The sequence below is a fragment of the Myodes glareolus genome, chromosome 2 (genome assembly GCF_982192425.1).
Source record: "Myodes glareolus chromosome 2, mMyoGla1.1, whole genome shotgun sequence".
Taxonomy (NCBI): domain Eukaryota; kingdom Metazoa; phylum Chordata; class Mammalia; order Rodentia; family Cricetidae; genus Myodes; species Myodes glareolus.
Window position 1 is genome coordinate 133,252,821 of NC_142027.1, and position 142,612 is coordinate 133,395,432.

General features: G+C 46.1%; 4 protein-coding genes across 13 annotated transcripts; 2 read left to right on the forward strand and 2 right to left on the reverse strand.

Annotated features, from left to right (window-relative positions):
- Window positions 1-23,847: 23,847 nt before the first annotated feature.
- Msi1 (musashi RNA binding protein 1) lies at window positions 23,848-50,782 on the forward strand. 7 transcript variants are annotated; one of them, XM_085680278.2, is made up of 15 exons: window positions 23,849-23,972; window positions 24,143-24,183; window positions 24,764-24,845; window positions 24,947-25,031; window positions 27,930-27,971; window positions 29,498-29,590; window positions 32,763-32,811; window positions 34,684-34,766; window positions 35,480-35,597; window positions 40,548-40,628; window positions 42,336-42,392; window positions 44,888-44,956; window positions 45,574-45,761; window positions 46,189-46,252; window positions 49,015-50,782. In XM_085680278.2, exons 1-14 carry the CDS (start codon window positions 23,914-23,916, stop codon window positions 46,228-46,230), a joined length of 1,089 nt encoding a protein of 362 aa, XP_085536404.1. In that variant the 5' UTR covers window positions 23,849-23,913; the 3' UTR covers window positions 46,231-46,252; window positions 49,015-50,782. The 7 variants fall into 7 exon arrangements, with proteins under 7 accessions (XP_085536412.1, XP_085536414.1, XP_085536404.1 ...); XM_085680282.2 differs by having other exon boundaries at window positions 45,607-45,761; XM_085680286.2 differs by lacking the exon at window positions 42,336-42,392 and having other exon boundaries at window positions 23,848-23,972.
- A 14,859-nt stretch (window positions 50,783-65,641) lies between these two features.
- On the forward strand, window positions 65,642-72,162 carry Pla2g1b (phospholipase A2 group IB). 2 transcript variants are annotated; one of them, XM_048451091.2, is made up of 4 exons: window positions 65,642-65,801; window positions 69,458-69,617; window positions 70,580-70,707; window positions 71,959-72,162. In XM_048451091.2, the coding sequence occupies exons 1-4, from the start codon at window positions 65,768-65,770 to the stop codon at window positions 72,063-72,065; spliced, it is 429 nt and encodes a 142-aa protein (XP_048307048.2). In that variant the 5' UTR covers window positions 65,642-65,767; the 3' UTR covers window positions 72,066-72,162. The 2 variants fall into 2 exon arrangements, with proteins under 2 accessions (XP_048307048.2, XP_085533268.1); XM_085677142.1 differs by having other exon boundaries at window positions 65,690-65,801; window positions 69,461-69,617.
- A 9,888-nt stretch (window positions 72,163-82,050) lies between these two features.
- LOC148123164 (phospholipase A2-like) lies at window positions 82,051-84,590 on the reverse strand. Its single transcript, XM_087898177.1, has 3 exons — window positions 84,352-84,590; window positions 83,425-83,552; window positions 82,051-82,157 (listed from the first exon to the last, which is right to left on the reverse strand). Exons 1-3 carry the CDS (start codon window positions 84,588-84,590, stop codon window positions 82,051-82,053), a joined length of 474 nt encoding a protein of 157 aa, XP_087754303.1.
- Window positions 84,591-105,703: 21,113 nt separating this feature from the next.
- On the reverse strand, window positions 105,704-110,624 carry LOC125393109 (phospholipase A2-like). Of its 3 annotated transcripts, none has more exons than XM_087903746.1 (4): window positions 110,396-110,624; window positions 108,244-108,454; window positions 107,325-107,452; window positions 105,704-105,911 (listed from the first exon to the last, which is right to left on the reverse strand). In XM_087903746.1, the coding sequence occupies exons 1-4, from the start codon at window positions 110,427-110,429 to the stop codon at window positions 105,802-105,804; spliced, it is 483 nt and encodes a 160-aa protein (XP_087759872.1). In that variant the 5' UTR covers window positions 110,430-110,624; the 3' UTR covers window positions 105,704-105,801. The 3 variants fall into 3 exon arrangements, with proteins under 3 accessions (XP_087759872.1, XP_087759871.1, XP_087759870.1); XM_087903745.1 differs by having other exon boundaries at window positions 108,244-108,457; window positions 110,396-110,623; XM_087903744.1 differs by lacking the exon at window positions 110,396-110,624 and adding an exon at window positions 110,119-110,389.
- Window positions 110,625-142,612: the final 31,988 nt, after the last annotated feature.

Consider the following 142,612-nt stretch of genomic DNA (forward strand, 5'->3'; position numbering starts at 1 on the left):
CAGAAGCTCACAGGGTAGGAATTAGAAGCTTAGACACCTTCCTTGTTACCCAGGTTGACCTTCAATTCCTGGGCTCAAATGAGTCTCCTGCATCAGCTTTCTAAGCAGTTAGGATCGCAGTCATAGGAGACATTCTTAAATACAATTTTTTTCTTTTCTTTTCTTTTTTTTTCTTTTCTTTTTTTTTTTACCTCTACCTCCCAAACACTAGGACCTCAAGGACCTCTGGGCTTATGTAGTGCTGCCAATTAATCTCAGGGCCTTGTATATGTTATGCAAATAACCCATATTCTTGGCCCTCAAATATATACATTTTCAATTTTTTCACTTTTAAATTTGTTTTTTAGATAATTTATTTTCGTGCTCATTGGTGTTTTGACTGCAGGTGTGTCTGTGTGAAGATGTCAGATTCCCTGGAACTGGAGTTACAGGCTGGTGTGAGCTGCCAGGTGGGTGCTGGGGATTGAACCAGGTCTCTGAAAGAGCAATCAGTGCTCTTAACCTCTGAGCCATCCCTCCAGTCCCTTAAATTCATCTTTTTAAGTTTGTATATGTGCATGTGGGTGAAAAAAATCTAGAGGGTCTCACTATGTAGCCCTGGCTGTCCTGGAACTCGCTCTGTAGACCAGGCTGGCCTCAAACTCCCAGAGATCCACCTGCCTCTGTCCCCAGCTCTCCATCCCTGAGTGCTGAATTAAAGGTGTGTGACAGGAAACTTGGTCTCATGTAATTTTAAGGTAATTAAAGTACAGAGAGGGCGGTCTAGAACCCTGCCCGCTAGCTGGATGCTAACAGAGGGAACTAGGGTAGCCCCTTCGGCTGTTGCTTGTGCCGCCTGCCCCTCAAACCGTGTGCTGCGGCTCTGGCTTCCAAGTTTCAGAAACCAAAGAGGATGCCAGAGTTGAAGAAGGCAGACCACAAACTTCGGAGTGCTATAGAGCCGGTTTCAAATCCTGACTCTGCTCCTTCCTGTGTGTCCTTGGGCAAACTCTTAACCTCTCTGAGACTATTTTATCATCTGTACATAGGGTCAATCAAATTGTGCTGGGCACTAGGTAGGACTGGGCATACAGCTTCACGGGCAGAGTGCTTGCCTGGCATAGTCAAGACCCCAGTTTTGGTCTCCAGCCACATGGGTAAATAAACAAAAATCCATGTCAGAAATGACCTGTCTATCCAGGCATGGCATGCCACACCTATAATCCCAGCATTCAGGAGGCTGAGGAAGGAGGATCAGGAGTTCAAGGTCAGATTAGATTTTAAAGCTAGACAGTGTTTCAAAAATCAAAAACAAAACAGGAAGGGAGGGAGAGAGGAGGGGAGGGAGGAAAAGGAAGTTAGAGGCTTGTCTAAGGCACCCACCCACCTAAAAAGTTCCAAAGAAAGGCTCAAATCCACCTGACCCTAAAAGCAATGACTTTTAGACGGGAGAGGTGACGAGGGCTGTGGCAGCCACCACCCTTGCCCCACTTAGCCAGGCAGGCAGGCTCAGGTGTCTCTGTCACCACTTGGTGAAGCATTGTGCTGACCTCTGGGAGAGAGCTAGGCACAAGATGGATGAGGCGCGCGGCAGGTTTCTCATTTCCCTCTGAGTGGGTGGTGTCTGGGATTACCGGATCAACGTAATCCTGTGGCTGGGTGGGAGGGAACACGTCAGGTGGAGGGAAGGGCTGCTGCAGAAACCCAGAGGCAAAATCCCGCAGGCAGCCAGTGGGCCTGAGAAATAGGAAGAGCCTTCCTCAGGCGGCACGGTGGACCGCTGTAAACTTTCTAACCACTGTGTTAATTGGTTTCCCCCTCCTCTTCTCCCTTTCTCCCTTCAGTGCTTTCTATTTCTCAGGCACAGGGCCTGGCCTGTGTTCCATTCTTCCCCACTCCTCATCCTCCCTCCTCTGCCCCTTCGTCCTCTTCTGAACAACCGCCCCACCCCCACAGGTCCAGTTCATACCGGGCCCTTTCCCTCCCTTCTCTCTCCCCCTGACAATGAAGACTGAACCCTGAGACCAGTTAGCAACAGTCATTGTCCCTTTAAGGAATCCCGAAATCCAGACACCCCTCTCCTCCCCCACCTGAGAACCAATTTGGGTTCCCGAATTCAAGTAGAGGCTTTTGTGTGTCACGTGTTTGGGGAACAAAGCCCTCCGCGGCAGGAATAAAAGCTCCCATTCAGGAGCCCGTTTGTTCTCATTCTAAACGTTTCCACTCCAGCCTTGCCTCTTTCCCGGGTTCCCAGGGCCGCCCAGTTCGGCCTCACCTTCTTGCCTCAGCACCAGGCATTAAGGCCCAACCCAAAGCAGGTGGCCACAGACCCAGGGCTCTGCCCACCTCCCCCCTCCCCCCAAAGAGATCAAATGACACCAGCTGGCCCTGAGCTGTGTGTCCTGTATACTCTGTGCCTCTCCCTCTCTCTGTGCATATATGTGTGTGTGTGTACGCATGCGTGTTTGTGTGTGTGTGTGTGTGTGTGTCTGTGTGCGCGCGTGTGTGCGTGCACACGCGCGCCTGTGTGTTAATGTCCTCAAGGCATCTGAGGAAACTGAGGCTCACAAAGGTTAGTTAGTTGCTTGCAGTCAGTACAGCTGGCCAGAGAAGGAGCCAGGACACTTAGCAGGAAGACAGGATGACTTTCAGTCACCTGCTGGGAGCGAGAGCCCCCCCCCCCCCCCCAGTGCCCATGAAGGAGCTCACAGTCACAGGCAAGTCTGAGACAGACAAGTTGGAGCTTCATCTTTGAGGGAAGTAGTGGGTCAGACAAGTCCAGGGTGGAAGAAGAGTGAGAGCCAGGGAGACTAGGGAGAGTTACTTACCGCAGTCATTAAAAAGAATGTATTGATAGCGGCCTGGTGTGGTGGGGATCTTTAATCCCCAGCACTCAGGAGGCAGAAGCAGGCGGGTCTCTGTGAGTTCAAGGCCATGCTGGTCCACGTAGCAAGTTCCAGGCCAGCAGTGGCTACATAGTGAGACCCTGTCTCCAAAAGGAAAAGGGAAGGGGAGAATATATTAACCTCGAATGGTAATTGATACCATTCGATATGGTATCAATATCGACGTGGTGAGTGTAGTCTGATCCAGTCTGTGAAGGGAAACTGGAGAGATGGCTCATGGGCTAGGAGTGTATACTTCTTTTGCAGAGAACTGGAGTTCTGTTCCAGAACCTACGTCAGGCCCCTAACAAGTGCCTGTTACTGCAGCTCTACAGGATCCAATGCCTCTGGCATCTGCGGGCATCTGCACTCACAAGTACATCTTTTATTTATTGTAATTATTTTTTTTTCTTCCTGCTACCTCAGCCTCCGTTCCTGGGGTTGGTTGCAAATATACCTGGCAAACAGGACTTTTTTCTTTTTCTGGTACTGGGCATTCAACCAGCGTCTTTCACGTGCCAGGCAAACATCCTGCCATGGAGTTGCATGCCCGGTCCCCAGTTACTCACCTCAAAATGTGCATTCTAGGACTGTCCAGTTGAGCACCATTGTTCCTACCGCTTCCTCCTCCTCACCTCATCAGCAAGCCTGCAGCTCACTTAGCCATCCCTCCACCTTTCTCTACCCCAGGGCAGCAACCCCTGACCTGCCTCTGCTTCCCTAGATTTGGCCCCATTTCGATAGTTCAAGTAAATGGAAATATGTGGCATTTTCTGTCTAGCTAAGATCCATTTTTGCTCAGCATGAGTTTTTATGTATATGTGTATACATGTGTGTGCAGGTGTGCATGAACTTGTGTGTGTAGGTTAGAGTCTATGTTGAGTATCTTCTTCAGTCACTCTTGATTTTTATTCAGGCTTTTTTATGTGTATAATATGTGTATGCATGTTCACAAATGTGTGAGCATACGTCTGTGTTTGGGAGTGTGTGTGCGTGTATGTGTGGGGTGCTAAAGTTAACTTCAGATGTCCTCCTTGATTGCTCTTCACATTACTGACTGAGGCAGGGACTCCGGAAGAACCAGGAACTCACTAATTCTGGCTAGTCTTGCCAGCAGCTTGTTCGGGCCTGTCAGGTTTTATGTGGGCTCTGAGGACCTCACCTCCAGTCTAAACACTTGCTATGCAAGTGTTTATCCACGAACTGTCTCCTCAGCCCCTCCACCTCATTGAGAAGGGTCTCTCGCTGAACGGGGAACTTGCTGACTCAGCCAGATGTGCTGGCCAGAAAGCCCCAGGAATCCTCCTCTCTCTGGCTCACCAGCGCTGTAATCACAGATGCGGGTCTCTATGCCCAGCTTTAAATCAGGCCCGTAGGCTTAGGAGGAGGACACTTCATCAGCTGAGCCATCCCGCTAGCCCTGGCTATGGGTAGCATCTATCAGCTCATCATTTTCCACCCCTACCTTTTTCCCCCTTGGGGCTGGGGCACAGAACTCAAATTGGCAAAACTTTTTGTGAGGCTGTGAGTTCAATCTTCAGTACCACAGTAGCTAAGTGAATTAAGAAAGGAAGAAAGGAAGAAAGGAAGAAAGAAAGAAAGGAAGAAAGAAACAAAGAAAGAAAGAAAGAAAAGGAAACTGAGACTGAAGAGATGGCTCAGTGGTTAGGAGCACTGACTGCTATTCCAGAGGATCAATTCCATGTGGGTTCAATTCCCAGCACCCACATGGCAGCTCACAACTGTCTGTAACTTCAAGATCTAACACTCTCACACAGACATACATGCATGCAAAATACCAATGAATTTAAAAAATAAAGTAAAAGAAGTAAATAAAACAATGATTGAATGGAAAAAGAAACTGGGGATCAGACCCCAGTTCTTACATAAGCCCCCCCGCTACTGAGTTACATTTCAAAGTTGTTTCTTGTGTGTGTGTGCGTGCGTGTGTTTGTATGAATGCAATGTATGTGTTCACATTTGTGTGTGTAAGTGTGGATGCACATGCACCACTACTTGTGCACGGAGGTCTAATTCAGATTCGGTCCTTGTGTAAGTATGTGTAAGTGTTCGTAAGCGTGTGTAAGTGTGTGTAAGCGTGTGTGTGCACATGCCACTGCTTGTGCACGGAGGTCTAATTCAGATTCAGTCCTTGTGTGTGTGTAAATGTGTGTGAGTATGGGTGTGCATGCACCACTGCTTGTGCATGGAGGTCTAATTTAGATGTCAGTCTGTGTAAGTGTGTGGAAGCGTGGGTGCACACGCGCCACTGCTTGTGTGTGGATGTCTAATTCAGATGTCTCTGCCTCCCTTGCTGTTTTGCCACTCTGTGCCAGGCCAGCTGGGCCTCAAGCTCCCAAGGAGTTACCCATCTCTGCGTCTCATCTCTTCGTAAGCAGCTGAGGACGACCTTGAAACCCTGACCTTGCTTCCAGCTCCCGAATGCTGTAATTGCAGATACGCCCGACCACTCCCAGTCAAAAAACATCTGGGTTGTTTTTGTCATCAAGTATGAAACCTGTAAAAAATATGACTGTACAAACTTTTTAAAAAGTCCAATAAACACAAAGAATACACATCGATGACCCAGACTTTCTTGCTGGATCGTTCCAGTGGCTCCCGGGACTCTCGCTTCTCTGGAGCCTGCTGATGCTGATGACCCAGCAAGATCAACACCACCACAGAGACAGTCGGGTCAGTGGCAGTGAAGCAGAAGCGGGAAGTCTCCACTTTTCAGGTTCAGCATCTATTCTGGGTCACAGTCGGAAGGACAGGTGTTGAACCCTGCTGCCTGCTCTTTTTAGTGCTGTAATACTAAGTTAAGGAGTCTCTTTCACAGACTCACTGGTCTCTGATGGTACTACAGAGTCCAAGGCAGAACACCCTCAGTGGAGGAACCGGAAAGAACAGGAGAGGGCAACATGGACAATCCCAGAAACACCAGCTACACCCTCGGTGAGGTGGCACCAAATGATTGTCACAGTGTACCTGGTGTGAAAGAGGCCTGGGCAGAAACCCTGCTCTGCTTCCATGCGATGTCACTTTAGCCAAGGGGTGGCATGTCTCTGAACCTCAGGCTTGTATGGATACAGTAGTAATTAAAACAGCATCATAGAGTTATCTGATGAGCCAATGAAATAGCATGAGAAAGTGCTTAGGCTGCTGAAATAGTTCAATAAACCACAGTGCTCACTATTATTATGTCCAAAGGCTTAAGGAGGGCGATGTGTCTACCACATTGTGCATTCAAGATGGAGTGCCTACCGTGGGCTAGTCCACACCATGGGGAATGAGAGAAAACAATCCTCACTTTTGGGAAGGATCTGATGAGGCTGGACTGGAGCTCAATTGCCAGAGTGCTTGCCTAACACGCACCCTGGGTTCCACCCCCAGTGGTTCACAAGCTGGGTTGGTGATGCGGTGGGGAGGTGAAGGCAGGAGGCTTCTAAATTCAAGTGCGTCCTCAGCTACATACTGAGTTTTAAGCCAGCCTGGGTTACATGAGACTCTGTCTCAAAGGAAAAAAGGAGAGAGGATTAGGAAAAAAAGGGGAGGAGGGAGGGAGCGATTCTGGGGCGTTAGTCAAGAGACACAGGCAGGAAACAGTCGTAGCAAAGGCTGTAGGGACATGTGAGGGGCAGTTTCAAGCTTCTTCCTCTACTCTTCTCCATCTGAACTTCTGACACAGACTCTTCACAAAACCTGAGCTCCCCATTCAGCAAGGTTTTCTGGCTAGCGAGCTCCAGGCGTCCCCCTGTCCCTGCCTCCCCAGTGCTAAGATTACAATGAGATTATAGGCATGTGTTACCAACCTTGGCTTTTATTTAGGTGCTCGGGAGCAGAAGTAAGATTCCACAGTTGTGCAGTCCCCCGCCCTTTTATTTATTTATTTTTAAATGTACTTACTATGCATACAGTGCTCTACCTGCATGCCAGAAGAGGGTACCAAATCTCATTACAGACAAATGTGAGCTACCACGTGGGTGCTGGGAATTGAACTCAGGACCACTGGGAGAGCAGCCATCTCTCTGAGCCATCTCTCCAACCCCCCCCCCCTTTTATTTTTGAGACAGGGTTTCTCCGTGTATCTCCAGCTGTCCTAGAACTCTGTAAATCAGACTGGCCTCAAACTCACAGAGATCCACCGGTTTCTGCCTCCCTGAGTGCTGGGATTAAAGGCATGCGCCACCACCGCCTGGCTTTTTCTTTTTCTTTTTTTTTTAAACTTTATTTAACTTTATTTCATGTGCATTGATATGATGTCAGATTCTCTTGAACTGGAGCTACAGACAGCTGCGAGCTGCCATGTGGGTGCTGGGAATTGAACCTGGGTCCTCTGGAGGAGCAGTCAGTGCTCTTAAACACTGAGCCATCCCCCCCAGTCCCCAGCAGTATGCCCTTTTATAGGCTGCACTGTCGTCCTAGCCACACTAGGCTAATTTTGCTGAAGGAAGGCAGCTCCTGGATGTCACAGTCAGAAAGCTAAGACAGAAGTAAGTGGATTCAGTTGTGATCACTTAGAGTTTGTATTCAAATCCCAGCTCCCTGTTTCTTTGCTGTGTGGCCTTGGGATTCTATGCATGTTCTCTGGGCTTGGCATTTCTCTTCTGTGTGATGTTGATAGGAGCTGAGGTTGTTGGTCCCTAGTGGAAGACATGCTTGGCATACTGGGGTCTGAGTCTCACAAACTCCACCCACCAAAAGCCTCATTTTTCGAGGAGTGACTAAATGAGTCAGTTGGTGTATATTGCTTAGCAAGCCCCTGAGATGCTTTGTAAATGGCTATGGCTATTGATGCTATCCTTGTTCATATCAGGAAGAGAGGGAGGGAAAGATGGGCTTGGTGATGGTTGGTCTAGTTGAACCAAGTCCCAAGGAAGAGCACTTAGCACTGTATTTGGAACATAGCAGGCATTCATTAAATACTTTTTTTGAGATGGAGTCTGTTGTTGCCCAGCCTCCGACTCACTCTGTTGCAGAGGAAGACATCGAACTCCTGAGACTTTGCCTTTCCCTCCCAAGGGCCATGATCACAGCTTGACTTTCTCTCTCCATTTTTGCTAGAATGAGTTCTAGCTGTATAAGTCAGTGACCCTGGTTGTGCTTTAACGTAGACCGAGCCCCATGGCAGATACTGGAGACAATAGCTGGGCGGAGGGAAGAAACACCAGTTCTGCCAAGCCATGAGGAATGCTCTGTCCTCTATGTTTGCCTCTGATTCTGCGCTAATGCCAGACTTCTCCCCTCTCCATTCCACTGACTTCTTCTTCCTTTGATCCTCCAAGGTTCCCTGAAGATCCCATTCTTGGTTAGAATTTATATACTGTGTTCTTGAGTTGGAGCTCAAACTCCCGAAGAGCTGCCAGAAGGTCTTGTTCAGGCGGGAAACTGAAGTAGTCAGCTACTGATGAAGTAGCTGGCTTGGTGAAAAGGTGAACTTGATCCATTGAATGAAATGTCAAGATTCTTTTTCTGAGACAGGGTTTCCCTGTGAGCCCCGGCTGTCCTGGGTCCTGGAACTCACTTTGTAGACCAGGCTGGCCTCAGACTCAGAGAGATCTGCCTGCTCTGCTTCCCGAGAGTGCTGGGATTAAAGGCGTGCGCCACCAAGGCTGGTGGGAAGTCAAGATGCAAAGACAGGGCCACCAAGCTGCCCGTGTGGTCCTGGACCGACACGTCTTTATTGGATCTCTGAGTGTTTTTCTGTAAAGTGAGAAGAGGGTGCCATAGCCTCCCCATGGCAACATGTGCACAACCACTTTGAAACAGGTGCCTGAGGATGAACAACTTTCCCACGTGACACACGTCTGTGGGATTCAAGTAACACAATCTGAAGTTCTATGTAACTCCAGATGAATCTCCCTACCAGCAGCCCTCATGTAAAGGCCAGGAGCAGGAGAGACAGAACCTGATTCCACTCTTCCTCATTTGTTTATTTTCTTTGCTCTCTCTCCTTCCTTCCTTCTCTCTCTCTCTCTCTCTCTCTCTCTCTCTCTCTCTCTCTCTCTCTCTATTTCTCTCTCTCTCTCTCTTTCACCTTTCCAAAACTCAGTGGAGGCAGTGGTTCAAAAAACTTAGGCCAGGGTTTCAGAGAGATGATTGAGTGGTTAAGAGCACTGGCTGCTCTTGTAGGGGACCAGAGTTCGGTTCCCAACATCCATACGCTGGTAGGCAACCACCTGTAACTCCAGTTTCAGGGAATCCAACATAGTCTTCTGGCCTCCAAGGACCCAAGGCACATACATGGTACACAGAGTACTCAGAGAGTTCCAAGACAGTCTGGGGTACAGAGCAAGTTCAAGGTCAGCCTGGGCTACAGACTGAGAACCTTTCTCAAACATGGGGTGGGAGGGTGTTGAGGATGTATGTGTCTCAGAACGGTGCTTGCTCAGCATGCATGAGGCGCTGGGTTTAATTCCAAGTGACAGCAATAACAACAACACACACAAATACATACACAAACACATACACACTTTTCTTTGTCCGTGGTAGTCTAAATTCACGAGTGCGAAAGCCTTTAGATACTGAGGACTTACTGTATTAGGCTCTTCTTGCCCTATTCCCCAATTACCTGTATCCATGGCAGACATTGATAATCAATCACAGATTTCCATCTTCACCCAGCCACAGCTACTGCCAGTCAGTAGAAAAACTGAATTCAATTTCCCATCTCCAGTATAATTTGGCCACTTTCCATTTTGCACATGAATAAACTAGGGCTCTGGGAGGGGAAGAGCCTGCTTCAAGGTCAGAGACAGGGCCCCAGGCTCCTGCCTCCCTGTCAAATGCTTTTTCCACTCTATTCACTGACTCCAGAAGCTATTTTCTCTGGGACTGCTGAAAACCTGATCTCTGGAGAGGGCACAGAGCAGGGGACCCTGCCCTTTAGCCAGCCCTCATCTTTATGCCCCGTCTGAAGTGTAATGGAAGCCCCTGCCAACAGCCTGGCATCCCCTCCCCCATGGGCACCAGCAACAGACCTGTGGGTTCTGCTCAGTTTCCCAAAATAAATACTTAATTTTATTTTTAAATAAAGGAAGCGTGCTTTTAGCATCTTCATGTTCGGCTCCATGAATTGTGGGATTATTAATTGACCAGACTAAATCAAATAGTTAATTACAGGCAGAAGGCAACTTCAGTTGTTGAAAACAGAAAACCTTGAAAGCAACCCCTCCCCCCTCCTTTCACCAGCACATCACACTCGCTCTGGTTGTCATCAGAAGCGACAGAGAGGAGGTGAGGAAGTGGGAGAGTCAGCAGATCTGGACACACTGGGTGTTCTCAGCCGGGCTTATTTAATTCCCTCACGTTAGGGCAGGGGCAGAAAGCAAAGGGGCAAGTTCATGGTGTTTGAGTCAGGCATGTGCGGGCTCCTGAGGTGGCTGGCTGTTTGACACCATCTGGTTTGTCATTCTAGGCACCTCAGTTTCCTCACCTGTAGGATGGGCATAAGAACACATGCCATATGTACTGAAAAGCTACCCTAGACCCCACAAGGATGCTTGTTTATAGATCAGTGAGACAGCTCAGGGGCAAAGGTGCTTGCCAGGAAGTCTGCCAACCTGAGCTTGACCCACAAGTCCAACATGGAAGAAGGACATAAATGACCCTTGAAAATTGTCCTGACCTCCACATGTACACTGTGGCACACATGAGTGGGCATACACACATAACCGTTAAAGAGATGTACAATGACTATGTATTAATTAGCACTAAAGTTATAGATCTGGGAGTGGCAGTCACTGCGACGATGGTATAGTGTGCTAGTCTCAGCTACTGATGAAGTTAAGGCAGGTGGCTTGCTGAGCCAATGGCTTCAGCTTCCTGAGCAACATGGTGAGACAGTCCCATCTCAAACACATTTCTACGCGAATACAACACCGAGGGCTGTGGGTATATCTCATTAGGACAAAGAACACCTGGCATGTGTAAGTCTCTGGATTTCATACCCAGGACCAGTAAAATAAGATAAACAGGAAGATGAGAGATAGATGATAGAGAGATAGATAGATAGGATAGATAGATGGACTGTATCTACTACATTGTAGAGATTTTTTAATGACCTGGTTAAAAAGAAGTACAGTTGTAGCAGTATAGGTGACATCCCCTTCATTCCGAGCACATAAGAGGCTGAGGCAGGAGACTGGGATATTAAAGCCAGCCTGAGCTACACAGAGAGACTCTTTTTCAAACAAGAACAGTCAAGCTCTATGTAACAGTGCTTTATGCTTTATTTTTATTGTATTTATTTATTTATTTATTTATTTATTTATTTATTTATTTATTTATTTAGAGACAGGTTTTTCTCTGTGTATCCCCAGCTATCCTGGGACTTGCTCTGTAGACTAGTCTGGCCTTGAACTGAGAGTTCTGCCTGCCTCTGCCTCCGGAGTGCTGGGATTAAAGGTGTGCTCCATCACTACCCGGCTTTGTTTTTGACTTTGAGACAGGGTCTCATGAAACCCAGGTAAACTTTCAACTTGATAGGTAGCCTTGCTGGTCTTCACTCTTGATCCTCCTGCCTCCACCTTCCAACTCTGAGACGCCACGGTGTGCCACCGTGCCCAGCAGTCACTGGTGCTGTGCATAGCGCTGGTTCCACAGGGTGACAGTGGAACTGGACAATTCCTACTGCCTGATGATGTCATAGACCTCGTAACACTGTAGCACAGTGGGCTACTCACCTGTTTATGACAAGGCTGCTGTGAACGGCCCACTGCACCAACGATCACTAAAGGAACATGGCACACATGGTTACATGTAGCACACATGCTTCATGTGTGAGATCTCAACAGGTTTGCTATTTACTGTGATGTACTGTACCCCTCCCTCTCTGTCTTTGCTTTGTTCATTTATTTACTTGTTTTTGGTGTTGGAGATTGAACTCAGGGTCTTACCACCCATTAACATTTGGCAGCCCCATTGCTAATTAATCAAATTTGTTTATTTACTTTACATTGGTATGGAGTTTTATAATGGATCGTGGGCAGCTTATCAGTGGCTACAGCTCCCCCCTCCCCCAGTACCAGCAGCTGTCAACTGCTGGTAGCTCCTTAGCTCAGGGTGGGATCTCACGAGCCATTCCTATCCATGCTAAACTCTTGTCTGTCTGCTTACTCTAATGTAGGTAACCACATTTAGGAACAACCACTCACTCAGCAATCACATTGACCAGTTATGAATCTCTGTCTCAGCTGCTGACTGATGGAAAGGAAACTTCTCTAAGAATAGCACCAATCTATGACTGTAAACATGCACATCTAGAAGGTAATTTGACAGCATGAATTTAGTATAATGGTACTAGTTTCTCTTTATGGTTTATGATCTCCCAAGTATAGACTTTTGATCAAGATTACAGTATGAGGCATAACTTCCCTCCTGTGGAACAGGCCTCAGAACCACTCAGAAAGTGACTGGTTTCTCCCGTGTCAGTTGCACCACTATTGTGCTACTGTGGACTGCATATCCTGCCTGGCAGGTCTGTATTACAGCACGCAGGGTCCACCACAGGGTAAAACCATCGGCGACTTTTTGTCCCCAGTTGCCTGAGTGTCACCTCTGGCACTGTGAGGACTGATGACAGCTAGGTCACCTCCAGCTTGATTTTTCTATGTTGAATGACCCAAAGTATCTTTAGCAAAGCAGCGTGTGTGTCTGTGTGTGTGTGTGTGTGTGTGTGTGGTCTTACCATCTAGTTCTGGTGGAGGGTCAAGAGTAATGACAGTAACTGTATTTTTTGGAGGCTTTTGTTGTTTCCCTGATTGACAATTCATAGAAAGATATCCAGAAATTTTTGGATATTGAAATTTTTGTTTAATAGTTGATCTTCTTCTTCTTCTTCTTCTTCTTCTTCTTCTTCTTCTTCTTCTTCTTCTTCTTCTTCTTCTTCTTCTTCTTCTTCTTCTTGTTTTTTCGAGACAGGGTTTCTCTGTAGCTTTTGGAGCCTGTCCTGGAACTAGCTCTTGTAGATCAGGCTGGCTTGAACTCACACAGATCTGCCTGCCTCTGTCTCTGCCTCCCAAATTCTGGGATTAAAGGCGTGCGCCACCACCTCCCGCCCGGCAGTAACTGTTATTTTATGAGAGTAGCATTATTCACCCATACAGGGAATTCTGTTCAGACAACTTGTTCCTCCTCTTCCTCCTCTTTTTCTTTTCTTCTTTTGGTTTTTGAGACAGAGTTTCTCTGTGTAGTCCTGGCTGTCCTGAAACTCGCTCTGTAGACCAGGTTTGTCTTGAACTCAAAGGTTCATCTGTCTTTGCCTCCCAAATTCTGGGATTAAAGGCCACCACCATTCAGCCTGTTCAAGTTTCTTTGTAAATGTATGTTTGTAAATATACAAACATATTTAAATTGGCTCACAGAATCCATATAGCTTTTCATATATCCTTAATTTCGTTTACACCTCCTAACTCCCATTTCATCCTTGATTAAACATTCCATCTCCAATAGTTTTCCCCACCTCCTCTTTTTTTGCATCTCCTATCCACCCAATTGGTATTTTAGAATATACTCTTTTACACATAAATACACATATAATTAAGGGGACTAGAAACACAGCTCAGTGGTAGCTTGCTTCCCCAGCATACATGAGACACTTGGCTCAAGACTACAAGAAAGAAAGAGATTTAAAAACCAAAGCTGGCCAGATGGTGGGGGTATATGCGTTTAATCCCAGCACTCAAGAGGCAGAGGCAAGTAGATCTCTGCGTTTGGGGCCAGCCTGATCTACAGAGTCAGTTTCAAGGCAGCCAGACCTACACAGAGAGACCATGTCTCAAACAACAACAGCAAACAAACCAAATAATAAAACCAACTAATGCTGGGTGTGGTGATACATATAATCCCAGATCAGAAGTTTGAGGTTGCTGAGTGTGGTGGTATGTGCCTTGAAACCCAGCACCCTGGAGACAGAGGCACTCTGCAAGTTCAAAACCAGCCTGATAGTAAGTTCCAGGACAGCCAGGGCTACATAGACAGAATCCGTTTCAAACAAACAAACACACAAACAAAAATAAAAGTTTAAGGTTATCTTCAATTTGAGTCTAGTCTGGGGTGTGTAAAACATTTAAGATATTTTTTTCTCCTGAAAAAAATAAAAATAGGTTCTAGTGGAAGCTGCAGACCTGGGGTTTGTGGACCAGTGCTTAGCCCTCCCCAGAGAAGTCTTTTTTGGCAGTGGATGGTACAGACAAAAGAGAATGTGGGGTGCTCAGCTCTAAATGGGACACTTATATCACACTTCTGTCCCCCCTCAGGGATCATCACAGAAGAAGGGGCAGAGAGTGTAAGAATCAGAGGGAGCGGGCATTTGCAATGAAATGGTATTCTAGGAGAGGGATTGAAGGAGAAGAAATAGGAGGTGGGTTTGATTAAAACATGCTATACACATGTATTAATATTAACTAATTTTTTTAAGCTTTACTGTGAATCATTGGGTATGGTAAGCTGTCGGGGCCTTACATTCTTGGTGCTTGACTGTCTCTTGATCACATCAAGAGAACACATCAAATGCTGGGCCTTAACATTTAGGCTGATGTTCACACAACAAAATCCCTTAGCTCACTTCTCAGTGTGTTGCTGTTGTGAAGTGACATGTGAACGTGTATAAATCTATGCTTCAGTGTGCAAGCGTGGGAATTGCCGCCTCACCCTAACTGAGATGACCTTGAACTTCTGACCTTCCCGTCTCCACCTCCTGAGGGCTGAATTGGCAGGCTTTTACATGGTTCTGCTAATTAAACCCAAGGCAAAACTCTACCAAGGAGCCACAGCCGCATCTTCTGACCTTGAACTCGTGGTTCTCCTGCCTCCCACTTCTAGAGTGCTGGGATTACAGGCAAGCATCACCGTGCCTGGCCTCTGGGTTAACTCTTAAGTATTCTTAAGTAAAGTATAATACATGGATCCAAAGAAGAGAGAGGGGATGGAAAATTCAAAGAGGCTTAGCACGGGTGCCTGCTCTTAGTAGTTCTCATTCTAGCATGACAGATAATCCAGAACCATCTATGATTAACAGGTGTATCATGTACGCTTTAAAGAGGTAGATAATATGGTATAGTGGTCTATGATGGGAATAATGGTGTCATAAACATCGTTGACATCCTCAGCTCACCCACTTGCTCACAATCTGATATTTGTTTATTTGTTGTTGCTATTTTGAGATAAGGTCTCACTACGCAGCCCGGGCTGATCCTCCCGTGTCTGCCTCCAGAGTACTGATACAACAGATGTGCAACATCATGGCTGGCCAGTCAGAGCTAAGAGGAATCCATGTGCTCCTCAGTGCCCCTGTGCCCAGGTCTGTAAAACAGAGTCCTGCCCCGAGTAGTTGTAAGCACTGAATGAACGTGATAGTGCCAGTGCTCGGTACAGGGCCTGGTACGCTCCGACTGCTCAACACGTCATTGCACGGAGGTGTTATTTTGTCAGTTATTACACGGCTTGGGACAGATTGCTTAACTTTGCACCACTTGTTTTCTTGGTCAGTGAAATAAAAATAGAATAAAATTGCCAGGAGGACAAAATTGGAAAATCCTGGGAAGTGCTTAGTACCGTGTCTGGCAGATGCAAAGTACTTAATAACGTTTCCATAATCATAATGAAGGAAAAAGCGTGTCATGGCAGGGGGGCAGTACATTCATTTTGTTGATAGGCATTGGATTAGGGAAAGGGTCAGACTAGGTAAAATTATACTTTTTTTTTTTTTGGCAACATCTTTACTGCAATATAATTCACCTACCATCCGATTTACCTCCTTCAATTCTTAAAATAGACTCATAGAATTTTGGAACATCACTATAATCAATTTTATAACATTTTCATTATTCCAGAAAAGACACTGAAGCCAGGTATGGAGGTACAACCCCGGAATCCCAGCACTCTGGCATAAGGAAGAGGATCATTTCAAGGTCATCCTCAGGTACAGAATGAATTCAAGAGGCCAGCCTGAGCCGTAGCACAACTCAGTGAATAAAGAAGCCTCTCGCCAAGGCCAAAGATGCACAGTAATCGACCGCTAGACCCACAGGGCAGAAGGAGAAAAGAGACTTTTCAAAGTTGTCCTTTGACCTCCATACATCTGCGCATGAAATAAATTTTAAACAAGAGGCCAGCCTGAGCTACAGGAGACCATGTCTCAAAAATGATAAGAAACAAACAAAACAGGGTTAGAGAGATGGCTCAGCAGTTAAGAGCACTGGCTGCTCTTTCAGAGGACTCAGGTTCAATTCCCAGCATCCACATGGCAGCTCACAACTGTCTGTAACTCCAGTTTCAAGGGATCCGATGCCCTCACACAGACATATATGCAGATAAAAACACTAATCAATGCTCATAAAATAAGCAATTATTAAAACAATAAAAAAAAACCAGAGCCTGGTTTGTTTGGATGCTCACCTTTATAGACCTGGATGGAGGGTGTAGGACCTTGGACTTCCCACGGGGCAGGGAACCCTGGCTGCTCTTAGGACTGGAGAGGGAGGGGGAGAAAAAAGGGAGGTGGGGAGGAGGTGGAAATTTTTAATAAATAAATAAATTAAAAAAAAACCAGCACTCAGGAGGTAGAGGCAGGAAAATACCTGTGAGTTCCAGGCCAGCTACAGCTACATAGCGGGACCTGGTCTCAAAAAAACCACACACACACAAAAAAAAAGCAAAAATCACAAACAAGTTGGGCAGCAGTGGCTACATGCCTTCAATCCCAGGAGGCAGAGGCAGGCAGATCCTTGAGTTCAAGGCTAGCCTGGTCTACAGAGTGAGTGTCAGGCTAGCCAGGGCTATATAGTTGGCCCTATCTCCAAATAAAACAGAGCAAAACCAAGCCCTGGCCTAATTTTTGCTAATTACGTGTGTGTGTGTGTGGCGTGTGCGCGAGCATGTATGTGCTTGTGGACAGCTTATGGACACGTATGTACATTAGAGGACGATCTGCAGGAGTTAGTTCTCTTTCCACCATTAGGCCAGAAGTTTTGACAGGAAGCACCTTTACCCGTTGACCCACCTTGTTGCCCAGGTTTATTTGTTTGCTTTTGTTTTGTTTTTTTTCAAGATGGGGTTACACTATGTAGCGCTGGCTGTCCTGGATCTCACTCTGCAGACCAGGCTGGCCTGGAACTCACAGAGATCCACCGGTTTCTGCATCCTGAGTGCTGAGATTAAAGGCATCTGATACCACACCCAGTTCTCTCTTTACCTCATTGTTCAGGGCAGGGTCTCTCATTGAACTTGGAGCAGATCCCTCAGGATGCCCCATCTCCAGTCCCAGCGCCAGGGTTACAGAAGCAAGCTACCACACCCAGCTTTTACACAGGAGCTGGCGATCCAGGCTCAGGTCCTCAGGCTTTTACGGGAGCTGGCGATCCAGGCTCAGGTCCTCAGGCTTTTACGGAGCTGGCGGTCCAGGCTTAGGTTCTCAGGCTTTTACGGGAGCTGGCGGTCCAGGCTCAGGTTCTCAGGCTTTTATGGGAGCTGGCGATCCAGGCTCAGGCTCTCATGCTTGCACAGCACACACCCTACTCACTAAGCCACATCCTCAGCCCCTCCTACCGCCTTTCTATTTTCTTGGATATTCTTTGAAACACAATTTATCTTTTTAAAAATGAAATTAAATTTATGTACTTGTATGTGTGAGCAGGGGCGTGCACTTTCCTACTGTTCGGTGCATGCCAGCCATGATTCACCAGTACATACATACAAAGTTTGATGATGTCTAATTGATCGGTTTTTCTTCCTGTAGTTCAGCTCCTATATTTAGGCTTTCGATCTATTTGGGATTAACGTCTGTAGGTAGGGTCGGGTGGGGTACAATTTAATTTTTCTACATATGGATATCTAGGTGTCCCAGCACCGTTCATAGAATGAGACCATCCCTTTGCTATAGTCTTGACCCTTGCCAGATATCAATGACTACAAATGCAAGGGTTTATTTCTTTAATATTTATTTGATTCTTAATCATGTGTATATGTTTGTAGGGTATGTACAAGTGAATGGAGGTGGCCTCCGAGACCAGAGAAATCAGATCCCCTGGAGTTGGAGTTATAGGTGGTTTTGAGCTGCCAGTTGTGGGAGCTGGGACTTGAACTCAGGTCCTCTTGGAGAGTGATATGTGCTCTTAATGTCTGAGACCTCTCTCTAGCCCACAAGGGTTGATTTCTAAACTGTCAGTTCTTCCTGTTGACTCTATGTCTCTTGGTAGGCTAACATGACACACACTTTTTTTTTCTTTTCTTTTTCCAGTTTTGGAGGTTGAACCCAGAGGGCTATTTCTGTATGTGAGGACCACTGAGAGCTGTCCACTGGACCCTAGTCTTGGTAGCAACTGAATCGGAACTGGAGCAGGAAAGGCACAGACAGTTCCCTTATCTTCCCTCCCACTTCAGAGGTTTTGGATGCTTCCAAATGCAGGATCTCAGTGCTGAAACAGCTCTGAGAAGGCACAGAGCTGGGAAGGCTTTGTGGTAAAGTCTAAGAGCCAGGCAGAGCAGCAGAGATCCCAGGACCAAGCCATGGGTTGTCTGGCACTCAGCTGCTCTTACCTCAACTTATTAACTCCTGGTAGCATCCATAAATTTGAGAAATCAAAAAAGGAGAGAAAAATTAGAACCAAGAAAAATGATCACACATGGCTGTCTCAACAGCTTTGTTTATAAACTGCCTAAACTTGAAAGCAGTAAGGATGTTCTTCAGCAAACGAATAAACGGGTACATGAAGAGAACAGAGTATTATTCAGCACTGGAAAGGAGTAGGCTGGGTATGGTGTCGCACACCTTTAATCTCAGCACTCAGGTGGCAGAGACACAGAGATCTCTAGGAATTCAAGGCCAGCCTGGTCTTCAGAGAATTCCACGTCAGCCAGAGCTACATGACGAGACCTTGTCTAAAACGAACTAAATGAGTAAATGATGAATGAATGAATGGATGAATGAATGAATGAATGGGTAGCAAGGCATAAAAAGATATGGAGGGACCTCAAATGCAGATGACTGTTCCAAGGATGGCAATCTGCAAAGGCTACATGGGTGTGTGTCCTAGAGAGCTCTGTGGCATTCTAGAGGAGAAGGTGCTGTGGAAACAGTGAAAAGATGAACGAGACTCTGAGCGCAGCAGAAACTCCAACCAACAGCAGGCTCTGAGGTAGACCATGGAGGCTCCAGGATACTGTATCTGTAGACGTTTGCCTATTGTTACAAATGAAGCAGTTGGTGGGGGACATTGTTGCTGTGGGTGGTGCTAGTTCTGTGCGGTGGCCAGGCTTACATGCAAATCTCCCTGCCTTCAGATCAGTTCTGTTTTTTACGGGAGGTTGTAAAATGGACCGGTTCTATGGGCTGGTATGTCAGCACGTCTGTGAGACCAGCAGCTGGGGGGTGGAGTCAGGATGATCAAGAAGTGTTTGAGGCCAGCCTGGGCTCCATGAGACCCTGTCTCAAAACACAACCAAAGAAAACAAAGCAGAACAACAGAAGAATGAAAACGGGCTGTGGAGGTGGCCCAGTCAGTACAGTGCTTGCCACCCAAGCCCGAGGACCTGAGTTCTACCCGAGAACCACATGAAGATGCCAGGTGTGCGGTGGGGGTGGGGGGCTGCTAGACGCTGGGCTGTCACTCTCATCTAGTTGGTGAGCTCCAGGCCACAAGAGACCCTGTCTCAAAGAGAGACCGTGTTCCTGAAGATGATACCAGAAACTGTCTTCTGGCATCCACACACATCATCTACACAACCCCACACTCCCTATAGACACACACAAGAAAATAGAGGGAAAAAGAAACAAGAAAGGGGGAGAGGAATGGGGGAGATTTTAAATGAAGACTTCCTAAGCAGGCTAAAGTAAGATCTCCTTCTGTATGATGAATCGGAGTGCGCTGGCTTAGCCGGGACTCCGCTTGGGCACTGCGCCCTCAGAGAGCGAAAGCACAGTGCAGCGCCCCCAAAATCACGTTGGTTGTGTGTGCACGAGCATCTGTGTGAGCAGGCAGGCACGGAAAGCAGAGGGCAACTTTTGGGAGTCAGCTCTGCCCTACTGTGGTCACCAGCCTTGGCAACAAGAGCCTTTGTCCTCTAAGACACAGTGCAGTCAAGTTAACAAAAACTAAACCTGGGCCAGCAAGGTGGTTCAGACGGTCAAAGTGTCTGCCACACAAGCCTGGTGATCTGGGATTTGATTGGAAGAACCTACAGTGGAGAGAACCCACCCCCCAAATCGCCCTTTGACCTTCACAGGCATGGCACAGTGTGCCTACACAATTTCACTACACACAGTAATAAATCAAAACATCTTAAACTAAGTTCTATAGGACTAAAGCAAACATAATTTCATCCGCAGTTTGGCAGTTGCTCTCAGAAACTCCTTAGTTTATTTTAAAGTAGTGCTTTCCCAAAACCTGCCTAAGCGAACCTTGCCGTCAGCACCGTCTGAGAGGGGCTTATTTAGAAAAAATGCTGGAGTCAGAGTTCTGCTGCCAGGCGGTACATGCTTGTTACACCAGCGCTTGAAAGATGAGGCAGGAGGACTGTCTTGAGTTCGAGGTTAGCCTAGTCTAACCTCTTAGTGAATTCCAGGTCAATCTGGGCTACAGAGTTAAGACTGTCTCAAACAACGGTAGCACTATTTATGACAACAGAGTACTTGCTTGGCATGTATGAAGCCCTAGATAAAATCCCACCACTTGGGAAGTAGGCAGAGAAGGATCAGAAATGCAAGGTCATCCTTGCTATATAGGCCAGGCTGGACAACATGAGATCCCGCCTTAAAAAAAAAAAAAAAAAACAAAGCCGAGAAATGGTGGTGTACACCTTTAATCACAGCACTCCAGAGGAAGGGGCAGGTGGATCTTTGAGTTCGAGGTCAGCCTGGTCTACAGAGTGAGTTCTAGGACAGGCAGGGCTACACAGAGAAAATCTGTCTCAAAACCAAAATAACATCAGAAGAGTTCTGATAACTCTTCTGATAACACAGTAGATTCTTGTACTTTCTCTTCAAGTCTCTGCCAACTTATCACCTTCTCTATGAGTGCTTTCCTGATTTAAAATTAAATATAAAGGGCCAGCAAGATAGTGAAGGCACTTACTGCCAAGACTGACTTTCTGAGTTTGGTCCTTAGGATGCACATGACAGAAGAAAGAACTTTTGAGAATTGTCCTCTGACTTCCTTTTGTGGACCATGGTGTTCCTGCACACACACACACACAAATATAAAGATATACAAACTGGACATTACATTAAGCCAGGTGTGGTGTCTCATGCATGTAACCCCAGCACTTAGAAAGCTGAGGAGGATCCTGAGTTCCAGGGCAGGCTGGATTACATAAACAAACAAATAAATCATCTACGGATCACGTTTCCCCTATACCTTCCTTCCCCATCCCTTCTCCTATTTATTCCTTTGATTCTAGTTGGCACAAATCCATCATCATAATGGCTGTGGAGCAGAATACTGTACCTGGGATAGTGTCTAGAAGGTAGGTGTTCTGTAAATATTTCAGGCGGGCTATGTCATCTCGGTTGCTGGGAGCAATGTCACTTGTTTGAGATGTCTTTCTCAAGAGGATTGAAAAGCATTATAAAGCAAATTATTCCTTTATTCTCGGAGTGAGCTCCTGTATGTGGTACTAGAGAGAAAGAGCTGGGCTACATCCTGTAATCTCCCAATTCTAGCGTCTGGGGCCCAGTGATCTGAGGATCATTTTCCCTTAGTACTGAACAGATCCTCAATTTACTGTGAAGATCATGCATTTTACAGCTGCATTGTCCTGAGGGCCACCCCAGAAGGATTTGTTGCCCCTTGTGTGAGCAGAGCAAACTGAACCAGTCAGGTAGCAATGAAGCTGCGGTGGGAGGGGACTTGAGTCCACTCAACGCCACTGTGCGACAAACTAGTTATTGACACAAGGAAATAGAGGCTTTCTGCTCCGGGGTCCTGAACGAGGGTGCCAATAAGAGATGCTATCTCAAGCTACTACTTACAGTCTTGGCTGGCTTTGAACAAACAATACTTACTATTTCCTATCCTCCAAGCCACCTGCCAAAGGCACAAGCGCAGAAACCAATGTTCATATGCCCTTCCCTGCATGTCTCGGAGAACATTGTATACACAAGGAACCAGAAGTTCAGCTCCAAAAAGAATCAGGTCACTACCACTGGGCACAGGGGGTGGTTTACCTGCTGATCCCCATCTATGTCTCTCCCATGACACACCTGACGTTCCAGCTTACGTTGAGATGGTAAGAAATGTTCAGTATAGGAAGCTCCCCATCCCACCTCCCAATCCAGGGGATGCTGAGGAACTGTGGGAGAGTAGGAGGAGACAAATAAGAAAAAGCAAGTTTGCTTGTACCCAACGGCAGGATATACCTGCTGAGCGTTCCCACGAGGTTCCTAAGGAAACCATTAAAGGAGTCTCAAGTCTCTCCCCGTGTGAGGGATGGGGGAGGGGTGTGCTAAAAGGACCCGGGGAGCACCTCCAGGTTGGGATGCCAAGGCTGGGACACACATTAATACAAAGGTGGCTACTGGGTCACTGGATGGGTTTAAGGAAGGGAGGGGGAGGGAGAAGAGGTGAGGTAGTATATAGAAGCTTGTGGAGACCCGCAGCAGGAACAGGAATGGGGCTGGGCCCCCTTAGCCTCCTGTTCTGACCATTTCTAACAGGTTTCAACCAGGAAGCCAAGAGATCCCTTAGGCTTGAGAAAGGGGGTGGACTCTGCCTTCCATCAGATATAAGAGACTCTCTTGGTCTTCCCAGGTTGCAGACAAGTTTTAGGGGTGAGTGGAGAGACGTGGGGTGTACTAGGAAGCAGGAGCTCTAGAGACGCGTGAGTTCGAACGAGGCAGGAAAGGAGTTCGGCTTCCTGGAGGCAAATGAGTTACTGAGGGAAGTTAACTCCAACCAAACTCGGTGGGAAGGCGGCTCAGGCTCTTCCACAGCAGCCTGGAGAGGGCTAGGACTCTGTAAAAAGAGGGGGTCATTCGAGAGGAAAGTGCATAGCTGCATCTCCCCGGGATCCTTCACTGGGATCTCTGAGACACTGACTTCTCTTCCAGCTTCACTGGGATCCAGCGGCGTCTGGAACCAGGTTTCCCCCACTCTAGTCAGAGTCGGAAAGGGGCTGGAAGAGTGAGACTGACTGGAGGAGCGGCACACACAAGGGCGGGGAGGCAACAAACTGAGAACCCAGGCAGGACTTTCCCTCATAGACCACAGGGGTCCCAGGTGTGGAGAGAAGGGATTTAGGGGAGTCACTCGAGGCGCTCTTAATTTGGACAGCAAGGGCCGAGGAAAACTGGAAAAGCTTGTACTGGTGTGCTGGTAGCGGTTCCCCACTCGGGACGCGAGGCACTGCGAGGGTTCCCCAAATTGGACGTGGGAAACTAGGAGTGGACTGGAGAACATAGTCAGGGTAGTCTAAATTAGGTTCAGGAGAAACTGGGGGCTCCAAGGGCGGCTTCTCGCTTGGACTGGGAGGAGATTCTTACCCGTTGGAAGGTGTGGGGACTGGGGGGCACTGGGCTATCTCCGACCCGACCCAGGAAGATTAGGGACGTCTTCTAAATTCTGAATAGCGGGGACCTGGGAGACAGAACTGGGGAGGGTTCCCGATCCGGAGTCGAGCTACCTTGAACGCACCGGGAAGCGCTTCATCCCGGGAGGGCGTTCCCGCGGCCGGGCCCCTCGCCGCTGTGGGTGAGGGGTGCAGCCGCGCCCCAGGCCCGGGCCCGCACCGGGAATCAGGGAGACCTCGCTCGCCCCCAGAACGCCCAGGAGCCCCGCGGGAGGGGGGGTCCCGGCGCCACCGCCTCCGCGGGCGCCTGGGCGCGCGCCGGGCTTTATGCGCGCAGGGCGGCGGGGGGAGGAGCCGGCAGGTCGGCCCCCGGCGGGCCCTCCCCTTGGCCGTCCCCGCCCGCCCGCCCGAGCGGGGTCGGGGGAGGGGGCAGCATGGCCTGTCCGTCCGGCCCCCTTCGCCGCGCTCCTCATCTGCCCCGCGCCGAGCGCCGCCGCCGCCGCCGCCGCCGCCGCCGCTCCGCTGCCCGCGCCGCCCGCGGCTCCCGATGGAGACTGACGCGCCCCAGCCCGGCCTCGCCTCCCCGGACTCGCCGCACGACCCCTGGTACGGTCCGGCCCGGCCCGGCCCGGCCTGCCCAGCCCACGTCCACCCCGGCCCCGCCAACATGGCCGATCCGGGTCGGGCCGGGGCCTCCCCGGGGCCCGAGCCCGCGCCCCCTGCTCCCTGGCGCCCGGCGCTCACGCGGGCCCTTTGTGTCTCTGCTCCTCCCGCAGCAAGATGTTCATCGGAGGACTCAGTTGGCAGACCACGCAGGGTGAGCCAGCCCGGGGAGCACCCGCCGGCCCCGCACCGCCACCCTGCACCCCTTGCGGCGCCCCAGCCCCGGACGCCCCTGCCCGGCCCTGCGCCCTGCTGACCCCGGGCGCCCTCGTGCCCTCTTCCGCGCCCCGCCCCGGGGACCCCGAGAGCGCAGCACGCTTGACGAGCGCGCACGGCCCGGCGCGGGTTGGGGAGCAGTTGAGGGGGGGTTCAGGGGGCACCGGGGGGGCGGGCTGGGCCCCCGGGACCCGCCAGCGGCAGCTCCAACTCCGCTCGCACCTGCGGCTCAAACTTTTGTAAGGCGGCTCCCGGAGCGGCGGGAACCCAACCAGAGCGGTCCCCCATTCCAGCCCGGCCCGGCCCTTGCCTCCCCGAGGCCCCGGTGGGCGCCAGGAAGGCTCCACGGGAACCCTCGGCGAGTGCAGGGGTGTGGGGGGGCGGCAGTGGAGAGAGCGCGCGGGCAGCTTGACGCGGGGGCGGCAGGGCCACGCTGGGGTCACCGGGGGCAAAGGACGGGGGAGGAGGGGGAAGGGCTCCGGGCCTGGGCTGGTCCGAAGGCGGGTGTGTGGTTACAGAAGGGCTGCGCGAATACTTCGGCCAGTTCGGGGAGGTGAAGGAGTGTCTGGTGATGCGGGACCCCCTGACCAAAAGATCCAGGTGAGTCTCTGAAACCTCCCCTTGCCGCTGGACTCGCCCCTTCCACCGCGGCCACTCACTGCCCTTGTAACCATCTGCCTCTCCCTCACTACGCCGCGCAGGGGTTTCGGCTTCGTCACTTTCATGGACCAGGCCGGGGTGGATAAAGTGCTGGCGCAGTCGCGGCACGAGCTGGACTCCAAAACAGTGAGTGGCCCTCGGGGTTTCTGGGGTCCTTTGGGAGTGGAAGGTTGCTGGAGGAGAGAGAATCAGGACTCCCTCCAGGGAACAGTTGGATAGGGCTCTGGTGGAGAAAGGGCGCTTTCTGAGAACGAGAGCTGTCATACTCTGAAACTTTGTCAGAGTTGGGGGCAGAGGAAGGAAAGAAGAAGAAGAAGAAGAAGAAGAAGAAAAAAAAAAATCCCAGGCCAGGCCTGGGAGAAGATGCCACACACACCCAGTCAGGAATTGGCGAGGGAAGTAGCAACTACTACCATTGCCTGTGGGTGCTAATCTTGATACCTCAGGGTTTGGGGTCGAGCTAGGTCCCTCTCCTATCCCAGATTGCGTGAGTCAGGGCTGCAGTGACCCACGGTGGCTTCTCTGAAATCTAACTACTGTTTGACTCTGTGACACCCCCTTTTCCATCCCAGACCAATGGTAAAGCATCACAGAGCCCCCCCCCCCCCTTTCTCCTTCCCTCCTTCCCAGACTTTGGTCAATGATCTCCTTGCTTTGTGTAGAAGACATGCACCTTCTTTGCCTTTTCAGGGGATTTATGAGCATGGAGTTAGCTTGCATGGAAAAAAGAAAAGCCCTTCTGAAGACTAGATCTTAGGAGAAGCTGCTTGTTTGGCATTCAAACTCTGGAACATTTTGCCTCTTTCCCACTGCTCCCCAGTGTCTTGGACCCTGCAGGGGGCGCTGGCGGAGGCCAGCTCAGGGGTTCCACAAGGAAAAGGAGAAAATCAGAGGAAGGCTTACTTGATGATGGGGGGTGACTGTCTGCCAGGGTACCGGGACAGTGTGACCTCTCTCCACACTCCCCCATTCTTCCCCAGCCCTGGGCCTCCCTGCTTGGGCCAGTTACTGGCTCCTGTTTACCTGCAACAATAGCTGGTTGTGCCCAAGAATTTGTTAAATTACCGTCTGTCCCCAGCTCGTCTTATCTCTGCCCAGTGGCTCCCACTCCTTGCTTGCAGTAATGAGCAAATGAGGCCAGGCCTCGACTTTGCCTGCTCTGAAAGGATCTTCTTGGCTCAGCCTGAGTGACCCGGGCTGGGAGAGGAGAGACAGTGGCCTATTGTTTTTGGTGATTATCTGCCATCAAACTGCCTGTTCTCCTACCGTCCCCTGTCCTCAGAATGCACCGGTGGCTTCTGCTGCTTTCAGGAAGCTGGGTGCCGGGGCTGGGGCTGGGGGCTGGAGGAGCGCAAGATTGATAAGGGGAGCGGGCTGGATGGTGAGATGGGCATCCTTAGGAGATGGAGACTGGCAACCACAAGGGCTTTGTCTGTGTTTAGCATCTCTGGGCTGGGGAAGGGGGCGGAAAGCAGTCTATTTTGGGTGCTGACTTTCACCTTTTATTTACTTGTTGGGTTTTATTTATGTTGCCAACCGTGAGTCAGAGTGGAGGTGGTGTGTGTTTATGTGTATGTGTGTGTTGGGGATTTGGTGCATGCATGTGGGTCTGGGGGAGTATGGCTTGGGGGTACTGTCTTTCAGTCATGGTCTGTGCATTGAGGTATGTAGGTAGTTGGCTGGGGAGGCTGCATTTGGGAGAAATAAAAGGATGAGAAAGTCCACAGGGGTATGAAACCAGAACTTCAGATGGGCAGTGTGTGGTTTTGATTTTCCCTAGAGATCCCAGAACCTTTGCTTAGAGGAAGGACCAGTGCCCTCGTGTAGGTTTTGAGATCTGTCTCTGGGTAGATTCCAGTAGGGGAGCTGGCAGAATTCTGCTTACTGGTTCATGCCATGCAGGCAGAGGGAAGTTGGGGCCAGTTGTCTAGAATGAGGCCGAGTTTTGAATGGAAGTAACTTTGGGAAAAGATAGATCTTGCCTGTGATTGGCTGGTAACTTCTAAATGATGTCCGTCCATGTGAGCGGCAGGAAATTGGCATGACCAAGCCTCATAGGTCCTGTCTTGGTCACAGAATGTCGTGTTTGGTTTCTTACGGTCTGTCAGCATGGCTTGAGCACCCAGGAATAGTACCCAGGTGCATCCTGATTTCATTCCCTCTCTCGTTCACAGCCAAGGGCAAAGGTGGCCTTCTGGTAATGGCACCTTTGTTTGTGCACTGAAGGGAGGTTCACAGAGGGCCGCTTTTACCCTTTATCTCCTTTGGTCCCCCACCCCCTGCAGCTGCCCTCAGCAGGAGTGGGTGTGAATGTCCCCACTTCGCAGATGAGGGAACTGAGGCAGGTGATGCTTCCCAGATCACAGGCTTGGCCTGCAGCCCAAGGTTTCTAAGTCCGAGTCCGTGCTCTCTTGCAGCGCTAAAGACTGTGGCCCGCCTCACCTGGGGCCTCTCTGCACTATCTGGAGCTGTTGGTGTGCAGCCTCTTGGCGGGCCTGTCAGAGGTGGAGGCAGTGAGGAAAAGGAACTTAGTCCATTCCTGGAGGGTCTGGACTCTCACCCTGTAGTCCTCTTCAGGCGGACAACCTCTGTTTGCAAAGTCAGAATTACATGCATCACGGAGGCAGTAGTAGGTCATGATGCTGACTCTGCTGTGGAGTTGGTTCGCGGAGGCTTCAGTGTGTCTGATGCTCTGTGAGGTAGGACTTGCTTGGCTTGAATTATTATATTTTTTCTGTGAGCTAGACATTGTGTCACATGCTCGGCGTGCATCATCTGAAGTAATCTCCAGGTGACCCTTTGTGATAGGTATTAGTTGTCCATTTAGCAGGTAAGCTTGACCTTGACACTCTGCGAAGTTAAATACAGGGTCATAGGTAGAAAGTGCCACCCGTGGGATTTGAACTCAGCATGCTTTCCTGCCCAAAGCTATTGTGGTTATTGGAAACTAGAGACTGTGTGGCTACCCAAGACTGTATGTGATACCCACGACCCCTTACGTGTCCCCTTACGTGTCTCCTACAGATTGATCCCAAGGTGGCCTTTCCCCGGCGAGCACAGCCTAAGGTAGGTGTGCAGATATGTGTGGATGTGGGAGGGGTCGGCGTGGGGAAAACTCTTTATCCTGGGCCATTCTGGATAATAATTTTCCCCGCATTCACTTCTGTGGCAGATGAGCCTGGAACCTCTGTTTGGAGTGTTTCTGGAAGGTGCTGGGGTGAGGAGATAGGATGCCTGTGTTGTATAGAATGAAGCCACGTGCCTCTTTCCACCTGTGTACTGGGGTGGGCAGCAGACAGGCTGACGCGTGTTGGGAAAGAGGAAGTCATTTTGTTGTCTTGTATTTGAAGCCAATGCAGTTTGGACCCTGGGTGTGGTTCTAGCCTCATAGAAGTCTCTGGACTCTGAGTCTTGGAGGGGTGAACACCGGGTGGGCTTCTCCTAGCCTTGGATGAGAGAGTGTGCGTCTGGCTTCGAGTTGCCCTCCCGTCTCTGCTGGTTTGAGGGTGCTGTGCTTTTGGAGGGGAAGGGAGGAGGACCCTCCAGGTCTGTCACCTGTTGGTTTTAACTTGAGTATCGGGGGCTCTCTTCTAGAGCGAGGGGTGGGCAAAAGGAATTCTGAGCAGTTGAGCAGAAGAGCACTCAAAACCTGTGGTGTGGGACAAGGACCTTAGATTTGATTCCGACGTCTTGGCCATTGACTAGATCTAGGTTTTTAAACCGTTGACTGATGGGGATGGGGAGAAAGGCCAAGTGCAGTACAGGGAACCTGGACATCCTGAGTCTGCTGAGATTGTCCGAGTACTGGATGGTCCTTTCAATTGGACGTTTCATTTCCCCCTTGGTGTCAGCTAAGGTGCTCTGAGATTCTGGACCTTGAATTCCATCAAGGTTGCCAGCTCCTGCTGGGGCAGAGGGAAAGAAACAAGTTGTAGAAGACAGAAAGGGGCATCTCTGGAAAGGGTCCAGTAGAGGGTCTGAAAGCAATTATGGAGCAGGTATTCGAAGGAAGCCACACCAGGGAGTGCACGGTCAGAATTGGGTTAATTCCATTAAGCAGTTTGGTGACAGAAGGTGCCTTAGTGTTAGGATGGGGCCTCGGATTAGCCATGCGCTCCTGGGGTAATTAGGACCATGTGTTCTTCCTAGAACAGGACTGGGGCCACGGGGCTGCCGGAGGTTAGGTTGAGAGGAAGGTTGATGAGGAAAATGTCGATGTTAAGTTTGGTGACACCCTGTAGTGGCTTTGGTGTCTCCCAGGATGACCAGTGTAGTCTTCATGCTAGGCAGTGGGTCTGGACTCTTGGCATACCCCTCTTCCTTGTATAGGTCCTTAGGGAAGGCATTTTCCATACACAGACCCCAGGGAGGGAGGCACACTCAGGCCAGGATGTGGGGTATACAGCTGTTTATGACAGGCCTAGAGGCAGGACTCCAGGGGGGAGCTTGGAAGGGGGCCTTGGAGAAGCTGGGGCCACAGGGAGCTTGTCAGCTGGTATCCTGGCAGGGGGACTCCCCTCCCCCCCATCCCCTGCTGGTGGCAATAGGCCACAGGACTCAGGTGCCCACTTTCTCATTCCTTCCCCGAACAGATGGTCACTCGAACGAAGAAGATCTTTGTGGGGGGGCTGTCGGTGAGCACCACAGTAGAGGACGTAAAACAGTATTTTGAGCAGTTTGGAAAGGTAGGTCTTCACGGGGGTGCTTTGTGGGAGCTGGGAAGGCACCAGGGACTAGATCAGGCCAGGTTGGGGGTGGCGGTCAGGGCATCCCAGGTCCTGCAAAAGGCAGAGGAGGGCCGCAGGTGAGGCCAGACCAAGTCATAGTTTGGGTCCTACCCGTCTATGGGCCGCAGACTCTGGACCTCTCCCGGAGAAGGAGCCGCATGTAGAGGCTCTTTCCTCACCCTTCCTCTGTATTTTTCTCCTGCTTCTCTTCACTCTCCCAAGGGAGGAGGTGCTCCTGTAGCCAGTTCAATCCAGTTCACCCACCCACCTTGGCCTCTGGGAGCTTGCACCTGTCCAGGCCACAGGCAGCTGCACCTTCCGTCCCCCACCCCTTCCTGGGAAGGATGATAAGACGGCAATAAATAAGAATCCTTATTGCATTGGGTACCCTGCTTACCCAGGTGGGGAGCTGGGAATGACTACTGATCCCTTAGGTATTGGAACTGAAGAAAACATCCTAAAGTCTGCCCTGGCTCAGGTAGATACTAGCTCTCTGCTCTTGGGTCTGCTCTTGGGTGGTTGAGATTTCCTTTCTGGACTTTGGAAGAGGTAGGCCATGAAAAGGAGGTGAGGTACCCCTAAGGCAATAAAGGTATATCCCTAGAAGGTTCCATGGGGAAATGTCAGAGTGGTCTGTCTGAAGGCCGCCTGCTTGAGTGTTTCAGGTGGGATAGGACCAAGGTTGGGTCCCTTGCTCTCATCATAGCCCGTGAATTAATTCCCCAGCAGGTCAAGCTGAACCAGGCTTGGGAGATAGACAGTGAGCTGTGACTGGGTGGGGGGTCTGCAGGCCAGAGGATGCTGATGTGTTGGGGCCAGAGGCCTTGGCTCAGGCGCCTCCTTAGGGACCTGGGTCCAAGATGCAGGGCAGGCAGAGCCTGGGCCCCAGAGGGAAGGGCGCTCCTGGGAAGCTGCAGGCCCGGCTCGACTCCGGCGGGGTGTCTTTGTGTCTGAGCACCGAGCATTAGAGCCCGCACTAATCTGATCCAGCAGCTGTGATTGGAGGCCGCCTGCCCCCGGGGCCGGCGTTGCCATGGCAACCGGGCCCCAGGAGAAGCCGTCAGCGGCCGCGTCTTTTGTTCGGGCCTAAATCGGCGTTGGCATGTGAAACCGGCCCGGGGAGGCCAGGGGGAGCTGGAGAATAGGCTGCCAGGGAGCGAGGGGGACAGCCGGGAATGCCAAGGGCCCCGCGGCTGGGGGGCCACCCCTCCCCGCCTGAATCGAGGGGCCGCCACCGAGGGGGGAACAATGGTCAGCCGCCATGGCTGCCACTCAGGCTTAGCCGCCGCCGAACTTGGCGGCTCCCACTGGTCAGCAGGCCTCGGTCGCCTCCCCTCCCCCCTCCGAAGCCCCCCTGCCCCCAGGTTCCCATGGAGACCAAAGCCTATTAAGGACACCGGGCTGGTAGCCTCCCTCCCCTCAGCCAGCAGCCCCAGGAGGGGGGCACCACCGGTGTGGGGGTACCCTGGACCCCCAGCCACTTTCCTCAGGGTGCCTACCCTGGCCTCCTCAATCCCACCGCCTCAATGGGGGTCTGTCCAGCTAAGCCCAGTTTAAAGGACGTTGGAGACCAAGGATACTGAGTTTGGAAGGTTGGGTGGAAGAGGACCGGAAGGACTGGATTTGACCTGAATCAGTTTGTGGGTCAGGCAAGAAACTCAAAGCTGCAGGATTAAGGAGGAAGGGTGTGGCTGTTTTTTTTTTCCTGTTCATTCATTCATCCATTCAAAAAAATAATTAATTGAGCACAAGTCAAGATGCTCGGTAGAATAGTGATGCCGCTTGATGCAGCTGTCCCAGTGGGACCTTGGAGTCATCCTCCTGTGTTGGGACTGTGGGCAAGTCCCTCCATAATCAAGATAATAACAGCTGCTATTTACCGAGTGCACCCCGAACCCCAGCTACTGGAAGTTGAGTATTCTTTGTACTTGTACGTCTAACTCCTCTAAGAAATAGTCTCTGCTAATACCCATTTTACAGACTGAGGGATCAAAGCCATAGAAAGCCAGGGACGCCCAGCCAGCAGGCAGTATCCGGGATGCCAGCTCATGCCTGCTCTGCTGAAGGTTTCTGCTTCCGTCAGACCTTCACGTGTTTCCATTTTCCAGAGCTTGAGCTGGGGGCGAGATGTGCTGAGCCCCAAGGTCGGCTTGACTGCCGGTCTGGGGTTAGACCTACAAACGTGGTCCCCGCCTGGGGAGTGGAGGGGGAAGCTCTCCTTTCGCTACCGCCGACCTGCTCCAGAAACTCCACTGTCTCCTTGTTCAGTGGGGATTTGCTTCCCTCTGGGAAAAACCAGAGGCTTGGTCTAGATTGACCCCTAAGAAGAGCTTCCGGGTTCTCTAAGGAGGCCCACCCTACTTCTGGGTCTGCACTTCCTGCTTTAATGAGGCGTGAGAGGCTTCTTTTAAGACAGATGAAGGGCCTGGAGCCGGTTGAGGGTAGGCTGTGTCTCCTAGTCTCAGGACTTTGCTCTGCCGTTAGGAGTCAGAGGTAGGCCAAGAAGGAGGCCTGCAGTGCCGGCAGAGGGAAGAGAGGTGAGCAGCTATTGTTGGGGTTCCGGAGAGGGTAGCTGATGGTGACCCTCCTCCCCCCTCACCTCTTCCCCTCCCCCAGCCAGTGCAAGGCATGCAGCTCAGGCAGTGAACTCTACTTGCTTTAATTACAGCCTCTAGCTAAAGGAAACCTCAATTAGAGAACAGATCTGTAGCAGAAGGGAGTCTGGCTGCTGGCCTTTCCAAAAAGGGAAGAGGCTTTGGTTTTCCCACCTCATAATCTTGCTCCCCCTTCTTTCTTTCTCTGGTATCTACTTTGTGCCGTTTCCTCCCTCGTTTCGTTCCAGGACTTGCTGTGTGACCTTGGGTAGGCATCTTGGCCTCTCTGAGCCCTTTCCCTTAGCTCTCGGAGGGGGGGGGGTGTGGATGGATGGATGATAGAAGCCAAGTGTCAGGCATACATTTGGAGTCTAATAACTACAAGACTGATCTGTTGAGAATCTGACAGTTGACTCTGTTGTGCTGTGATGTCTAGGATGCTGTCCCCTGGAGATAAAGCCCGGAGGAGACAAGAGGGGTGTAGGTTTGGGGAGCCCCTGGTGTCTGTGGGTCTAACACAGCAGGCTGTGTTTCAGGTGGATGATGCCATGCTGATGTTTGACAAAACCACCAACAGGCACAGAGGTGAGTGTGGCCCCTCCCCCTTCCCAGGCTGGGCTGGGGGTGGGGTGGGGCTGTGGTCAGCCAGGGGGCTGCAGGTCACAGCTGCCCTTTCATGTTGCCTCCTGACATCCTATCCCTGCGGATCCAAGTCCTCTCCAGGGCCTGGCCTCACAGAAGGCTTTTGTCCTTCTCTTTCCTGCACCGGAAACTTTGCCAACTGCAGACACACACCAGGAGCTGAGGACACCCCAACAGTACCGTGTACCCCGCTTTGGCCAGTGTCTGCTCCTTGCCTGGGCTTACCTTGTCCCTGGTAACTAGAGCCAAGGCCATTCTATACTGCCCCTGGGTCAGGTTGACTTTTCAGCCTCAGGCAGTTTGCTCCTCTCCTGCCCCCTACCCTAACTAAGCCAAGCCCAGACCCTTGAGTCCCCTTGGTCCTGAACTGGTTACATCTAGGCCTGTTACATCTGTGTCCTGCCTGTCCTGCCTGGTGATCTCCCAAGAGTCTTGCCTTCTGAGAAATCTCAGCCCAGCCCTTGGGGGAGTCCCTGAAGAGGTGGCGGGGAAGTTTCTCCAGTGGCTTCAGGGCTTTTAGCTTCTTTGGACAGAGTAGTGTGGGCTCTGAGTGTGTCGTGGGTATGGTGAAGGGTATGGTGTGCCTGAGTGTCTGAGAGAGGGTTTGCACGGACGCCTACATGTTCACTGTAGAAAGGTTTGGGTTTATGCGGCTGAGGGAGGATAAAATGGTGTTAGGTATAAGGTCATCCCTGTATTTCTATGGAGTTTTTCATTTTTGGGTTCAAGCAACCTCAGTTTAAAAAGACACCTCCCCCCCCCAAAATGATATCTAAAATGCTGAGAATATAGCTTAGTGCTAACAGATGCAAAATCCTGGTCCCGTCTTCATCACTGAAAACACACACACACACCCCAAGCTCTGTTACGTCTGTGCTGGGCACGGATGTTTTTCTTACCACTGTTCTTTGAACCATAGAGTAATGGAATCCATTGAGAACTTGCATTGTGCTGGGCAGTAGAAGAACCCTAGGTAGGATTGGAAGTTCACTGAGGGGCAAACATGGATTCTAATCAAATGTGCCGTTCTGTATAAAGGACTTGAGCATGGCATAGATTTGGGCTCAGGGCGGGCAGCTGGAACCCTTAGCCCTCTGATTCCAAAGGATGACTGTATTTCCTCCCTCTGTCTGTCTGTCTGTCTGTCTGTCTGTCTGTCTGTCTTTGTCTCTCTCCCTCTCCCTCTCTGTTCGAGACAGGGTTTCTCTGTGTAGCCCTGACTGTTCTGGAACTCCCTTTGTAGACCAGCCTCAAACTCACTGAAATCCGCTACCTCTGCCTCCCAAGTGCTAGGATTGAAGGCATACGCCACCATCACCTGGCAGGATGACTATATTTTCATGGTGGCTCTACCATTTAAAAAAAAAAACACTCATTTTATTTGTGTATATGTGTGTGTGTTGTGTGTCTGTGTAAGTGTGTGCCGTGTGTGTGTGTCCCCTCAGGACCAGCTGGAGTTACAGGCAGTTGTGAGCATCCCGATGGGAGTGTGGGGGGAGTTGAACTCGGCTGCTCTGGATGAGCAGCGAGTGCCCTTAGCTACTGAGCTGTTCCTCCAGGCCCAGTGCTACCCTTTCTAGCTTGGCTGTGTGACCTTGGACAAGTTAGTTCACCTCTCTGAGCCTTGGCTTGTTCATCTGTAATTTGGGCCTTGCAGCCTTGACTCAGCCAGTAGTTGAGGTGCTCTTAGGCTGTGGGCAGAGCCTTTCATTAACTCTCAGACACTTGCCCGCAAGAGACGAGCTGTGGTGTATGTGTGGCATGGGGCTGGGTGTTGACCATGAGCCCTGGTTCTGACCCTGCCCTTGCCGTTAGGGTTCGGGTTTGTCACGTTCGAGAGCGAGGACATCGTAGAGAAAGTGTGCGAGATCCACTTCCATGAAATCAACAACAAAATGGTGAGCTGGGACTAGATGGAGGTGGGGGATCGGGGGTCAGGGGTCGGAGGTTGGAGACGGGGACTCCAGCTCTGGGGCCCTGAAAATGGGCAGGGGTGGGGCTCTCCCGGGAGTCAGCAGAAAATCAGTGTCATGAGGTGGTCCCTCTCAGAGCCCTAGTTTCTATAAGATGGGAATCCAGCTTCATGTGATGACAATGTCTGTAATTGCAACCCCCTGGAGCAGGGTGAGAGAACTGTCACAAGTTCAAGGCCAGCCTGGTCTACATAGCAAGTTTCAGCTAGCCAGAGCTGCACAATAATACACTCTGCCTCAAAATAAATAAATAAGAAAATAAATAAATACATTTAATTAAAACTAAAAGTAAATCTTCGGGGAGTGGTAGCGTACGCCTTTAATCTCAGCACTTGGGAGGCAGAGGCAGGAGGATCTCTGTGAGTTCAAGGCCAGGTTGGTCTACAAGAGCTAGTTCCAGGGCAGGCCTCAAAGCTACAGAGAAATCTTGTCTCCAAAAACCAAAAACCAAAACAAAACTAAAAGTAAGTCAAATAGGAATCACAGTACCTGTTCCCCGTGTGTTTGATGTGAGCATTCAGTGAATGAACTAGTGTATATAAATCCTTTAGACATAGTAAGCACCCCATGATAATGACAACTGAAATAGTGGTAAAGAGGCTTGCCTTAGAAGCGCTGACCGGCCGGCTTCATTGCAGGTGGAATGCAAGAAAGCTCAGCCAAAGGAGGTGATGTCCCCGACAGGCTCAGCCCGGGGCAGGTCTCGAGTCATGCCCTACGGAATGGACGCCTTCATGCTGGGCATCGGCATGCTGGGTACGTGCTGGGCCTGCACTTGTGGCTTCTTCCTGCCTGCCTGGGGCTCTTGGGGGCTGTGTGGGCGTGGCTTCTCCTCTGTGCTCTGCCCTTCTGAGTTAAGGCAAAAGTGCTTCTGATCGCCTGGCAGCCCTGCCCAAGGTGGGCAGTTTGGTGTGGAGCACTGCCCTCTTGTGGTAGTTCCCGTGTAGTCCAACCGCTTCGTATTATTTGATCCTCTGCCCAATTCACCCAGACTCCTACCCATTGGAATATTTGTATCCATCCCGTATTGAGTGCCTATGCGTGCCATTCCCTCTGCCAGGAATTTCAGCAGTGACTTCCCTGAGATTTGTGGTCTGTCAGGGAAAACAAGTAAGTAGGAAGATAGACAAATTTAGGATGAAGTATAGGATACCAGGAGAGTGTGGTCATAGGGAATTGGACCAAGACTCTGGAGAACCAGAAGCTGTGTGAGAGTTACGCTGAGTCTGCAAGGTGGGTGGGTACCAGTTGTGGGAGGTCGAGAAGAGAAAGGGAAGAGTGTACCAGACACAGGGAGCAGCATTCCAAAGGCATGAGGAGACTGCCTCTTCTTACTCAGCTAATTGTTGAAGTGGGTTTCGAGGGGCAGGATCTTCCCTTGTAGGGCTGTGGTTCAAGTGAGAGGTAGGAGTGTCTCCAGAGAGTGACTGGAGGCCTCGGGAGGCTCAAGAAGGCTCCTAAAGTGCCATGGGCATCAGGGAGGCTCCCAGGACCAGGTGATGGAAGTGGCCATGAGCCCTGAAAATCAGACAGGATCACTTGCACTTTGAAGAGCATCCAGGAAGCCTAGCGGTGGTGGTGCACACCTTTAATCCCAGTACTTGGGAGGCAGAGGCGGGCGGATCTCTGAGTTTGAGGCCAGTCTGGTCTACAAAGCAAGTTCTAGGACAGCCAGGGCTACACAGAGAAACCCTGTCTCAAAAAACCAAAAAAGAAAACAAAAGCACCCAAGGGACTAGGGGGATGGCTCAGCGGTTAAAAGCACTGCTGCTCTTCCGGAGGACCCAGGTTCAATTTCTACCCATATGGCAGCTCACAACTGTTTGTGATTCCAGTTCCAGAGGATCCGACTCCCTCTTCTGGCATCCACAACACTGTACACATGTAGTACATGGACACACATGCAAGCCAAATACTCATTCACATAAAAGAAAAATAAAATTTGCATTTTTAAAAATTTTTTTAAAAAAGGTGAATCTCAAGAAAGAAAGGCACCCAGATCTTTTTTTTTTAAGCTTATTAAATTATGAAAGTTTCCATTTCCGCCCCTCCTCCCAACACCCTCCCACTCCCCCTCCCCCCTCCTTCTCCCTCCATCCCTAAGAGCAGTCAGGGCTTCCAGCCCTGTGGGAAGTTCAAGTTCCTCCCCCCTCCCTCCAGGTCCAGGAAGGTGAGTATCCAAACAGACTGGATCCCAAAAATCCAGTATATGCAGAGGAAACAAGTCCCAGTGTCATTGTCAATGGTTTTTCAGAAAGGCTCCGGGCCAGCCACATTCAGAGAATCCGGCCACATTCAGAGAATCTGGTTGGATCACATGCTCGTTCAGTCCCAGTCCAACTGGCCTTGGTGAACTCTCATTAGATCAGTCCCCTTGTATCAGTGGGTGATCGCACCCCTTGCGGTTCTGAGTTTTTTTTCATGTTCTTCCTCCTTCTGCCCCTCATTTGGACCACGGGGGGCTCAGTCCGGAAGGCACCCAGATCTTAAGTGCTATATGTGCTCAGGCCTTAGGAAGCACGTGTCAAGGGCACACACACGGTAAATAGGGGCTGGAGAGCTAGCTCAGCAGTCAAGAGCATTTCCTGCTCTTGTTAGAGATTCCTGGGTTTCATTCTGAGTACCCACAACTCCCTGCACCCCCAGTTCCAGGGGATATTGCCATTTTTCATCCTGGCCAGTAGGTGGCGCACATGTAGCAGGCATACACACAAACACATCAAGTAATAATACAATTAAAATATTAAAAAGAAGAACATGCAGGCAGGAATGGTGAATGCCTATAACCCTGGGCTACTGGAGGCTGTGTGTGTGTGTGTGTGCGTGTGTGTGTGTGTGTGTGTGCGTGCGTGTGTGTGTGTACGCGTGTGTGTGTGCGTGTGTGTGTGTGTGCGTGCGTGTGTGTGTGTGTACGCGTGTGTGTGCATGTGTGTGTGTGTGTGTATGTAGCATTTCCTAAAGAGGCAGAAGCAGGTGGATCTCTGAGTTAGTGGCCAGCCTGGTCTACGTAGTGAAACCCTGATGCAGAAGCATCAACTGGGAAGATGACTGTGGTTAAGAGCACACTGCTCCTACAGAGGACATGAGTTTGGCTCCCTGTACCCCCCCTCCAGCAGCTCCTGGGTCTGGCTCCAGGAGACCTGACCCTTCTTGTAGCCTCTGTGGGCTCCTACACATTCACACAGTATTCACAAAATATAACAATAAATCTTTAAGGGACTGGGCTTGGTGGTGCATGCTTTTAATCCCAGCACTTGGGAGGCAGAGGTAGGTAGATCTGAGCCTCAGGCCAGCCTGGTCTACACAGTGAATTCCAGGACAGCCAGAGTTACATAGCGAGATTCTGTCTCAGAATTAAAAAACAAACAAGCAAAAATAAATACTACTACTACTATGGTAGTAATAAATCTTGAAAAGAAGTGTAACTCTGGCTATTCTGAAACTTGCTCTGTAGACCAGTCTGTGTCTACTCACTGTGTTGATCAAGCTGGTTTTAAACTCACAGAAATTCACCTGCGTCTGTTTCCAAGGGCTTTAGAACACTTAATTCTTAAATGTTATTATTATAGTGAGTGTGTGTGTGTTCAAGCCTGTGAGTGCGTGTGCAGCGTGGCACCCCTGTGGAGGTCAGAGGATATTTTCATTCAGTTCTCGCCTTCCTCCTTCAGGGGGTTCTGGGAACTTAAACTCAAACCATCATGTCTGCTTAGCATGTGCTTTAACCTCTGAGCCATCCTGTGACCCCCAACTTTTTATTTTATGTATCATGATTGTGTGTATGCGAGAGCAGGTGCACACAGGCAACGGGGCACATGTGGGGTCAGAGGACAACTTTGGGGAGTCAGTTCTCCTCTCCACAGTGAACCGGATTGTCAGGGGTAAGGCTGAGTGCTCTTACCCACTGACCTGCCCTTCCTGCCTCACCTATGGTGTGGAGTCAGCATTAGAATTTTATACTGGTGAAATATTTCCATCTAATGTACTATTTTCTACTACTATTAGTTGACCAATTGTTTATTTATTTATTTATTTATTTATTTTTTTCTGTTGCCAGATTGATTGTTTTAGACAGGGTCTCACTTTTTGTAGCCCTGGCTGTCCTGGACCAGGCTGGATTCACAGAAATCCACCTGCCTCTGCCTCAAGGGCTGGAATTAAAGGATTGCGCCACCATGCCTGGCTATATTATATTATATTACATTATATTATATTATTCATTTTTGTTTATTTGAGACAGGGTTTCTCTATATAGCCCTGGTGGTCCTGGGACTCACTCTGTAGACCAGGCTGGCCTCGAATTCACAGAAATCTGCCTGCTTCTGCCTCCGTGGGATTAAAGGCGTGCGCCACCACCTCCAGGCTTTATTTTATTTTATTTAAAATTTCTTGAGATGGACCCATGTTGCCCAGGAGAGTCTAGAACTCACAGAGTAGCCAAGGATGACCTTGAACTCCTGAGGTGACTGGCAGGCGCGTTCTTCCATCAGGTTGTGTCGTGCTGGAGGTGGAGCTCGGGGCTTTGTTTTTGCTCAGCAAACACCGTGCTACGGGCTGTATCCCCAGCCCCAGGATTGTTCTAGCAGCCCTTGGCCCTCCCAGACAGGATCAGGGCTGGAATGAGGTGTTTCATCGTTTTTTGTCTTTTGTCCTCACCCTCATCCTACACTTTGAGAAACGCCTTTGCTATTTGTTTCTTGTTTTTGGCTTAAGTGTTCTTAAGCTACTTTACCCTCATGTCCAACACTAAAATGTAAAAAACAAACAAACAAAAACCCATGAAATGAATAGTTTGACGGGACACTGGCTCAGTGGATCGAGGGTCTGCTGTGCAGTTGTGGTGGCTTGAGTTTATATCCCTAGGACCCTCATGAAAGCCAGTCACAGCCACGTCTGTAACCTCTATGCTGGGGATTTGCTAGGGACCCGGTCTAGGCAATCAGTTAGCTCTAGGCTCGGTGAGAGCCCCTGCCTCAAGATAAAATAAGGCAGAGAGTAAGGGGAAAAGCCAGTCGGCATCAGACCCTGAGAACATGCATATGCACACACCCGTACACCGCTCACACCGCACACGTGAAACTTAAAAGCCAAAACAATAAAAGAAGTGGGGTTGGTGGTGAAGAACCTGGGAGCTAATCAGGTCTGAGTTTGAATTCCGTTGCTCCATTATTACTGAGAGAGGTGTTTTCTTTGGGGTTGTAGCCTATTGGCCCTTACGACATCACGAGATGACCGGTAGAAACTGTAGCCTCTGGGCAGAAAGCTGCGCGTGGGGCGGCCCGGCTGACACTGGCTCGCAGGTCTCATGGGGAACGGCACAGGCAGGGATGACAGAGGCCGCAAAAGCCCTGAGCTGAGCTCTGCAAACTCGAAAAGTCAGTGTGGCTGAACAGGCGGGAAGAAGCCAAGTGTGGAAAGGTGGGAGCTGAAGTGGGAAGGAGTTGGGTAACAGGTTGCATGTTCTTGGTCAGTGTTGCCTCTCTGTGCCTCAGTTTCTATGCCTGTACATGGAGGCTCCTTGCAATCTCCCCTGTTACAGTACTTGCAAGGTTTAATGAGATAATAAAATGTACACCGTGCTTAGCACGAGACTTGGTGCACAGAAGGCTTTTGGGAAACAGGACTGTCTGTGACAAGGTGAAGCCAGCTGTGCCCTAGCTGTGCCCAGCTGTGGGTAAGGCATCTCATGCTGCCCCCTTGTCCCCTCAGGTTACCCAGGTTTCCAAGCCACGACCTACGCCAGCCGGAGTTACACAGGCCTTGCCCCTGGTTACACCTACCAGTTCCCTGGTAAGTCCTGCCGGGTGACCCCCTGCCATTAGCATGTCCCCAGTTCCCAGGCAGTGTTAGCCCTCAGGGTGGTGGTGTCGGGTGCATGGCTGGGGGACTACCTACTGGAGGCTTGGAAAGAAGGGCATGTCTGAGGAAGGAAGTCCTCTACCCTCCTTCTTTAACCCCTCCAGAAGTTGAGAGTTGGGGCACCTTGTGTGGCACTGCATGGTACAGTTCTCACCCAGCCATCCATTCTCTCTGTCTTCTGCCTTTCTCCAATCCTGACCAAAGACAGCACTGGATCTTAGTGGGGGCTTCCCCCAGGGCCAGTTGACTTAAAGGTGCTGTCCGGAGCCTTATGGGGCTCTCACGGCCTGAGAGCCTACAAGCTGAACCTTAAAGCTGAAGTAATGGCTGTCCTCATTTGTAATTCAGCATAAAGAGAACACTAGACCTGTTATTTATACTGAAATTCAACAAAATTCTGGGTTGCCCTGTTATTATTTAATATTGTTTTCCTTTAAGCCTCGAATCATTCCCAGGCCCTTATTTATTTATGTGCGCTGGGAATGGGCTTGGGACCTCATACATGCCAGGCCAGTCTTCTCGGAGAGCCATATCCCTCAATATTAGTCATTTATCTTTGAAACAGAGCCTCCTGTAGCCTAGGCTGCCTCCAATTCAGCATGTAACCATGTACATTCTTCAGTGCTGTGACCACAGGTCAGGCACCCAGCCAACTGAGTCACAGCCCAAGCCCTGCCATTGTTTATCTTTTCTCCCCCAGGACTGGGAAGTGAACCCATGGCTCTCCCACTGAGCTGCGACCCAGTTCATCTGGGTCCTATTTACTGGAGGGGTCCCTAAGCACTTATATCCTCTGCCCTTCGGCAGTTTAACTCGGAGTCCTTAGTACACATGGTCGACCCTCTCAGGAATCCCATTTTATAGACGAAGAAGCCAACTGCCCAGGGAGGGCAGGAGAGCTGCTGCAAAGACACAGCTGGGATGTGGTGTCACCAGGAGCTTCCCCACTGAAGAGCACCTGCTGTTCTAGAGGACACAGGTTCAATTCCTAGCCCCACATGGTGACTTGCAGTTGTAGGGCCCTAAGACCCTGCTCTGAGCTCCAAGGGCACCCGCTCGCTGTGCACGTGGCACGCCTGCATACTGTACGCAAAACACTCCTGCACACAAAGGAAATCCCTTTTGTTTTTTGAGACAGGGTTTCTCTGTGTAGTCCTGGCTGTTCTGGAACTTGCTCTATCGACCAGGCTGGCCTTGAGCTCACGGAGATCCACCTGCCTCTGCCTTCTGAGTGCTGTGATTAGAGACGTGTGCCACCACCGCTGGGCTAATGTAAATAAATCTTAAAGCAGGAGCAGGGCTTGGAGTGCAGCTGAGCAGCAGAGTGCTTGTCAGCTTGGGGAAGTCCTGGGTCCAACTATCAGCACCAGAGATCAAGGATCCTAGTGCTGGCGTTGCCTTGTGCCCAGGTTTGAGCGGCACCTCTGGCTTTGTTCTCTTCCCTTCTTCCTCTCTGTGTCACCGCTCTGCCTCCGCCTCACCTACCGAGACTGTGCACTCTCATTTTCATTGCCAGTTCTTGAGTCCCATGCATGGTCTGTCCCCTCGCCCATGGTCCCTGAGGGTGCATTCCTTCCCCCTGGCCATGCCAGAGGGGCTTCCTTACTTCTTCCTAAGCTGTTTTACGTTTCATTTTAGAATTCCGTGTAGAGCGGACCCCTCTCCCGAGCGCCCCAGTCCTCCCCGAGCTTACAGGTCAGTGGCTCGGGTTTTGTACATCTCATAGGCCACGTGGGGAAAAAGAGAAAGGGAGAGGGACCTTCCCGGGTAAAGCTGAAGGGCCCCTTTCCTCCTGCCCGCCACCCTCATGGCTGTGAGGACATGGCACACTGTACTTGGGCATTGGCCAGTTGGTTCAGCTACATGGCCCTCAAGGGTGGGGCGTGAGGCCAAGCAAAGCAGATGGAGGTAAAGCCACTCATTCATCCATTTGGCAAATATTTATCTAGCGCCTCCCATGCGCCAGGCACCACAGAGGCTCTGGTACCCAGTGGTGAACAGGCTAGGGTCACAAACTTGGAGCACAGTGGGCTATGGGGACTTTGTACACGGAACTGGGCATGCCTGTACTCAGTGCCAGCCCACCTTTGAGGGGCTCCAGATCCAGTACTCACATCTCATCATCTCTCCTGAGAAGCCAGAACCCCCAGCTTTACTCTCCTAAGATTTTTTTCAATCCTTATTCTGTCATGGTAACGCTTCTCAGTTCATCAGGATCTGAGGGTCAAGCGACATGCGTCTGATAACTCCATCTGACTCCAGGGATGTCCATGGGTTACCTCTGGGAGAATGAGGTCAAAGTCTTTGGCCACGAGGGCGAAACAGCTGTGAGGCTGGGGCTAGGCTGAGTGGGGATAGTGCACACATGAGGTGCGCCATGAGGGTTTCTCTGTTCGGCCCGCTTCTCTCCCATCCTCCTGCAGACTCTGCCGCCAGCCTGAGTATATGTGGGCACTGCTTCAGCTCTTCCTGCCAAGGGGTGCTCAAGGGTCTGTCAGAATGGGAGTGGGAGAAGACAGACTCGGGGTAAAGGAAGGGGAGAAGGGGAGGAGAAAATGACCACCACTAACAGAGTGCCCCGGCATGAGGGCTTCCCGTCCCCTCACGTAAAACCTCTGTGTGAGGACCTACTGTGTGCAGCATGCGCCACCAGGCGAGGGGGGGGGCAAGAAGGAGCAAGACTGCCCAGGTTCTGCTCTTACTGATTGTGCAGGCCAGCAAAGAACTAATATTTATTATGCCAAGAATAATTCTTTACACTGTGGATAAGCTCTCAATGAGGTTAAGTACTTAGAGTTTGCTTTGTGAAGGGTTAGAACCAAGACCCCGGTGCCCAGTGAATACTCTGTAAGCCTGAGTCAGGAAATGCCAACGCTGAAGGTATCTTGGCAGGGGAGGGCATGGGTTCTGGCCTCTGTAGCTCTTGGGAATGTGATGTCTAAACTTTTCTCTTGGCTTGGAACAAAGAGATTTGGCTATTGCTTTTATGTGTTCAGTACATATTTATTGTGCTGACCCTGGGCCAGGCACTGGGGGACACACATAAATGAGTAGATAAGGCCCCTGCCTTTCTAAGAGCTGGTATGTTAATAGAGACGGATGGATTAATGAAGTAAGCGAAGTTCCATGGGAAGATAAAGCACACAGCTGTGTGAAATGCGTAGGGTTTCATGCTGGTGGGAGGATACGGGGAAGGGCAGGGGCGAAGTCCCAGTGAGAAGAAGCCAACAGATGCACCTTTGCAGAAAGGTGGACCCAGAACTCAGGAACCACAGCCGTTGGGTTTGAATCCCCTGCACAATGACTTTGTTAAAGATTTTCAGGGGATGGACTGGGGACTGTTTATCTGGTAGACTGCTTGCCTTGGGTGCACAAAGACCCAGGGTCAGTTCCCAGCACCGTGTAGACCAGTAATGATGGCACATGCATGTAACGCATGTAACCCCAGTATGTGGGGGATGGAAGCAGGAGAATCAGGAGTCTGGGACATAACAAGGCAATGTCTGAAAAAACCGAAAAGAAGATGGAAGAAAGGGCAGAGGTCTCTTTTACCTTTTTAGTGCAGACATTTATTAAGTTCCTGTTGTATACAGAGCTGCAGAGGAAAACAGACATAGATGACAAGGGAGGAGAGAGGAAGACAGGAGAGGGGGCTGGGAGACTTGGAGGGGCACTGGTCATTTTTAGCCTGTGGTTAGGGAGGCCCTGAGGAGAGTGGGAGGATGCAGGACACACACAGCAGGACATCGCAGAGCTGGGATCTTAGTGGCCTGAGCCTGTGGGGGGCTCTGTAGCTCACAGTCCTCAGCCAGTCCTCCCTGAAGTGGGCCTGGCTTCTGTGCCCTGGGCCAGTTGGAGACTGGCTGGGAAAAGGACCACAATGTCACAATCACTCTGAGCCAGACGGTCACTGTCCTACCAAGGGTCCTGTGGACAAAGTGCTACTGTGTCCGCCATGGCAGGTCAAGCTACTCGAGTCCATTGTGGAAACTGAGGCTGGGCTGCACCCTCTGACGCATCAGGTCAGGGCACACAGAATGGCTGTTCACAGCGGCTGTCTGCTTTGACCCGGGGGGGACACAATGACCCCCTTCTCCAAGCTGGGGCCAGGTGGGAGAAGCTCTGCCTGATGGTAGGGTCCCCTCTCGTCCCCTCTTCCTTGTGCTCAGTGCCCACACCTTGTCTTCCAGCTATTCCTCTCACTGCTTATGGTCCGATGGCAGCAGCGGCAGCAGCGGCAGCTGTAGTCCGAGGGACAGGTGAGGCCTTCTGGGAAGGGAGCAGTGGGGGGCTGGAGGAGTCCAGAAGAAAGAGGCTCCTGCCCCACCCGTTGACAAAGGGTTCATTTACTGTCACCCAAGTATCGACTGAACTGAGTACGTGCGCCAGCCGAGGGTGGCACTGGCAGTATCCCCCAGAGCGTGCTCACTGCGGGGTGTCGGTGTGCAGAGGAGCATGCCCTGGAGATGGCTGCTGCGGCTCTGGGGGCATCGGGCCCTAGAGGCCTTGCCAGCTGGTGCTTTAGGGAAGGCCAAGAAAAGACTATGGGAGATGGTACAAGAAGGGGTAAGGATTGCTCTAGCGGAGGGAACAGCCAGTTTGCATGGGTCAGTTACAGGAACAGGGAGTGGGGGAAATGGAGCTTCAAGCAACAGTGGGACATAGGCCAACCTTAGTGCACAGGGCTGCAAGATGGAGGAAGACTTGAAGGGGCTCACGGGGAGACAGAACATGGTGGGGGCTGGGGAGGAGGGATTTAGTGGTCTCCAGGGAGGGGCATCTGCAGGCACCGGGCAGGCATGGGAGGAGTTGGAGTGGGTGTGGTGGGATGGCTGTGGGCATCCGGGCTATCACTGTCTTCTTTCTGGGTTGCCAGGCTCTCACCCCTGGACGATGGCTCCCCCTCCAGGTTCTACTCCCAGTCGCACAGGGGGCTTCCTGGGGACCACAAGCCCCGGCCCCATGGCTGAGCTCTACGGGGCGGCCAACCAGGACTCGGGGGTCAGCAGTTACATCAGCGCCGCCAGCCCCGCCCCCAGCACTGGTTTCGGCCACAGTCTTGGGGTGAGTGGCCAGGCCTGATGGCCTCCACCTCACCCCCCCATCCTGGGAGATCTCTGAAATTGGGGGAGGGAGAGGTCTAGTCCATCTTCTGGTACAAAGTGAGGTTGAGGGATGGTGGCAGAAGGAAGGGAAGAAGGACAAGAGGGTGTCCTGTGGCACTGCCAGTGGCTCCAGGATGTTGTGCAAATGAGATACCATCTCCTTTCTGTGTGCTTAGAGTCCGCTCAGGAGTGCCCTAGTTCTAACCAGGGAACTGGCTCTACGAAGGTTCCCAGGCCCTGCCTTGTACATGTACTCAGGGCAACATGCGCACACGCGCCAGCTAGAAGGATCTGTCTTGCCTTAGGGTTCCCACAGGAATGACAGGAGCCTCCAGTTTATCTGAACTTGCCTCAGGATCCTAGGAGTCTAATTCTTGTCTTTTCAGGGTCCCTTGATTGCCACAGCCTTCACCAATGGGTACCACTGAAGCAGGGGAGAGGTGGCAGGAGGTGAGGACATGGAGAGGAGAGGGGGCGCTGGGAAGCTGATCCTTTGTGATGCTGTTGTGAATGCCAGCCTCATTTCCACTTAACAGTGTGCACAGACTACTGGGGGAGACAGACCTGGATGCCAGCAGTGGCCAACAGACAGAAGAGAAGTCACTTAACCCGCTACAGTCTGATGTAAACTAAGTCAGGCATGGTGGCATATGTCTATAATCCCTGCACTTGGGAAGCTGAGACAGGAGGATTGCTTTGAGTTCTAGACTAGCAAGGGCTCCAGAGTGAGACTGTCTCAGGAAGAGCTGGAGAGGTAGTTGAGTTGGTAAAATCCCTCTGAGCAATCATGAAGACCTGAGTTTAGATCCCACATAGACGGAGGAACACAGTGGCACCTGCCTGGGACCCCCAGGGCTGACAGGCAGGCCCGTGAGGTTTGTTAGCTAGCCATTCTAACCAGATGGAGAAGACAGTTGCCATCAATCACTGGCTGCTATGTGCACATACACATGGGTACACTTAATGTCCTCACATATGTTATGCATGCATGCACACTAACAAGTACATTCACCATACAACACATGCAGCTACACAAATAACAAAAATTAGCCCAGCACTGGGAAGACAGAGGTCGGTAGATTATAAGTTCAAAGCCAGTTTCATATGCATAACAAGACCCTATCTCAAGAAACCAAATATTAATTAATATAACAAATATGAAAATGAAATATAAATTGATCATATTTCATTGACTGACAAAGATTTTCTACAATGGATGACTCCCAACATTGCTCTCTGTCTAAATTGACTTTGAGTTCCCAAGGGACAGTCTTATATGTCAAGGTTTTTAGTTTGTGCTGGGGATTGAAACAGGGCCTATGCATGCCTAGCATGGTTTACACTGAGCTATGGCCCCAGCCCTCTCCAGGTTTTGTTTTGTTTTAAATGTATGTATATTTTGCCTGCATGTTTGTATGCTCATCATGTATGTATGTGGTGCCCACTGAGGCCAAAGAGACCATCGGCCTCTGCACCTAGAGGTGACCGTGAGCTGCCATGTGGGTTCTGAGAGCCAAATCCAGGCCCTCTGCAGCGAGAGCTCTTACCCACTGAGCCATTTCCCAGCACCCCATCCAGGTTTTAAACATTCATATTTTTGACTCAGTAATAACTGCTTCTAGTTTTTTTAAATTTTTTAATTTTTTTAAATTAAAATTTAATTTAATTTTTTAAATTTAGTTTTAATTGCAATTTTAAAAATTGCAAACTAGCTGGCATGGTGTATCATGTTCCAGCACTCAGGAGGCAGAGGCAGAGGCAGGCGAATCTCTGTGAGTTCAAGGCCAGCCTGATCTATACAGCAAGATCCAACCCTGCCAGCGCAACACAGGGAGACCCTACCTCAAAAACCAAACCAAACCAAACCAACCAACTAAACAACCCCCCCACCCAGGGTGTAACTAGACAGAATATGTGCTTATAACAAAATTACACAGCTATTAAAATAGAGTATGGGATTCGCATATATGGTTCCTATGTGTAGTCAGAACACCCAAGAGGCTGGGGGGGGGGGTCAGAGTTGCCAGGTGGTTTTGGTGCACACCTTTAATCCCAGCTCTCTGGAGGCAGAGGTAGGTGGATCTCTGTGAGTTTGAGGTCAGCATGGTCTACAAGAGCTAGTTCCAGGACAGCCAGCGCTACACAGATAAGCCCTGTCTCCAAAAACAGGGGGAGAGAGAGAGAGAGAGAGGGAGAGAGAGAGAGAGAGAGAGAGGGAGAGAGAGAGGGAGAAAAACTGATGGAGGAAGAGCAAGCTTGAGACCAGCCTACAAAAAATAAAATCTTTAAAAAAATGTAAAAATAACGGTGCAGTAGAGATGGCTGTGTATGAGCACGCTACCTTCGCAGAGGGCCTGAGTTCACATCAGGTGTCTCACAGCCTCCTGTGACTCCAGTTCCAGGAGTTCAGATTCAGTGCTCTTCTCTCCACAGGCCCCTGCACTCCTGTGCACATGCACACACAAGTGATTACTCACAGGCTCCTGCACTCCTGTGCACATGCACACACAAGTGATTACTCACAGGCTCCTGCACTCCTGTGCACATGCACACACAAGTGATTACTCACAGGCCCCTGCACTCCTGTGCACATGCACACACAGTGATTGCTCCACAGGCTCCTGCACTCCTGTGCACATGCACACACAAGTGATTAATCACAGGCTCCTGTGCACATGCACACACAAGTGATTAATCACAGGCTCCTATGCACATGCACACACAAGTGATTACTCACAGGCTCCTGTGCACATGCACACACAAGTGATTACTCACAGGCCCCTGCACTCCTGTGCACATGCACACACAAGTGATTACTATTTTAATTTTTGAGACAGTCGTACATGGAGTTGTGACTGGCCTAACACGTGCTGACCTCAAATCAGAGATTTGCCTACCTCTGCCTAAAGGGCATGTACCACCCACTGCGCCCTGCAGTAAACATAGTTAAAAACATAATAATAAAATAAATCTTTAAAAATGTAAGAATAAAACAAACTAGATACTTCCAAATAGTTTACAGGGTGCTGTTTTCAGTGGGGTTCAGGTAAGCTTCCCAGGGAGCATGACAAAGCCTAGCCATGTAACGGGAAGTGCAAAGTCTGAACAAGAGTCTGGGCAGAGACTAGACAGGGGGCCTGCATGCCTATCCTGTGGGCCCTGGAGAGAGTCCACGGGGGCGCAGTGCCTTGTATTGTGCTGTTATCTTTCAGCGCCCCAGCCTGCAGCTGACTGAGGACCAGAGTGAGCCAGCAAGGGGATGGGGACACCTCAGCCGCAGCAGCCCAGCCCCTCCGCTGCAACTCGGACCGCTACTGCCTGTCCCCCAGCCCCTGGGCCCAGCCCCTGCCCTGCTGTCCCCACCAGTCTGGCTCCCCTACTAACCTTCCCTTTTCTGACCTCGCCCCTCCCCAACCTGCCTTTCTTCCTGTTCGCTTTTATTTATTTTGGATTAGCCAGTTGCCCATCCCCCCAGATTTCCCCTCTCGGGTCTGCCCCATCCTTCTCTGCTGCCCCCTTTAGGACACCCCCGAAGGCTTTGTGTTTGTGCATAGCTAGCGTGAGGGCAGAGGGTGCCTGCCACAGGCCGCAGCCCCGACCCTTGTTTTTTATTCTGGCTTTTCCCTTTTTTGCTCTTTACTTTTTTTTGTTTTGTTTTGTTTTTAAAGAAACTGTTTTTAAACTATTTCTAGGTTTGTGAATGTGAAGCCCCAGGCCGCAGGGAGCAAGGGGCCAGGTGCCCCCCCCCCCACCAGCTGAGAACAAAGTGTCTATGGGTGTGGGCTCCTGGCCACCTCCCTCCAGCCCCGGAGAGGAGGGTAGAGGGCAGGGCGGCGGGTAGGCCAGGCCGAGCCCCTGGGACCATCCCGTCCTGTATCATATGTAAATACTGTGAGGTGAAACCCTAGCCCCACCCCTCTCTAAGACCCCTTGGGGTGTGGGCATTGCCTGACCCCACAGGGCAAAGGCCTCCCCTTGTCCCTTGTCTCTGTCCCCTCCTCAGACTTACTGTAAGCTTGCAGACCTCAGCTCTGGCCATAGCAGACCCACGCTCTCAGGCCTCCTGGGTTCAGGGCCTTGGGCCTACTCTCCCCAAAAACCCAGTGTGGGGGTGAGGGGCCAGGGAAGAGGAGGGCTTGCCTAGAGCCACTGCTGGGAAGGAATTAGCTCTCCAAAGGTCTCTCCTGGCCACTGCTTAGGTGGGACTTCATGGTTTCTGCTCTGAGCTCCCCACCGTGGGTGGACATCAGGGGCACTTCAGTAAGAAGATGCCAGGGAAAGCAAAGGGCTTCTCAGGGAACCCCCACATTCTCACTGAAGTTTCCCATCAGGATAGTCCCACAACCAGCGCCCTTGGTAGCCCTTACCCTGGAGCCCCTTTCAGAGGATGTGAAGTGAGACCTGGCTGGTGTGGCAGGGCTGAGGCCTACCTGCGTCATCCCCTCTCTGTGTCCTTTCCCACCCATGTCTGAGGCTGGGGGCTTAAGCTCCCTTCCCCAGCAGAGCCCTGAACCCTCAAAGCCCCCTTTGGAGAGTTAACTGTCCATGTGAGGCGCTCACTCAACCTATTAGCCCTGAGAACTCAAAGCAATAATCTTTGTCACCAAGATGCGCGGCTGTTTTCGGTGTTTTTTTTTGATTGTTTTTTGTTTTGTTAAATATTTCCTAATAAAAGAGAAGCTGCATTTTATTGGTTTTTCTTTTCAATTTTCTACGCATCTGAGCTGAGCCCCAGGAGACTTAGCTTCCTTTTTTTCCTCATCCCTGGACCCATTCACCCCACTGGACCTAACCGTGGGTTCAGGGACCTGGAATTCCATTTTCTGATTTGTTTGAGTTTTTTTTTTTTTTTTTTTTTAAAGATGTTACATGGTGTTTTTGAAGCCAGCAAGTTCCACCCTCGGTGTCTCTCCACATCTGTAACTTCTTTTTCCAGGTCTTATTTTGTTTTAAATTCCTAATAAATTATTTGAAAACGGTGCTGAGCTTGAGTCTCCATGTGTGTCCAATTTGTGGTGCCCCAGGGAGGTGCAAGGTGCATTAGAACTGTACCCCTCCTCCAGGTCAAACTGATGTGTAATAGGACAGTGGAAGCCAAGTGTAGCTCGTGAAGAATGCTTGCCCAGCATGCACAAGGCCCCAGACTCAGCCCCCAGGACTGTAAGAAAGAAGATAGAATGACAGGAGAAAAAGTGTACCTTTTATATATAAAAGTATATATAAACTTTAAATAGTGCGAGTGTTTTCATTACAATGACTCAGGAGCTGGTGCGTGGCCTGGAGTGTAAAGGTGTTTGCCCCTCAAGTCTGTTAGCCTAACTGATCCCTGAGTCCCACAGGTGGGAGACGAGATTTGACTCCCAAAACGACTCTGGCCTTGACACCCATGCTCTCTTCCTGTGCGTACGTGGGTGCATACACACACAAATAATAAAGTAATAAGAAAAAAAAAGCTCTATGACTCATAAGTGTGGTGTGTGCCTGTAATTCCAGCAATCAGGAGGCTGAAGCAAAAGAATCTTCCATTCCAACCTAGCATGGCTCCATGGTGAGACCCTGTCTCAAACCAAGAGCACAGAGCCAGCCGTAGTTCATTACCACAGTTCAGTGCTCAGGAGCCTGAAGCAGAGGGTCCCTGCAAATTCAAGGTGGGTCTGCTCTACACAGTGAGTTCCAAGCCAGCAGGTCCTGCTCACCTCCCACCCCAAAGAAAGAGAAGCCCCAAATATAAAGCCTCATCGGGGTGTTGAGAGGCAGATAGGCCGAACTCTGCGAGTTCAAGGCTCATTTAAAGATCTTCAAAGGTTTAGGTTTGTTCTTGTGTTGCACTTCCACCATGGTTTATGGTGGCTGAACTCACGTCATGAGGTTTATATGTCAAGTGCTTCTACTCCATAAATCCCCTCATCTGCCCATACTAAAGCTTTAAAACATTAAATGACTCAAGTGGCCAGTGGGTGAAGGGTACTTCTTGCACAAGTGTGGAGACCTGAGTTGGGTCCCTAGGCCCCATGTAAGGTGGAAGGAGAGAACTAGTTCCAGAGTTGTCCTTAGACCTTCGAAAGTTTTCCATGACAACACGCACGCACGCACGCGCACACACACACACACACACACACGCACGCACGCACGCACACACACACACTCTTAACTTCCTTACTGTTGTGTGCTATCCTGTTCCTGAGAATGGGATGTTCCACTTGAAGAATCTCAATCAAATATGTTGAAATAAAGGACAGTAATGGGGTTGGTGATAGAACGCAGTGGCAGAAAACTCAACTAGCATGTGGAGTCTGGGGCTCACTTCCCAGGTTAACAACAACAGCAAAAACAACCCTCCAGAATGCAATAGTAGTTACCTTACAACTAGTTGGGAGGGGATGAAGTGTTGTTCAGTGGGTTCACATTTCAGAAGTGCAGAATGAAAAATTTAACAATGTGAACACTTTTTTTCCCCCGACAGGATTTCTCTGTGTATCTCTGACTGACCTGGAACTCACTCTGTAGACCAGGCTGGCTTCAAACTCAGAGATCCACCTGCTTCTGCCTCCTTGAGTGCTGGGATTAAAGGTGTGTGCCACCACCACCCAGCATGAATACTCTTAATCCCATTGAACCATCAACCTAAAAACAATGAAGATGGTTGTTTAAAATAAAAAGGTCCTTGTGACGAGACTGAAGAGATGACTCGGGTTAAAAGCATTGTTCCTCTTGGAGAGAACTTGGGTTCAGTTCCCAGCAGTCACATGGAGGCTAAAAATGTTGCCTGTAAACATCCTCTTCTGGACTCCATGGGCACAGCACACACATGGTGCAATGACCCCCACACATAAAATAAACCTTAGCCAGGTGTGCCAACACTCAGGGGGCAGAGATAAGTAGATCTGTGTGAGTTCAAGGCGTATCAGAATTCCAGGACAGTCAGAGCTACATAGTGAGACCCTGTCTCAACAACAACAACAACAACAACAAAATTTTTCAAAATAAAAATAATAAAATAATGCTGGTTTGAATAAGAATGGCTCATATATTTGAATGCTTAGTGTGGGATTACTTTATAAGCGTTCTATAAGGGAGTGGCACTATTTAAAAGGGTTAGGAGGTGTGGCCTTGCTGGAGGAAGTGTGTCATTCCAGGTGGGGCTTTGAGGAATCAAAAGCCCAAGCTAGGTCCAGTGTCTCTCTCTTCCTGCTGCCCGTGGATCCAGACGTAGAACTCTGAGCTCCTCCAGCACTATGTCTGCCTACGTGCCAAGCCGCTGTTCTCCCACTGGGGTGATAATAGACTCAAGCTCTGAACTGTAAGCAGCCCCACTTGAGTGCTTTCCTTTAGAAGACTTGCTGTGGTTATGGTGTCTCTTCACAGCCACAGGACACTGACCAGTAATCAATAAAGGGCTGAAGAGATGGCCTGGTGGTTAAGAGCAATGGCTGCTCTTCCAGAGGACTCGGGTTTAGTTCCCAGCGCCCACACTGAGCAACTCACAACCTCCTCTTGCTCCAGTTCTCTAGGGCATCTGACACCTCTGCAGACCTCCATGGGCTCCTGCGTGCCCCTGATGCCCACACAGACAAGCAGGTTCACATGTGCATATGAAGAAAAGCTCTACACTTCTAACACACATGCGTGAGAGAGGTGGGGCTGGCAAGAAGGCTCAGAGGGTAACCGCGTGTGCCCTGCAAGCCCGACACGTTTGACGTAGGCAGAGGAGGTGGCAAGGATCTGTAATCTCAGCACGCCTGCCTTGAGATGAGTGGCAGAGATAGGGGGATCACAAGAGTAGCAGAAACAGCAAGCGATCCTGCCTCAAATCGAGGTGGAACCAACTTCAGAAGCTGTTTTCGGACCTCCCCATGTGTGCTGTGGCATGCATGCATGCATGCTCCTTCCCTTCCTTCTTCTCTCTGTCTCTCTCTGTGTGTGTCCTGTTCTCTGTCTCTATGTGTTTGTGTGTGTGTGTATCTGTTTCTCTTTCTTTCTTCTGTTTCTGTCTCTCTGTGCCCATTTCTCTCTTTCTCTCTGCCTTTGTTTTCTCTCCCTGTCTCTTTCTGTGTCTCTATTTCTTTGTCTGTCTCTCTGTGTGCATCTCTCTCTGTCTATTTCTCTCCCTTTCCCCCATACTCCCCAATAATAGATTAAGTAAAATAAAATGAAATGGCTGGAGATGTCGCTCAGTTGGAAGAGTGTTTGTCCAGCGGGCATCCCATAACTGGGTGTAGTGGCAAATGCCTATTAATCTAGAACTTGAGAGGTAGAATCAGGAAGATCAAAAGTTATAGGTCTTTCTTGGCTACATGTCAAGTTTAAGGCCACTCTGAGATACATGAGACGCTGTAGGCAGAGATTGCTCTTTTGTTTCCCAGCTGCTCAGACCTGAATAATCACACAGAAACTTTATTAATTGTAACACTGTTTGACCTATTAGCTGAGGTTTCTTATTAACTAGCTCTTATATCTTAAATTAACTGGTTTCTATTAATCTGTGGATTGCCATGAGGCTGTGGCTTACTGGTAAAAGTTCCGACTGTGTCTGGCTCCTTTGGCAGTTACATGGCATCTCCTTGACTCTGCTTACTTTTTTCTTCCTTCCTTCCTTCCTTCTTTCTTTCTTTCTTTCCTTTTTTTTTGTTTTTAAGACAGGGTTTCTCTGTAGCTTTGAAGCCTGTTGAACTAGCTCTGTAGATCAGGCTGGCTTTGAACTCACAGAGATCCGCCTGCCTCCGCCTCCTGAGTGCTGGGATTAAAGGCATGCTCCACCACAGCTCAGCTTCACCTACTGTCTTTCTATATGTCTGTTTGGATTTCCCACCTGGCTTTACTCTGCTAAGCCATTGGCTGGAACAGCTTTATTCATTAATCAACACATATACATAAGGACTTCCCACATCATTTTCCCTTTTCTGTCTAATTAAAAAAAGAAAGCTTTAATGTTAATGTAATAAAATTACATATACAAAACAGTTGTAAAGAATTATAGATACAATATTTAGTCCATTTACACTTGGTAAATTAAGGAAAATACCTAGCATCTATCCTATCTTTGTGAGTCTAAAGTTTTATATCTAATTTATCTTTTATCATAAATAAGGAGTTGTCTCCAACTCTTCAAAGACCTCAGAAGGATATAATATTACCTAAGTAATTAGGAAGTGCATTGTAAGCAACTTCCAAAACTTTAGAATTGACAGAGACATCTTACTGCCAAGACAGTCACCCAAAGTTCTACTGTAATGTTAGGGCCTCCATCTTCAACGTACAGGCCCATATATCCAGTATACTTTTCCATGAAGCAGAAAATTTGAAAGACTGTTTTGCCTCTATTGGCAGTTTGTCAGTCACTTTCTTTTGTATCCTTCATAATGTCTGGCAGATTCTTTCATGAAGCAGAAACCCCAAAGAACTGTCTCACCTTCAGGCAAGTTCAATAGTCATCTTTTCGGTGGGTCCTGCCTGTCCAGTTCATACAGCATACCATTAAGCAGTCCAGGCAAGAGCAGGTTTTTGCCCAAATGGCTAAAAAACTCCGTAAGGGGCCTCTTTTATGCCCATCATCCTCTTGAAGTAGATTGGTGCTGCCAGAAGCAGACATGTCTCACTGTTGAGAAAAGTCTAAGTAGGCCTTTGAAATTTTGTAGATTATCTAACTGGAATATATCTCTGTGTATCTAGCATATAATTAATACTAACTAATATAACTAAAAGTTTGATTATTATAGATAACTATATATTAACCTGTATTTCTTAATTATACATTACATTTTTAAATGAGCTGCATAAACACAATACCTTAAACAAGAGTAGAAATATATATATATATGTATACATACATACACAGTGTAACAAAAATTGACCTTAAATTTGTATCAATAGACCAAGGTCCATACCAATTCAAATTGTTCATCTTTATATCACATCTCCCTTTAAATGAAAACGAACACTTATAAACAACCATTTTGGGAATTTGGGCATTGTTTTCTCCAAACTGTTTCCTGCTATTTGTTGGGCAAAGTATTTTTAGGGTTCATGGAGACCTTTCAGGGTGGTCTTCTTCTATCAAACCACATTAGTCTTGAAGGAACCCACAGGTTCTAATCTTCTGTGGAAACCAAAGCAGAACCTCTTCTCCAAAGCAACAAATCCTTAGACCCAAATTTTGAAGTCAAGATACCTTTCTGTTGGTTTAACTTAACAGCCCCCAGAATCAAATAGCTCTCTGCAGAAAAAAAAGTCAGGTCTGGAGAGGTGGCTCAGAGGTTAAGAGCACTGGCTGCTCTCCCAGAGGTTGAGGAGGCTGTTTTTTTTTTTTTAAAGAAGCTGTGCAATTTCTTGCTGCTAACACTGAGTCAGGAAGATTTCTCTTAAAGGAGCCATGCCTCTGCTCACCTCCAGCAAATAGCCTATCTGAAAAAAATAAGCCGTGTTTAACTCTGTTCTTTTGTGTCTAGAATTCTTTCCCAAGCCTTCTCAGTTTTTATGTGGCTATAGCTGCCCCACTTTAGCATGCCGTTTTGCAGGCAGAGATTGCTTTTTTGTTTCCCGGCTGTTCAGACCCAAATAATCACACAGAAATTATATTAATTGCAACCTTGCTTGGCCTATTAGCTCAGGCTTCTTATCAACTAACTCTTATATCTTAAATTAACCCATTTCTATTAATCTGTGTATCGCCACAAGACTGTGGCTTACTAGTAAAGGTTCTGGCTGTGTCTGTCTCCTTTGGCAGCTACCTGGCATCTCCTTGACTCTGCTTACTCTTTTTCTATATCTCTGTTTGGATTTCACACCTGGCTTAACTGAAACAGCTTTGTTCATTAACCAATAAAAGCAACACATATACATAAGGACTTGTCACATCAAGACCCTGACTAAAAATAAAAAAATAAAATAAAAATTTAGTATATAGGAAAATGAAGACGAAAAAGGGGAAGGGAGAAGATTGGGAAATGTTGGCAAAAACTGGAGCTGAGTTTTGTTACATGGGTTTATTTTTCTGTCTTCTCTACTTCTATGTATATATATTTTTTACTAAAAGTTCACTAATATACATCAAAAATTAAAGAAAAATAGATAGCTTATAGAAGTTATGTTTTGTTTTGGAGATGCAGGTAGCTCTGTTGCTGGGCTGTAGTTCTGGATTTGCTTGGTCTTGCCTCAGCTTCCCATGTAGCTGGGACCACAGGCATGTGCCATCACCATTCTTCACACACACACACACACACACACACACACACACACACACAAGCACATACACACATGGGGATACACATGTGTGCATGTGAGTGTATGATTGCTATTTCCGTTTTTGTGTGACTGTGTGTTTACTCTCTCTGTGTGGATATACATGTTCTCATGTGAGTGGGCACATACATGTGCGCAGTTGCTTGTGAAAGCCTGAGGTTGGCATGCAGATTTCCCCCATCTCTGTCCACTTTATTCATTTATTCAGGGTCTCTCAATTGAGCCCAGAGCGCACTGATACAGGCCAGGTTGCTGTGTGTGTGTGTGTGTGTGTGTGTACACGTGAGTCCTTTTTCTCCAACTCTCTGTGAACTGGGATTACAAGAGAGCTGTCATGCTAACAGCATTGAGTGAGTTCTGGGGTTTGAGCTCTGGTCCTCATGCTTGCATGGAAGCACTTTATCTGTGGAGTCACCTTCCCAGCCCTCCCCTCCCTTTTCCTCATTCTTTTCTTGCTTTTATTTTTTTATGCATAGGTGTTTTGTATGTGAGCTGTGTGCATTGCATGCCTGCTGCCTGCTGAGGCCAGAAGAGGCCATGTGGGTATTGGGAATCGAACCTAGTCCTCTGGAAAAACAGACAGTGCTTTTAACGTCTGGGCCATCTCTCCAGTCTCTGCCCACCACCTTGTTTTTGGACATGGTCTCACTCTGTAACCCCCAGGTCAGCTTGGAACTCACAAGTGTCCTGCTCCAGCTTCCCAAGTGCTGGGATTTCAGGCATGCAACACAGCCAATCCTCTTCTTCCATCTCCTCTTCTTCCAGGCAGTGTGATTTGGAACAAATTATCTAACCTCTCGGAGTCCACTTCATCACCTGTCAGTTGAGGAAGATGACTTCGGGAGACCCGTGGCTGGGCTTCTTGGGCAGAATTCATCGCTTCTGTGCCAGGCCTACATGAGGACTCAGCGATGGCAGCACACAGCTGTTTTCATCCTTTGAGGGCCCAGCAGATGTGGCCTTGACCTTGCTGGAGCGTGGCTGTGCCAGCACCTACCTGAAGGGGTCAAGAAGCTATCGAGGGCTGTTCTTTCCACTAGAGATTGTGGTTTGTTTCCCAGGCTGGGAGAGGGGGTACTTCTTACACCTGTGCATGGGTTTTGGCCAGCAGAAATCAAGGCACCAAGCATGTAAAGGCCTGGGGAGGTCTTCAGTGACTCTGGACCAGAGTTGCCGCTTAGCATGGCCTTTCTGTGCGGCACACCTGTTAGGCCATCTCTCCACTTCGCACTCCGGGTTCTCTGCCAGAGCCCCAGCACAGGAGAATTTGTCTAGACTGTCCTGGGGGAATCTGTAGCACTCACTGCCATAGGCCACTGATGGGTGTCACTGATCTCTCAGCCTCCAAAGCACCCTCTGGAAAATGGAGGGTTTGTTGTGTGTGGTCTGGGGACAGAACCCAGGTCCTTACACACTAGCGAAGCGATCTACCATTGAATTACATTCCCAGCTGGTTTTGGTTTTGGAGGGCGGTTGGTTTTTTGAGACAGGATCTATTTGTGTAGCCCTGGCTACCCTGGAATTCACTCTGTAGACCATGCTGGGCTTGAACTCAAGGTATTTACCTGCCTTTGTCTCCCAAGTGCTGGGAAAAAAGGGGTGCACCACCACCGCCCGATTACACTCCCAGTTTTTAAATGGAGTTTGTAGGCTAGTAAGATGACTCAGCCAGTGCAGGTAAGGGTGCTCGCAGCCTGATGGCCTGAGTTCAATTCCTGGAACCCACTTAAAGGTGGAAGGATAGAACTGACATCACAGAGTTGTCCTCTGACCTCTACATGTGTGCACATGCATGCTCTCATGCGTGGGAACACACACACACACACACACACATACATCCTAATTAATTAAAGATCGAATTTGCAACTGGATCTACATCATAGGCTGTGTCAGGTCTTGGGACCGACTTAGCAAGTAGTTTATCCAGGTAACACGGAGGATTGTTGGGTCCAGTATCACACGTCACTGTTAGCATCCCTCAGACCCAATCCCCAGGAGCAATGTCTATATCTCCTTATGACCTCAAAACTTCCACAGGAGAGGGACTGGGCACGTTGCCAGTCACTGCACTGGAGCTGGTGTGAGGGGTTGAGCCAGCCCTTTATCTGCGCCTCTGCGACAGCACTGATTCAGGCTCTGCCACCATCTACAGCAGCTCTGCCGGTCAGGACTGTCTGTGAGGGTGGACATAGTCTACTTCTGTGCTACACACAGAGTAGTCACAGACCCCGCCTGCTGACTGCACCCTGACAGAGCACAGTTAAAGGAGCAAGAGTGGTTCTTTAGCCCAGGTTATCCCAGGACTCTCACTCAGTTCTCCTGCCTCAACCTCCTGAGTGTTAGGATTATAGTCACATGCTACTATGCTTGCTTTATTTTCTTGTGTTTGTCTTTGTCTTCCGTGTGTGTGTGTGTGTGTGTGTGTGTGTGTGTGTGTGTGTGTGTGTGTGTATGCTGATAGGAGCTCATCTCAGGGCCTCACACGAGCTAGGCAAACAGTAAGCATTCTAGCACTGAGCTGTACTACAAGCCCTGGTGCGTCTTCAAGAGCTGGGATCACAAGTGGGCAGAGGTTAGACGTGAGATTATCGCTCACTTTGGTGAGGAACCGTTGATTCTGCAATGGCTCACACAGAGGCTCTCAGTCCAGGTGCAGGAGGGTAGTGCAGTGGGAAGCTGCAGGTGTAGGCTTACACTAGAATGTGACCATTTCTGGCTGTACCTCTCAGCCTGCTTCCTCACCTATAAAATGGCCAAGATGCCCCTCTCTCCCGCCAAAGTGATCCAAATTCAATATCCAAAGAAAATAGCGGTGTGCTGAAATGGCGCTTCCTCCCACATCCACAGATTCGGTGAGTCCATAGCCCTAGCACAACCCCTGAGCAGCCTGGGTCCGGGATTCAGAGCCAGGGAAAGAAACACACCCTGAAAAAACGGACCAGAGCTAAGAGAAGAGACATTTTGTCCCCAAACCTAGAGCTGGAGAATGAAACCATGAAACTAGGACCGAAAGGACACGCTAAGTCCCTAGTTTCAGAACTATTATTTCAAAGATATTCGCCTTTGCCCCAAAATGAGGATTACAAAAGGTAGAAAGAACCAGAGAAAGAAACACAGTTTGACCCCAGAAACGGAGCCATCTCTGCCCCAACTTGTAACCAGCCAATCCCTGAGCAGGGAAATCGAACCAATCAGAGCCTCAGGTAGTCACTGGCAGTTGGGTAGTCCTCTCAGGCCTGGAAAGCCCTTACATCATAGGAGGGCAGCCAGTTCCAAGCCTGGAAGTCTGGAATTCTCCCTCATGCTACTAAGGGACAGTCAATTACAAGGCCTGAGACTTGGAATTCCCGAGCCTCTGCCCCTATATAAACCCTCGCGTTTTACCGCTCTGAGTTTCCTTTGTGTTGTTTCAGTTGCCGGTGCTGCTGTCGTTGCTACCATTTCAGCCGGATGGAGGCACCCAAGTTAACCTGGGAATAAAGTCTTTGTTTTAACATTAGAGTCCGGAATTTAGGCGCAACACTTCATCAGTGCCCCTCAGAACTAGCGAGGCCACAGCAAGAGAAGACTGGAAACTGCCCCTTGGGGACACCAAGGACACAGGATTGTCCAGGATGGGGCACACATTCAGAACTAGCTGTGGAGGCATGGTGGTCCATATCTGTAGTCCCATCGTTCAGGAGGCAGAGGAAGAAGGAACGCTGCAAGTCAGGGGTCAGCCTGGCCTGGTCTACATAGGGGGCACATATCTATAATTACTTAGTAGGCTGTGGCAGGAGGGTTAGGAATTTAAAGCCAGCCTTGGCTACATAGAAGACCTTATCTCACCCCCCCCAAAAAAAACCGCACCAAAATCAGTGTTATGGATTATTTGTTTAGCTAGGAGTAGATGTGTTACATTGTGTTACAATGTTCCATTGTTAACTATGCAAAAATGTGTTTCACTTGCATTAATTAAATAAAATTAACCAGGCTCAGAGAGGTGGGGTTAGCAACTGGTTGACTGGAAGTAGCAGGGAAGAGCTTAGTGTGGCTTTTTTAGTTGGGGGCATTGTGGAAGGGAGTGGATTCCAGGATGCCAGCAAAGAAAAAGTCAGTTGCTACTCTAACTCTCCGAGCTCGCAGATTTTTCACCCTAGCCTTTGAATCTCAAGTTTTATTAGAATGGTAGAGATTTAGTTAGAACTACCTTTAGTGAAAGCAACAGAGCCATCATCTGGGGAAACAGAATTCCCCCCAGGCTACGGCCTTAGCGGTTAGTAGTTTAAAGCGCAGACACTGAAATGAAGCTTCCATGTATCTAAGAAAAAGCTGAACATGGGACACAGAGACAAACAGATCCCCGAAGATTTCCAGTCAGCCAGTCTAGCTGAATTGATGAGCTCATGGCCCAAAACAATAAGGTACATGACAGGAAGAAACTCTGGTATCCACATGCGCGAACATACATGTGCATGCACATGCATACACTTTCTATCACACACGCATGTGCACACGCCAGACACAAAATACACACAGGTAGGTGTGGTAGTACATGCCTGCAATCCCAGCAAATTGGAGGTGGACGGAGAAGGATTGGGACTTTGAAGCCAGTCGGACTACACAGTGACCCTGTCTCAAAAAAACCAAAAACAGAGTCTGGAGAAGTAGCTCATTCAAGTGATTGACTAGCATGTACAAAGTCCTGAGTTCCATCCCTAGCACCCCATAAACTGGACATGGTGGCACATGCCTACAATCTCAGCATCTCAGAGGTGGAGGCAGGAGGTCAAGAGTCCAAGGTTAGCTGAGCATGGTAGTGCATGCTTTTAATCCCAGCACTTGGGAGGTAGAGGCAGGTGAATCTCTGTGAGTTTGAGACCAACCTGGTCTACACAGTGTGTTCCAGGCATCCAGAACTACATTGTGAGACCCTGTCTCCAAATAAACAAACAAACAATAAATAAAAAGTGGACCTGGAGAGGGAGAGACTAGAGAGATGACTCAGTGAGGAGAACTGACTGCTTTTCCAGAGGATCAGGTTCAATTCCCAGCACTCACATGGCTGCTCACAGCTCTCAGTAACTCCAGTTTCAGGGCACCAATGCCCTCTTAAGGGCTCTCTGGGCACACACACCGTGCACAGGCATACACGCAGACAAAACACTCATATGCATAAAAATTGATAACAAAATAAATTCTAAAAAGGAAACATCAATGAACTTGCATGTCAGCTTGTTAATATATTAATGTTTCACTAATTATAGAATGTATACCATACTAATGTGAGATGTTGATAACAAGAGGAACTGCCAAGCGAGGGAGGTATGTAGAAATCTCTGCTCAATAGGAATAATCAGATGAGGTAACAAATAAATATAAAACAACAAGGCTGGAGAGATGGTTCAGAGGTTGAGGACACTTGCTACTCCTGTAGAGGACCTGGATTTGGCTCCTGGCAGACACCTGGCACCTTAGAATCATCTGTAACTCGAGTTCCAGGGGCCCAACACCTGACCAAAATAGGTCTGAAAAATTTGGGACAAGGGACACTGGAACGTGTAAGAAGTGACATCACTGGGGAATTCTGTCCTTCAGGCATGACAGAACCCTCACCATTGTGGATGTAGAGCAGCCGTGGTGACCTATACTCACGAGAACTCCCTAAGGTCAGGCCTGGGTGGTGTGAGGAGGGTCACTAGACCTCACCAGTCATTCCAGCCTTTCGCTCCTCCATCTGGCTCCCAGATGCATGTAAACCTGTTGGCTGCATGTGGTCTTTGGAGGTCCCAGGAGGGGAAAGGGACTCCATCTATGAAGCTTTTGGAGATGACCATCAGTGCTGAGGTGGGAGTTTTTGGTGATTCAGCTGTTTTGGAGGTCACCCAAGTTCCTGTAAGTGAGCTCTGTGAGCTCATTGGTGCACCAAGTTAACCTCAGGTGGACTCACTCCTATGGTCTGCTGTTACTACGTCATATAAAGTAAACATATTTGCTCGTATCTCTCCAAGAAAATTGTTCAATATTTATAATCGATTAACTGTGCTTTCCTGACCCACAAGACCAGATTTTTTTTTAAAGATTTATTTATTTGTTAAGCATACAATGTACTGCTGGCAAGGAGGCTGTGAGCCACCATGTGGTTGCTGGGAATTGAACTTGGGATCTCTGGAGGAGCAGCCAGTGCTCTTACCCTTTGAGCCATCTCTCCAGCCCCGATCAGAATTTTTTTTAGGTTCAGGTTTACGTGTGTGTGTGTGTGTGTGTGTGTGTGTGTGTGTGTGTGTGTGTGAGAGAGAGAGAGAGAGAGAGAGAGAGAGAGAGAGAGAGAGAGAATATGAATGTATTTTAGGTATGGGACCCAAATCTAAAAATAAAATTCATGGCTGAGCAGTGGTGGCGCACGCCTTTAATTCCAACACTTGGGAGGCAGAGGCAGGTGGATCAAGGCTAGCCTGGTCTACAAAATGAGTTTCAGAACAGACAGAAAGGACTACACGGAGGGACCCTGCCTCAATAAACCAAAATAAATAAATAAATAAATAAAATTCATGTATGTTCTAAAAATACTCATACACGTAACCTGGAAGTAGTAAGTAATTTGGTATTGCACCTTCAGTGCACCTGAGTTTTGACAACAGCCTGGACGTGGATTGGAATTTCCTAACTGTGGCATGAGATTGGTTGGAGCTCAAAGTTTTGTATTTTATATGTTTCTGTTTTGTTTTCGAGACAGGGGTTCTCTGTGTAGCTCTGACTGTCCTGGAACTGGTTCTGCAGTCTAGGCTGGCTTGGATGTGCCTGAGTTCTGCCTCCCAAGTGCTGGGTTTAAGGGTGTGCAACACTACTCTCTGCTCTGGGTTTGGGATGTTTAATTTTTAAAATTTTATTTACACCTGTGCTTTGTGTGTATGTATGTCTACGCACCATGTGCATACCTAGTTTCCTTGGAGTCCAGAAAAGAACACTGGATTCCCTGGAACTGGAGTTACAGACAGTTGTGAGCTGCCATGTGGGTGCTGGGAACTGAACCTGGGTCCTCTGGAAGAGCAGTCAGTGCTTTCAACCCCTGAGCCATGGCTCCAGGCCGTGGATTTGAATAATAGTATTCAACATGTGTGTGAAAGATGCAGAAGAGAGAAGCCCATGGGAATTAGTAGTTGTCAGGGGTTGGGAAAGAGCGGGTTCTTCTTGGGATGATAAAGTGTTCTGGAACTATTTAGAGGTGATGGTTGCACAACACGGTGAAAACACTAGACACCACTTACACAGTCACGGCAGCTAATGTTATGTGAACTGTGACTAAAATCATGTTACATGTTAGGACTGGTCAGAAGGTTCAGGGGCTAAACACACTCTGGGCCAAGCTTGACTCCTTCAGTTTCAACCCTGGAACCCACATGGTGGAAACAGATAGAAACAATCCTTCAAGCCGCCCTTAGACCACTATATGTGCACCATGGGATATGTACATACATACGTAATAAACACACAGATGCACATTTTTAAAATGAAATGCCACATACACACTTGATACAACTCTACCAGAGTCTTTGGTATTCTGTAACACACACCTAAGGCTTTAAAACTCCACATCCCCAATTTTTTCTCACAAACCTGCTTTGGGGAGTGAGTAAGGAGTGATGGAAAAAAATTAAGATGTACAAATTTAGGTATGTCTTGGAATTTGGCAGATCAAAACGTGAGCCAACCTTGCTCTGCCATTTACTGTCTGTGTGACCTTAGACAGGTTACTTCAGCTCTCCGAACCTATTTCCTCATTTGTAAAGTGCATGACAGAACAGTGGAATCCATGGAATGACGTATTTCCCCCACACCAAAGCATTACAAGACACAAAGACAACAATCATCTCCACCGTGTCCCCCTTCTCTCGGGGGTCCAACAGGATAGAGGCCCCAGCCCCTTGCAGCTAGGCCGAGGACCAGGGGATGGAGGTGAGGAGCAAGATTCTCAGTTAGGGCTGAGATGTGGCTCGGAAGATAGAGGGTTTGTCTAGCATACATGAAGCCCTGGGTTCAGTCCTCAGCACCATGTAAACTGGGCATGGCAGGGGTGTTGGGGTCATGTCTGGGGCTCGCCTACTACCCCAGAATTTGGAGATAAAGTCAGGAGTGCCAGAAGTTCAAGGCTGGGCTTCGGGTTAAGAGTGTGTGCTGCTGTTGTAGAACACCAAGTTCCATTCCAGCCCATATGTTGGTGGCTCATAACAACCTGTAACTTCAGCTTCCGGGAATCTGACACCCTTCTCTGGCCTTTGTGGCATCTGTACTCACACATGCACTGACACACGAACATGTATATAATTGCAAATTAAATACATCTTTTTTTCAAAAGAAATTCAAAGTCATCCTCAACTAGAAAGCAAGTCTGAGGCCGGCCTGGGCTAGAAGCGCTGTCTATAAATTAAAAGAATATAAAAAGGAGTTCAAAGTTTCCCTCAGACACCTAGTGAATTCCAGGAGAGACTGAGACTTGGCAAAAAGGAAAGAAAATAAAAATTCCAAGGTCTGAAGACTCCAGAACCCATCCCCTTGGTGAGGAAATGCCAGCCACAAATCCATGACATTGTTTTCAGTGATTTCTTACAGGCAAATCCCTCTGGTTGTTCCCCAGATAGACTCAAGGCCAGCCCAGAGTGGCTAAGAGCAAAGCAAACAACCTTATCGTGGAAGTGTGGGGCCCCCGATTATAAAAGAGAAGTCACTTGCATCCTCTCCAGACTCAAGATGAAACTCCTTCTGCTGATCACTCTGCTCGCAGGTAGGACCCCTGTCCCCTCCGAGCGCCCCTCCATCTGCCTTCTCTTCAGGGCACAGCTCCTCCACTGGCCACTCCTGAAGCTCTGGTTTGGGGTCCCCTTTGGGGTCTAATAGCCTGTGGGTTGGGCCTCCCTCCTCACTCCCATGCTGACCACAGCTGGCACCTTTAGCCTCTAGGTCTGAAATCAGAGGACTCCTCAGAAAAGTCCACTCCGTTCTCTTACTTAAGCAAAGAGCGATCCTCCTGCCTCTGCCGTATCACCACGGTACCCATTTCCCAGTCACCAAGGTGCCTGGAAGTTAGATTTTTCTTAACCTTTTAAAATCTATCGACTTTTGCTTTATGTGTATGAGTGTTTTGCCTGCATGTGTGTCTGTGAACTGTGTATGAGCAGTGTCTACGGAGGCTAGAAGAAGGGTCTGATCCAGAACTGGGATCATAGACAGTTGTGAGCTGTGATGTAGGTACTCTAACTGAGCCAGGGTCCCGCAAAGTGTTCTTGACTGCAGGGTCCGGTCATCGTCATCATCATCATCACCATCATTGTTACTGTTGATATAATCTTATAACGTGGCTGAAGATGTCCTCCAATTCAGCATTATAGCCAGATTTTCCTCAATATCCCAAGTGTTAGGATTACATATAGAGTCTCTCTGTGTAGCCCTGACTGTCCTGGAACTCACTCTGTAGAACAGACTAGCCTCGAACTCAGTGATCCACCTGCCTCTGCCTCTGAGTGCTAAGATTAAAGGCATGAGCCACCACTACCTGGTGTGTCTGCAATTCTTCTTCCTCTTCCTCTTCCTCTTCCTCCTCTTCCTCTTCCTCCTCTTCCTCCTCCTCCTCCTCCTCCTCCTCCTCCTCCTCTTCTTCTTCTTCTTCTTCTTCTTTTAAAAAAATTTATTTATTATGTATACAGTGTTCTGCCTGCACATATGTCTGCATGCCAGAACAGGGCACCAGATCTCATTACAGATGGTTGAGCCACCTTGTGGTTTCTGGGAATTGAACTCAGGATCTCTGGAAGAGCAGCCAGTGCTCTTAACCACTGAGCCATCTCTCCAGCCCCAAATAATTTCTTTTTTGCATGCTTTGGTGTGAAGATATCAGATCCCCTGGAACTGGGGTTACAGACAGTTGGAAGCTGCCATGTGGGTGCTGGGAATTGAACCTGGGTCCTCTGGAAGAGCAGCCCATGCTCTTAACAGATGAGTCATCTCTCCAGTCGTGTCTGCAACTGTTATCTTGTTGATTCATTTATATATTCTGCCCCCCCCATGTCATATACTGTATGTTGCACAATGACAGGTTTTAAGGGGCGTGAAAACCATGAGACCTGTCCTTGAGAACTTCATGTCCTACAGAGAGAAAGGCAGCACATTAGCAGAGGGGTGCAAAGGGTGTTAAAGATACTGTGACAGCTGGAGAGATGGCTCAGTGGTTAAGAGAACTGGATGCTCTTCCAGAGGACCTGGGTTTGGTTCCCAGTACCCACACCTTAACCCATAATCTTCTGTAACTCCAGTTTCAGGGACTCTGACGCCTTCTTCTGGTCATCATAGGCACCAGGCATGCAAGTGGCACGCATGGGCTTACACATAAAATAATCTTAAAACTACAAAAGAAATACTACGAAGAGGCATGGCCGTGCGACAGGATGCCTAGCACCCACAGAAAAGGCCAGGCACAGCAGAGGGACCCACCCCCCCAGAACCCCAACGCTTGGGAAATGAAGACAGAAAGATCTCTGGGGCTTGCTGGTACAGCCACCATAGCCAAACAGCAAGGGGCTGGCTCACTGAGGGACCCTGCCTCAAAAATACGAGACTGGTTTAAGAAGAGCTCATATTGAACTCTGGCTTCCATGTACATGTATGTGCAGACATGTACATGTACATATGTGAACACACGTATGGAGACAAAGGGAAGTACTCTGAAGCAAAAAGAACAGGAAGAGAAGTAACAGCCGAGGAGCTCCACTCCTCAGGTGCATGGCCAGGAAGGGCTTCTTTAATGGGAAAACATCGGAACCAAACTCCCTCTAGCCTTTTCAAAAGTGGGATGACTCTTTATGTGTGGTGGTTGGTGCGTACCCATAATTCCAGCGTTCAGGAGGCTGAGGTAGGAGGATTGAGAATTCAAAACCAGCCTGAACTAAATAAGCAGACCCTTAAAAAAAAAGGCAAAAGGTTAAGTAAATAATAAAAATTCTCTCCAAAAACTTGTAGAGAGTGTCTCAGAAGAGGTGAGTGTGCTGGCACTTCTGGACACTTGTTCGTCTGTGACCTGGGCAAGGAAGCGGGGGGGGGGGGGGAAGAAAGACGTGAAGTGGAATCCCAGACTTACGGAAGGGAGAAGCTACAGGCTGAGGTTCAGGAGCGACTCTGGGGCAGAGGGCAATCCACAGCATTCCACGCATTTATGAACACAGTCGTCTTGAAAGGGCACAGGGAGACAAACAGATTTGACCCACACTGACCCAGCTTCAACACGGACCTCCTTGCTGGTCAACTTCTTCTTAGGATTTCCTGAGTGTGGGAGGCATGGGACCACACTGTCCTTTCATCCCTGCCTCTGGCTTCTTTTCTTCCTACCCCTCCATTTCTTCCTGTGAGGCATCGGATGCGCCATTCTGTCATGGATTACCTTGACTTTCTGGTCCTCCAGCGACTATAGAGAGGGATATGTGGTGCTGGGGATGGAGTCAGAGCTTCCTGCATGCTTAGCAAGCACAATGCAAACTGAACGAAATCCCCATTCCTTGTCTTGTTTGATTGTAATGTGGTCTTATATTGCCCAGGAAAGCCTTGAACTTGCTTGGTAGCTGGAGATAACCTTGAAATTCTGATCCTCTTGCCTCAGCCTCCTTAGTGCTGGGATTACACGGTGTGTGCTCCACTGTACCTGGCTTCTCCTTCATTTTAATGGGGACCAAGTATCCCACTGCACACTGAATCCCGTCTCATTTACCTGCTCCTCAGCTGATGAACAGTTTGTTATGTCATGTGCTGACGTCACACGTGATGATCTGACCATTAGCCTTTTATATGAGCTGCGCGTGGTCCTACCAACAGATTCCTTCTGATTCTCCAGTGTGAGACAATGAGCAGGTGTTGGCTGCTTCTCTGGCTCAAGGTCTCAGCTAGAACTGTGATGAATCCCACTGCTGGCTGAGGCTAGGGTTTCACCTGGGCTTGAGTAAAAGTGGGGAAGTTCTCAAACTCAAGAGATGGTTGGATTGTTGGATACTGAGCTAAGAGGTCAGTTTCTTCCTGTCTCAAAAAGGTGGACACCTTTCTGCTTAGGCCTGGTGACTTGAGTTTGGTCTCTAAAACCTACATAGTGAAGGGAGAAAACCAACTCTCTAAAGCTGTCCTCTGACCTCCTCATGTGTAGGATGACATTTACGAGTGGCCCTAAGTGTGTTTTTGAACATGTGTACAGGCAAGCACATACACATGCACACACACATATATGCACACACACATATATGCACACACACACACACACACACACACACACACACACACACACACCCACCTCTGTTCACGGCATTGCAGCAGCTGGTAGGAGTCGAGGAGGAAGCTAGCAGGCCGGCATCAGACCCCTAGTAAAGCCAAGTGCGATTGATTGGAGTGTTCTGTGAATTCTTGCAGCAGGCGCTACTGCACACAGCATCACCCGTCGGGCTTTGTGGCAGTTCCGCAATGTGATCAAGTGCACCATCCCCGGGAGCAATCCCCTGTTGGAATACAACAACTATGGCTGCTACTGTGGCTTGGGTGGCTCAGGCACCCCGGTGGATGAACTGGACAGGTGAGTGAGTCGGGCGGGAGCCTGGAGTGTCCCTGTCGGCATGGGGAAAGTGCGCAGTGGGGCATCTCATGCGGCATGACCAGGCATGCGTATCCACTAGGCAGCACATAGTTTCTTTTTTCATCGACTTCTTATTTATTGTTTGTTTACGTTTCCAGACAGGGTTTCTCTGTGTAGCCCTGGCAGTCCTGAAACTCGCTATAGACCAGGCTGCAAATACCAGGCAATACTGCCATCTAGTGCCAGACTAGGGCATGGGCAACCATCACAGCCACCAGCAGTGTCAGCCTTGGCAAAAGTCTTTGAAACTTCAGACTATATAATTTCAATGTATTCCTGCAGCTTTGAAAAAAAAAAACACCTTTTTTTGAGACAGGGTCTCACTACGTATCCCTGGACGGTTTTGAACTGATCCATTTGTCTCTGCCTCCCACGTACTGGGGTTAAAGGCAGACACTACCACCACACTTGGAGCTTTCGATTAAAAAAAATGGTTTCAAAAATATATTTTTTTTTAAAAAAAATATTTATTTATTTATTATGTATACAGTGTTCTGTCTGTCGGTATGCTTGCTGGCCACAAGAGGGCACCAGATCTCATTACTGATGGCAGTCAGTGCTCTTAACCTCTGAACCATCTCTCCAGCCTGCCCCCCCACCTCCCAAATTCGTATAGCTGGGCAGTGATTCTTCACACATTTATTACCTCTCTGTGAGTTCAACGCCAGCTTGGTCTACAGAGAGAGTTCCTGAACCCTGCTTCAAAAAACCAATAAATAAATAAATAAATACATATATACTATTAGAGATCACAGATTCTAGGGCCTTAGGACAATTTCTTCTGGAACATCACGTTTAGCATGTTTAGCAGTAGTAACATGTGAGAAAGATGAACAGATCTGGAAAAGACCTGACCTCCTGCGGGCTCATACTCCTCCCTCACTGTTCCTCGCCCTCCCCAGGTGCTGTCAGACTCATGATAACTGCTACACACAGGCGAAGAAGCTGAAGGACTGCAAAGTCCTCATCGACAACCCCTACACCAACTCATACTCATTCACGTGCTCCGGGAACGTGGTCACCTGCAGTGGTAGGTTTACCCTTGGGGCATCTCTGGACTCTGCTTGGCCTTTGATCGATTTGGAAGGGGCACGGAAGTAACAAGGACAGTCATCATGTACTGGTCATTTCCTTGGTCTCATCTGACCTCACGGCAGCCTTATCGTGTAGATACTAAAGTATAGATGATGTCACTGATGAGGAAGACGAGGAAGGCTGGATCACATGCCCAAGATCGCCCAGCTTAGAAGTGATGGCATTTGGTTCCAGAACAAAGATGTACATCATTCAAAAGCCTCTTTTGAAAACATGTAAAGATTTTATGTATTTCTGGGGGAGGCCATGCCTGTGCCACAGCACAGGTGGAGAGTTCTGAGGACAACAAGCAGGAGTCTGTTCTCTCCTTCTGCCATGTGAGTCCTGGAGCCGGAACTTGTGTTCAGACTTGGCAGCGAGTACCTTTATTCCATGAGCCATCTTGCCTGCCTAGAGTCTCTCCTATTAGCTGTTACACTGATTCCGTATTTACTATGGAAATCTGCATCATTGGACATAAGCCAAACTCTTGACTAAACACCGATGCAGGGCAAGCTTTATCACTCCCATTTCACAGGTGCGGTTCAGAGGCCTGGGGATGTAGCTCAGTTGCTGCAGTGTTTACCTAAGCACACACAGAAGCCCTGGTCTCCACCTTTAAAACCTTCAAATTAGTAGCATCCCAGCACCAGGGAGGTGAAGGCAGGAGGATTGTCTTAAACCGTGTGATTTTAGAAGGGGTAGCTGATATTTGTAGTTTTCTAGGTTTTATGACTAAATATATACCTGTTTATTTATTTTCCTGCATAGGAATGAGTTGGCATCCCCTGTCTTCTTCAGTCACTCTCTACCGTGTCTTTAGAGGCTGGGGCGCTCCTTAAACAGGCCACTCACCTTTATCTACCCTGACTGACCAACAAGTTTTGGGGATCAGTGCTCCCCACTTCCCAATAGAGTTACAGATGCCTCAAACACATGTTGCCTTTTACATGGGCTCTGGACATCCTAGTTGAGGCCCTCATGCCTGTATGCCAACTGCTTTACCAACTGTGCTCTCTGCCCAGACCCACAACAACTAACTTGTTTATTGTGAGTCTCAGCAGTTTGGGCAATACAGTGTCCTCATGTGTGCGTTGTCTCTCAACCCTGAGTCTGCACAGATAGAACGACACAGTTTCTTTAGGTTATAAACTGTATGGAGCAGGGTCATGGGCTCCACTCAACCCCCTTTCTTCTTCCTCTCCAGCCAAAAACAATGCCTGTGAGGACTTCATCTGCAACTGTGACCGTGAGGCCGCCATCTGCTTCTCCAAGGCTCCATACAACAAGGAGAACAAAGGAATTAAGTGCTAGACTTCTCACCCCAGTTACTGACTACACCACCCCCGCCTGCCTGACTGTGTTCACCACACATTCTGCCCTCCAATAAAGCACCTCTTGGAAAAACTCAGCTTTGGTAATTGCATTCTCTGGCTACCAAATATAACTAGATCCTTAGAGAACATCATTCCATCTAGCCCAGAAAGGTGAAGATTAACGAGAAAGACATTGTCTTTAGGGGAACAACTTGAAGAGTGGGTGATGACCCCGGCTATGCCTTCCATCCAGCACATGATATACAGAGGCAGAGGCAGAGACAGGCAGGTGTTGTTAGTTCAAGGCCAACCTGGTCTAAAAAGTGAGTTCCAGGCCAGCCTGGACTGTTACACAAAGAAACCCTCTCTGGAAAAATGAAAAAAAAAAAAAAAAGAGGATGAGGAGGAGGAAGAGAAGAAGGAGAAGTCAGCCTGAGGTACACAGGGGAGGAGGGGAAAGAAAGGGAAAGGGAAGGAGAGACACGAGGCAGGGAAAGAATGGAAAAGGGGGGAGGGAGAGCAGGGCTGTGGAGGTGAGGAAATAGAAGACAGGAAGGTAGGAGGAGAGAGAAGGGAGAAGAAAAACAGTGTCACATGGGCACCAAAGACCACATCTTGGCCCTAAAAATAGTGGACTCTAAGCACTTCTGCTGTGCGCTCATTCTAGGATGTGGGATGTAGAAAGCCATACTGGACTGACGGTAACGGACCTGAAGGCAGGCTTCCATCCCCGTGACCTTCGTGAGCACTTCTGCTGTGCGCTCATTCTAGGATGTGGGATGTAGAAAGCCATACTGGACTGACGGTAACGGACCTGAAGGCAGGCTTCCATCCCCGTGACCTTCGTGGCTTTGCTGCCTAAACACACACCACAGGCTAACTGTCGTGCTAAAGTACACAACAGCCTAGATTTTTACAACAAACAAAACAGAACATGTTCTCTTCTTTGCCTTCCTCTAGTACGGGACTCCCCAGGTGAAGCAAGGTTAATCTCTTGTTCCCTGGTCAACCAGATTTAGGAATAAAAATTCTCACTGGCTGTTGTGAAGCTATGTGGTTCTCAGTCTGTCTTTTCCTTTAGTAAACAGTTATTTGGTTCTCTACCTTTCCACCCGCACCCCCATCTGCATTCAGGTTCCAAAGCTTGGGCCCCGTCCTTCCAAGGTCAGGCCTGGTGAGCAACAATAAAAATCAATTAAAAAAAAGAAAGAAAGAAACTGGGGAAGGGATCAGAAAATAGAAAGATCTCCCATGATCTTGGTTAGGTAGGAGCAACATAGTAAAAATGGCAATCTTACCGAAAGCAATCTACAGATTCAATGCAAACCATATGAATATTCCAACACAATTCTTCACAGTACCTCAAAGTACAATACTCAACTTCATGTGGAAATACAAAAAAAAAATCTAGGATAACCAAAGCAATCCAGTGCAATTCAGGAACTTCCAGAGGCATCAGCATCCCTCACTTCAAGCTCTAGCTATAGAGCTGTAGTAATAAAAACAGTTTGGCATTGACATAAAAACATACATGTGGATCAATGGAAGAAAATTGAAGACCCTGACATTAACCCACACATCTATGAATACCTGATTTTTGACAAAGAAACCAAAATTGTATATGGAAAAAAGAAAGCATCTTCAACAAACAGTGTTTTTATCACTGAATGTCGACATGTAAAAGAATGCAAATGATCCATATCTATCCCCATGCAAAAAACTCAAGTCTAAGTGCATCAAACACCTCAACATAAATCCAGTTACACTTGAGCTGATAGAAGAAATGGGAAGTAGCCTTGAACACATTGATTTGGGAGACCACTTCCTAAATATAACACCAGTAGCACAGACACTGAGAGCAACAATTAATAAACTGGACCTCCTGAAACTGAGAATTTCCTGTAAGGCAAAGGACATTGTCAATAAGGCAAAACAGTAGCCTGCAGAATGGGGTGAAATCTGCACCAACCCCACATCTGACAGTGGCTTGATCTCCAAAATATATATAAAAAATTCAAGAAACTGGACATCAAGCTACCAAATAATCCAATTTAAAAAAATGGGATATAGATCTCAACAGAGAATTCTCAAAAGAAGAAACTCGAATGGCCAAAAGACATTTAAGGAGTTGCTTAATATACTTAGTCATCAGAAAAATTCAAATAAAATGACTCTAAGATATCATCTTACACCTGTCAGAATGGCTAATATCACAAACACTGATGATAGCTTATGCTGGAGAGGATGTGGAGTAAAGGGAACACTCCTCCACTGCTAGTGGGAGTGCAAACGTGCACAGCCACTTTGGAAATTAGTATGATTGTTTCTCAGAAAATTGGGAATTAGTATACCTCAAGACCCATCAATACTACTCTTGGGAATATACCCAGAGGATGTACAATCATACCACAAGAACATTTGCTAAACTATGTCCATAGCAGCATTATTCATAATAGCCAGAACCTGGAAACAACCTAGATGTCCCTCAACAAAAAATGGATAAAGAAAATGTGGCACATTTACACAATGGAGCATTATTCAGCAGCAAAACCCAATGACACTTGAAATTTGTAGACAAATTGATGGAACTAAAAAAAATCATCATGAGTGAGATAACCCAGACCCAGAAAGAAAAACATGACATGTACTCATTCATAAGTGGATATTAGACTTAAAGCAAAGAATAACCAGGCTACAATATACAACCCCACAGAAGCTATGTAAACAGGAGGACCCTAAGAGGGACACACATGGAGGGCTCCATAAAAGGGAGATAGTTAAGATCTCCTGGGGTGAACTGGAAAGGGGAGTAGAAAGGAAGGGATGAGGATGGGAACACGAGGGCTCAAGATGGTTGAGTTGGGGGAGGAACAGAGATGAGGAGCAATGAAAGAGATATCTTGATAGAGGGAGCCATTATGTGGTTAGGGAGTAAGCAGGCTCTAGGGGAATCCCAGGAATACATGAGGATGACCTAGCACTCGTGGAGAAGGTGCCTGAACTGGCTTTCTCCTATGATCAGATTAGTGACTACCATAATTGTCATCATAGAACCTACATCCAGTAACTGATGGAAGCTGATGCAGAGATCCACAGTCAGGCACTAGGCTGAGCTCCTGCAGTTTAGTTTAAGAGAGGGAGGAGGGGTCATATGAGCAAGGAAGGGTCAAGATCATGATTGGAAAAACCACAGAGGCAGTTGACCTATCTAGTGGGCGCTCACCCTGTCTGGATTGATAGCTGGGGATCTTGCATGGGACCCAACTAAGCCAGCTGAGTGTGGGTGACAGTGATGTGGCTTGATTTGCTGGGGAGGGGCTGGCAGTGGGGCCAGGGTTTATTCTGGGTGCATGAACTGGCTTTTTGGAGCCCATTCTCAACCTTGATATAGGAGGGAAGGGTTTGATCCTGCCTCAACTTAGTATACCAGACTTTGTTGACTCCCAAGGGAGGTCTTACTCCCTCTGAGGAGTAGATGGGGGGGGCAAAGGGAAGTAGGTATGGGAGAAGGGGAGGGAGAGGGAACTGGGGCTAACATGTAAAACTTTTTTAAAAAAATTAAATTAAAAAAATGAATGTGACAATTTTCAAGCAAAAAATAAAAGAAAGAAAAAAAAAACCAGAAAAAATGTCTTGTAAACTGGGAGAATTTAGAATTGCAGGTTCAAACCAGGCACATATGTGATCTTAACGCTTGGGATGTTGAGGCAAGTCTGGGCTATAATGTTGAGTGGAGGATTTCCTTGGTTGCTTTATAAGATTACATCATCATCATCAACAACAACAGCAATAATAATAACAATGAAAATAATGATGACGACGACGATGATGATGATGATGATGATGCCTGGAGAGATGGCTCTGCAGTCAGGAGCACTTGCTGGGCTTGTGTAGAAGTCAGGCCTAGCTCCAGAACCCACATGGCAGCTCAGAACTGTCTATAACCCAGTTCTGGAGGGTCAGACCCTCCACTGGCCTCTGCAAACACTGCTCACACACAGCTCACAGACACACATGCAGGCAAAACACTCATACATGTACAATAAAAGTAATTATTTTTAAAAAATTTATTTATTTATTTATTAATTATACAATATTCTGTCTGTTGTATGCCTGCAAGCCAGAAGAGGGCACGAGAATCCATTACAGATGGTTGTGAGCCACCATGTGGTTGCTGGGAATTGCACTCAAGACCTTTGGAAGAGCTGGCAATGCTCTTAACCTCTGAGCTATCTTCCCAGTCTCTAAAAGTAAATATTTTTTAAAGGATGAGAAAAATCAAAATGCCAGGGCATTTTAGGGCCAGGGAAATGGGTGTTCAGGGCAATATGGCAGAGGCAGAAGAGCTTTCTTTTTTGAAGATTGGTGACTGTAGTAGACTTTTCTAAAGAGTCATCTGAGTTCATTCCTAGAGACTGAAGGTGCCAGTTGTTGTCAACATTGTGGTGAGGAGGGAACCCAACCCACAGGCTATTAGACACCATTGCAACCCCAAACCAGAACTTCAGGTACGACCAGCAGAGGGCTGTGCATTAAAGAGAAGGCAGATGGAGGCACTCAGAGGGGACAGGGGTCCTACTTGTGAGCAGAGCAATCAGCAGAAGAAGTTTCATCTTGAGTGAGAGGAAGACACAAGTGACTTGCCTCTTTCCAGTCCTGTAGCTGTGCTCTGACAGGGTCCAGTTAGCAGGCCGGGCCTGTGACTACTGTGTGTGTAGCACAGAAGTAGACTATGTCCACCCTCACAGACAGTCCTGACCGGCAGAGCTGCTGTAGATGGTGGCAGAGCCTGAATCAGTGCTGTTGCAGAGGCGCAGATAAAGGGCTGGCTCAGCACCCCACACCAGCTCCAGTGCAGTGACTGACAGAGTGTCAAGTCCCTCCCCTGTGGATGCTTTGAGGTCATAAGGAGATATAGACATTGCTCCTGGGGTTGGGTCTGAGGGATGCTGATAGTGACGTGTGGTCCCAGCAGGAGTAGCTGGACCCAACAATCCTCCATGTTAACTGTATAAACTAAGTGGCATATCTGTTCCAAGACATAACAGAGACTTCAGGTAGATCCATTTATGGATTAATTGAGTAATGTGTGTGGAGGGGGTGAGAAAGAGACAGACAGACAGACAGAGAAACAGACAGAGAGAGACAGAGAGCACTTGTGTGCACACTGGAAGTCAGAGGACAGCACTCAGGAGTCAGTTCTCTCCTTTTAACATTAAGTGAGTTCCAGGAATTGAACTCAGGTCTACAGCCTGGGTCATAGCCTGACAATCCCATTTAAAAACTGGGAAAGTAGTCTGATGGAAGTTGTAGGCCATGCCTTTAATGTCAACACTCAGAAGGCAGAGGCAGGTGTATATCCAAATTTGAGGCTAGTCTGGTCCACAAAGTGAGTTCCAGGACAGCCAGAGATACATGAAGAAAACTTGTCTCTAAAAACCAAACCCCCAAAATAAAAAAGAAAGAAAGAAAGTCCCAACAGATGAGCCCACAGGCCAATCTGATGCAGGCCATCCTTCAGCTGAGGCTCTCCCTACCCAGTGTTTGAAGCTGACAATCAACCACTACAGGGGATGGAGAGATGGCTCAGTGCATAAGAGCACTGTCTGCTCTTCCAGAGGAATGAGGTTCAATTCTTTGTACCCATGTGGTAGCTGGAGAACAATGTGTGCTGGTCTAATGCCCTCTTTTTTACCTCTTGATTTAGTCATGTCTCATGTACCCTCTAACTTAGCACCCTAGCACCCCTTCCCCCACTTTTCATGTATTTCCTGGATAAAAACCATGCAGGGGTGGGTTGAGTTGGTTGTCTCCAGGCTCAGGGTCTTCCAACAGGACTCTGGAAGTCACTACCAGCTATTACCAGACGCGGCATCTGCCCTGCATTGGCTGTAGTTCTACCTGTTGCTCACCAGACCTGATCTTGGGAGGGGTGAGGCTTGAGCTTTGGACAGGAGTGGGGATAGGGCTGTGGGTAGAAAGGCAGAGGACTGGGCACCTGCTCAATAAAGGGAAAGAGAGAATGAGAATCATGTAGCCTTTAAGCAATGAGACTTTTTAAAAAAAATTATTTATTTATTATGTATACAATATTCTGTCTGTGTGTATGCCTGAAGGCCAGAAGAGGGCACCAGACCTCATTACAGATGGTTGTGAGCCACCATGTGGTTGCTGAGAATTGAACTCAGGACCTTAGGAAGAGCAGGCAAGGCTCTTAACCACTGAGCCATCTCTCTAGCCCCTGCAATGAGACATTTTATTCCTAAGTATGTTTACCGGGGAACCAGGGATTAACCTGGCTTCACCTGCTGGGTCCCATGTTAGAGAAAGGCAGAGAAGATGACGTTTTTTTGTTTTGTTGGTTACAAAAATTTAGACTGCCATGCACTTTAGCAGAAGACTGGAAGGATATGGGGATGTAATCCTGCCTTCAGGTCATTTACTGCCACTCCAGTTTGGTTTCCTATATCCCACACCTTAAGACGAGTACACAGCAGGAATGCTTTGAGTCCAGTACTTTTGGGAACAAGATATTCCTTTAGTGCTCACGTGACACTGCTTTTTTCAACCCTTCTCTCCTCCCTACCCATTTGTCTTCTCTTTTCTTCTCTTTCTACCCCTCCCCTCCATTCCTGTCCTTTTTCCTGCCTCATCTGTTCACTCCCATTCCATTTCTGCCTCACTTCCTCCTTCTCTCCTTCTCCTCTTCTTTCCCCCCATTTTTCCAGAGAGGGTTTCTTTGTATAATAGCCCTGGTCATCCTGGAACTCATTTTAGACAAGGTTAACCTTGAACTCAAGAGATATGCCTGCCTCTGTCTCTGCATCCCAAGTGCTGGGATGGAAGGCATGGCTGGACTCATGCCCAACTCTTCAAAGTGCTTCCCTAATGGCAGTGTCTTTCCCGTTAATCCTCAGAGTCCAGGACTAGACAGGATGATGTTTTCTGCAGAGCTAGTTGGTGCAGGATAATTGTCTGTATTCTGTCAATCATGTTTTAAATAAACTCTGATTGGCCAGGCAGGAAGTGGAGGCAGGTCAACCAGACAGGAAGTAGAGGCAGGGTGATAAGAACAAGAGAATTCTAGGAAGAAGGAAGCCCATTCCTCCCAGTCCTGCCCAGATCACCAAAGAAGCAGGATGTGACCTGCCCGGCTGAAAATGGTACTGAGCCATGTGGCTAACATAGATAAGAATAATGGGTTAATATAAGCTACAAGAACTAATAAGAAGCCTACGCTAATGGGCCAATCAGTTTATAATCTTATGGAGACCTCTGTGTGATTTTCTTTGGTACTTGCTGACTGTGGGAACTGGGCAGGACGGAAACCCCAACAAACAGGCCATCATGCTACAGAATGGTGACTAACATATACTGGAATAGTGGGCCAAACAGTGTTTTAATGAATACAATTTCCATGTGATTATTTCAGGGCTAAGCTAGCTGGCTGACCAGGGTGAAAATCAGGCCCTCATGTTACTGAATGGTGCCCACATAGATAACTGCATCCACAGAAAGCCTGAGAAAGCTTGGGAAAGAATTGAGTAAAGCATGTTTTCTTGGTAGCAGCAATTTCTCGGGTCTGCTCTGCTTGCTAGAGGCAAGCAAGTGCTCTCATTTAAGAGAGGCTTCTGAAAGACTTTGGGGCACCTCAGCATTACTGCACCCTGCTTCCTGGGAACCAGGACCCTGGTAACCATCCATGTGTGCACTGGAGCTTTGAGAACTTTCCATCCCCTTTGCAGTCTTTCTTCTATAGACCCAGACCCTGGAACTGGGGTGAGACGACTTGCAGATGACCTGCAAGTGTTCCTCCTTGTTTAACCAACCCAGCAAACACCATAGCATTGATCAATTAGAGTTAACTGACCATTAAATGAACTAGTCAAGATAGTTGACAAATGATTTATGGACTCTCCCTTTTGATTCTGTACTACTCCCCTTGATTCTGTGGTTTTCTCCTTTAAAAGAGCCTGTAATAGACAAAGTGGGGTCCTTCTCCTCTTGAGGCTGAGGGAACTCTGCCACAGTGCAAAATAAAAATTCTTCTTGCTATTGCATCAACCACAGTGAGAGTGTCTCTTGGGGAGACCTCCTCCTTGGTGGGGTTTTAGGGCCCAACAGCTTCCTGACTCAACTTTAGCTGCAAAACCTTGTAGCTCTTTTAAGAGGTCCTGCCACGAAACATTTACACACTGTTGATGAAAAGCTGACCACATGCTTTTTGGTTTTCAGCCATAGCAGGAAAGAAGCTACTGTGTTTTAAAATGCCGGCTTTCTGGGCCTTCCTGCCAGGTCAAACTCTGACTATTTCAGGCAGGCGGTCTGACTACGGAGCATTTGAATGTGGTTTGTGAGCACACTGCTGCAGCTTGCTTGCTGGCAGGGACCTTGAAACTCCATAGAGTTGTGGCAATAAACATGGCTCTGGCTGGTACCTCTGCCATGAGACTGGAACCACAGAAAGCTAAGGAATGGGCTGGATCCAGCAGTCAAAGCCACAGCTTTAATCCTACCCATATTGCTTGGTAAATTAAAGACTCATGTAGTCAGAAAAAGAGAGATATACAGTATAGAGAGATTCAAAGATGAAGAAAACCTCTAAATGGTTTACAGTGTGTTAAAAATATATACAGGCTTGGAAAAAAAAGGCCAAAGTCTTTAAAGTAAAAAAAAGAGTAGTTGGGTGTGGTGGTACACACCTTTAATCCCAACACTTGGAAGGCAGGGGTAGACAGACCTCTGTGAGTTCAAGGTGTGGTAGCACACACCTTTAATCCCAGCACTGGCAGAGACAGGCAGAGCTCTGTGAGTTCAAGGACAGCCTGGTCTACAGAGTGATTTTCAGGACAAAGATACACAGAAACCCTGTCTCAAAATGCCAAAAATTAAAAATAAAAGAAATAGAGTTTAAAATAAAGCCACATAAAGATGGAAAACACACAAAGAATCTGGATACTGTGTGTTATTATGCTCTCTTTGAATTGTTTGAATGCCGAGGAAGGAGCAACAGCTGCCAAAAGATATTTGTTCATAAATGCTGCTGAATTAACCCAAGATAGGTATTTTGAAAATACCTTGACTTCAGATTGAAGTCAAAAGGTATGTTAATTTGGAAAAGAGATTTTGCTTTTGTTTCCACAGGAAATGAGAGACTGTGGATTCATTCTAAGTTAAGAAAAATCAGGTTTGATCAAGGAAGACCACCTAAGAAATATCTAGTAGGAACAGATGGCCCAGATGTCTGAGTTCTACATCCAGAACAGATTCAAGATGCTGCCTGAGATGATTAAGCCTCACAGGATACTCCAGTCAGGACTTGATCATAACTCTAAATTTTCTTTAGGTCCCCATAAGATTATCAGCACCCCCAACCAGCTGGAAGTAGCCTATGTCCACATTCCCAAAAAATGGACTATGGATAGTTTCCTTTATTTTTTTTAAAAGAGGGGTAAGTGGTGCGGGATAATTGTCTGTATTCTGTCAGTCATGTTTTGAATAAACTCTGATTGGCCAGGCAGGAAGTAGAGGTGGGTCAACCAGACAGGAAGTAGAGGCGGGGAGATGAGAACAGGAGAATTCTAGGAAGAAGGAAGCCCATTCCTCCCAGTCCTGCCCAGATCACCAAAGAAGCAGGATGTGACTTGCCCTGCTATAAAAGGTACTGAGCCATGTGGCTAACATAGATAAGAATAATGGGTTAATATAAGCTACAAGAGCTAATAAGAAGCCTGAGCTAATGGGCCAATCAGTTTATAATCTTAGGGAGACCTCTGTGTGATTTTCTTTGGTACTTGCTGACTGTGGGAACTGGGCAGGACGGAAACCCCAACAAACAGGCCATCATGCTACAGCTAGTTATGTTTGGTAGACAGAGAATACAATCACCAAAGCCTAGCTCTGCAATATTCGATGGTGCTTTATTAGAGGACACAACCAGGCAGACAGGGATGGTGTAACTACCTGTAACTGAGGTGACAAGTCTAACAGGAAATGCCACTGTAATACTTTGTGTATGGAGTGTTGGAGAAGCAGATGGCGGCCTGGCAGTCACAGTCGCAGATGTAGGCCTCACAGGGGTTATTTTCATCTACAGAGAAACGAGAAAGGATGTTGAGTGGAGCCCATGACCCTGTTCCCTAAGATCTGTAACCAAAAGAAACCGGTGGTCCTCCCATTGGTGCAGCCTCGGGGTTGAGAGACAAGTCCACAAAAGGACATTGGGTTGCCCAAATTGCTGGAACACACTTATAAAAAATGACTAGTTGGGGACTGGGCAGAGGGCACACAGTTGGTAAAGCAGTTGGCATACAAGCATGAGGGCCTCAACTAGGATGCCCAGGGCCCATGTAAAAGGCAAGATGTCTTTGGGGCATCTGTAACTCTATGGGAAGTGGGGAGCACAGATCCCTAAAACTTGTTGGTCAGTCAGGCTAGTTAAAGGTGAGTGTCCTGTTTAAGGAGAGCCCCAGCCTCTAAAGACATGGTAGAGAGTGCTTGAAGAAGAGAGGGTATGACAGCTCATTCCTAAATATAAAAATAAGCACATATGTTTAATCCTAAAACCGGGAAATCAACAAATATCAACACCCACTTTTAAAATTATATGATTTAAGACAATTCTTCTGCCTCACCTCCAATGTCCTGGGATTGCAGGTGTGCACCAGCACATTCAATTTATGGGTTCTGGAGGTGGAACCCAGGGCTCTGTGCATGGTAGGCAAGCACTCCAGCAGCTGAGCTACATTTCCAGTCCTCTGAACCCTCACCTATAAAATGAGAATAATAAATCTTGTCCTGCATTGGTGTTTAGTCCAGTATTTGACTTATACCTAATGATGTAGCTTATAAGAATTCAGCAAATACTGAATTTGTAAACATAGTTGTTAATAGGAGACAGAGGCTTTGGGCAGGCAAGGTAGCTTGGAATAAAGACTCTTGTTGCCAAGTCTAAATCTGAACTCCATTCCTAGGTCTCACACGGTTGAAGGAGAGTACAGACTTCTGAATGTTGTCCTCAGAGCTCCACAGGTGTGGTGTCCCATAGGCATAACTCCCCCACAAATATTAAAATCTTTATTTTTTTTAAAAAAGACATTGTAATTGATGTAGTTCTGTGCTTGAGAACAAGATGCCATCACTTCTAAGTGGGATGACATTGAGTAAGTTGCCCAGCCTTCCTCATCTTCTTCATCAGCGGCCTCATCTATATTTTGTATCTACCGGATAAGGCTATTGAGAGAACAAATGGAACCGAGGAAATGACCATTAAGAATTTACTGCCCTTGTTACTTCCCTGCCTCTTCCAAACCCGCCAGGGAACAAGCAGAATCCAGAGGTCCTGGAGGGTAACCTACCACTGCCGGTGATCTCACTCTCGGAGCACGGGTATGAGTAGGAGGTGGTGTAGGGGTTGTCTACGAGGAGTTTGCGGCTGTCCAGCTTCTTTGCCTGAGCGTAGCAGTTGTCACGGGTCCTGCAGCACCTGGAGAGAGGAAGAAACAGCTACGGGAGAAGTAAGACCCCGCAGGAGGCCAGTTCTCACCTGCAGTCCCTCTCAAACTTGTGAGGATAACAGTCACAATATTCCAAAAGTAATGTCCTGAGGCTCTAGAATCTGGGATTCCTATTACTATGTATTTATTGAAAACAACTTCTTTGGAGCGTGGTGGTGACCCCCTTTAACTCTAGTACTTGGAAAGCAGAGGCAGTTCTATCTCTGATTTCAAGATCAGCCAGAAATAAGTGAGACCCTGTCTCACAGAAAGTGAATTTCTAACCAAGCTGCAGGAGTATAGTGAAGTTATGTATTCTAAAGTTTCGGCGACTTTTTTTAAAGCCAAGGCTGATACTTTGATGATGGCTGTGGTGGCTGGCTGTGCCCTAGTTTGGTGCCTGAGGACAGCATTTCCCATCTTTTACTTCTGACACATCTTGCTTTCAGGAACCAGTACATATAGCATCCTCTTGGACCGATTTATTTACATGACAAGATGGGCAACTACACGCTGGGGGTGGTTATACAGGCCTTTACTCTCAGCACTCAGATGGCAGAGGCTGGGAGATCTCTGAGTCCACGGTCAGCAAGGTCTGCAGGACAACTAGGGGTATATAGAGAACCCTTGTTGGAAACAAACAAACAAACAAATATAATAAATAAACAAGACAAAATAGAATTTTGGTGAATATGTATTTCTCACATTCATTCTAAGTGAGATGCTCGGTTGTGCCCTGTCCCCACCCCAGTGCACACACTCGTCCTCCACCAGATTTTTAAGACTCACATTTTTAAGTCTTCCCTCTGATTGCTCCTGCTGGAATAGAGACAGTAGCAGTCATAGTAGCTGTACAAGGTGAAGGGATTCTTCCAAGAGGGAGGGCACTCGAACACATTTCCGACCCTCTGCACAGCCCGACGGCTGATGCTGTGTGCAGTAGCACCTGCTGCAAGAACGCACAGCACATGCCAATCAATCCCATTTGGCTCTACCCGGGGTCTGATGACCCCTCCCAGCTGCTGCATTGGGAGAGCAGTGTATAGAGGCGTGTGTGTGTGTGCAATGTGCATGTGTGTGCGCATGCATGTGTGTGTGTTTGTGAATGTTTGTGTGTGTTTGTTCACATGTTCACAAGCACACTCATAAGTGTCAAATGTACACACGAGGACATCAGAGGACGGCTTTAGGGAGTTAGTTTTCTCCTTCCTTTATGGAAGTCTTGGAGACCAAATTCAAGTCACCAGGCCTTGGCAGGTAGGTGTCTATCTATCTGAGACAGAGAGTTGCACTATAACCCAGGCTAACCCCTGACTCTGTAGCAACCCTCTGGCCTCAGCCTCTCAAGCGCTGTACTGGGCTTGGCTGACTCTTCAAGATTAAGTTCTTTGCACATTGCTTTTTGCCTTGCTTGGTTTCTCAGTTCTCACTGTCAGGACAGACAGTGCCACACTGTGATCTGCCCTGTGGACCCGGTGTTAAGGAGCTGAGAACACTCTCCAGTCAGCAGTCAGGGATGAACTGACCTCTTAGTTCAATAACCCAACCACTGAACCATCTCTTGAGTTTGAGAACTGCCCCACCCCCACTCAAGCCCAGGTGAAACCCTAGCCTCAGCCAGCAGTGGGATTCATCACAGTTCTAGCTGAGACCTTGAGCCAGAGAAGCAGCCAACACCTGCTCACTGTTTCACACTGGAGAATCAGAAGGAATCTGTTGTAGGACCACGCACAGCTCATACACAAGGCTAATGGTCAGATCATCACGTGTGACGTCATCACATGACATAACAAACTGTTCATCAGCTGAGGAGCAGGTAAATGAGATGGGATTCAGTGTGCAGTGGGATACTTGGTCTCCATTAAAATGAAGGAGAAGCCAGGTACAGTGGAGCACACACCGTGTAATCCCAGCAATCTGGAGGCAGAGGCAGGTGGATATCCTAAATCAAAGCCAGTCTGGTCTACAGAGTGAGTTCCAAGACAGATAGGGTCTCACAGAGAAACCTTGTCTTGAGAAACAAACAAACACAATTTAAAAGGGAGTCAGGCATCTGTTTAATCCTAACATTGAAAGTGTAGGCTCAAAGGTTTCAAGCACAGGCAATAGTGTTGAGCTGGAGGACTTCCTGATCCATACATTAAGGTCATATAAAATAGTGATAAGGGCAGTCAGGAGCACTTACCGAGTTTGTGTAGGTCTCAGGTTCAGTTCCAGCACCTACGTGGCAGCTCACAACTGTCTATAACAGTTCTGGAGGATCCGACCCCTCTTCTGGCCTTTGTAGTCACTGCTCATACACAGTTCACAGACAGACACACAGACAAAACACTCACACACATAAAATAAAAATAAGTATTTTTTTAAAGAATAAGAAAAATCAAATTGCCATGGCACTTTAGCGCCAGGGATATGGGTGCCAGGGCAATATGGCAGAGGCAGGGGGCTTTCTTTGCTTGTGTTGGTGAATGTAGTGGTTTTTGTTTCTTTGAGGCAGAGTTTCTCTGTGTAGCCTTGACTGTCCCAGAACTTGTTCTGTAGATCTGGCTGGCCTTGAACTCACAAGATCTGCCTGCCTCTGCCTCCCAAGTGCTGGGACTGAAGGCGTGCGCAACCACTGCCCGGCTATAGTAGACTTTTCTAAGGAATCTTCTGAGGTCAGATTTAAATGCTAAAGGTGCCAGCTGTTGGACATGGGGAATAATGAGGGGACCCCAACCTAGAGGCTATTAGACCCCAGGAGGAAGCCCAAACCAGAACTTCAGGTGTGACAAGTGGGGGGCTTGCACTTGAAGAAAAGGCAGATGGTGGCACTCAGAAGGGACAGAGGTCCTTACCTGTGAGCAGAGTGACCAGCAGAAGGAGTTTCATCTTGAGTGAGAGGAGGACACAAGTGACTTGTCTCTTTCCAGTCCTGTAGCTGTGCTCTGACAGGATCCAGTCAGTTGGCGGGGCCTGTGACTACTGTGTGTGTAGCACAGAAGTAGACTATGTCCACCCTCACAGACAGTCCTGACCGGCAGAGCTGCTGTAGATGGTGGCAGAGCCTGAATCAGTGCTGTCGCAGAGGCACAGATAAAGGGCTGGCTCAACACCCCACACCAGCTCCAGTGCAGTGACTGACAGAGTGTCAAGTCCCTCCCCCATGGATGCTTTGAGGTCATAAGGAGATATAGACATTGCTCCTGGGGTTGGGTCTAGAGGATGCTGACAGTGATGTGTGGACCCAGGCAGGAGGAGCTGATCTCAACAATTCTCCATGTTAACTGTATAAAAAGGTGCTAAGTCTGCCCCCAAGATCTGACACAGCCGTTGAGGTAGATACAGTTGCTGCTAATTTGATCTTTAATCAGTCAATCAATCAACCAATCCATCAATGAATTAATTAACCAATTAGTGTGTGTGTGTGTGTGTGTGCACACGTGGAGGTCAGAGGACAACTCTGTGGTGTCAGTTTTCTCCTTCAACCGTTAAGTGGGTTCCAAGAATCAAACTCAGGTCACCAGGCTGCAAGCAATCTTACCTTCACTTGGGAACCTTCTTACTAGCCTACAAGCTCCATTTAAAAATTGGCAATGTAGCCAGATGGTGATGGTGGTGGTGCATGACATTAATCTCAACATTCAGGAGGCAGAGGCAGGTGAATATTTGAGTTTGACGCAAATCCTATTAACAGAGTGAATTTCATGGCAGCTAGAAATACACAAAGAAACCCAGTCTTTAAAAACCAAACAAATAAAAATAAATAGATAAATAAATAAATAAAATTAAATAAATAAAAAAGCAAGCAAGCAAGCTAATGCCCAACAGAAGTGTCCATAGGACCATATGATGCAGGCCATCCTTCAGCTGAGGCTCTCCATAGGCGGTGTGTGAAGCTGACAATCAACTATTACAGGGCTGGAGAGAGGGCTCAGCAGTTAATAGGACTTTCTGCTTCTTGGTGTGGACATGAGTTCAAATCTCAGCAACTACATGGTGGCTGTTGAACAATATCTTCTGGCCTGATGCCCTCTCCCCTTGTGTTTGGCCATGTCTTATGTACTTTCAATTTAGGACCCTAGGACCTCCTTTCCCGTGCTAATCACCACTTGCATGGTTAAAGATCATGTAGAGGAGAATTGAGTTGGTTGTCTTCACACTCAAGCTCCCCCGACCCTTCCAGCAGGACTATGGACAGTCAAACCAGCTACTACCAGTCACTGAGCCTGGGCAGGGGACTTTTAGCTGTACCTGTTACTCAATACAACTGACCTTGGGAGGGATAAGGCCTGAGCTTTGGGATAGCAGTAGGGATGGGTCTGAAGCCTAGAGAAGCAGATGATTGGGCAGCTAGTCACAAACGGAAAAGAGACTGAGAACCACGTAGCCTTTAATCAGGCAATGAGAAATTTCTTCCTAAATCTGCTTGACCAGGGAACCAGAGATTAGCCTGGCTTCACCTGTGGGGTCCCGTGGTAGAGAGGTAGAGAAGACAACATGTTCCTTATGTTTATTGCAAAGTTAGGCTGTTGTGTCCTTTAGCGGGACAATTATCCTGTGCTGTGTGTTTAGGCACAGTGAAGACTGGAAACCCACCAGGATGTCATCCTGCCTTCTGGTCATTTACAGTCAGTCCACTTAGGTTTCATCTGTCCCGCGTCCTGGATTCAGCACACAGCAGAAGCATTTTGAGTCCAGTAATTTTAGGGCCAAGATGTTCCTTTAGAGCCCATGTGACACTGTTTCTTCCTCTCTTCTCCTCCCTTCCACCTCTCTGTCTTCCCTTTCCTTACCTGCACCCCTATGCTCCTTCCCTGCCTCATCTCTCCTCTCTTCTTCCCCATTTTGTTCCCCCAAACACAATGTATTTTGTAGGTGTGCGTGCTCTCTTTTTGGTGCCTGCCGACCCTATCGGATTTCAGAACTCCCATTCTTCTAGTGTAAGATTTCCCCCTCTTTAACCATTAAAGTACTCCTGTTACTCTTGAGCTAGCCTGATTAATTTATTACAGTATTTCATGCTGGTTTCTTCTTTTTTGTTTTGTTTTTTCCAGGTAGGGTATCTTTGTGCAGTACTTCAGATTGTCCCGGTACTCACTCTCTAGACCAGGTTGACATTGTTAGACCATGTTGACCTTGTACTGAAGAGATTTGCCTTCCTCTGCCTCTGCATTACAGAGTGCTGGGATGAAAACCATGGCTGGGCTCATCACCCCTTCTTCAAGGTGCTCTGTTAATGGCAATGTCTTTTCCCATTAATTCTCAGCTTCTAGGTCTAGAGGGAATGGTGTTCTCTGAATAGCTAGTTGGTTTTGGTAGACAGAGAATACAGTCACCAAAGCCCAGTTTCTTTCTTTCTTTCTTTCTTTCTTTCTTTCTTTCTTTCTTTCTTTCTTTCTTTCTTTCTATCTTTCTTTCTTTCTTTCTTTCTTTCTTCTTTCTTTCTTTCTTTCTTTCTCTCTCTCTCTCTCTCTCTCTCTCTCTTCCTTCCTTCCTTCCTTCCTTCCTTCCTTCCTTCCTTCCTTCCTTCCTTCCTTCCTTCCTTTTGTTGGTTTTTCAGAACAGGGTTTCTCTGAATCTTTGGATCCTATACTGGAACTGAACTAGCATTTGTATACCAGGCTGCCTTTAACTTACAGAGATTTCCCCTATCTCTGCCTCCTGAGTGCTGGAATTAAAGGCGTGTGCTACCACCAACCGGTCAAAGCCAAGTTATTTTTTTTAATTTACTTATTTAATAAAATTTTTCACCTCCTCCCCTCCTCCCATTTCCCACCTCTCCCCCTACTTCCCTTACCCCATTAGTCTCCAGTTCTAAGAGAAGTCAGGGTGCACTGCCTTGTGGAAAGTCCAAGGCCCTCCCCACTCTGTCTAGGTCTAGGTAGGTGTGCATCCAAACAGACTAGGCTCCCAAAAAGCCAGTACATGCAGTAGAATCAAAACCCAGTGCCATTATCATTGGCTTCTTAGTCAGCCCTCATTGTCAGCCACAATCAGAGAGTCCGGTTTGATCACATGCTCATATAGTCCCGGTCCAGCTGGCCTTCGTGAGCTCCCATTAGATCAGTCCCACCGTCTCTGTGGGTGGACGCACCCTTCGCGGTCCTGACTTCCTTCATGTTCTCCCTCCTTCTGCTCCTCATCTGGACCTTGGGAGCTCAGTCCAGCGCTCCAATGTGGGTCTCTGTCTCTATCTCCATCCATTGCCAGATGAAGGTTCTATGATGATATGCAAGATATTCATCAGTGTGGCTATGGGACAAGGCCAGTTCAAGCACCCTCTCCTCTGCTGTCCACGGTCCTAGCTGGGGACATCTCCTTGGATACCTGGGAACCTCTCTAGAGCCAAGTCTCTTGCCAACCCTAAAATGGCTCCCTTAATTAAGATATCTTCTTCTCTGCTCCCATATCTGCCCTCCATCTCAACCATCCCATTCCCTCATGCTCTCCCCAATCCTCCCCCTCTCCCTTCTCTCTCCCCACCTCCCCTTCTCTCCACCCCACCCCTACCCCCATGCTCCCAACTTTTGCATGACAATCTTGTCTACTTCCAATATCCAGGAGGATAAATATATGTTTTCCTTTGGGTTCACCTTCTTTCTTAGCGCCTCTAGGATCACGAATTATAGGCTCAATGTCCTTTGTTTATGGCTAGAATCCACTTATGAGTGAGTACATACCATATTCATACCATATTCATCTTTTTGGGTCTGGAATATCTTACTCAGTAAAGTGTTTTCAATTTCCATCCATTTGCATGCAAAATTCAAGATGTTTTTTTTTTCTTTTTCCCGCTGAGTAGAGCTCTAAAGTGTATATGTGCCACACCTTCTTTATCCATTCGTCTATTGAGGGGCACCTAGGTTGTTTCTAGGTTCTGACTATTACACATAGTGCTGCTATGAACATAGTTGAACAAATGCTTTTGTAGTATGATAGGGCATCTCTTGGATATATTCCCAAGAGTAGAATTGCTGGATTCTGAGGGAGGTTGTTCCAGTTTCCTGAGAAACCGCCACACTGATTTCCACAGTGGCTGCACAAGTTTGCATTCCCACCAACAGTGGATGAGAGTTCCCCTCTCTCCACATCCTCTCCAGCATAGGCTATCATTGGTGTTTTTGATTTTAGTCATTCTGACTGGTGTACGATGGTATCTCAAAGTTGTTTTGATTTGCATTTCCCTGATCACTAAGGAGGTTGAGCATGATTTTAAGTGTCTTTTGGCCTTTTGAACTTCTTCTGTTGAGAATTCTCTGTTCAGTTCAGTACCCCCATTTTTTTTTTTAAATTCCAAGCCAAGTTCTTTTAATAGGTGCTTTACGCTGCGTGGTGGTAGCCGATACCTTTAATCCCAATGAGTTTCAGGCTGGCTGGTCTACAGAACAAGTTCCAGTACAGGCTACAAAGCTATAGAGAAGCCCTGTCTTGAAAAACCAAAAAGTCCAAAATATCCCCCAAATAAAGGATGTACTCTATAAGAGAGGACAGTGTGTAGTGAACACGACCAGGCAGGCAGGGATGGTATAGGCAGTCACTGAGGTGACAAGTCTCTGTACTTCTTGATGTAGGGAGCCTTGGAGAAGCAGATGCTTAGTGGTAACTGTTGCAGATGAAGTAAGTCCTCACAGGCATTGTTTTTTTCTGAAGAGAAACTAGAAAGGTAGTTGAATGGAGCCCACGACACTGCTCCCTATGATTTGTAACCAAAAGGCACCTGTGGCCTCCTATTGGTGCAGATTCAGGGTTGAGAGAAAACACAAAAGGACACTGTGTTGTCTAAAGTGCTGGAACACACTTAGAGTAAAAAAAATAGGTGTGGAGCTGGGGAGATGTCACAGTTGGTCAAGCGGCTGTTGTACAATCATGAGTGCCTGACTTAGGAAGTCTAGAGCCCATGTAAAAATCCAGGTGTGTTTGGGGCATCTGTAACTCTATTGGGAAGTGGGGAACATAGATCCCCAAAACTTGTTGGTCAATCAGGCTAGTTACAGGTAAGTGTTCTGTTTAGGAAGAGACCCAGCCTCTGAAGACATAGTAGAGAGTGACTGAAGAAGACAGGGGATGACAACTCATTCCTATACAGGAAGATAAATAAACACGATATTTAATCCTAAATCCAGGAGAATGACAACTATGAACACCCACTTCTAAAATAATATAATTTAAGACAATACTCTTGCCCTACCTCCCCAGTTCTGAGATTGCAGGTGTGCACCACCACATTCAATGTAAGTGTTCTGAAGGTGGAACCCAGGGTTCTGTGCATGCTAGGCAAGCACTCTAGCAACTGAGCTACATTCCCAGCCCTCTGAATCCCCATCTATAAAATGGGAATGATAAATCATGCCCTGCATAAGTGTTTGGTCCATTGTTTGGCTTATAGCAATCATTGTAGCTTTCAGTTGTTTAGTAGATATGGAATCAGTATAACATAGCGGCTAATAGGAGAGGCTTTGGGCAGGCAAGATGGCTCAGGGAATAAAGGTACTTGTTACCAAGGCTGAACACAAGTTCCAGTCCCAAGACTTACACGGTCGAAGGAGAGAACCAACTCCTTCAAGTTGTGTAGGTGTGTTATTGAACTGACATGGCACCCCCCAAATATACAGAATCTTTAAATGTTTTAAAAAAGGCATAGGAATGATGTAGATCTTTGGTTCAGAACAAAATGCCATCACTTCTAAGGTTGGTGACTTGGGCAATTGGCCCAGCCTTCCTTATCTTCCTCATCAGTGACATCATTTGTATCTTAGTATCTACCTTTTAAGGCTGTTGTGCGATCAAATGAGACCAAGGAAATGACCACTAAACAGTAAATGTCAATGTTACTTCTCTGCCTCTCCTAACCTTCCAAGGGCCAAGCAGAGTCCAGAGGTTCCGGAAGGCAAACTTAGCACTGCAGGTCATCTCACTCCCAGAGCACAAGTATGAGTAGGAGCTGGTGTAGGGGTTGTGTAGGAGGAATGTGCCACCGACCACCGCAGCCCGGTATGGGTGTCTGGTGGGACGTGGTTTCTCAAAGACCAGGTGGGTAAGGATTCAGCGATGACAAACAGAAACAATCACAGAGGCAGCTTGAATCTGAGTGTATTTTGCAGCTCTCAAACAAGGGTTTTTATACAAGTAGAACAGGTATTACAATTCTTAAAAGATGGGTTCAGTGAAGCAGTTACAAAAACAAATTATCATAATCACCTGGCACAAGAAGGCACAAAATCAGTCAAGTATTACATTTCCAAGCCAGTGGGTTTAAAGAATCTATTACAAATGGAACAGATAACATCTTTAGTTACTAAACAAAACAATTCGATAAATCACTTACAGTTAATGGATGACTCCAAGGTCCAGATGAAGTTAATAAATTTTTATATGTAATCCTTAACTAACGTCTAACTTTTATCTTCTTAAAAATCTGCAAAGTTCAATTTAAAACTATACTTAAACAATGCTTTCTATACCACAGTGTCAAAGCCAGCCTCATCTACATATGCATAGCCATACAAATTCATATATTGTCTATCAAAATATTATTTTATAATTACGTAAATGATTATGAAGCAAAGCGATGAATCTCTTAGAGAAGACATCATGGCCAGTGAGCCCAGTTCAAGGGAGTGGCTTCTTTCTGGTCCAGGCTCTCAGGACCATCTCGTAAGTACAGAGAGGAAATAGAAGCAGACAGACTACCATGAGAACTATGACTCAATGTTTTCTCTCCGGCTGGAGAGTTCCACAGCCGGTTCCAGGAGACCTCCTCCCTTTGGAGTCAAACGCCTCATTCTGTGGAACTTGACACACAGGTTCTACTTGGGTTGGTGTGGCATCTCTCCATTTTTTATGTTTTAATTGAAGCTTGTAAATAGAGATATTTTGGCAGTGGAAATGGAGGAGATTAGTCTTAAATGGAAGAATAAAGAGGAGAAGAAAAATTATTCCTGTAGCCATGGTAATAACAATAATCCAATGTAACCAATTTATAGGGTTTAAAGACCAAAAACCAGAATTAATAGATGGAGTCAAATCCTCTAGACTAATGGACCCATCATATGCCTTACTCATAGTTGAAATTTGAGTTTGTAATTGAGCCATATCATGAATAATATCATTGTCTTTCCAAACTCCCAGCAAATGACTTTTAGTAAGGTTCCTGTTATAATTTTTATCATAAGTTAATGGTGTTACATATATGTATCAAAAGCTGGCATGGCACCTGGTAGAAAGCTAAACCTTAATATTTTCTATCTCTCATCCTAATTCTAAAACTACATCCTTTAAAGCATCTAGCTTTGCTTCTAGTTTTTTATCTATAATTTGTTACCTTTCTAATGTCAAAGAAACATTCTTATTTAAATCATTAACAAAATGTGAAGTCTTTATCTCTGAGACTAGAGCAACTGATGAAACTGTCAGTGAGGTTACAATAGCGATTAAAGCACTAATGCCTAACATCAAGGCTGCCACAAAACAAAAGAGCTCATTAACTCTTTTAAGTGTTTGTAAGGCTTCATTGTCAAACCAAGCATCATCTTTCAAGTCTACAGGATTTGGAACATAACATAGGAATGTCTTTGTAATATCTTAGTAATTGAATAAGTCTTAGCTAAACTGGAATCAACACAATTAGTTAAAATTCATCTAGAACAGCTAACCTGATAAGATTGTCCTGATCTAATAATTTTTAAATTTGGAAATTGTCCAGCAAGTATACCATAAGGATAGCCTAAACAGGATCTTATTTTTATAGGAGTGCTCTCACTTTTTAAAATAAACTAAGCTTGTTGCAGCAAAAAAACCTAAATAATCCTGAAAAAACTTTCAAAATCCCACCCGAGGGAGAATGACTGACATGAATAGGCTCTACCCATCCTGTTTTGAACCGCCTATTGATTGGCTCTTCTCTAAACACCTCAGGCTTATATCCATGGTAAAGTGACCACTTCCTAGGTAGAACCCTAGTAGCACAGACAATCAGAGAATCAATGAATAAATGGGACCTCCTGAAACTGAGAATCTTCTGTAAAGCAAAGGACACCGTCAGTAAGACAAAAAGGCTACCTTCTGATTGGGAGAAGATCTTCACCAACCCCTCATCAGATAAAGGCCTGATCTCCAAAATATACAAAGAACTCAAGAAACTAGACACTAAAACTCTAATTAATCCAATTAAAAAATGGGGTGCTGATCTGAACAGAGAATTCTCAACAGAAGAACTTCGAATGGCCAAAAGACACTTAAGGTCATGCTCAACATCCTTAGCGATCAGGGAAATGCAAATCAAAACAACTATGAGATACCATTTTACACCGGTCAGATTAGCTAAAGTCAAAAACACCAATGATAGCCTATGCTGGAGAGGATGTGGAGTGAAGGGAACTCTCATCCATTGTTGGTGGGAATGCAAATTGTGCAGCCACTGTGGAAATCAGTGTGGCAGTTTCTCAGGAAACTGGGAGTCCACCTCCCTCAAGACCCAGCAATTCCACTCTTGGGAATATACCCAAGAGAGGCCCTATCATACTACAAAAGCATTTGTTCAACTATGTTCATAGTGACTCTTTGTTAAATAAATATTTTTATGATTAACTTCTGAAACTACAGAATAATCACAAACTGTTTCTTGAGTCCCCCAAGTTTTGTATACCGTAGCCCACTGTTCAAACCCACATTTAAGCCAATTTGGCCTTACATTTTTGAGCAAAGATGAATTCCACACTTTATCTTTGTCTCGATATTTTTTTACATATGATTTCATAGGAATGGTTTTTGTTTTTGGTAATCTTACCTTAGTATCATTGTTGTAACCATTCCCCAAAATCTTTATTTTATTTTTCCATATATATCTTTTGTGATATGGAGGCAATTCCTCTGGAGGCCATGCATCTGGAGCATCAGAAAGAAAAGTTCTATGAGTAATTGGTAGGCAACCCATAGGAGGTGTTTCTTTTATAGCAATACAAATTAGAGCAGAATCAGACATTCCTTCCTATGTAATTACAGTGGAGGTCACACGGGAGGAGAAATCAGCATGTCCCCCCATCAACCCAGTGTCAATAGTCATCACTCTGAGGTTCACATCATCTCTCCAACCCACGGGATGAAGAAGTGGAGGATGGGGAACATCAGCCCAAAACAAGGCTGCAGAGGCAGGATATACTTGCAGAGCAACGACAGCAAGCACAGCAAGAAACATGTTCTCGACTGATGATGGCTTTCCAGTGTTAGAGCCCATTTGCTGTGCTTTCCGGGTGAGCTCCTTCAATTATCCCCAAGTAGGTGGATTTATCCTCGCACGGGATGACGATGCAGTGGGTGTTGAAGACGCCTGCAAAGAAGAGAGATCAAGCTTCCTCATTTTCTTTACTTTTTAAAAAAAATTTATTTATTTATTTATTTATTAAAAATTCCCACCTCTTCCCCACCTCCCTTTTCCCTCCCCCTCCCTCCCTCCCCCTCCCTCTGTAGTCTTAAGAGCAGTCAGTGTTCCCTGCCCTGTGGGAATTCCAAGGTCCTCCCCCCTCCATACAGGTCTATAGAGGTGAGTATCCAAACAAACCAGGCTCCCACAAAGTCAGTCCATGCAGTAGAATAACATCCTAGTGCCATTGTCCTTGGCTTCTCAGTCAGCCCTCATTGTCAGCCACGTTCAGAGTGTCCATTTTGATCACATGCTCCATCACTCCAGGTCCAGCTGGCCTTCGTGAGCTCCCATTAGATCAGTCCCACCGTCTCAGTGGGTGGACGCACCCCTCATGATCCTGACTTCCTTGCTCACATTCTCCCTCCTTCTGCTCCTCTGGTCTACAAAGAGAGTTCCAGTACAGCCTGTGTCATACAAAGAAAAACTCTGTCTAAAAAAGTCAATAAAAAAAGAGAAGGAAGGAAAGAAAAAAAGACAGTTCATGCCTAACAGATGGTTCCACAGGTCAATATGATGCAGACAATCCTTTAGCTGAGGTTTTTCCCTACCCAGTGTGTCGAGCTGGAAACTAACCATTATAGGGGCTAGAGAGATAGTTCAGCACTTAAGAACACTTTCTGCTCTTGCTAAGGACCTGAACTCAACTCTCACCACCACACAGTAGCTGACTAACAATGCTTGCTGTCCCAGTGCCCTCTTGTCACTGGGTTGGGCCATCTCTCACATACCTTCTAACTTAGCACCCAGCACCTCCTTTTCCTCATTTCTCACCTCTTCCCTGGATATGAACCATGTAGGGTTTAGCTGAGTTGGTTGTCTCCATTCACGCTCCCCCAACCCTTCCAGCGTGTCTCTGGACAGCCACTGCCACCTGCTACAAGTCACTGTGCAGGCACGGGAGGCTCTAGCTGCACCTAATGCTCACCAATACAGACATTGGAAGGGTTGAGATCTGAACACTGGGGCACGAGTGGGGCTTGAGGTGGGGATGGAAAGGCAGAGGACTGGATACCTGTTCAGTAAAGGAAAGAATAGGAACCACGTACCTTAAACCAGGCAATGAGTTATCTTATTCCTAAATTTAGTAAACCAGGGAACCAGAGATCAACCTGGCTTCACTTGTAGCATCCTGAGAGAGGGAAAGGTAGAGGAGAGGATGTGTTCTGTTTTGTTTTTTTTTTGTTTTTTGTTTCCAAAAAAGGTAGGTTGCTGTGTACTTTAGCGGGACAGTTATCCTGTGGCATTTGTTTAGGCACAGTAAAGACTCCAAGGTGATCAACAAGAAATCATGCCTTCAGGGCTTGTACTGTCGGGTTTGGTTGCCTTCATCTAACTTCTGATGATGAGCACACACCAGAAATGCTTTGAGTCCAGTACTTTTAGGACCAAAGTGCCCACATGACATTGCTTCTTTCTCTCTTTTCTCCTCTTGTTGGGGGGAGACTGCTGGTTTATTCCTGGATGCCCAGAAAAAAATAATCCCTCAGAAACTATATTATTTGCAATACTGTTCAACCAATAGCTTAAATGTATTGCTAGCCAGTTCTTATATCTTAAATTAACCAGTTTCCATTATTTTATATTTTACCATGAGATTTGTGGTCCAATGCATCTGTCTCAGATGGCAGCAACATGGTTTCTCACTGAATCTGCTTACTCTCTCCTTCTCTATCTGCTTGGAACTCCCGCCTTGCCCTGTTCTGATAAGTCACTGAAAAAACAGATTTATTCATTAACCAATAAAAGCAACACAAATACAGAAGAACTTCCCACACCATCCCCTTCTACCTCTCTGTCTTCTCTTTCCTTCTCTCCCCACCCCTCCCCTACTTACCTGTCTTTTTCCCTGCCTCATCTCTCCCCTCACCTTCTGCTTTTGGTGCTTCTTCCACCATATATATCTCAGACTGGCTGCTGCTCCTCCTCTTCTTCCTCCTTCTCCTTCTTTTTGGTTTTTTCCCATATTAGGTTTCTTTGTGTAATTATACTGATTGTTCTGGAGCTCACTTTTTGGACCAGGTTGGTCTTGAATTCAAGTGATCTCCTGTCTTTGCTGCTTCCTTTGCATCTCAGAGTGCTGGGATGAAAGTCATGACTGGGGTCTCCACCTCCTCTTCAAAGTGCTCCTCTAATGGTTATGTGTTGTATAAGAAGCAGGCTGCATCCCATTCAGCTTTCGGCCACCCATATAGCTTATACCCGAAATAATTTCACAGAAGCTGTATTCATTTATACATTGCCTGGTCCATTAGTCTAGCCTCTTATTGGTTAACTCTCACATCTTGATTCAACCCATTTTATTAATGTATCTGTGTATCACGAGATCGTGGCTTACTGGGAAAGATTCAGCATGTCTGACCTGGCAGCTTCATGGCGGGTGGCTCTATGTCTCTGTCTCCTTTCTCCCAGCATTTTGTTCTGTCTACTTTGCCTATCTAAGCTGCTGTCCCATCAAAAGGCCTAGGCAGTCTCTTTATTTAACCAATGAAAGGAGCACATAGAAAGAATACCCTCCTACACCAGTAATCTTTTGCTATTGATCTCCAGCTTCCAGAGCAAGATGCAATGGATGTTCTCCTAGGATCTAGTTATGTTTGGTAGACAGGGAAGACAATCACCACCTGGTTCTTTCAACAGGTGCTTCACCAGAGGGCACAGTGTGTAGTGGAGACAACCATGTAGGCAGGGATGGTTTATCAGTAACTGAGGTGACAAGTCTAACAGTGAACACCCTGTACTGCTTGTTGTATGGAGCCTTGGAGAAGCAGATGGCAGCCTGGTGGTTACAGTTGCAGATAGAGGCCTCACAGGGGTTGTTTTTGTCTGTGGAGAAAGAAGGAAGGAAGTTGAGTGGAGTCCATGACCAAATTCTCTATGATATTTAACCAGAATTCTGTGACCTCCCATTGGTGCAGAGTCAGGGCTGAGAGACAAAGCCCACAAAAGGACATTGGGTGCATAATTGCTAGAACACACTTACAATAGAAATATTAGTTGGAACTCAGCAAGCTAGTCCTTTTGTCTGCGAGGTCCCTGGCGAGAAAGTGGCCCTGATCCTGTACCAGAAGAACCATTGGGGGGGGGTGAGTGTGTTCCTGACTGACCAGCAGAAGCCCCAGAGAGGGAGCACAGACACTCCTCAACCCTATAAACTTTCTGGTCATTCTGCAGGGGCTTCTCTCCCTGGCTACTGCCTCTCTCTTCCTATCCCATCCCAGGCACCCATTCCTTTCTTTGGGGCCATAAGATCCCCCAGCTCAGCCTGTTTTGGTTCTGTGATGGGTGGTGAGTGCAACCAGGCAGGAGATCCTTTTTTTCACTAAACCTGCAGGCAGCAAGCTAGTCCTTTTGTCTGTGAGTTCCCTGGCCCGCAAGTGGCCTTGATCCTGTACCAGAAGATCCATCAGAGAGCATTTGAAGGAAGAGATGGGCAGGCACCAAAGCAAGAATTCTTCCAACAATCTGAAAAACAACATGATAACACCAGAACCCAGTGAACAAACAACAGGAAGATTTTAACACCCTAATCCAGAAGAAGCCAAAGAAATAGACATTATGAATTTGATAGAGTCCCTTAAGTCAGAGGCGAAAAACTTCCTTAAAGAAATGGATGAGAAGAATAACAAAAAGTTTGAAGAAATGAATAAATTCCTTAAAGATACCCTAGGTAACCAAGAAAAAAGCAATCAGACAATGGAAACAGTTCAAGACTTGAAAACTGAAATGGAGGCAATGTAGAAAACACAAACTGAGGGCTGGATGGATATGGAAAATCTAGGTAAATGAACAGAGACTACAGAGACAAGCATAACCAACAGAATACAAGAGTTGGAAGAAAAAAATCTCAGATTCTGAAGACACTATAGTGAAAATAAATGCTCTGATCAAAGAAAACAGCAAATCCAACAAATTCTCATCACAAAACATCCAGGCAATCTGGGACATGACAAAAAGACCAAACCTAAGAATAATAGGGGTAGAAGAAGGAGAAGAATTACAGGTCAAAGGCCCAGAAAATATATTCAACAAAATTATGGAGGAAAACTTTCCAACCTAAAGTAGGATATTCTTTAGGTACAAGAAGCATACAGAACACTGAATAGACTGGATCAAAAAAAAAAAACCCATCCCCTTGCCATATAATAATCAATACACAAAACATACAGATTAAAGAAAGAATATTAAGAGCTGCAAAGAAAAAGGTCAAGTAACTTTTAAAGGTAAACCTATCAGACTTACACCTGACTTCTCTATGGAAACCATGAAAGCCAGAAGGTCCTGGATAGATGTGCTGCAGCCACAAGTGAATGCAAGCCCAGACTACTATACCCAGCCAAGCTTTCATTCACTATCAATGGAGAAAAAAAATATTCCAGGATAAAAACAAATTTAAACAATATGTAGCCACAAATCCAGCCTTACAGAAAGTAATAGAAGTAAAATCACAAGCCAAGGAATCCAACAATGCCCACAATAACTCAGACATCTAGCAACGCTTCACCAGCACAACTCAAAGATGGGAAACACACAAACTCTACCACCAAAAAAAAAAAATAACCGGAGTTAACAACCACTGATCATTAATATCACTTAATATCAATGGATTCAATTCACCTATAAAAAGGCACAGACAATAAGAGAAACAATGAAAAAATGGGATCTACTTAAACTGAGAAGCTTCTGTAAAGCAAAGGACACTGTCAGTAAGACAAAAAGGCTGCCTTCTGACTGGGAGAAGATCTTCACCAACCCCTCATCAGACAAAGGTCTGATCTCCAAAATATACAAAGAACTCAAGAAACTAGACACAAAACTCTAATTAACCCAATTAAAAAATGGGGTACTGAACTGAACAGAGAATTCACAACAGATGAACTCCGAATGGCCAAAAGGCACTTAAGGTCATGCTCAACCTCCTTAGCGATCAGGGAAATGCAAATCAAAACCACTTTGAGATACCATCTTACACCTGTCAGAATAGCTAAAGTCAAAAACACCAATGATAGCCTATGCTGGAGAGGATGTGGGGTGAGGGGAACACTCATCCATTGTTGGTGGGAATGCAAACTTGTGCAGCCACTGTGGAAATCAGTGTGGCGGTTTCTCAGGAAACTGGGAGTCAACCTCCCTCAGGACCCAGCAATTCCACTCTTGGGAATATACCCTAGATATTCCCTAACATACTACAAAAGCATTTGTTCTACTATGTTCATAGCAGCACTATTTGTAATAGCCCGAACCTGGAAACAGCCTAGGTGCCCCTCAATAGAGGAATGGATAAACAGTTAAATGGTTAAACTAGCACTGTAGACCAGGCCGGCCTTGAACTCACAGATTCACTTCCATCTGTATCTGGAGTGCTGTGATTAAAGCGTCACAACTGTTTGTAAAACTTGGACAGCTTTACAATTTTATTTTGTATGTGTGTGTGTATGTGTTTGGATGTACATGTAACATGACACATGTTTCCATGTCAGGGAACAATGTATAGGAGTCAGTCCTTGTCTTCTCCCTTGTGGATTCTTGGTATTGAACTCATGTCCCCTGGGCTGGTAGTAAGCTCCTTTACCCATTTTACCCACAGAGTCATCTTACTGGCATTGGGTTTGTTTTTTGGTTGGTTTTGAGAGTCTTTTTTTGTTTGTTTGTTTTGTTTTGTTTTGTTTTTCGAGGCAGGGTTTCTCTCTAGCTATGGAGCCTGTCCTGGAACTAGCTGTTGTAGACCAAGCTGGCCGCGAACTCACAGAGATCTGCCTGTCTCTGCCCTCATAGTGTTGGGATAAGGGTGTATGCCATCTTGTTTTTTTTGGGGGGGGGTAGGCTGATGTGTACAACCATTTCAACCTCCCCATTGCCATTAACTTGTTTGATTTCTTTTCAGATCCCTAAGGATTCTTCCCTTACCTTCAAACTAATGAAGGTTACAAACTGTGTCCTATAGAGGGCAGAAAGCAATGTCTGCAGGCCAGTCCACCAGTGCACATCCCAGTTTACAGACAGCTGCAGAGTCCTCGTGCAGATGAGAGCTGCCCTCCTAAGAAGGACTTTTTCAAGAAGCAGCTGTTCTTGACGGCACAGCTGTGCCACCTTCCTCTTCATCCCACCGGGAAGAATAAACACCTGGGAAATCCATGAGCCAGCATGGTCTGTGGAGGCCGCCATTGAGACCTCACTAATTCAGGAAGAACCAAAAGGACCTCTATAATTCACTTGTAATTCCACATGTTGTCTCTGGCTGAAGCACTTTGATATTTTAACAGCATGATCAACAGCATAATGAACTTTTTATTAACCAAACAATAAATTATTTTAAATAGCATACCAAGTTTGTAAACCGTGAATTTGTATAGAAGAGAAAGTAGGGGTTTACGCTAGTGTGTCCTAAAGATTTCTACTTTATGTTCGCTCTCAGAAGGGGACACCTTCCATGAACCTGGTGTGTAAAGAGAAAACAGTTCATTCCCCGTGGGTTCTTCAGCTGATATGTGTGATCACTGCCCTCGATGGCAAGAACCAGTGTGCCCTTAAACGTGAGACACATGAAGACTCACGCTCTACCTTGGAAAGCCCCATGTCTGAGTTGGGGACAGGCAGCTCATGCTCCCCTGTCCCGACCTCAGCAGCCATCATAGCTCACAGGGTAATTCGTGGTCTTGGGCTGTGTAGAGCTGTGGGGCTTCCTAGTCCTTAATTCTGAAGAACCACAGGACTGTAAATCCAGGATTTTATTTATTAAAGAGTTATTTTATTATTTTCAATATTTTTATGGGTATGCTTGAGTGTGTATGTACAGTTGCTCAAAGAGTCACTGCAATCCTTGGAGCTGGAGCCACAGTTCATCCTGAGCAGGTTCATGAAAGTGCTGGGAACTGAACCCTGAACAGGTAGCTAGGGCTCTATAGACCTGTTAATCCATCTCTCTAGACTTCCTACTCACCCCCACTTTTTCCTTTAAGTCAAGGGCTCACCTGTAGGCATACATGTTTTCTTTGTATTCTGTACTGCGGTGGGATTCTACAAATAAATACATAAACGAAGAAACAAATCTCTCCCGAGAAGAACTTGGTATTTCCTAAAGCCCTGGAACTCACTCTGTAGGTCAGGCTTACCACAAACTTACAGTCATCCACCTGCCTCTGCCTCCTGAGTGCTGAGATTAAAGGTGGTAGATCTCAAATAATTAATAAGTTAATTAATTTAGGCCAGTTGAGAGACAAAGTCTTATGTGTTCCAGGATTGCTTCTAACTTATTACATTTCTGAGAATGACTTTGGACTTCTGATCCTCCTGCCTCTGCCTTCCTAGTTGTGGGGTTGCAAATGTGTGCCCCCAGGCCTGGCTTACACTTTTACTTTATTTTCAGTGTTGGATATTGAACTTGAGAGCCCTGTGCATGCTAGGAGAATGCTGTCATGAACTACATTCCTAGCTCTTTAATTTTCTTTTTTGTTTGTGGTTTTAGAGTCAGTATCTCTCTATGTCATCCCTGCTGTCACGGGACTTACTATGTAGATCAGGCTGTCCTGAATTTACAGAGATCTGCCTGCCTCTGCCTCCCGAGTGCTGTGATTAAAAGTGTGCACCAGCACACCCACCCAAAAGGTTTTCTTTCTCATTTACACTTACTACAAATCGAGCAGAGCATGGAATGGAAACTCGGAAAATAGACAGAAGTGGTTTCAGTCTGCTTTTTTATTTACTAACTAGATGAACCTAAGTTATTTTGTGTGATTTTCAGGCATATATTTGAATACATAAGGATTGGCTAGGGATGCAGCACAGTTGGTAGAATGGTTGCCTGGCAACACAACACCGTAGGTGAGATCCCTAGCACATAACCTGGCACATAACCTAGCACACACCTGCAATCCCAGCTCTCAGGCTGAGGACAGGAGCATTAGCAGCTCGAGGTCATCCTTGCCTACATGGTGAGTTGGAGGCTAGCCTGGGATAGCACACTAGACCCTCAAAAAATAAAATTAGAATAATAGTTACTTTCGTGGGTTTTGAAGAATAAGTCACATGGCAGAGCATTTGGCCCACAGTAACAAATGCCCCCCACCCCGCAACTGTTAGTGTATAGGATGGAAGAGGAGATGGTGTCGATTATGCTAACCTCTGTCCCTATCGAGTACACCTAGATTTCTGGATGATCTTCCCCAGCGCCTCAGTTTTATTTTCCTTTATAGATTTTTTAAAAATGTATTTTCTGCATGCGGGTGCATTGTCTGCATGTACATCTGCCCACCAGAAGAGAGTATCATATTCCATTCTAGACGGCCATGGGCTGACGTGTAGTGCTGGGAGTTGAACTTAGGTCACTGCGTCTGTGCAGGCAGCTCAAGCTGCACCTGCTGCTCCCCAGACCTGTCCTTGGGCAGGGCAAGGCCTGAACTTTGGGTGGGACACGACCAGGGATGGCTTTGGGGTTAGAAAGGTAGAGGACTGGGCAGCTGCTCATTAAATGAAAAGAGAAACTGAGAACCACATAGTCTTCACCAGCCAATGGTTCCTGTTGACCAGGAAACCAAGGATTAACCTGTCTATACCTGCAGGGTCCTGTGATAGAGAAATGGACAGGAGAAGACGTGCTATGCATTCTTTGTTGCACAAAGGCTGCCATGTACTTTAGTGGGACAATTACCCTGTGGTGTGTGTTTAGGCACAGTGAAGACTGGAAGCCCTCCAGGATGTAATCCTGACTTCAGGTCATTAACAGTCAGTCCAGTTAGGTTTCCTATATCGCACTTCCTAAAATGAGCACACAGAAGACACACTTTGAGTCCCATATTTTAGGGTCAAGATGTTGCCTTTAGTGTCCATGTGACACTGCTTCTTTCTCTCTCCTCTCCCTTCTCTCTGCTTCTCTCTCTTTCCCTCCCAACACCTCCCCTCCCCTCCTCTCCTGTCCCTTTTCCTGCTTCATCTCTCCCTCTCCTTCCCCTTTTCTGTGTCTCCACCCCCACCCCATTTGTATCTCATGCTGGCTACTTCTTCTCCTCCTCCTCCTCTTCTTTCTCTTCCTCTTCATCCTCCTCTCCTCCTTCTTTGCTTCAGTCAGGATTTCTTTTTGTAATAATCCTCACTGTCCTGAAACTTGACTTTTAAAACTTGGTTGTCCTTGAACTCAATAGATCTGCCTACCTCTGCTTCTGTCTCTCTATCCCAGAGGCAGGGATAAAAGGCACGGCTGGGCTAATCACCCACTGTCGACAGAGGTTTCTGTCCCATCCTGTCCTGTAGCCGTTCAGTTCCAAAGAAACCCACAGAGCCCTATATTAATTATAAATTGGTTGGCCTATTAGCTCAGGCTTTCTTATTATTGAATTCTTACATCATACATTAACCCATAATTCCTGTCTGTGTTAGCCACATTGCTTGGTACCTTTATCAGTGAAGCATTCTCACCTAACCTCTTCTTGCTTCATCTGTGACGATTGTAGAGTGAGCGTTTCCTCTTTCCAGAACCTTCTTATTCTGGTTGTCCTGCCTATATTTCTTGCCTGGCTACCCTGCCTATACTTTTCCCTGGCTACTGTCCAGGCGGCGTTTTATTAAACCAATACAAGTGACAAATCTTTACACAGTACAAGACCATTGTCCCACAGCAACCCACCCTTCAAGGTGCTCTGCTAATGTCAATGTCTTTCCTGTTAACCTTTAGTTTCCAGGGCTAGGCGAATGATGTTCTCTGAAGATCTATTTATGTTTGGTAGACAGAGAAAACAATCACCAATGTTTATCTCTTTCTATAGTTGCTTTATTGGAAGGCACAGTGTGTAGTGAACACAACCAGTTAGGCAGCAGAGGTGTAGGCAGTAAATGAGGTGAGAAGTCTAACAGAAGCTTTTGCCTTCGAACGTCTCGTTGAACACATTCCTTAAGATGCATCTGGCTGCCTGGCGGTCACAGTTGCAGATGGCGACCTCACAGGCGTTGTTTTTATCTGCAGAGAATCAAGAGAGGGCGTTGAGTGGACCCTGCTCGCTGCCATTTGTAGGCAGACGAAGCTGGTGGCCCCCACATCAGTGCAGACTTAGGCTTGAGAGACAAAGCAAACTAAATATACTGGTTTGCCCAAATTGTTGAAACACACTCATACTAAAAGAAATCATCCCAGCACTTGGGAGGCAGAGTTAGGAGGATTTCAGTGAATTCAAGGCCAACCTGGCCCAAAGATAGAGTCCCAGGACAGCCAGAAGTGTTACACAGAGAAACCCTGTCTTGAAAATACAAAAAAATATTTATTGTGGGGCTGGGGAGATGGCACCGTTGATAAAGCAGTTGCCATACAAGCATGAGGGCCTGACCTAGGATGCCCAGCATCCATGTAAGATTCCAGGTGTGGTTAGGGCATCTGTAACTCTATTGTGAAGTGGGGAGTATGGATCCTCAAAACTTGTTTGACAGTCAGGGTAGCTAAAGGTGAGCGTTCTGTTCAGTGCGAGACCCGGCCTCTGAAGACACGGTAGAGAGTGACTGAAGAAGACAGGGGATGCCAACTCATTCCTATACAGGAAAATAAATAATCACGGATATTTAATCCTAAAACTAGGAGAATGACAAATATGTACACCCACTTCTAAAATTACACAATTTAAGACAATCCTCCTGCTTCCATCTCCCAGTGCTGGGATTGCTGATGTACACCACCATGCTCAGTTTATGAGTTCTGGGGTGGATCAAGGGCTCTGTGCTGCTAGGCAAGCCCTCAAGCAGCTGAGCTACATTCCCAGCCCTCTGAATCCTCACCTGTAAAATGGGAATGAAAAATCTTGCCCAGCATAGGCATTTAGTCCAGTGTTTGTCTTGTAGTCATGATATAGCTTTCAGTTGTTTAGTAAATATGGAATCCGTATAACACAGCAGTTAAATGGAGAGACTGTGGGCAGGCAAGATGGCTCAGGGAATGAAGGTACTTGCTGCCAAGTCTGAAGACAAGTTCTGGCTCCAGGACTCACATGGCAGAAGGAGAGAACAGACTCCTGCTTGTTGTCCTCAGAACTCTCCACCTGTGCTGTGGCACAGGCATGAAGCCCCCTCCAGAAATATATAAAATTTTTAAATTTTTTTCTTTAAATGTTTTTTCTTAAAAAATGCATTGGATGATGTAGACCTGTTTTCTAGAAGCAAAAGCCATTACTTCTAAACTTGGTACCCTTGGGCAAATGGCCGGGTCTTCCTCATCTTCCTCATCAATATCCTCGTCTAAATTTAAGTATCTACCTAAGAAGGCTGTGACGTTTCAAATAAGATCAAAGTACTGATCGCTAAATGTTGACTGTCCTTGTTACTTCTGTGCCCCTTCCAAACACGCCCAGGACCAAGGAGAATCCCGCGTTCCCGGAGGTGAACCTACCACTGCAGATGAGCTCACTCCCAGAGCAGGAGTAATAATAGGGAATGTCGTAGCGGTTGTCTTCAGAAATTGTACAGCCTCCAAGCTTCTTCGCCTCTTCGTAGCACCTGTCATGTCTCTCACAGCACCTGGGGAGAGGAAGGAAGAGCTGAGGGTGAGTGAGGACCCATAGGAGGTCAGTTCTCACTTGCAGTCTCTCTCACACATGTCAGGATAATTTAAACAACACAATAGTCCAGAAGAAATGGTCCTGAGGCTTGATAACCTCTGATTTCTATTAGTACTTATTTATTGAAAGAACTTGTGTGTAGTGTCTGTCTTTAATCCCAGGACTTGGGAGACAGTGGCAGTTGGTTCTCTGAGTTCGAGAAAATTCAAGGATACAAGAGTAGATGCTGTCTCAAAAAAGTGATTTTTCAACAGAGCTGCAGGAATATAGTGAAATTATAAATTCTCATGATTCGATGACTTTTTAAAGCCAAGGCAGGGACTTTGATGGTGGCTGTGATGGCCGTGCCCTGGTCTGGAGCCCACTCTTTACATCTCACAATTCTGCTTTCAGGGACCACTAGATATAGGGTCCTTCTGGACCAATTTCTTTATATAACAAGACACCTCTTGAATATACATGTTGGATGATGATGCAGGCCTTTATTCTGAGCATTCATGAGGTAGAGGCTGGGAGATCTCTGAGTTCAAAGCCAGTTTAGTTTCTAAAGTGAGTTTTGGGACACCTGGGGCTACACAGAGAACCACGGTTTTGAAACAAGCCAAAATAAATAATAAATAAACCAAACAAAATACACGATATTTGGCCAATATGCCTGTCTTCCTGTTCATACCTCATGAGAGGCAGTGTTTGTGTCCTTTTCCCATCCCAGTGCAGACAATCCAGTCCCCCATCAGATGGATCACTCACCTGACAATATTATCCTCATAGCGGCTGAGTCTTACGGGTCCATGACACATGCAGCCAAACATTGTGTACACCGACAAGGGTTGAATAATCCTCAAAAAGAAATTTCTCTCAGATTGACGCTCCAACGTAGTTAAATTACTCCCGGAGAAGCAGTCAAAGGCATTTCCAAACCTCTGCACAGCCCGACGGCTGATGCTGTGTGCAGTAGTGCCTGCTGCAAGAACACACAGCACACCCAATAAACCCCACTTGACTCTACTCAGGGTCTGATGCCTGCCTACCAGCTTCCTCCTTGACTACTCCCAGCTGCTGCATCAGGAGAGCAGTGAATAGAGGTGTGTGTGTGAGTGTGTGTGTGTGTGCATGTGTGTGTGTGCGCACGCCTGTGTGCTGGCCTGCATACAGGGTGGCAAGCACATTCTTGGGAGCACTCATCAATGACACTACACAGAGGAGGTCAGAGGACAGCTTTAGGGAGTTGCTTTTCTCCTTCCACTATGTAGGTCTTGGAGATCAAACTCAAGTCACCAGGCCTAAGCAGGAAGGTGTCTAACTTTTTAAGACAAGGAGTTGCTCTGTAACTCAGGCTAGCTTCAGACTCTGTAGCATCCCCCTGGCCTCAGTGTCCCAACTGGTAGTATTATAAATGTACACTACTGCACTGGGATGGGCTGAATTTCCAAGATTGAGTTCTAAGCACATTGCCTTTTGCCTTGCTTGCCTTCTCATTTCTGACTGTAAGGGCAGACAGTGGCCACACTGTGAGCTGCCCTGTGGTCCCTGTGTTGAGGAGCTAAGAACACTCTGCAGTCAGCAGCCAATTACCAAGCAATCCATCCATCTCTTGAGTTTGAGAACTGCCCCACTTTTACTCACGCCCAGGTGAAACCCTAGCCTCAGTCAGCAGTGGGATTCATCACAGTTCTAGCTAAGACCTTGAGCCAGAGAAGCAGCCAACACCTGCTCACTGTTTCACACTGGAGAATCAGAAGGAATCTGTTGTATGACCACGCACAGCTCATACACAAGGCTAATGGTCAGATTATCACGTGTAACGTCAGCACATGACATAACAAACTGTTCATCAGCTGAGGAGCAGGTAAATGAGATGGGATTCAGTGTGCAGTGGGATACTCGGTCCCCATTAAAATGAAGGAGAGGCCAGGTACAGTGGAGCACACACCGTGTAATCCCATCAATCTGGAGGAAGAGGCAGGTGGATATCCTAAATCAAAGTCAGCATGATCGACAAAGTCAGTTCTAGGACAGACCCAGAGGAACTGTTATGTTAAAAAAACAAACAAACAAAGAAAAACAAAACATATTGAAAAATTAAATTTCAGAAGGATGTCAGGTACCTATTTAATCCTGTTTGAAGGTGTAGGCAGGAAGGTTTCAAGTGCAAGCAATAGTGTTGAGCTGGAGGAAACCTGATCCACACATTAATGACATATAAAACATTAATAAGAGCTGGAGAGATGGCTCTGCAGTCAGGAGCACTTGCTGAGCTTGTGTAGGACCCAGGTTCTGCTTCCAGCACTCACGTGGCAGCTCACCATTGTCTATGAGCTCAGTTCTGGAAGATCACACCCTTCCTCTGACCTCTGTAAACACTGCTCATACATAGTTCATAGAGAGACATGCAGACAAACACTCACACATAAAATAAAAATAAACATTTTTTAAAATGATAGGAAAAATCAAATTGCTGTGGCACATTTGGGCCAGATAGATTGGTACCAGGGATGTACAGCACAGGTAGAGAGACTTTCTTTGCTTGTGCAAGTGAATGCCGTGGATTTGAGACTGCACATCTCAGCATGAGCTTGGCTGTCCTGGAAATCACTCTGTATACCAGGCTGGCATTGAACTCACAGAAATCCGCATTCCTTTGCTTCAATAATGCTGGTATTAAAGGCAAATGCCACCAACTCCTGGCTGCAGTGAACTTTTCCAAGGAGTCCTCTAAGGTCAAATTTGGAGGTTCAATGTGCCAGCTGTTGAGGACATGAGGGTGAGGAGGGAACCCCAACTTAGATGCTATTAGACCCCAATAGGAATAGGAAACCATAACTTTAGGTGTGACAAGTGGGAGCCTGCACTTGAAGAGAAGGCAGATGGTGGGGTCCCTCGGAGTGGACATGGGTCCTACCTGTGAGCAGAGTGACCAGCAGAAGGAGTTTCATCTTGAGTGAGAGGAGGACACAAGTGACTTCTCTCTTTCCAGTCCTGTAGCTGTGCTCTGACAGGGTGCAATCAGCAGGCGGGGCCTGTGACTACTGTGTGTGTAGCACAGAAGTAGACTATGTCCACCCTCACAGACAGTCCTGACCGTCAGAGCTGCTGTAGATGGTGGCAGAGCCTGAATCAGTGCTGTCGCAGAGGCGCAGATAAAGGGCTGGCTCAACCCCCCACACCAACGTCAGTGCAGTGACTGGCAACGTGCCCAGTCCCTCTCCTGTGGAAGCTTTGCGGTCATAAGGAGATATAAACATTGTTCCTGGGGTTGGGTCTGAGGGACGCTGATAGTGATGTGTGATACTGGACCCAACAATCCTCCACGTTAACTGTAGTAAGTCTGTTCCAATATCTACCACAGTCTTCGAGGTAGATCCAGTTATAAACTTGACCTTTAATTAATTAATTAATTAATTAATTAATGTGTGTGTGTGTGTGCACATATGAAGTTCGGAGGACAGCTCTATGATATCAGTTCTCTCCCTTTACGTGGTTTCTTATAATCAAACTCAGGACACCATGCTGCAAGCAACTTTATCTCCATTGGCTGAGCCATCTTAGCCCACAAACTCCATTCAAACCCTGGGAAAGTAGCCAGATGCTGGTGGTGGTACATGCCTTTAATAACAGCACTCAGGAGGCAGAGGCAGGCGAATATTTGAGTTTGACGCAAATCCTATTAACAGAGTGAATTTCATGGCAGCTAGAAGTACACAAAGAAACCCAGTCTTTGAAAACCAAAAACTAAAAATAAATAAATAAATAAAATGAAATAAATAAAAAAGCAAGGAAGCAAGCAAATGCCGAACAGAAGTGTCCATAGGCCCATAGGATGCAGGCCACCCTTCAGCTGAGGCTCTCCATAAGCGGTGTGTGAAGCTGACAATCAACTATTACAGAGGCTGGAGAGAGGGCTCAGCAGGTAATAGGACTTTCTGCTCTTGGTGTGGACGGGAGTTCAAATCTCAGCCATCACATGGTGGCTGTTGAACAATATCTTCTGGCCTGAAGCCCTCTCCCTTTGTGTTTGGCCATGTCTTATGCACTTTCAATTTAGGGCCCTAGGACCTCCTTTCCCGCACTGTTCAGCACTCGTATGGGTAAAGATCATGTAGGGGTGAGTTGAGTTGGTTGTCTTCACACTCAAGCTCCCCCTACCCTTCCAGCGGGACTATGGACAGTCGAACCAGCTACTACCAGTCACTGAGCCTGGGCAGGGGGCTTCTAGCTGTACCTGTTACTCAACACAACTGACCTTGGGAGGGATAAGGCCTTTGCTTTGGGATAGCAGTAGGGATGGGTCTGGAGCCTAGAGAAGCAGATGATTGGGCAGCTGGTCACTAACGGAAAAGAGAGACTGAGAACCACATAGCCTTTAACCAGGCAATGAGAAATTTCTTCCTAAATTTGCTTGACCAGGGAACCAGAGATTAGCCTGGCTTCACCTGTGGGGTCCCGTGGTAGAGAGGTAGAGAAGACAACGTGTTCCTTATGTTTATTGCAAAGTTAGGCTGCTGTGTCCTTTAGCGGGACAATTATCCTGTGCTGTGTGTTTAGGCACAGTGAAGACTGGAAACCCACCAGGATGTAATCCTGACTTCTGGTCATTTACAGTCAGTCCACTTAGGTTTCATCTGTCCCACGTCCTGGATTCAGCACACAGCAGAAGCATTTTGAGTCCAGTAATTTTAGGGCCAAGATGTTCCTTTAGTGCCCATGTGACACTGCTTCTTCCTCTCTTCTCCTCCCTTCTATCTCTCTGACTTCCCTTTCCTTACCTGCACCCCTATCCTCCTTCCCTGCCTCATCTCTCCACTCTTTTTCCCCATTTTGTCCCCCTAAACACAATGTATTTTGTAGGTGTGCTTGCTCTCTTTTTGGTGCCCGCCGACCCTATCGGATTTCGGAACTCCCATTCTTGTGTAAGTTTCCCCCCTCTTTAACCATTAAAGTATTCCTGTTACTCTTGAGCTAGTCTGATTAATTAATTGCACTTGGCACCTGAATTTGGGGACACTGCGGCTACCGGCCCTGCACCATTTGTGTATACCACGGCTTGGCTTCCCTAGGCTTGGCACCCCGCGCCATTTGCACAAACTGCGTCTTGTCTTTCCTTGGCTCCGTGCCCTGTGCCATTTGCGCATACCATGTCTTGGCGTCCCTGGGTGCGCCTGATTCAAAAGAATCCTGGGGCCTTTAAAGATCAGGTCAGCACCCCTGGAGGAATGGGCCTTGCTTACAATGAATGTTGAGACATTTGACTATGGCACTGAAGCATGGGTAGGAGAAATAATTTCCAGTGGTATGAGAAGACATCAAGAAACCAAATGTTTTAATTGTGGTAGAATGGGTCATATGAGAAGGGATTGTAGACAATGGATTTCCAGGAAAAATGCTACTTCTCGGAATAACAGGAACAGGAGGACTCAGCCTTCAGGTTTGTGTATGTGTGGCAAAGGCCGGCATTGGACCAATGAATGTAGGACAATAAGAGATAGACAAAGCAACGCAATACCACTGGGAAACGCCATGGGGGCTTCTCGCAGGCCCCCATGATGAATATGGTCCAATCATTCCCAGTACTGTGGAGAATGTGTCTCCTCAGGAAAATTAGAAGATCCCATGCCTGCAGTCAAAAGAAATAACAGTCTGAATGATGAGATAAATGTGGAGAATGAGTCAAGAAATCTGGCAGGTGAGAATTCTAACACTGAATGTAAATGGATAAAATGTCATATTCTGCCAAGACAGGGTAAGATAGTTTTGAAAAGTTTCTTGCCTTTAAAAGTGGTGTGTCAGTTATGTTAGGCCTTATCCAAAGTTAGTTCCCTCAGCATTGCAAATGAGACTTTGGGTGATTGGCCAGGTAGTCAGTTATCTCTGTCATTTGTTGCACATTTTGGAATTTCTCGATTGTACTTCCTGTTTACTCAAGTAATATTGCTTCCCTTCTCAGATCTTTGATGAAGTTGAAGATTGAATCATTGTAGTTACCCTCCTCATGATTTAGCTAAACTTAATTTCAATACATTACCTAGACTCCTTGAAATAGAATGCTTAGTAAAACTTTTGTTATGCATTTCTTGCTTAATATTGTTTATTGCTTGTAATTTTATATTTGGTATCTGTTCCTATTGTATATGGTTCTATTGGGTTTGGATCGGTCTTTTTTGGACAAAAGGGGGAGATAATGGGGAAGTTCAACAAATCACATCTGGTTAGGGTGTGGCCGCCTGGAGCCCAGGTAGAAAAACTTGGAGATGTAGGTGCGTGCGCTCTCTTTTTGCGGAGACCTACTGAATTTTGGAACTCCCATTATTGTAGTGTAAGTTTTCCCCTCTTTAACCATTGAAGTATTCCTGTTGGTCTTGCGATAACCTTGTCAATTCATTACAGTATTTCATGCTGGTTTCTTCTTTTTTGTTTTGTTTTTTCCAGGTAGGGTATCTTTGTGCCGTACTTCACATTGTCCCGGTACTCACTCTCTAGACCAGGTTGATGTTGTTAGACCAGGTTGACCTTGTACTGAAGAGATTTGCCTTCCTCTGCCTCTGCATTACAGAGTGCTAGGATGAAAATCATGGCTGGGCTCATCACCCCTTCTTCAAGGTGCTCTGTTAATGGCAATGCCTTTTCCCATTATTTCTCAGCTTCTAGGTCTAGAGGGAATGGTGTTCTCTGAACAGCTAGTTGTTTTTGGTAGACAGAGAATACAGTCACCAAAGCCCAGTTTCTTTCTTTCTTTCTCTTTCTTTCTTTCTTGCTACATCCACGGCTGTCTCGCCAGTGTAGCAGAAATGCTGACTAGATGGGCAAATTGCCGGAAGGATTGGAATTCGTGCTTCTCGGAGCTGTGTGTGTTCCAGGTGGTCCCGTGGCAATCAGTTGTGGTGTAATGCTACCTGAGTCGCCATTAGTACTGACTCGACCTGGCTGTCCTTCCAGCCATATGTCTGTCTTTTCCCCTTGTCTGTGTGTTCTTTGTGATTCTTGTATATTGCTAACAGATCAGACTATTCCAGGCAGTTGCGGATGCAAACAAGACTGCTAAGGACATTTTTGAATTCTGCTCCACTATTAATTAAAGCCTTAAAAAAGTAGCCAGTTCTGGGAATTGCCAGAACCATCATTAGGACAATTCCCTGATGATGTGGAACAAAAAGAGTTAATTTTACTAGGAAAAACCTTAGAAGCTTTAGGCATTTGCCTGAAAAATATGTACAGTTGTAAATAGAAGGCTTATGAAACCTTTCTTATGGGAAGAAAAAGACCTAGGCTAAGCTGACAATATCTGAGCCTGAGAATTGAGAAGGGAGGAGAGTTGAGGTTAGTGATATAAAGTAAACTTCAGAGAAATTCAAGACTATGTATTAGAATTTTCCTAGCAGAAAACTTTCCCAGGAAGATAGTAGCCTTCTTCTTTCCCACTCAGGCACACAAGGTCACTTAGCTCAAACCAACCAGCCACCTGCAAGCTGATAAAGATGGTCTAGCTCAAGGGCAGTGATTTCTTTGAAGGCAAGAGGAGAGAGTTTGTTTTGTAAAGTGTGAGAGAGCAGAAGTCCTTGTGCCCAAGTCAAAGCATCTTCAAAGATTCTTTTTGTAAACTGTTTTATGCTGTTCTTTTCTGTTTTATGATTTGATGATGTATGCCTTTGCCAAGTTCTTTGATTGTAAAAAAGAAATATATAATCTTGCACAGAAGTAAGTAAATCACAACAGCATGTCTCAAAAACATTGAGAGTGTCTGTGTGTCACTTTCCTCGCTGTATCCTGATTTCTCCTGTGCCTTCACCCTGATTCCCTTATGGTCTTAGTGGTTCCCCTGAGCCGGTCCGTAGCTCTTTCTTTCTTTCTTTCTTTCTTTCTTTCTTTCTTTCTTTCTTTCTTTCTTTCTTTCTTTCTTTCTTCCTTCCTTCCTTCCTTCCTTCCTTCCTTCTTTCCTTTCTTTCTTTCTTTCTTTCTTTCTTTCTTTCTTTCTTTCTTTCTTTCTTTCTTTCTTTCTTTCCTCCCTCCCTCCCTCCCTCCCTCCCTCCCTCCCTCCCTCCCTCCCTCCCTCCCTCCCTCCTTCCTTCCTTCCTTCCTTCCTTCCTTCCTTACTTTTGTTGGTTTTTCAGAACAGGGTTTCTCTGAATCTTTGGATCCTATACTGGAACTGAACTAGCATTTGTATACCAGGCTACCTTTAACTTACAGAGATTTCCCCTATCTCTGCCTCCTGAGTGCTGGAATTAAAGGTGTGTGCTACCACCAACCGATCAAAGCCAAGTTATTTTTTTTGAAAGTAATTTTATTAAATTATAAAAGTTTCCATTTATGCCCCTCTTCCCAACACCCTCCCACTCCCCACCCCTCTCCTCCTCCCTCTTTGTCCCTAAGGGCAGTCAGGATTTCCTGCCCTGTGGGGAGTTCAAGTTCCTCCCCCCTCCATCCAGGTCCAGGAAGGTGAGTATCCAAACAGACTGGATCCCAAAAATCCAGTATATGCAGAGGAAACTAGTCCCAGTGTCATTGTCATTGGCTTCTCAGAAAGACTCCGGGCCAGCCACATTCAGAGAATCCGGCCACATTCAGAGAGTCTGGTTGGATCACGTGCTCGTTCAGTCGCAGTCCAACTGCCCTTGGTAAACTCTCATTAGATCCGACCCCTTGCATCAGTGGGTGATAGCATCCCTCGCAGTCCTTCGTCATTTTCTTCGTCCTTCTGCTCCTCATTTGGACCTTGGGGGGCTCAGTCCGGTGCTCCAATGTGGGTCTCCGTCTGTATCGCCATCCATTGCCAGATGAAGGATCTATGGTGATAAGCAAAATATTCATCAGTATGGTTATGGGCCAAGGCCGGTTCAGACACCCTCTCCTCTGTCCAGAGAACAATCTGGGGATCTCTCCTTGGACCTGGGATCCCATATATAATCAAGTTTCCTGTAAACCCTAAAATGACACCCTTAGTTGAAATATATTCTTCCCTGATCCCATATTCATCCTTCCTCCCTTCCCCCCGTCCCGGTCAACTGAGCTTTCTCCATTCCTCCCCTACTCCCTTCTCTCTAACCCTCTCCCCTTCCAACAACCCTTCCACCCCCCCATGCACCCAAGGTTATCTGGGACTCTTGACTATTTCCTACCTCCTGGCGGATAGCTAAATAATCTTCATCAGGTTCGTCTTCTTATTTAGCTTCTCTAGGATCACGAATAATAGGCTCAAAGACCTTTAATTATGGTTAGAATCCACTTATGAGTGAATACATACCGTGTTCCTCTTTTTGGGTCTGGCTTACCTCACCCAGTAAAGCGTTTTCTATGTCCATCCATTTGCATGCAAAATTCAAGATGTCATTATTTTTCACCGCTGAGTAAAACTCTAATGTGTATATGTTCCACACCTTTTTTAACCATTCTTCTATTGAGGGGCACCTAGGCTGTTTCCAGGTTCTGGCTATTACAAATAGAGCTGCTATGAACATAGTTGAACAAATGCTTTTGTAGTATGTTAGGGAATATCTAGGGTATATTCCCAAGAGTGGAATTGCTGGGTCCTGAGGGAGGTTGACTCCCAGTTTCCTGAGAAACCGCCACACTGATTTCCACAGTGACTGCACAAGTTTGCATTCCCACCAACAATGAATGAGTGTTCCCCTCACCCCACATCCTCTCCAGCATAGGCTATCATTGGTGTTTTTGACTTTAGCTATTCTGACAGGTGTAAGGTGGTATCTCAAAGTGGTTTTGATTTGCATTTCCCTGATCGCTAAGGAGGTTGAGCATGACCTTAAGTGTCTTCTGGCCATTCGAAGTTCATCTGTTGTGAATTCTCTGTTCAGTTCAGTACCCCCATTTTTTAATTGGTTTAATTAGAGTTTTAGTGCCTAGTTTCTTGAGTTCTTTGTATATTTTGGAGATCAGACCTTTGTCTGATGAGGGGTTGGTGAAGATCTTCTCCCAATCAGAAGGCAGCCTTTTTGTCTTACTGGCAGTGTCCTTTCCTTTACAGAAGCTTCTCAGTTTCAGTAGATCCCATTTATTCATTGTTTCTCTTATTGTCTGTGCTGCTGGGGTCCTACTTAGGAAGAGGCCTCCTGTGCCTATATCTTGTTGACTACTTCCCACTTTCTCTTCTATCAGGTTCAAAGTGGACGGATTAATGTTGATGTCTTTAATCCATTTGGACCTGAGTTTTGTGCATGGTGATAGGTATGGATCTACTTTCATCCTTCTACAGGTTGACATCCAGTTATGCCAGCACCATTTGTTAAAGATGCTTTCCTTCTTCCATTGTATACCTTTAGCTCCCTTGTCAAAAATTAGGTGCTCATAGGTTGGTGGGTTAATATCCGGGTCTTCTAGTCGATTCCAAAGGTCGATTTCTCTGTTCTTATGCCAATACCAAGCTGTTTTCAATACTGTAGCTCTGTAATAGAGTTTGAAGTCAGGGATGGTAATGCCTCCTGGAGTTCCTTTATTGTATAAGATTGTTTTGGCTATCCTGGGTTTTTTGTTTTGCCATATAAACTTGATTATTGTTCTCTCAAGGTCTGTGAAGAAGTTTGATGGGATTTTGATGGGAATTGCATTGAATCTATAGATTGCTTTTGGTAGAATTGCCATTTTTACTATGTTGATTCTCCCAATCCAAGAGCAGGGGAGGTCTTTCCATTTTCTGGTATCCTTCTCAGTTTCTTTCTTCAAAGACTTAAAGTTCTTGTCAAATAGGTCATTCACTTCCTTGGTTAGAGTAACCCCAAGATATTTTATGCTATTTGTGGCTATCGTGAAAGGTGATGTTTCTCTGATTTCCCTCTCTGCTTCTTTATCCTTTGTGTATAGGAGGGCCACTGATTTTTTGGAGTTGATCTTGTATCCTGCCACGTTACTAAAGGTGTTTATCAGCTGTAGGAGTTCTTTGGTAGAGTTTTTGGGGTCACTTATGTACACTATCATATCGTCAGCAAATAACGAAAGTTTAACTTCATCCTTTCCAATTCGAATCCCCTTGATCTCCTTATATTGTCTTATTGCTATTGTTAGAACTTCAAGCACTATATTGAAGAGGTATGGAGAGAGTGGACATCCTTGTCGTGTTCCTGATTTTAGTGGAAAGGCTTTGAGTTTCTCTCCATTCAATTTGATGTTAGCTGTCGGCTTGCTGCATATTGCTTTTTATTATATTTAGGTATGATCCTTGTATCCCCAGTCTCTCCAACACCTTTATCATAAATGGGTGTTGAATTTTGTCAAATGCTTTTTCAGCATCCAATGAAATGATCATATGGTTTTTTCTTTCAGTTTATTTATATGATGGATTACATTGATAGTTTTGCGTATGTTGAACCAGCCCTGCATCTCTGGGATGAAGCCTACTTGATCATAATGGATAATTTTTCTAATGTGTTCTTGGATTCAGTTTGCCAGGATTTCATTGAGAATTTTCCTGTCGATGTTCATGAGTGAGATTGGCCTGTAATTCTCTTTCTTGGTTGTGTCTTTGTGTGGTTTTGGTATTAGGGTAACTGTAGCTTCATAAAAGGAGTTTGGCAATGACTCTTCTGTTTCTATATTATGGAATACATTAAGGAGTATAGGTATTAGCTCTTCCTGGAAGTTCTGGTAGAATTCTGCATTGAAAGCACCTGGTCCTGGGCTTTTTATGGCAGGGAGATTTCTGATAACAGCTTCTAATTCTTCACGACTAACAGGTCTATTTAGATTGTTCACCTGTTCTTGGTTCAACTTTGGTATATGGTACTTATCTAAAAAAAGTCCATTTCTTTTACATTTTCCAACTTTGTGGCATATAAACTTTCGTAGTAAGATCTAATGATTCTCTGAATTTCCTCTGTGTCTGTGGTTATATCCCCCTTTTCATTTCTGATCCTATTAATTTGCATGTGCTCTCTCTGCCGTTTGATTAGTTTGGATAGGGGTTTGTCAATCTTGTTGATTTTCTCCAAGAACCAGTTTTTTGATTCATTGATTCTTTGGATTGTTTTCTCTGTTTCTATTTTGTTGATTTCAGTCCTCAGTTTGATTATTTCCAGTCTTCTACTCCTCCTGGGTGAATCAGCCTCTTTTTTTCTAGAGCTTTCAAGTGTGCTGTTAGGTCTCCAATGTGTGCTTTCTCCGTTTTCTTTAGTTGGGCACCCATTGCTATGAACTTTCCTCTTAGCACTGCTTTCATAGTGTCCCCTTCGTTTGAGTATGTTGTGTCTTTGTTTTCATAAATTCCAGGAAGACTTTAATTTCTTTCTGAATTTCGTCTTTGACCCAGGGGTGATTTAGTAGTTGACTGTTCAACTTCCATGAGTTTGTTGACTTCCTGGGGGTAGCATTGTTGTTGAATTCTAATTTTAATCCATGGTGATCTGACAAGACACAGGTGGTTACTAATATTTTTTTGTATCTGTGTAAGTTTGCTTTGTTACCGAGTATGTGGTCAATCTTCGAGAAGGTTCCATGAACTGCAGAGAAGAAGGTATATTCTTTCCTATTTGGGTGGAGTGTTCTATAGATGTCTGTTAAGTCCATTTGATTCAATACCTCCAATAAATCTCTTAATTCTCTGTTTGGTTTCTATCTGATTGACCTGTCCATTGGTGAGAGAGGAGTGTTGAAGTCTCCTACTATTAGCGTGTGTGGTTTGATGACTGCCTTGAGTTCTAGAAGAGTTTCTTTTACATGTGTGGGTGCCTTTATATTAGGGGCATAGATATTCAGGATTGAGACTTCTTCCTGATGATTTGTTCCTATTATGAGTATGAAATGTCCATCTCCATCTCTTCTGATGGATTTGATTTTAGTTTGAAGTCGATTTTGTTAGATATTAGAATGGCCACACCCGTTTGTTTCTTAGGTCCATTTGCTTGGAAAACCTTTTCCCAACCCTTTACTCTGAGTAGGTGTCTGTCTTTGTGGTTGAGGTGTGTTTCTTGTAAACAGCAGAATGTTGGATCCTGTTTTCGTATCCAATCTCTAAGTCTGTGCCTCTTTATAGGTGAATTGAGTCCATTGATATTAAGAGATATTAATGACCATTGGTTGTTGACTCCAGTCATTTTTTTGGGGGGTAATAGAGTGTATGTGTTTTCCTTCTTTGAATTGTGCTAGTGAAGGGTCGCTAGATGTCTGAATTATTGTAGTCAGTGTTGGCAATGTTGGATTCCTTGGGATGTAATTTTCCTTCTAATATTCTCTGTAAGGCTGGATTAGTAGTTACATATTGTTTAAATTTGTTTTTATCCTGGAATATTTTGTTTTCTCTGTTGATAGTGAACGAAAGCTTGGCTGGGTATAGTAGTCTGGGCTTGCATCCATGGTCCCTTAATTTCTGCAGTACCTCTATCCAGGACCTTCTGGCTTTCATGGTTTCTATAGAGAAGTCTGGTGTAAGTCTGATAGGTTTACCTTTATAGGTTACTTGACCTTTTTCCTTTGCAGCTCTTAATATCCTTTCTTTAATCTGATTGCTTTGTGTTTTGATTATTATATGGCGAGGGGATGTTTTTTTCTGATCCAGTCTATTCGGTGTTCTGTATGCTTCTTGCACCTTCATAGGAATATCACTCTTTAGGATGGGAAAGTTTTCTTCTATAATTTTGTTGAATATATTTTCTGGACCTTTGATCTGCAATTCTTCTCCTTCTTCTACTCCTATTATTCTTAGATTTGTTTTTTTTATTATGTCCCATATTTCCTGAATGTTTTGTGATGAGAATTTGTTGGATTTGCTGTTTTCTTTGGTTGGGCGTTTATTTTCTCTATGGTGTCTTCATAATCTGAGATTCGTTCTTCTATCTCTTGTATTCTATTGGTTATGCTTGTTCCTGAAGTCTCTGTTTGTTTACCTAGATTTTCCATATCCAGCTGGCCCTCGGTTTGTGTTTTCTTCACTGCTTCCATTTCAGTTTTTAATTCTTGAACTGATTCCATTACCTGTTTGATTGTTTTTTCTTGGTTTCCCAGAGTATCATTTACGAATTTACTCATTTCTTCAAACTTTTTGTTATATTTGTCTTCCATTTCTTTACTCATTTCTTTCATCTTTTTGTTATATTTCTCTTCTATTTCTTTAAGTGAGTTATTCATACCCTGTTTAAGAGACTCTATTGCTTTCATAATGACACTGTTTTCCACTTCTTCCGGAATAGGTCGTTCAAGCCCTTCTGTCGTAAGATCGCTGGGATCTGGTGTTTTCATGTTGTTTTTCAGATTGTTGGAGGAATTCTTGCCTTGGCGACTGCCCATCTCTTCCTTCAGATGCTCTCCAATGGCTCTTCCCTCCGCTGGGTCTTCTTCTACTGGTTTAGTGCCCCTTGCTATCCAGGAATCACTTTGCCTGCAGCCTTAGCTTGCTGCAGGCAGGATATTAGAACAAAGGGACTTCCTTCCCTTTGCACTCACCACCTGTCCCGACCCGTGGTGCCCACCCCGGCTGAGATGGAGGGGAGGGGAGGGGAGGGGTTCCAGGCAGAAAGCTGGGATGGCGTAGCAGGAGAGAGAGATTAGCTGGGGGAAGCTGCCCCTTTGGAGTAGCCAGGGAGATAAGGATGGCGGGAATATTGTGTGTTCCCTAACTGGACTTGTATGGCGGTCAACACACTTACCCCTCCACAGGATCAGAGCCCCTCGCTGGTCAGAAGTCTCCCTGCCTGCAGTCTTAGCGTGCTGCAGGCCGGCTATCAGAACAAAGGGACTCCCATCCCTTTGCACTCACAGCCTGACCCGGCCCGCGGTCCAAGTTATTTTTTTTTAATTTATTTATTTAATAATTTTTTTCACCTCCTCCCCTCCTCCCATTTCCCACCTCTCCCCCTACTTTCCTTATCCCATTAGTCTCCAGTTCTAAGAGAAGTCAGGGTGCACTGCCTTGTGGAAAGTCCAAGGCCCTCCCCCCTCTGTCTAGGTCTAGGTAGGTGTGCATTCAAACAGACTAGGCTCCCAAAAAGCCAAAACATGCAGTAGAATCAGAACCCAGTGCCATTATCATTGGCTTCTTAGTCAGCCCTCATTGTCAGCCACAATCAGAGAGTCCGGTTTGATCACATGCTCATATAGTCCCAGTCCAGCTGACCTTGGTGAGCTCCCATTAGATCAGTCCCACCATCTCTGTGGGTGGACGCACCCTTCGTGGTCCTGACTTCATTCATGTTCTCCCTCCTTCTGCTCCTCATCTGGACCATGGGAGCTCAGTCCAGCACTCCAATGTGGGTCTCTGTCTCTATCTCCATCCATTACCAGTTGAAGGTTCTATGATGATATGCAAGATATTCATCAGTGTGGCTATGGGACAAGGCCAGTTCAAGCACTCTCTCCTCTGCTGCCCACGGTCCTAGCTGGGAACATCTCCTTGGATACCTAGGAACCTCTCTAGAGCCAAGTCTCTTGCCAACCCTAAAATGGCTCCCTTAATTAAGATATCTTCTTCTCTGCTCCCATATCTATCCTCCATCTCAACCATCCCATTCCTTCATGCTCTCCCCAATCCTCCCCCCTCCCTTCTCTCTCCCCACCTCCCCTTCTCTCCACCCCACCCCTACCCTCATGCTCCCAACTTTTGCATGGCAATCTTGTCTACTTCCAATATCCAGGAGGATAAATATATGTTTTCCTTTTGGTTCACCTTCTTTTTTAGCGCCTCTAGGATCACGAATTATAGGCTCAATGTCCTTTGTTTATGGCTAGAATCCACTTATGAGTGAGTACATACCATATTCATACCATATTCATCTTTTTGGGTCTGGACTATCTTACTCAGTAAAGTGTTTTCAATTTCCATCCATTTGCATGCAAAATTTAAGATGTCGGTTCCCCCCCCCCCCCCGCTGAGTAGAGCTCTAAAGTGTATATGTACCACACCTTCTTTATCCATTCGTCTATTGAGGGGCACCTAGGTTGTTTCTAGGTTCTGACTATTACACATAGTGCTGCTATGAACATAGTTGAACAAATGCTATTGTAGTATGATTGGGCATCTCTTGGATATATTCCCAAGAGTAGAATTGCTGGATCCTGAGGGAGGTTGACTCCCAGTTTCCTGAGAAACTGCCACACTGATTTCCACAGTGGCTGCACAAGTTTGCATTCCCACCAACAGTGGATGAGTGTTCCTCTCACTCCACATCCTCTCCAGCATAGGCTATCATTGGTGGTTTTGATTTTACTCATTCTGACTGGTGTAAGATGGTATCTCAAAGTTGTTTTGATTTGCATTTCCCTGATCGCTAAGGAGGTTGAACATGATTTTAAGTGTCTTTTGGTCATTTGAACTTCTTCTGTTGAGAATTCTCTGTTCAGTTCAGTACCCCATTTTTTAATTCAATGTCAAATTCATTCAATAGGTGCTTTACGCTGCGTGGTGGTAGCCCATACGCTTAATCCCAGTGAGTTTCAGGCTGGCTGGTCTACAGAACAAGTTCCAGTATAGGCTACAAAGCTATAGAGAAGACCTGTCTTGAAAAACCAAAAAGTCCAAAATACCCCCCAAATAAAGGATGTACTCTATTAGAGAGCACAGTGTGTAGTGAACACGACCAGGCAGGCAGAGATGGTGTACGCAGTCGTTGAGGTGACAAGTCTCTGTACTTCTTGATGTAGGGAGTCTTGGAGAAGCAGACGGCGGCCTGGTGGAAACTCTTGCAGTTGAAGTAAGTCCTCACAGGCATTGTTTTTTTCTGAAGAGAAACTAGAAAGGGAGTTGAGTGGAGTCCACGACACTGCTCCTTATGATTTGTAACCAAAAGGCAGCTGTGTCCCTCCTATTGGTGCAGAGTCAGGGTTGAGAGACAACACAAAAGGACACTGTGTTGTCTAAAGTGCTGGAACACACTTAGAGTAAAAAAAATTAGTTGTGGAGCTGGGGAGATGTCACAGTTGGGCAAGCGGCTGTCGTACAAGCATGAGGGCCTGACCTAGGATGTCCAGAGCCTATGTAAAAAGCAAGGTGTGCTTGGGGCATCTGTAACTCTATTGGGAAGTGCAGAATCCCCAAAACTTGTTGGTCAGTCAGGCCAGTTACAGGTGAGTGTTCTGTTTAGGAAGAGACCCAGCCTCTGAAGACATAGTAGAGAGTGACTGAAGAAGACAGGGGATGCCAACTCATTCCTATACAGGAAAATAAATAAACATGGATATTTAATCCTAAACCTAGGAGAATGACAAATATGAACACCCACTTCTAAAATAATATAATTTAAGACAATACTCTTGCCCCACCTCCCCAGTTCTGGGATTGCAAGTATGCACCATCGCACTCAATTTAAGTGTTCTGAAGGTGGAACCCAGGGCTCTGTGCATGCTAGGCAAGCACTCTAGCAACTGAGCTACATTCCCACCCCTCTGAATCCCCACCTGTAAAATGGGAATGATAAATATTGCCCTGCATAGGTGTTTGATCCAGACTTTGTCTTATAACAGTCATTGTAGCTTTCAGTTGTTTAGTAAATATAGAATCAGTATAACATAGCGGCTAATAGGAGAGGCTTTGGCCAGGCAAGATGGCTCAGGGAATAAAGGTACTTGTTACCAAGGCTGAACACAAGTTCCAGTCTGAAGACTTACACGGTCGAAGGAGAAAACCACCTCCTTCAAGTTGTGTAGGTGTGTTATTGAACTGACATGGCGCCCCCGAAATACACAGAATCTTTAAATGTTTTAAAAAAGGCATGGGAATGATGTAGATCTTTGGTTCAGAACAAAATGCCATCACTTCTAAGGTCGGTGACTTTGGGCAATTGGCCCAGCCTTCCTTATCTTCCTCATCAGTGACATCATCTGTATCTTAGTATCTACCTTTTAAGGCTGTTGTGCGATCAAATGAGACCAAGGAAATGACCACTAAATGGTAAATGTCAATGTTACTTCTCTGCCTCTCCTAACCTGCCAAGGGCCAAGCAGAGTCCAGAGGTCCCGCAAGGCAAACTTACCACTGCAGGTCATCTCACTCCCAGAGCACAAGTATGAGTAGGAGCTGGTGTAGGGGTTGCGTAGGAGGAATGTGCCACTGACCACCGCAGCCGGGTATGGGTGTCTGGTGGGACGTGGTTTCTCAACGACCAGGTGTGTAAGGATTCGGTGATGACAAACAGAAACAATCACAGAGGCAGCTTGAATCTGAGTGTATTTTGCAGCTCTCAAACAAGGGTTTTTATACAAGTAGAACAGGTATTACAATTCTTAAAAGATGGGTTCAGTGAAGCAGTTACAAAAACAAATTATCATAATCACCTGGCACAAGAAGGCACAAAATCATCAAGTATTACATTTCCAGGCCAGTGGGTTTAAAGAATCAATTAGAAATGGAACAGATAACATCTTTAGTTACTAAACAAAACAATTCGATAAATCACTTACAGTTAACAGATGACTCCTAGGTCCAGATGAAGTTAAAAATTTTTATATGTAATCCTTAACTAACGTCTAACTTTTATCTTCTTAAAAATCTACAAAGTTCAATTTAAAACTATACTTAAACAATGCTTTCTATACCACAGTGTCAAAGCCAGCCTCATCTACATATGCATAGCCATACAAATTCATATATTGTCAGGACAATAGTCTATCAAAATATTATTTTATAATTACGTAAATGATTATGAAGCAAAGCGATGAATCTCTTAGAGAAGACATCATGGCCAGTGACCCCAGTTCAGGGAGTGGCTTCTTTCTGGTCCAGGCTCTCAGGACCATCTCGTAAGTACAGAAAGGATATAGAAGCAGACAGACTGCCATGAGAACTATGACTCAATGTTTTCTCTCCGGCTGGCGAGTTCCACAGCCAGTTCCAGGAGACCTCCTCCCTTTGGAGTCAAACGCCTCAGTCTGTGGAACTTGACACACAGGTTCTACTTGGGTTGGTGTGGCATCTCTCCATTTTTTATGTTTTAACTGAAGCTTGTAAATAGAGATATTTTGGCAGTGGAAATGGAGGAGATTAGTCTTAAATGGAAGAATAAAGAGGAGAAGAAAAATTATTCCTGTAGCCATGGTAATAACAATAATCCAATGTAGTCAATTTATAGGGTTTAAAGACCAAAAACCAGAATTAATAGATGGAGTCAAATCCTCTAGACTAATGGACCCATCATATGCCTTACTCATAGCTGAAATTTGAGTTTGCAATTGAGCCATATCATGAATAATATCATTGTCTTTCCAAACTCCCAGCAAATGACTTTTAGTAAGGTTCCAATTATTATTTTTATCATAAGTTAATGGTGTTACATATATGTATCAAAAGCTGGCATGGCACCTGGTAGAAAGCTAAACCTTAATATTTTCTATCTCTCATCCTAATTCTAAAACTACATCCTTTAAAGCATCTAGCTTTGCTTCTAGTTTTTTATCTATAATTTGTTACCTTTCTAATGTCAAAGAAACATTCTTATTTAAATCATTAACAAAATGTGAAGTCTTTATCTCTGAGACTCGAGCAACTGATGAAACTGTCAGTGAGGTTACAATAGCGATTAAAGCACTAATGCCTAACATCAAGGCTGCCACAAACCGTTTCGTTCTAATGAGTTCATTAACTCTTTTAAGTGTTTGTAAGGTTTCATTGTTAAATCAAGCATCATTTTTCAAATCTACAGGAAGTTTAACATAGAAAGGTCTTTGTAATATCTTAGTAATTGAATAAGTCTTAACTAAACTGGAATCAACACAATTAGTTCAAATACATCTAGAACAGCTAACCTGATAAGATTGTCCTGGTCTAATAATTTTTAAATTTGGAAATTGTCCAGCAAGTATACCATAAGGATAACCTAAACAGAATCTAATTTTTATAGGAGCGCTCTCAGTTTGGAGAGGCTTTTTAAAATAAACTAAGTTAGTTGCAGCCAAAAGTCTGAATAATCCTGGAAAAACTTTCAAAATCCCACCTGAAGGAAAATGACTGACATGAATAGGCTTCACCCATCTTGGTGTCAACCACCTATTGATCAGTTCTTCTGTAAATACTTCAGGCTTATATCCATGGTAAAGTGACTCTTTATTAAATAAATAATTTTTATAATTAACTTTTGAAACTACAGAGTAATCACAAACTGTTTCTTGAGTCCCCCAAGGATTATATACCGTAGCCCAATGTTAAAACCCACATTTAAGCCAATTTGGCCTTACATTTTTGAGCGAAGATGAATCCCATACTTTATCTTTGTCTCCATATTTTTTTACATATGATTTCATAGGAATGGTTTTTGTTTTTTGGTAATCTTACCTTAGTATCATTATTGTAACCGTTCCCCAAAATCTTTATTTTATTTTTCCATATATATCTTTTGTGATATGGAGGCAATTTCTCTGGAGGCAATGCATCTGGAGTGTCAGAAAGAAAAGTTCTATGAGTAATTGGAAGGCAACCCATAGGAGGCGTGTCTGTTATAGCAATACAAATTGGAGCAGAATCAGTCATTCCTTCCTATGTAATTACAGTGGAGGTCACATGGGAGGAGAAATCAGCATGTCCCCCCATCAACCCAGTGTCATTAGTCATCATCCTGATGTTCACATCATCTCTCCAACCCACGGGATGAAGAACAGGAGGATGGGGAACATCAGCCCAAAACAAGGCTGCAGAGGCAGGATATACTTGCATAGCAACTACAGAAAGCATAGCAAGAAACCTGTTCTCGACTGATGATGGCTTTCCAGTGTTAGAGCCCATTTGCTGTGCTTCCCGGGTGAGTTCCTTCAATTGTCCCCAAGTAGGTGTATTTATCCTCGCAATGGATGACGATGCAGTGGGTGTTGAAGATGCCTGCAAAGAAGAGAGATCAAGCTTCCTCATTTTCTTTAATGCTTCTTTCTCGCCCTGTCTCTTCCTTCTCTTCTGAGTTCTTGATAGAGGCTTTTTGGTGGAAAGATCGAATAAGTCTGTCTGGGATCCAGATTGGGTTTTTTGCATCCTGTGGAAAAACACATGGATATCCTCTTCCTGAGGTGATCAATACATATGGCCCTTTTCAAATGCCTGTTAAAAGATTTTCCAGATTATTAAAGGAGTAACAGTCCGTTGAAAAGGAGCCCAATGCATTTGTATAGGAGTGAGACCTTTTATCATCTGTGTTAAGGTGATTAATAGTAAATAAAGCATGTTATTAAAACAACTTGCATGGGAAAATGCCAATACTCTGCCAGGAACTGATTAGACCCATCAGAAAAACGGGGACTATGGAAGAATACATCAAAGCATGTATAGATGCCTCAGCAGCAGTGGCCCAGGAATGGCCTATACTGCAGCAATGCAAGGTCAACATTTTCACGCCTATGTTCAGAACTTGAAGGGAGAAAGACTCCAAAAGGGTTTATGCTTTTCTTGTGGGAAACCAGGGCATATAAGCAGTGAGTGTGAAAAAAAGAACAAACATTAAGAAATAAAGAGAAGAAAAATCAGCCTCCGGGGTTGTGTCCTCAGTGTAGGGAAGAAAAACATTGGAGAAATAAATGCAAATCAAAATTTCATAAGGATGGAACACCTTTGAGAGACGAGGAGACAAAAAACGGGATGAGGGGTGTGCCCTCTGCACCGAAGTAAAAAAAAGGGGGACATAAAAAACAGAGGAAGGTAAACTGAATTTTCTGACTCTGAGTTTAATATTTTAAGTTTACCTAGGAAGTGCGGGGTTAGATCTTGCAGTACATGAAGAGTATATACTCTCTCTCTTTATGAGGGAGTGCAATTGGTAGATACAGGATTTAAAAGGCCATTATCACCTGGCACCTTTCGTCTTATAATAAGGAGAAGTTCAAAGTATAAAACAACAAATTTTGAAGTACTTCTTGAAATATCTGATTCTGACTTTCAGGGAGAGGTGAAAATTGTGATCAGACCATTAAAAGAAACAATACAATTACATAAAAACCAACAGATAGCTCAGATAATATTACTTCCATATATATACAGCTACCCAATCCAGTATTAAGACAAACTAGAGGGGATAAAGGGTTTGGTTCTACAGAAATGATAGCTTGGACTCAAGAAATTACTAAACAAAGACCTTTAAAAACTGTAAAAATGGAGGGAAAAATATTCAAGGATTGGTGGATACAGGAGGAATGCCCAGTGTATTCAGTGATAGACCCTACCGCAGCACTTCTCGGGAGTGCAGCAGCACCTGGAGAGAGGAAGGACCAGCTGAGGGAGGAGTTTGGACCCACAGGTAATTAGTTCTTACCTGCAGTCTCTCTCAAACTTGCAAGGATGATTTAAACACGATGTTCCAGAAGAGACGGTCCTCATGCTTAAGAACCTCTGAATTCTCTTAGCACATATGTATTGAAAGCAACATATGTGTGGTGGTTCCAGTCTTTAACCACAGTACTTGGGAGACAGTGGCAGTTGGTTCTCTGAGTTTGAGGCAAACTATAAATATATAAGGAGACCCTATCTAAAAGAACAGATTTTTTTAAAAAATAAAACTGTAGGAACACAGTGAAATTATATGTTCTGAAGCTTTGATGACTTTCTAAAGCCAAGGCTAACTCTTTGAGGCTGCTTGTGATGGTTGGTCATGCCCTATTCTGGAGCCTGAGGCCAGCATTGTCTGCTAGTTACATCTCACACATTCTGCTTTCAGGGACCGCTAGACAGAGTGTCCTCTTGGACCAGTTTCTTTATTTGGCAAGAGAAAAAAAATACATGCTGGTGGTTCTGCTGCAGGCCTTTAATCTTAGCACTCATGAGGCAGTGGCTAGAAGTTCTCTGAGTTCAAGTACATGGTCTCCAGAGAGTTCCAGGACAACTAGGGCTGCACAGAGAAACCATGTTAGGAAAAAACAAGCAAATAAACTAAATAATAAATAAACAAAACAAAATACATGCTGTCTGGTGATTATGCATTTCTCCTGCTCATGCCAAGTGAGATGCTCTGCTTATGAACTGTTGCCCACCAATGCAGACCTCTGGTCTCCCATAAGATGGATCACTCACCTGTCTAAGTGATCAGTAATGTAGTTCAAGCTGACTGTCTCACAGAAGAGGCCATAGTTGCTCTACTTGTTGAAGGAATAATTCCCAGGGATGGTACACTTGGTCATATGTGGAACTGCCTCCCAGCCTGAGGGCTGATGCTGAGTGCAGTAGTGCCTGCTGCAAGGATGCACAGCACACTCCAATCAATCCCAGTTGGCTTTACCCGGGGTCTGATGCCTAACTGCTAGTATCCTCCTTGACTCCTCCCAGCTGCTGTATCGGGAGAGCAGTGAATAGAGGTGTGTGTGTGTGTGTGTGTGTGTGTGTGTGTGTGTGTGTGTGTGTGTATGATGGCCTGCACACAGGTTCATCAGCATGTACTTGATAGCACTCATAAATATCATCCTACACAAGAGGAGATCAGTGGACAGCTTTAGGGAGTTGGTTTTTCTCCTTCCACTATGTAGGTCTTGGAGACCAAACTCAAGTCACCAGGCCTATGTAGTAGGGGTCTAAATTTGTAAGTGGTAAGTCTGTCCCAAGAACCCGATACAGCCTTTGAGGTAGATCCAATTACAAATTCAATCTTTCACTAATTAACTATGTAATTAATCTGTGAATGAGAGAAGGAGAAAGAGAGAGAGAGAGAGAGAGAGAGAGAGAGAGAGAGAGAGAGAGAGAGAGAGAACTTGTATGTACTTGCAGAGGTCAGAGAATAGCTCTGTGGAATTGGTTCTCTTCTTCTACCATTCATTAGGTTCCAGGAATTGAACTCAGGTCCATGGTTTTGTTTCATAGACTCTACCTTACCAGCCTACAAACTTCATTTAAAAACTGGGAATGCAAGTAGAGGATGGAGGTGGTATACCTCTTTAATGCCTTTAATTTTAGGAATCAGGAGGCAGAGGCAGGGTAATGAGTTTGAGTCCAACCTGGTCTATAGAGAGGAGTCCAGGATAGCCTGCATCATACAAAGAAAAACTCTATTTAAAAAGTCAATAAAAAAAGAGAAGGAAGGAAAGAAAATGAGACAGCTCATGCCTAACAGATGTGTCCACAGGTCAATATGATGGAGGCAATCCTTTAGATGAGGTTTTCCCTACACAGTGTGTGGCTGGCAATCAACCATTATAGGGGCTAGAGAGATGGCTCAGCACTTAAGAACACTTTCTGCTCTTGCTGAGGACCTGAAGTCAACTCTCACCACCACACAGTAGCTGGCTAATAATGCCTGCTGTCCCAAGGCCCTCTTGTCCCTGGGTTTGGCCATCTCTCACATACCTAACTTAGCACCGCAGCACCTCTTTTTTTCTTGTTTTTTACCTCTTCCCTGGATAACAACCATGTATGGGTGAGCTGAGTCAGTTGTCTCCACACTCACGCTCCCCTAACCCTTCCAGTTGTCTCTGGACAGCCACTACCAGCTGCTACCAGTCACTGCGCCTGCACAGGAGGCTCTAGCTGCACCTGATGCTCACCAGTACAGACATTGGTAGGGTTGAGGCCTAAGCTTTGGGGCACGAGTGGTGATTGGGGTGGGGGTGGAAAGGCAGAGGACTGGATACCTGTTCGGTAAAGGAAAGAACGAGAACCATGTACCTAAAATCAGGCAATGAGACATCTTGTTCCTGAATATAGTAAACCAGGAAACCAGAGATCAAACTGGCTTCACTTGTAGGGTCCTGAGAGAGGGAAAGGTGGAGGAGAGGATGTGTTTTTTTCCTCATAAAAGCTAGGTTGCTGTGTACTTTAGCAAAACAGTTATCCTGTGGCATTTGTTTAGGCACAGTAAAGACTCCAAGGTGACAAACAAGAAATCATGCCTTCAGGGCATGTACTGTAGGGTTTTGTTGTCTTTATTTAACTTACAATGATGAGCACACACCAGAAATGCTTTGAGTCCAGTACTTTTAGGACCAAGGTGCCCACATGACACTGCTTGCTTCTCTCTTCTCTCCCCTTGTTGGGGGAGACTGCTGGTTTGTTCCTGGCTGCCCAGAACCAAAATAATCACTCAGAAACTGTATTAGTTGCAATACAGTTTGACCAATAGCTTAAGTGTATCGCTAGCCAGTTCTTACATCTTAAATTAACCAATTTCCATTAGTTTATATTTTACCACGAGGATCATGGCCCAATGCATCTGTCTCAGGCGGCAGCAACATGGCTTCTCACTGAATCTGGTTATTCTCTCCTCCTCTATCTGCTTGGAACACTTGCCTTCCTCTATTCTGATAAGCCACTGGCCAAAACAGATTTATTCATTAACTGATAAAAGCAACACAAAGACAGAACTTCCCACACCATCCCCTTCTACCTTCCTGTCTTCTGTTTCCTTCTCTTCCCACCCCTCCCTTCTTTCCTGTCCTTTTCCCTGCCTCATCTCTCCCCTCACCTTCTGCTTTTGGTGCATCCTCCACCATATATATCTCAGGCTGGCTTCTGCTCCTCCTCTTCTTCCTTCTTCTCCTTCTTTTTGGGTTTTTCCCATATAGGGTTTCTTTGTGTAATTATCCAGGTTGTTCTGGAGCTCACTTTTTGGATCAGGTTGGCCTTGAATTCAAGTGATCTCCTGTCTCTGCTGCTTCCTTTGCATCTCAGAGTGCTATGATAAAAGTCATGACTGGTGTCTCCACCCCCTTTTCAAAGTGCTCCTCTAATGGTAATGTGTTGTGTAAGGAGCAGGCCATGTCCCACCCAGCTGTTGGCTGCCTGGCTAGCTTATACCTGAAATAATTACACAGAAATTGTATTCATTTAAACACTGCCTGGGCCATTACTTCTAGCCTCTTATTGGCTAACTCTCACATCTTGATTCAACCTATCTTATTCATTCTGTGTATTACCATGAGATCGTGGCTTATCAGGAAAGCTTCATGGCGGGCTGCTCTCTGTCTCTGCCTCCTTTCCCCCAGCATTCTATTATGTCTACTCCACCTATCTAATCTGCTGTTCTATCAAAAGGTCAAGGCAGTCTCTTTATTTAACTAATGAAAGCTACACATAGAAAGAAGACTCTCCTACACCAATAATGTCTTTGCTATTGATCTCCAGCTTCCAGGGCTAGATGGAATGAATATTCTCAGAGCATCTAGTTATGTTTAGTAGACAGGAAAGACAATCACCACCTGATTCTTCCAACAGGTGCTTCACCAGAAGGCACAGTGTGTTGTGGAGACAACCAGGCAGAGAGGAATGTGTATCTGTAACTGAGGTGAAAAGTCTAACAGTGAATACCTCTGTACTGCTTGTCGTATGGAGCCTCGGAGAAGCAGATGGTGACCTGGTGGCCACAGTTGCAGATAGAGGCCTCACAGGGATTGTTTTTGTCTGTAGAGAAACAAGGAAGGAAGTTGAGTGAGCCCATGTCCACATTCTCTAAGATATGTAGCCAAATTTCTGTGACCTCCCATTGGTACAGAGTCAGGTTGGAGAGACAAAGCCCACAAAAGGACATTAGGTGCATAATATCTGAAACACACATACAATAGAAATATTAGTTGGGACACAGCAAACTAGTCCCTTTGTCTGCGAGGTCTCTGCCCATCAAGGGGCCCTGATTCTGCACCAGAAGATCCATCAAAGGGGTGAGTGCATTCCTGACTGGCAGGCAGAAGCCCCAGAAAGGAAGCAGAGACATTCTTCAGCCCCCTAAACTTTCTGGTCATTCTGCAGGGGCTTCTCTCCCCGGCTACAGCATCTCTCTTCCTGTACCTTCCCAGCTTTCTCCCAGGCATCTGTTCCCTTCTTCGCGGTCATAAGATCCCCCAGCTCAGCCTGTTTTGGGGCTGGAATGGAGTGGTGAGTGCAACCAGGCAGGAGTTCCTTTGTTTCACTAAGCTTGCACACAGCAAGCTAGTCCTTTTGTCTGTGAGTTCCATGGCCAGCAAGTGGCCATGATCCTGTACCAGAAGATTCATCAAAGAGCATTTGAAGGAAGAGATGGGCAGGTGCCAAAACAAGAATTCCTCCAACAGTCTGAAAAACAACATGATAACACCAGAACCCAGAGAACATAAAACAGGACGACTTGAACACCCTAATCCAGAAGAAGCCAAAGAAATAGACATTATGAATTTGATAGAGTCCCTTAAATCAGAGGCGAAGTACTCCCTTAAAGAAATGAATAAGAAGAATAACAAAAAGTTTGAAGAAATGAATAAATTCCTAAATGATACCCTAGGTAATCAAGAAAAAACAATCAAACAGATAATGGAAACAGTTTAAGACTTGAAAACTGAAATGGAGGCAATGTAGAAAATACAAACTGAGGGCTGGATGGATATGGAAAATCTAGGTAAATGAACAGAGACTACAGAAACAAGCATAACCAACAGAATACAAGAGTTAGAAGAAAAAAATCTCAGACGCTGAAGACACTATAGTGAAAATAAATGCACTGATCAAAGAAAACAGCAAATCCAACAAATTCTCATCACAAATCATCCAGGAAATCTGGGACATGATAAAAAGATCAAACCTAAGAATAATAGGGGTAGAAGAACAAGAAGAGTTACAGGTCAAAGGCCCAGAAAATATATTCAACAAAATTATAGAAGAAGACTTTCCCAACCTAAAGAAGGATATTTGTATGAAGGTACAAGAAGCATACAGAACACTGAATAGACTGGATCAAAAAAAAATCCCCTCGCCATATAATAATCAAAACACAAAACATGAAGATTAAAGAAAGAATATTAAGAGCTGCAAAGAAAAAGGTCAAGTAACTTTTAAAGGTAAACCTATCAGAATTACACCTGACTTCTCTATGGGAACCATGAAAGTCAGAAGGTCCTGGATCAATGTGCTGCAGAAACTAAGACACCATGGATGCAAGCCCAGACTACTATACCCAGCCAAGCTTTTGTTCACCATCAATGGAGAAAACAAAATATTCCAGGATGAAAAGAAATTTAAACAATACATGGCCACAAATCCAGCCTTACAGAAAGTAATAGAAGAAAAATCAAAACCCAAGGAACCCAACAATGCCCACAATAACTCAGACATCTAGTGACCCTTCACCAGCACAACTCAAAGAAGGGAAACACACAAATTCTACCACCCCCCAAAAAATAAATAACCGGAGCTAACAACCACTGGTCATTAATATCACTTAATATCAATGGATTCAATTCACCTATAAACAGTCAAAGGCTAAGAGTTTGGATGTGAAACCAGGATCCAACATTCTGCTGTTTACTAGAAACACACCTCAACCACAAAGACAGACATCTACTCAGAGTAAAGGGTTGGGAAAAGGTTTTTCAATAAATGGACCTAAGAAATAAATGGGTGTGGCTATATTAATTTCTAAGAAAATTGACTTGAAACTCAAATCAATCAGAAGAGATGGAGATGGACACTTTATACTCATAACAGGAATAATCCATCAGGATGAAATCTCAATCCTGAAGACCTATCCCCCTAATATAAAAGCACCCACTTATGTAAAAGGAACATTACTAGAACTCAAGGCAGACATCAAATCACACACATTAATAGCAGGAGACTTCAACACTTCTCTCTCACCAATGAACAGGTCAATCAGACAGAAACTTAACAGAGAAATAAGAGAATTAATGGAGGTAATGAATGAAATGGACTTAACAGACATCTATAGAACATTCCACCAAAATAGGAAAGAATATACCTTCTTCTCTGCAGCTCATGGAACCTTCTCGAAAATTGACCACATACTTGGTAACAAAACAAATTTTCACAGATACAAAAAATTATTAGTAACTAGCTGTGTTTTTTGGATCACCATGGAGTAAAGTTAGAATTCAACAACAATTCTAACCCCAGAAGGCCTACAAACTCATGGAAGCTAAGCAGTCAACTACTGAACCACTCCTGGGTCAGGGAAGAAATAAAGAAAGAAATTAAAGTCTTCCTTGAATTCAACGAAAATAAAGACACAACATACCCAAATCTATGGGACACTATGAAAGCAGTGCTAAGAAGAAAGTTCATAGCTCTAAGTGCCCACATTAAAAAAAAGGAGAATGTTCACATTAGATCCTTAACAACACAGCTGAAAGCTATAGAAAAAAAAAGCAGTAGACTCACCCAGGAGGAGTAGAAGACTGGAAATAATCAAACTGAGGGCTGAAATCAACAAAGTAGAAACACAGAAAACAGTCCAAAGAATCAATGAAACAAAGAGCTGGTTCTTTGAGAAAGTCAACAAGATTGACAAACCTTTATCCAAACTAATCAAAAGGTTGAGAGAGAACATGCAAATTAACAAGATCAGAAATGAAAAGGGGGACATAGCAGCAGACACTGAGGAAATTAAGAGAATCATTAGGTCTTCCTATAAAAGCTTATATTCCACGAAGTTGGAAAATGTAAAAGAAATGGACTTGTTTTTAGATAAGTACCATTTACCAAAATTAAATCAAGACCAGGTGAACAATTAAATAGACCTATAAGTCATGAGGAAATGGACGCTGTCATAAAAAACCTCCCAACCAAAAAAAGCCTAGGACCTGATGGTTTTAATGAAGAATTTTATCAGAACTTCCAAGAACGGTGCAGGATAATTGCCTGTATTCTGTCAATCCTATTTTAAATAAATGCTGATTGGCCAAGCAGAAAGTATAGGCAGGAAAACCAGACAGGAAGTGGAGGTGGAACAAAGAGAATGGGAGTATTCTGGGAAGCAGGAAGCTCCCTACCCAGTCCAGCCCAGATCACCGAAGAAGCAACATGTGAGCTGCCCAGCTAGAGACGGTACTGAGCCATATAGCTAACATAGATCAGAATAATGGGTTAATATAAACTACAAGAGTTAACAAGAAGTTTGAGCTAATGGGGCAATCAGTTTATAATCTTATGGAGTCCTGTGTGCGATTTTCTTAGGGGCTTGCTGGTTGTGGGGTACTGAGTAGGACAGATACCCCAACAAGCCAGCCCCTCATGCTACACTAGTAGAGCTGATACCTATACTCCTTAATGTATTTCACATAATAGAAACGGAAGGATCATTGCCAAACTCCTTTTATGAAGCTATAGTCACCCTGATTCCAAAATCACACAGAGATCCAACCAAGAAATAGAATTACAGACCCATCTCACTCATGAACATCAATGCAAAAATTTTCAATAAAATTCTGGCAAGCAGACTCGACCCTGCCCTGCCCCCACATCTGCCCTTGTGTCTGAGGTTTCCTTGGAATATAAGTTATCCCTGTTTCAGTGCTGAGGGGTTTCATCCAGACAGGTATCCCTGTTTCAGTGCTGAGGAGTTTCATTCAGACGGGTGAGTGTGTGCTATCCTGGGGCAGACTGTCCCAGAAGAGAGCACAGCACCCCTAACCCGGCTCCTGCTGTAGGGGCTTCTTTGTTACACACGACTGTGCCTTCCCCAAGTCTGCCCTATTGTCTGCAAGGTCCTTGGCTCAGGAACAGTTTCTGCTCTTGCACTAAGGCTATCTACCCAAAGGGGTGAGAGTCTGCAGGCCAGGCAGGCTGGAAGGTCCCTGCAAGGGAGTGCAGGGCACCTTCAGCTATTGCTGCAGGGTTTTTGTGTTCCATTCGACACCACCCTGCCCCCACATTCGCCCTTTTGTCTACAGAGTTCCATCCAGACAGGAACAGTTCCTGCTCCTGCACTGAGGAGATCCACCCAGAGAGACAGTCACAGCAGACTGGACCAAGACACCAAGACTCTCCTGGCTCCATTTAAAGGAAGAGATGGGCAGGTGCCAATGCAAGGATTTCTCCAACAGCCTGAAAGGGAACATGACATCACCAGAAACCAGGGATCATGAAACAAGAAGAATTGAACACCCTACTCCAGGAGAAATAGAAGAAATCGACTTTAAATGAAACATTATGAAAATATTAGAGAACCTTAAACAGGAGGTGAAAAACTGCCATAAAGAAATAGAGATGACAAACAAAAAGGTAGAGGAAATGGATAAATCTCTCAAAGATACCCCAAAAAACAAGAAAAAGCAATCAAACAGGTAAGGGAAACAGTTCAAGACTTGAAAATGGAAATGGAGGTAATGAAAAAAAACACAAACTGAGGGAAGGCTGAATATGGAAAATCTGGGTAAACGAACAGGAACTGCAGAGACAAGTATTACTAACAGAATACAAGAGACAGAAGAAAGAATCTCAGACACTGAAGATACTACAGAGGAAATAAACTCACTGATTAAAGAACAAAACAAATCCAACAAATTCTTAACACAAAACATCCAGGAAATCTGGGACACTGTGAAAAGACCAAACCTAAGAATAATAGGGGTAGAAGAAGGAGAAGAGTTACAACTAAAATGCCCAGAAAATACATTCAACAAAATTATAGAAGAAAACTTTCCCAACCTAAAGAAGGATATTCCTATGAAGGTACAAGAAGCATACAGAACACCAAGTAGACTGGATCAAAAAAAAAGCATCCCCTTGCCATATAATAATCAAAACACAAAACATATAGAATAAAGAACAAATATTAAGAGCTGCAAGGGAAAAAGGTCAAATAACATATAAAGGGAAACCTATCAGAATTACACCTGACTTCTCAATGGAAACCATAAAAGCTAGAAGGTCTTGGATATATGTACTGCAGACACTAAGAAATCATAGATGCAAGCCCAGACTACTATATCCAGCAAAGCTTGCATTCAGCATCGATGGAGAAAACAAGATATTCCAAGACAAAAACAGATTTAAACAATACGTTGCCACAAACCCAACCTTACAGAAAATACTAGAAGGAAAATCACAAGCCAAGGAAACCAACAACACCCATAATAACACAACCATCTGACAATCCTCCACCAGCACAACTCAAAGAAGGGAAACACACAAACTCTACCACCAGAAAAAATAACCAGAATTAACCACCACTGGTCATTAATATCACTTAATATCAACAGACTCAATTCACCTATAAAAAGGCACAGGTTAAGAGAATGGATTTGAAATCAGGATCCAACATTCTGCTGTTTACCAGAAACACACCTCAAACTTAAATACAGACACTACCTCAGAGTAAAGGGTTGGGAAAAGGTTTTCCAATCAAATGGACCAAAGAAACAAGTGAGTGTGGCTATACTGATATCTAACAAAATTAATTTCAAACTAAAATCAATCAGAAGAGATGGAGATGAACACTTTATACTCATAATAGGAACAATTCATCAGGATTAAGTCTCAATCCTGAATATCTATGCCCCTAATATAAAAGCACCCACTTATGTAAAAGAAACATTACTACAACTCAAAGTATACATCAAACCACACACTCTAATAGTAGGAGATTTCAACACTCCATTCTCACCAATGGATAGGTCAACCAGACAGAAACTTAACAGAGAAATAAGGGAGCTGTCAGATGTAATAAACCAAATGGACCTAACAGACATCTATAGAACATTCCACCCAAACAGAAAAGAATATACCTTCCTCACAGCATCACATGGAACCTTCTCAAAAATTGATCACATACTTGGTAACAAAGCAAACATCCATAGATACAAAGAAATTGCAGTAACCACCTGTGTACTATCAGATCACCATGGAATAAAGCTAGAATTCAACAACAATTCTAACCCCAGAAAGCCTACAAATTCATGGAAACTGAACAATCAACTACTAAACCAACCCTGGGTCAAGGAAGAAATAAAGAAAGAAATTAAAGTCTTCCTTGAATTCAATAAAAACAAAGACACATCATACCCAAACCTATGGGACACTATAAAAGCAGTGCTAAGAGGAAAATTCATAGCACTAAGTGCCCTCATAAGGAATATGGAGAAAGCACACATTAGAGCCTTAACAACACAGCTGAAAGCTCTAGAAACAAAGAAGCAGATTCACCCAGGAGGAGTAGAAGACTGGAAATAATCAAACTGAAGGGGGAAATCAACAAAATAGAAACACAGAAAACAATCCAAAGAATCAATGAAACAAAAAGCTGGTTCTTTGAGAAAATCAACAAGATTGACAAACCCCTAGCCAAACTAATCAAATGGCAGAGAGAGAACACACAAATTAACAAGATCAGAAATGAAAAGGGGGACATAACCACAGACACAGAGGAAATTCAGAGAATCATTAGATCTTACTACAAAGCCTATATGCCACAAAATTAGAAAATGTGAAAGAAATGAACACTTTTTAAAATAAGTACCATATACCAAAATTAAATCAAGACCAGGTGAACAGTTTAAATATCCTGTAAGTCACAAGGAATAAGAAGCTGTCATCAGAAACCTCGCTACCAAAATAGCCCTGGACCATATGGTTTCAATGCAGAATTCTACCATAACTTTCAAGAGGAGCTAATACCTATACTCCTTAATGTGTTTCATAAAATAGAAACAGAAGAGTCATTGCCAAACTCCTTTTATGAAGCTACAGTCACCCTGATACCAAAACCAAACAAAGACTTAATCAAGAAAGAGAATTACAGACCAATCTCACTCATGAACATCGATGCAAAAATTCTCAATAAAATACTGGCAAACCGAATCCAAGAACACATCCAAAAAATTATACATTATGATCAAGTAGGCTTCATCCCAGAGAGACAGGGCCTGGTTCAACATATGAAAATCTATCAATGTAATCTGTCATATAAATAAACTGAAGGAAAAAACTATATGATCATTTCATTAGATGCTGAAAAAGCATTTGACAAAATTCAACACCCCTTTATGATAAAAGTCTTCGAGAGATTAGGGATACAAGGTTCATTCCTAAATATAATAAAAGATATATACAGCAAGCTGATGGCTAACATTAAATTATATGGAGAGAAACTCAAAATCATCCCACTAAAATCAGGAACAAGACAAGGCTGTCCACTCTCTCCATACCTCTTGAATATAGTGCTTGAAGTCCTAGCAATAGCAATAAGAAAGCATAAGGAGATCAAGGGGATCCGAATTGGAAAGGAAGAAGTCAAACTTCCATTATTTGCAGATGACATGATAGTGTACATAAGCGACCCCAAAAACTCTACCAAAGAACTCCTACAGTTGATAAACACCTTTAGCAATGTGGCAGGATACAAGATCAACTCCAAAAAAATCAGTTGCCCTCCTATACACAAAGAACAAAGAAGCAGAGAGGGAAATTAGAGAAACATCACCTTTCATGATAGCCACAAATAGTATAAAGTATCTTGGGGTAATGTAGGGTCCGGGTCTACCCTTGCTCCTGTGATGTATCTTGAAGACAGTTTCTGGTCAGCCAGCTAAAACATCCTGTTTGTTCCTGTGCTCCCTTTGCCCTGCCTGGTGATTAGCTGTAGGGCATTGTTTCATCTTTGGTATGGTCATTTCACACCTGCCTGGATGGAAATCCTTTTGCAGCAGCTAAGTATATAAGGACTTCCCCAAAGTTGAATAAACGGCATTTGGCTGATCTCCTTTTGAATGACCCAGGTCTCTTGTGTGTTTTTTCAATCTCCAGGCCCTTGCCCGACTTGCGATCAGTAGTACAGTGGCGTGCGAACTGTACCGAGGGGGTAACACAGAATCGGGTGTTACAATTGGAGGCCCCACTGGGATCAGCAGCAGCTACAGTCGGAGACCCATCTGCGAGATCAGGAAGTAGGGATCCCTAAGAGGTCACCCTCAAAAGGCTGGCCAGCAGGTAAATGGTGAGGATGTATTGGTTATGGGTGCAAGTAATTCTGTTCCAGTGTTAAGGGGCCGGTTAACAGGCCAGTTGTTAGTTCTGTTTTAGAAACAAGGCACTGGTATTAAAATTGAGACAGCACAAGAGATTGTTAAGACGGTTTTAAAATTTAGTCCCTGGTTTCTACATGCAGGGGGCTTTAATATTACTGATTAAAAACAGGTAAATGTAAAAACATTAAAAGAATAAGGGCCAAAAATTTTCCCATAGCGATATTTTCACTATGGTGCTAGTCAGAGATGCTCTTCTCGATGATGATGTAAAATAAAAAACAATTAAAAAATTTAAACAAAACTCTTAAAAAGATTCAAAAAGTAAAATCTATAAGTTCTATTAAGAGTTTTAAGAAACAAAAAATTAAAAATATTAAAAATATTAAAAAATTTAAAAAGGAGATCACACTGATAAAAAAATGTTAAAGGGGGCTGGAGAGATGGCTCAATGGTTAAGAGCATTACCTGCTCTTCCAAAGGTCCTAAGTTCAATTCCCAACAACCACATGGTGGCTCACAACCATCTATAATGGTGTCTGATGCCTTCTTCTGGCCTACAGACACACAAACA

Bases quoted from the DNA above. Each gene is read 5' to 3' on its own strand.
- Msi1 (XM_085680278.2), top strand. From the start codon at position 23,914: ATGGAGACTGACGCGCCCCAGCCCGGCCTCGCCTCCCCGGACTCGCCG. The intron at 34,767-35,479 runs GTGAGCTGGGAC...GCTTCATTGCAG, and splicing joins ATGAAATCAACAACAAAATG to GTGGAATGCAAGAAAGCTCA. The intron at 45,762-46,188 runs GTGAGTGGCCAG...TTGTCTTTTCAG, and splicing joins GTTTCGGCCACAGTCTTGGG to GGTCCCTTGATTGCCACAGC.
- LOC148123164 (XM_087898177.1), bottom strand. From the start codon at position 84,590: ATGCAGCAGCTGGGAGGGGTCATCAGACCCCGGGTAGAGCCAAATGGG. The intron at 83,553-84,351 runs GTGAGTCTTAAA...TCCTCTCTCCAG, and splicing joins CAGAGGGAAGACTTAAAAAT to GTGCTGCAGGACCCGTGACA. The intron at 82,158-83,424 runs GTAGGTTACCCT...GTTTCTCTGTAG, and splicing joins GAGTGAGATCACCGGCAGTG to ATGAAAATAACCCCTGTGAG.
- Pla2g1b (XM_048451091.2), top strand. From the start codon at position 65,768: ATGAAACTCCTTCTGCTGATCACTCTGCTCGCAG. The intron at 65,802-69,457 runs GTAGGACCCCTG...GAATTCTTGCAG, and splicing joins GCTGATCACTCTGCTCGCAG to CAGGCGCTACTGCACACAGC. The intron at 70,708-71,958 runs GTAGGTTTACCC...CTTCCTCTCCAG, and splicing joins GAACGTGGTCACCTGCAGTG to CCAAAAACAATGCCTGTGAG.
- LOC125393109 (XM_087903744.1), bottom strand. From the start codon at position 110,386: ATGTCCACTCCGAGGGACCCCACCATCTGCCTTCTCTTCAAGTGCAGG. The intron at 108,455-110,118 runs GTGAGTTCAATG...TTCTTGCAGCAG, and splicing joins GCAAAGGAATGCGGATTTCT to GCACTACTGCACACAGCATC. The intron at 105,912-107,324 runs GTAGGTTCACCT...GATTCTCTGCAG, and splicing joins GAGTGAGCTCATCTGCAGTG to ATAAAAACAACGCCTGTGAG.